Source organism: Scardinius erythrophthalmus, assembly GCF_964197995.2.
Source record: "Scardinius erythrophthalmus genome assembly, chromosome: 8".
Taxonomy (NCBI): domain Eukaryota; kingdom Metazoa; phylum Chordata; class Actinopteri; order Cypriniformes; family Leuciscidae; genus Scardinius; species Scardinius erythrophthalmus.
Window position 1 is genome coordinate 36,986,431 of NC_138228.1, and position 121,896 is coordinate 37,108,326.

General features: G+C 38.4%; 2 protein-coding genes across 3 annotated transcripts in view; both read right to left on the reverse strand.

Annotated features, from left to right (window-relative positions):
* LOC308695188 (UPF0606 protein KIAA1549L-like) overlaps window positions 1-14,014 on the reverse strand; it is a 17,894-nt gene extending 3,880 nt beyond the window's left edge. The window contains exons 1-7 of one of the 2 annotated variants that reach the window (XM_081373217.1): window positions 13,865-14,014; window positions 12,877-12,936; window positions 12,000-12,255; window positions 11,733-11,884; window positions 2,985-3,156; window positions 680-843; window positions 395-430 (exon numbers count right to left, since the gene is read on the reverse strand). In XM_081373217.1, coding sequence (XP_081229343.1) covers window positions 395-430; window positions 680-843; window positions 2,985-3,156; window positions 11,733-11,825 — 465 coding nt within the window. In that variant the 5' untranslated portion in view covers window positions 11,826-11,884; window positions 12,000-12,255; window positions 12,877-12,936; window positions 13,865-14,014. The remainder of the gene's footprint in view (window positions 1-394; window positions 431-679; window positions 844-2,984; window positions 3,157-11,732; window positions 11,885-11,999; window positions 12,256-12,876; window positions 12,937-13,864) is intronic. The other variant, XM_081373218.1, reaches the window with a different exon arrangement.
* Window positions 14,015-54,823: 40,809 nt separating this feature from the next.
* On the reverse strand, window positions 54,824-112,656 carry LOC308695187 (uncharacterized protein). The gene is made up of 4 exons (XM_081373216.1): window positions 112,186-112,656; window positions 64,907-65,248; window positions 55,208-55,696; window positions 54,824-55,035 (listed from the first exon to the last, which is right to left on the reverse strand). The coding sequence occupies exons 1-4, from the start codon at window positions 112,364-112,366 to the stop codon at window positions 54,956-54,958; spliced, it is 1,092 nt and encodes a 363-aa protein (XP_081229342.1). The 5' UTR covers window positions 112,367-112,656; the 3' UTR covers window positions 54,824-54,955.
* Between the last annotated feature and the right edge of the window lie 9,240 nt (window positions 112,657-121,896).

Below are 121,896 nucleotides of genomic sequence, written 5' to 3' on the forward strand. Positions count from 1 at the left end.
CAAGGCTGCCTTCATTCACATTCATTATATGGAAAAAGCAGCCCGGACACTTTGCCTAAAAAAAAATGTGTGTGATTCACAAAAGAAATGTAGTCTTACATGTTTGGAATAAAATAAAAGGGTGTGTGTGTGTGTGTGTGTGCGTGCGTGCGTGCGTGTGTGTGTGTGTGTGTGTGTGTGTGTGTGTGCACGCGTGTGTGTGTGTGTGTGTGTGTGTGTGTGTGTGTGTGTGTGTGTGTGTGTGTGAGTGTGCGTGTGTAAACTAAACCTTTAATTGTGCAAGATCATTAGTATTTGTCCCTGAGACCTGTCTACACTACACATCATCCTTAACACTGTGTGTACATCAGGATCCAGAGCAGCAGGTGAGATGATTGAAGAGCTGAATAACTACCTGAGGGTAATAACCCACGTCTCTCCAGTAAGCAGTCTAAATGAGAGAAAACAGCATGAAGAGTCATCAATCATTTCTAGCTCTCTCTCATACGCTCTCTTGGGATGTATTCCCAGAGGCAAGCAACCAAAGCATGTAAGCATTTGAGGAAAACTGTTGTTGAAGCCACTGTAAAATATGCTGAGTGTACAAAATACCATAATGAGTTATAATGAGAGTGTTAAGAGCAAAGCAGTGCCTTATGGGAAATGGTCAAGCAGGATATGTGTCTAGTCACTGCCATACCTTGACTCGAGGGTTGAAGTTGCTGATTGGATCGCTTTTGAAATCGCTCTTGTTTTTATGACACAGCACCGTGGTGATGATAATGATGATGAGGGTCACCACACCGATGGGTGCAAGCACCGCAGCAATGATCCAAAGGTTGTTGGGTGGATTCTTCACCACAGCTGCATGGTGGGAAAAATATTTAGTTTGCATAACAATAATTTTGTTATTGATTACATTAGCAGCATTTCAGTACTCATTCTTTTTCTTCTTTCAGTGGATTGTACAGTACTTAGTTAGCTTAAAGAATTGCAATGAAAGCAATATTTTGAGTTTTAGTCCATGTCTGTTAGCTTTGATGCCTCAATATGCTATTCCGTAAAGCTGATCAAAATAACCTTTAGCAAATATGTCTGCCTCCGAAATCACATAGTCTCGTGTAGGTACTTATTTTGAATAAGTAATTACTTTGCAACCACTAAAAAGGACTTTCTATATAGGATGAATGTGTGTAGGAATGTAGTCCGGATGTACTACATCTGCCATTTTGTCATCATCATGTGACCTTCACTGCCATTCACAATTCCTCTCTCGTGGCCTCATGCGATAGTAAAGTGTCCATCGTATGCACACTTCAGAATCTCACTGGAAGTAGTAGGTAGTAGTAATAAAAACAATATGTGATAAAGAACTATGTCCGAATTCACAGTACTCATATAAATATTTTTTTTCGCCAACTGTAATGTAGAAAAGTGTGCAATTTTGGATGCAGCCAACATATCTATTTCAGACATGAAACTTTAGATGGCACGGGCTGATAGTTCTTTTGTATGCAGTCTGCTAGGAATCACATAATTTACTGCATGGCACAAGCTGATATGCCCTTTGCTGATTCTGCAGCCAATGAGATTGCTTGCTCACCATTTAAATATACTGTTTAACAGTTTGTTATAAGCTGGTCCTGCAATCAGATTTCCTCCACCTGTCTAGATCTGCTACAAGATGCATGTATGCCTATTATATATAATAATCATAATTATATTTATATAATTTTATATTATGAAATAAAGGCAGTATATTTTAAATATTTGTTTAAAGGCATCTTTTTTCTAAGTACTATGAATGAAGGCCAGTACCCCCAAAACCAATACTGCTACTGATGTCTTTATTAAATGTATGTATATATATATATATATATATATATATATATACATATACATATATGTGTGTGTGTGTATATATATATATATATATATATATATATATATATATATATATATATGAAGAGTTCAGATGCAAAAGCCTCTAAGTGCCATCTGAAATTTTCTTCTAAAATAATAATTTTTATCAAGCTCATATATTTAAGTTCAGTGATTTCACTTAAATGACAATTAATAGGTAATTTTCATTGCCATTTAAGTGAAATTACTGATCTTAAATATATGAACTTGATAAAAATTATTATTTTAGAAGAAAATTTCAGATGGCACTTAGAGGCTTTTGCATCTGAACTCTTCATATATATATATGAGGCAAATCAAAGTGGCAAATCATGTTTTGGACTGTGATGTCATTGAAATGTTATTTTCAAGTAAAAAGAGGATGAGAACTTAAATATTCCACAACTTTCGGTTTCAATAGGAAATACCCCAGTGAAAAATAAATTTACTAAAATGTATTTGAAATACATTTATTTATGCTAAGTATACTACAAATAAATTTACATATTTATGTAATTAATATAAATACCCAGCAATTGTACTTTTAGTATACTAAATTGGTATACATAAAGTCTGCTAAATTGGAACAACTAAATTTGTACTTAATGCACTTTAATTATCCAAAAATGGTGCTGAGGCTGATATTATACACAGATCATACTATCCTTACTAATAGTGATATTAAAACACATTTTAGGGTTAATATTAAGAAATGTACATTGTGCAATAAAGAAGCACTCCAAATAAAGTTTAATTCTAATATTTATATCAGTAAGTCTCAAGCGATATGTCAGTAAATATGTTAAAGGATTTGTATTATACTTAGTAGAAATAAATGTATTTTAAATACATTTTGGTGCAGGCTTTTTTCACTAGAGTATGTCAACACAGGAAATTGTGTACAGTAAAACATTTCATTTGAAAGAAATGTCCTGGTTTTGATTCAAGTTAAGCGTTACCCAAAGCATATCTATCATAATGTTGAACCATGTCTCAGTTGGAAAAAAAGTATCCTTAGTTACATATTCAAATTTTGTAACTAATTTAACTATTTTTGCATATAGTAAAATTTCTATAATTAAAATAGAAAACGTAATATTGACCTTCAGCCTGCTGTTGGACAAAGTATCCCAGCGTGAGTGCCATGGTCTGCGAGTCCACTGTGTTCAGAAGCTTGGCTGCAGATGTGCCAAGCAGTGGGGTCTCGTTTTGCTGGGCATAGTAGGTCATCTCAGCTGGGTTTTTTGGCCCATGCACACGCCTGATACTAACCATCTGAATGCAATGAAACACAGCTTGATCACTTCCAGTAGACACAGTTTTATTTGGTAAACCTAAATGTTAAACCTTTTCCATCAAACAATTTACAGGGGGGGGGGGGGGGGGATTGGGACTTGGGGCTTTGTCACACTGTGGCTGCGTCCGAAATCGCATACTCTCTTAAGTATATACTTATTTTGAATAAGTAATTACTTCACGACTGCACTCTATATAGTATGAATGTAAGCTGGACAAACTACATTCGCCATGTTGTCATTATCGTGTGACCTACCAACGTTAGTTGCGTCGCTTCACTGCCATACACAATTCCTCTCCCGTGGCCTCATGGGATAGTGAAGTGTCCATTGTATGCACACTTCAGAATATCGCTGTAAGTAGTAGGTCATCTGGGTACTTTTTGCCTACTCTTTTATGAGTACTGTACACTTTTGTCACCAAAAAAAAAATTCTACTATATAGTAGGGAAGAATGCGATTTCAGATGCAGCCTGTAAGATTTATTAAAGGTCCCGTATTATGCCCCTTTTCACAAGATGTAAAATAAGTCTCTGATGTCCCCAGAGTGTGTATGTGAAGTTTCAGCTCAAAATACCCAACAGATCATTTTTTACAGCATGTTTAAATTGTCATTTTTTGGGGCTCAGAAAAACGCGCTGTTTTAGTGTGTGCCCTTTAAATGCAAATAAGCTTGCTGCTGGACGACATAGGGGGCGGAGCTTCAAGAGCTCACGCTCAGTCTCTCAGGACAATTTCATCTCAAGAAATGATGATAATAATATCAGAAACTCTCAGTAACGGTGTTCATTTCGAGTCAGACAATAATGCCTACAGAGTCAGAGTGCTGTATAGAGATGAAACAGGTATAGTTTAGTAGTTTAATTATGGTTATTATAACGTTTTTGTCATCTGCTTGTATGTATCCATTATTTATTAATAGCCTACAAGTCTGCTGTCTGAATGATGATCAAACATATACTGATGAGTTTAACCCCCTGGGGTCGGCTATCGCGCCGGCGCGATAGGCTCGTTTTTTTCCGTATGAGTGCAAATATATATATATATATATATATATATATATTAATTTTTATCTTATATGCTTGTGTTATACATCAATCGATCCTGTTTAGTGTGTATTTTTTTTGTGTATGCTCATAATAAAAACAAAGTGTTGTGCTTTTCGCTAAATAAAGAAAAATAAACATGATGCGAGTTCTGCCTACTCTCCGTCAGTGAAGTCAATTCTGAAACGCGTCCGAGAATGAACTGTAACTCAGCGAATACTCAGTCAAACAGGCATACAGACACACAGGCATGAAGCTTGAATTCTCTTTTTTTAAATGAAGTAATTTTTATAAAAAACAAATATTCACAGTTTATATAATATGTATGTAAAGAGAGAGATGTCAGTCGTTCTCATCTCAGCTAATTAAGTTTGAATGTGACTCCGCCTACGGAGACCGCGCTATTCAAACGCAAATGTGAGGCGATCCATACAAACCTGTGAAACGCCCACATCCGCTGGATAAAACACTGGATGCCTGGCGTAAGCGTCTCAGCTGCGTGGCGTGTCCGTTTTTATTTCGGCTCCCATGTTAACAGTTTAGAGTTTGCACACTGCCTGTGTGAGACGCGCGTCTCAGGCGCAGCACGAGCCGCGTGGAAAACGTGTGCATTCTAGAAATAGAACCGACGCCTATTTTTCACGCGACACGCAAGCGTCTTGGAAGCGTTTCCATGCAAAATTGAATAGGAAAATCTGTTTATTTGTCATTTTGACACGAATACATATTAATAAATGTCCTTTTGATGTTTAAAAGTGTCTAGGTTTTGACATAAATGCAAATATAAATGTAATTTTAAAAATATGATCGATTTTCAAATACTGCTGTATTGGATAAACAGCTTTTAGCAAACTCTATTGCTATACTGAGATGAGGAATATATACTGTATGTGTTTTGTCAAAAATAAAGTCATCAACTAACTAATGAATCCTTTACTTTGAAATACGTATGATAAAATGTATACTTTAGTTTTGAAAGATGTTGACTAGTTTTGAAAAGATTATAAAGTATGTATGTGCATGCATATGTATATGTGTGTGTGTATATATGAAGAGTTCAGATGCAAAAGCTTCTAAATGCCATCTGAAATTTTCTCCTAGAATGATCATTTTTATGAAGCTTGTATATTTAAGTTAGCTATAGGTGACAAACCTGAATGAATGGCTCATTAAGTATGCAGGGACGTAGTCTCATCAGGTGTGAACTACTAAATATGCATGATGCTGTTGGAGCGTTTACGCCCCATCCGCATATTGGCTTTCCAAACTAAAAGTGTTTCACAAAACTAAAATCAATGTATCGTTTTATGTGAATGATTAGGCAAGATGATTTTCATATCATTTTGAAGAAAAAACACTAGGCCATGACATCCATTAGTCAAAAGTCTTATTGCCACATATTTAGTATGTGTTTTGTGGCCTTATTTCAGAAACTTTAATTTTTTGTTTTTTTCGATAACCATGCATAAACATTATTCTCTCAAAAATGAAAACATGTACATACATGTGGCTCACATATTATGGAAGTCCTGTTTGTGCTATATAGAGTGAATTTACACCTTTGCCATTGATATGTTTATAAGCAACTGAAAAAAGCACAAATGTCAGGGCATGTCAGAACATCTCAAGGACCCCAAAAACACCTTAGACCCCAGAGGGTTAATAAAGTTTATTGTACATCACACAAAAGATGAAGCGTCAGTTTTACTTCAGAAAATCACCGTAAGAGCTGAGTAAACACAGTAAGTTATTAGAAGTGCGCAAGTACATAAACGAATTTCGGTAGAGTTGAGGGAGCATTCCTGTGGGCGGAGGTTAGTCAAAAAACGGTTTTAATGAAGTCATTAAAGAAGGAAGTAGAGGGATGTAGTCCAAACGGGCCGTTCGATGTAGTCAACTTATGTTAAATAAAATATCTCGCTTGGCATTGAACTTTGAGCTTTATAATTTTACAGATATTATTTATACTCTAACAACAACATTACACACTAACTAAAGTTTGAAACATGGGATCACGAAGAACGGGACCTTTAATTAGAAATGAGCAACAAGGATGAAATCAATATCATACATGAATTCCTCCTGATGTAACAGAAGATTTTGTGTAAAAACATATTCAGGATAAATTTTGCAGGATAAAAAAAAAAATATCAAGAAAATTAAAAAATAGGTAAGACAATTATATAATAATACCCCTTTTGGATTATAATTTGTGATCATGTTAATGTTAAATGTTAATGGTATAATGCTAAATGACAAAACTGGTCTAATCTGAATTAGCACATTTTTCTTGTTTAATGTGATCTATAACATTCAGCCACGCTTTTCATCTACATGTTACCAAAAGCAAATAAAATTCTATATTTCTTTTCCTCAATTTCTATATTTGTTTACATTTTTGTTTGCTGTTTTAAATTTGTACCATTTTGCATTTGAATGTATATAATTAATAGAGGTGGTGATGGGGAATGGCAAACTAAAAATTTTGAACAAGGAAATTTGATTACCACAATGAATTCATGCTAAAGATCTAAAATGTCCATGTTTTCTATTAGTGTTACATCCCACCCCACATACTGTTACAACTTACCCCAGTAATCGGGTAGGTTGTAACAACAGCACTCTTTGTAAGTGACAATAATTTACACAGTTTAAGCATACATTCTAGACAGGGTTTGAAATGAACTCACCAGCCAATTTGCCTACAAAATTTTTAAGTTACCAGCAATTCAGACTTCTGGCTTCTGCTAGCCAGAAACAAAAATATCAGAAATAAACCAGATTATCAAAGTCACAGGTTTAAATATATTTATTATTAAATCTGATTTTGAATCTTTGCATTGCTTTCAGCTTTACGGCAGTCAATCACTGTTTGCGGGTACCATTCAAATAAAATAAAATAGAAATAAAAACAAAATTCTCTGTGCCATCTCTTATAATTGCCATGAGTTTACTACCAGCACTGTCAAGGTCACCAGCCTAGTCACCACCTCCTTCACTACATTTCCCAGCATCCTCCTTGGCCCACACATCCACAATCACCTGCACCTGTCAGCAATCCCCTCATTAACTTCACCATAAAACCACTCACCTTGTGTTCCCTCATTGTCCAGTCTCGATTATCTCGAGTGTGTGGAACGTTTGGACCCATACCTCCTGTGTCTTTACCTGTGTGATCACCTGTGTCCTCTCCAGTGATTCTTCCTGTGTTCATCCCCAGTATTCCTCTCCAGCGTCTGTGTCCTGTGCTCTCCTCTACCTTGTGTTTGCCATTTACATGTTTGTCTGCCCACTGCTGTTATATAAACTCTTTCACCTGCTCTTCTGTCTCCAGGTCCCTGATACGTAACAGAAGACTGGACCAAGACAGATTGCAGCACGATGGGCATCCTCCTCAACACACAAGATCCTACCGACCTACTCCTCACCATCACCCAGGATCACCGCCCGATTGAGGACTATATCGAGGAGTTCCTCGACTTCGCGTCTCGGGTGCCATGGAACAATGGGACCCTTAACCCTCTGGGGTCTAAGGTGTTTTTGGGGTCCTTGAGATGTTCTGACATGCCCTGACATTTTTGCTTTTTTCAGTTGCTTATAAACATATTAATGGCAAAAAAAAATTACACACTATTTAGCACAAACAGGGCTACCATGAAATGTGAGCAACAAGAATGTACATGTCTGCATTTTTGAGAGAATAATGTTTATGCGTGGTTATTGAAAAAACTAAAAACTAAAGTTTCTGAAATAAGGCCATAAAACACATTCTAAATATGTGCCAATAAGACTTTTGTCTAAAAGATGTCATCGCCTAGTGTTTTTTCTTCAAAATGAAGTGAAAATCACCCTGCCTTATCATTCACATAACACAATACATTGATTTGAATTTTGCAAAGCACTTTCTGTTTGGAAAGGCCATATGCGGAGTGGGCGTCAACGGTCATGTATATGTAGTGGTTCACACCTGAGGAGACAATGGGGCCCGCATACTTAATTAGCCATTCATTCAGGTGAGTCACTGAGCCACAAGAATGCAAGAGCAACAGTTGGAAGCATCTCAATTCTTTTTTTATTTTTCCTCATATTGTGCTTGCAATTTGGCCTATAATATCCAAGGAAAACATGTCTAGTAATTGTGCAGTTAATTCTCATACTGTATTTTCAGTTTTGGAATATTTATGTGCTCCCCAAATTTGTCAATAATAAAACACAATAAAAGTTATTTAAAGAAAAGGCTTATATTTACCTTTTAATAGTTTGTTTACATCTACCTTGTAAATATATTTTTTATTAAAAAGGTTACAATTACAACAACAATTCAAGTGTAATCTTTCTTTGTAAAAACTAAAGTATACATTTTATCATACATATTTCAAAGTTAAGGATTTGATTGATTATTTGATAACTTTATTTTTGACAAAACATATTATATTTAACATAAGCAAATATTGGCAAACAAAAGCTTATTTGAGGTGGCAGATATTTTACATTAAAAATGTATAATCTATCCAAAACTAATCAACGAAATGTTGTCTTTCATATGTCTGTAACATAGGTCTTTCATTTTTATTATAAGTAATATAAATGTTAATTTGCAGTTTAAATCCAGGAAATTTGTTAATGAAAAAATTATTAAAAGTAAGATACAATTGATACAAAACGAAATTCGTTTTAAAGAAAGGATTTGTACTTTCTGTTTTGAGGTCTCTGTGAAAGTTTGAAAGTCTTTTAGTGATTTTTTTAGAGCGCTCGCGTCCATAATGGAGAACTGTCACGTAATATTGTTTTTTCCTCATAAATGCGAACACGAAAAATAAAAGACAAAAGACTTTTAAGTAAAACTTACTTCGCTCTTCAATATGCTGCCGTTCGTCGTCTGAGTTACAATCTTCCTCTGAGGAAAAGGTGCATTCTTCCTCGCCGTCCAGAATCATCTGAAGGGAGTCTTTATTACCGGAGAAGCGTGTCATACTCAAAACGCGATGAACTATCAGTAAGTCTGATGAAGAAACTTTTTATGGCATTGATCAGGGGGCGGGTGCGCTGCATACTAGATCATCTAACGATTTACATGTGAATCGCGCCGGGGGCGGGGCGGCCGCAGCTGATTATAGAGATAATGAGGCAGAAGGAAAAACGGTACCTCTCCTTGCTTTCAAACGGATTACATGAGTTGAAAACATTTGTTTTTTATATAAATTACTTCATTTAAAAGAGGAGATTTCAAGCTTCATAAAGACATATCTCACGTGCCTGTGTGAGAAGTATTCGCTGAGTTATGATTCATTTTCGGACGCGTTTCAGAATGGACGACACGGACAGAGAGAAGGCAGAACTCGCTTCGTGTTTATTTTTCTTTATTTGGCGAAAAGCACAACACTTTGTTTTTTATTGTGAGTGTACACAAAAACAATACACACTTAACAGGATAGATTGATGTATAACACAAGCATATAAGATAAAAATTAATATTTTTATTTTATTATTTTTTTGCACTCATACGGAAAAAAACGAGCCTATCGCGCCGGCGCGATAGCCGACCTCAGGGGGTTAAGACCATCTTTTGGAGCAGTTTGGACGATCCGCTCTTCCAGCAATTACCAGCTGCTGCCACCATGTGTTCCTTAAAAAGGTACATAGATTACATTCTGTGGTTGAGTGGATCCTCCTACACCATCGAGGAAGCAGTTCCAGATCTCTCTTCCATCCCTGTCTCCCCACTGTGTCCTGAGCCTGAGTCTGTTCCTGCGCATGAGCCCTCTTCTCTGACCAAGATGGCCGGCGCCACGCCAAAGCCCTCGTCTCCAGCCAAGAAGGCCGCTGCCACGCCTGAGAGTTTGTCTCCGGCTAAGATGGCCGCCGCCATGCCTGAGCACTCGTCTCTGGCCAAGATGGCCACCGCTACGCCTGAGAGTTCGCCTCCGGCCAAGAAGGCCGCCGTCACGCCTGAGAGTTTGTCTCCGGCCAAGATGGCCACCGCCACGCCTGAAAGTTTGTCTCTGACCAAGATGGCCACCGCCATGCCTGAGAGTTCATCTCCGGCCAAGATGGCCGCCTCCTCGCTGCCCGAGCCCTCAGCAAAGATGGCTGCCGCCTCGCCGACTGAGCCCTCAAACAGGATGGTCACGTCACGTCAGAGCCTGTGTCTGTTACCGAGCCTGTGTCTGTTCCTGAGCCACGCCCATAGCTCCACCCAAGAATTTTTTTTGGCGAGGCTATAGGTCCCCGGCCAGAGTGGCCAAACCTGGACCTCATGGAAAGGCCACGATGGTTGATCCGCCCTGGCCACCCGAACTGCAGGCTCCGCCCTGGCTGCCTGCACAGCCTGCTCCACCTGCTCCGCCCTGGCCGCCTGCTTCGCCTGCTCTGTCCTGGAATCTGCATACCCTGCTCACCCTCCGGATTTAGACTCCAGGATGCCTGCTCCATTCCTCTCCAGCGTCTGTGTCCTGTGCTCTCCTCTACTTTGTGTTTGCCATTTACCTGTTTCTCTGCCCACTGCTGTTAAATTAACTCTTTCACCTGCTCTTCCGTCCCTATTACGTAACAAGCATGTAGCAATAAAGACGGTAGGTATTTATGAGAACGGGTTGGTATTTAATGTTAACTGGTCGCACAGCGGCGTGGACATCTCACAGGTAGGCTTATCACACACTGGTCGCATCATTCTGTATTCGCATTCTCAAGTTCAAGGTGGCAGTCCAAAACAGTGAATCTAAATACGTAAATATATTCGCCCTAAATTGTTGTATTTTAATAGAAAACTGTGAGTGGCGGTGCTGTGGTGCGGCATGATTTGAACAGTTGGAGTCATAGTTGGGTGTGCGTATAGTCATAGAAAACAATGTGTTCGAATTTTAAAGGCATGGCCTCTTTACGCGTTGGTTTGCTATTGTTTGAGGCTCCTTTTGGGGGAAGGGCTCTGATAGCGATGCCATGCAAAGTGATAGATAGAATATGAATCATAACCCACCAAATTGGCTAGTGTGTTGATATGCATTACCTGACAGAGTGGATTGTCAACCGCATTTGGCGGGTTGGCGGTGTTAATTTCAAATCATGATTGTAGATCTCTAAACAAATTTAATTTGAAGGAAAAACATATGGAAGCATTATAGTTTTGCCAATTTCCAACTTAACTATGATATTTTCACATCTTCAGCTAAAACTAATTCAAGTAAGAAATTACTATACTGTTGGGCCAAACTATGGCCATTTCTTACATAGGGTTTGTGAATCTGACTTCCAGAATTAATATATATATATATATATATATATATATATGTATGTTTTTGATAATTATTTATTTATAGAATTAATATATATATATATATTATATATATATATATATATATATATATATATATATATATATATATATATATATATATATATATATATATATATATATATATATATATATGTATGTATGTTTTTGATAATTATTTATTTGTTCGCAATAAATTTGCTCAATACATTAGCACTTGGAAGTTCCATTAGGTCGTACCTGGACAGTGTAACTGCCCACCGTTGTTGCCCTTTTGAAGCGAACACCTTGCTGATGTGCCACCATGAAGAGCTCAGCCAACCGCTCCTCCATCAGACTGGCAAAGCTCTGGTACTGTCCTTCCAGAGAGGAGTTTTCCACATCCTGAATCACTGGAGAGATAAAGAGAGGGAGAGGGAGAGACATTAAATGAAAGAGTCTTGCTGTAGAGCAGAGTTTCTCAGTGCTGGCCCTCAAGTTCTGCAGCATTTAGGTTCTAAAACACACCTGAACAAGCTAATTGATGTCTTCTGGATTGCTAAAAAGTTATTGGCAGATGAGTTTGATCAGGGTTGGAGCTATACTCTTCAGGACGGAGGACCTCGAGGGCTAGAGTTGCTGCTGAACCACTGCTGTAGGGTCTTGCTCACAGTAGTTACTTCTCAATTATGTTGTACTTGGTCAACGATATGATGAAAATTATGACCAAAACAATGATGAAACAGATGACAAAAATGACTTTGTCGTTTTGTTTGTTTTTGCTCTGCCAATAAAAATAGTTTCAAACAAAGTCAAAGCAGGATCAATTAATACGTGTCCCGTACCATTTCATGAATATTAGCATTATTCATCACACTCAGATCTTGATTAACTGATCAATTACAGGGACAGTACAGGAGATGGATTGCTGTTTACACAGAATGGAAAGAAATTTAAAATGATCTAATCTTGCCATAGAATGGCAGCATGATATTATACGTATTATACAAACTCACTGGAGCAAATGGTTTAAGTATTTGTTATGTATGTTATGTGAAAATGCTTGTAATATAACACAAGAAAAACATTTCCCAGATGTTTCCCACATGTTCTAACAGTTTGTTTATGTGAGGTTTTAGGAGTATTCTAGCATAATAGAGGACCTTAAAGCAAACATATACAGAGTAAAAATCACAATTTGATTTTACACCACATCCCTCCATATAATGGGAATTGGAGTGAAAATCATCTATGGAAATCTCAGTTATCCAGAACAAAAGTTGTGGGCGGATGTCAACAGAGTAAAAGTCAACAGAGCAAGCAGAAAATAATCAAATTCTTCTTTCTAAATTAAGTTCTTTCATTTATATGGTTAGTAATGAACATTCATCAATAAGATGATTACCTGTGATTATCCAAAATGGCCTGGTTGCTACTGATGTGTTGAGGTTATGGTATTCCAGAGCTGCAGAGGAAAGATAGTGAGAGGGGAGAGAAAGAAAGCAAGAGGGGAGAGAAAGAAAGCAAAAGAAACTGTTGTAGAGAGGAAGGGTAGATAAGAAAGCTTGTATCCAAAGACATTGCTTTGATCCTGGGTCTAGAGGCTTAGCTGAGCACATCTACTCTCCAACAGACAGTACAGAGAGTCTAGCCGCATTCCCCAAATGAAACCTTTACTCGATTGCATACTGGCAGTGTGATTAAAGGCTCTGGCTGACATCCTGTCTTGAAGGCAGAATCACTAAGCAGCCTGCAAAATTCCAACAGCTGTTGAATTACTCCACTAAGGTCTTCTAGGGTCTAATCTGAGGAACAACAGCCTAAGTGTTTTGACCAGCGTTTAATTTACAAGCATATCATTTTTCATATAAAATGTATTTTTCAAAACCCATCCATCAATTCCTCAAACCGCTTTATCCTCTACAGGGTCACAGGTCCCATTTTTGTATTATAAATAGATAAATATGACGAAAGAAGAAAATGATGACTAAAACAATGATGAAACCAATTTTAAAAATGATCAAAGCAGGATCAATGCAGTGGGGTTGTTTTTGTCTTGATGGTTTGCAGTGGTGGTTTCAGTGTATTGTATGAATCAGTTTTAAACAAATAATTGGTTGGATGAATGACTCAATGACTCTAAATATGATGTCAATAATGTCTAAATATGACTACTTCACTACCTTATTCGGAAAGGCATGGATAAGGAATAACAAATTCTACCTTATAATAGGAAAAATATTGTTTGCTGGATAAAAGGTGCTCCAGGGGATATCACATCACCACAAAATAATGAGTGTGTGTAGTGAATGAGTGTAAACTTTATGAATGAAATTAGTATTATCAACCTTGACAAGAAGGGCATTGTAAGAGATGTAAATGTGAAAACATACCCTAGCTACCCAGTCTCAACTGTGAAGCCTGTCCAAAGAGATAAAAGTTAAGAACCTGTCAACTAAAATCCCTGCTACAATCCTTCATAGGGATGTCAGACGACTGATTGTTTTTCTTCCTGCAGAGCAGTGTTCTTCAACCCTGGTCCTGAAGGACCCCCAACACTGCACGTTTTCTTTGTCTCCCTAATCAAACACACCTGATTCAACTCATCAGCTCATTAACCCATGTGATAATGAGCTGAAGAATTGAATCAGGTGTGTTTGATTAGAGAGACAAAGAAAACGTGCAGTGTTGGGGGTCCTTCAGGAGCAGGGTTAAAGGGACAATATGTATCTTTTTAGGTATTTTATTATCTAAAATCAATATTTTTATTCATAAATATGTCCTCAATGGTGTCCAAATACCTCTGCCAATGATCTGACTTGTCCTCGTAAACGAAGAATTTGTTATCTTTATATACATAGGACGGGTAGGTCCACGGAGGCTTCCATGTAGTTCCGCCATCTTGAAAAACTATAATAGCAGAGAGGGACAAAAAGTACTAGGCCAACGCGTTTCCACAACGCGTTTTCGTTCAGAGCCAGCGTCACGTGACTGAAGTCAGCAGAAGCGGAGAAGCAGAGCAGAGAGAGGCGCTTGTCACTGCCGCGGCAAGTTTAAAAGGCTGCACTGCACGGTTAACGAGTCATCTTTGTCGAAAAAGTCCAAAATAAGACCGTAAAAGGAAACGTGAACGGAGATTACAAAAACAAGGGTTTATGTCGGGATAGCTAATGCAGGAGAAAGCTTTCAAAAGAGAAGCTGAAGTTGCCTGCTTTCTTCTCGACAGGTAAGTCAATGTTAAGGTCTTAATTACAGGCTTTTTATTTTTATTTTTTTATTAGCCTAGACCAGCGTTTTTTTTACCATCAATCTCGGATCGTCGGAGGTCTCTAATAACAACAAATAATGCGCACAAATTTATAATAAAAATGCACATCATATGTTTTCGGCGTTGAATTGCGGAGGTTGCGCTTGCGCATGATTTTATTCCTGTGCCTTATTCCCAGTGCGTCCACATAAAGCTGCCTATTTTTCATTGATGCGCTTACAGTCAAATACACACGAAAACATTGTCACAACGTCTGTCTTGCCACGTATTCACATAAACACATCGGTTATGTCCGTGCTGCTGTCAACGCAACGCGTGCGATAAATGTTTTTCAGTTTAACACGTTAAAAATATTTAAAGCAATTAAAGCAGCATTTTTTTTCTGTCATGCTTTGGCTAGCGTTACATTATATAATCACGTTCTTCTTCATGCAAATGCTTCTAACCATGTGAGAAAATACAAAAGAGAATGCGCTGTCTGTGATGCTGACACGACGCGCGCCAGACTCGACTTCTCTTTCGCGCTTTCGCTTTGAGTATCCTCATGAGAGCAGTCTTAAATTAGTTAAATAAAGTCTTAAATGAACGTTAAGAGTTGTGGGACGCGTGTGGGATCCACATGTGACAGTGCAGCAGTGACATCAGAATCAAATAACACTTCATTCATAAAAAGATGCCATTAAACAATTATTTGAAATATACTTTCTTTATGATGTTTCTACATTAATTTGGAGATTTACTGTGAAATTATTAGGCTACATAAAATATAGTAAAAACAAGCTATCTTGTGCAATTATAACAAAATTATATATTATATAAAATTAAAAATGTTTAATTCATTCATTCATTTGTAACATGCATGAACGAAGAAAAAAAAGTAACAGGAAGAAGAAAATCTTATGGTAGCCTACCTGTCATTTATTTGTGCACATCAAAAATAAAATAAAAAAAAACCCAGCACATTTCAAAGTATAGTATCAAAGTAGTATTGTGACAACACTAGTGTAGGGTGCCACACATTTTTTTTAAATTTCAAAGGGTGCCTTGACTGAAAAAAGGTTGGGAAACACTGATATAGACAGTAGAACATAGTTAAAAGTTAAACAGGCTCTTTGATGAATAGCAGCTATTGAGTAAAGTAGAGAAGGTCCTATAAACAAGGTTGTAAGTTTTGTTTGTTCAAAACTGTAACATTCGTTTGTTCGTTGTGTCAAGTTGTAGTTTGTTTGAAATAACAAACCAGTTCACCTGAAGGAAAACTCGACGAGGTGCTATTAGAAGACATCCTGTCAAAGCTTTTTGGTACATATCGCTTACCGTAGATGCAACGCGCATTTGAAAACGCGAGGCGCTGGAGAGCAAAATCAGTTTGATTGCAAAATACAAATTCACCACTAGATGGGAGTAATTCCTACTTACTGCCCCTTTAAAGAACACTGCTGTAGAGGAACAAAAGCAAGAACAAAAGTAAAAGTTATAACAAGGTTCGTGAACCAGGAGGTCAAGTTGGAGGTGTTTCGTCAAGAAAAAATTCCTCCATGTAAAGAAATTCCTGAAGAGGGCAGTGCAGTGTGGTGGCTGAGCTGGAACCTGAGAAGTTGTGTTTCCAGGGGGGAACAATATAGTGGTGCACCTCTGAGAGCACATGCAGGTGAAAAAGTTTGGAGAAGATCTCTTGATTGATTAACAAGGACTTTCACACATTCAGCTCAAATTCAAGTTTGAAGACGCAACTGGTATGAACATTAACTTAAATTATGTTGATGTAAAATATCAACTTTGAAGTTGTATAATGTCAGTATTGTGTTTAAGCTTATTTGATGGAATTTGCTACAGTACTGATTGATGCTAAGCTTTGTATGATTTGTGTTGACCAATTATTTGAGTTTAAAGGTATCTTTTAAGTTTGTTAACATTTATAATTAATTGTCAAGGCATTTGATTTAGTTGATTATACTGTAGTTAATATGGTGATGGTGAATGAGATGTTAAATGTTAGTTTAAATATCTTTATTTATATTAATGTATATTTGTTTTGTTTCAATTTATCTTTTAAAGATTATCAACCTACTGCAACTACTGCTTCTACTATTGCTTCTACCCATACCTCTGCAAACAGAAGTAAATAAAAAACAGGAAGTCCTGAAAGAGCTGAAAAATAATTCTGGAAAACTTGACAAACACTGTTCTGTAAATAAATCCATTTCAACTTAAGAACATTTAAATACAAACTTCATCAAAGCAAGGACAAAGCAGACAAGAGAATGGACTGTGAGGAGAAAGCAGGCAGCATGAGCAAAAGTGTGACAGCGAGGTGTGTGATATTCTCACCATCGCAATACAGTTGCTAGTGGAACCATGTTCTTTCCACACAGACACAAACACAAGTGTATCTGGGATTCCCAACAGTTAATTATTTTTCTGTGTAATTGGCTTTGATGTGCATGCTGTGCCCAGGCCCATGTATGCATGAACCTGTGAAGACTACAAACCAAACAGAAAAAGCTTTAACTCTCTGAAGAGAATGATCAATGTCATTATGCCTCTATCATGTTTAGATAATTAATGTCCCAAAAAAGCATTTTAACATTAATGCTGTTTATATGTTTGTTTGTTTGTTTTTTAATTAATGTGACAGTTCAGATTTATAAATATAAACCAAAAATGAAATGAATTGTCAGTTTTGCATACTATACTCATACTATACTATCTAAAAAGGAAATACAAATTGTAACAACTGAATTTGTTACATCTTAATTGTATAACTGAGGAACGCCAGAAAGGACTTACGCTCAGCAGTGATCAGTGGAGGGTAAAACAGGAAGTAGCCGACAAGCTCAGCGGTCAGGTGGCTGAGGAGGTTACTGGCTGTTGTGCCATTGAGAGAGACACTGCCATTATGTACCACATATATCAGAGATACAGCTGGAGTACCCAAAGACTGAGATGTGCTTAAGATCTGTGAGAAAAGAGAAGAGAGAAACTAAAAAAAATGTGACAGAAAATGAAATGCATTATAAACTTTTTTCCCCCAAAAAAATGTGAATGCGTTGAATCCAACAAACCTCATTTGACATGCAAAAGTTATAAATTTAGAGGTTAATAAAGTAGTTTAAAGTAGTTAAAGCCTTCCCACCTGTACAGTGAGGCCGCTATGAGAGTTCATCACTATGGCCTCGGCTTCAGAAAAAGCATTCTCCAGTCTCTGCTCCATCATCTGAGTAAATCTGCAGGACCTGAGGTCATATCCTGGCCCTACAAACCTCAGAACTACACACAAACAAAGACATGCACAGAGAAGACACCATATGAAAAGAAGTTGCTGAAACATGCAGAACATACTCTGTACCATCAGGATACCATTCTTAAAAGTATTATATTTTATATACCATGGCATTGCTAAATGCTTGATTAATTTCGGATTTATTAAAGATCTAATTAAGCAATATCACATGCAGTGTTTTGGGTAACGCATTACTTGTTACGTTAGTAATTAGATTACTTTTTTGAAGTAACTAGTAAAGTAATGCATTACTTTTAAATTTATAACAAACTATTTACTTTTTCAAATAACAGGGTGTCTACAGATATAAACAAGTTAAATTTAAGACTTTTTAAGACCTTTTTAATGCCACTTTAAATAAAATTTAAGACCAAACCTGTGATGGAAATACACAATATATTACATGCGTATATGTAATATTTAAGCTAAGTAATTGAAATAATTTAATAATCATTACTTGTTTATTGAACTAAAATCAATGTAACATTTGCAATCGTGAGAATATTCAGCAAAATAGCTCCTGTCATGTTATGTTACTCAGGGTTTTTCCTGGCTCAAAATGAGGCGTAGGTGGTAAAATCCTAATAATGTATTTTAATAATAAGATAATTAAATTTGTATTTTTTTGTAGATCATCATATGGCCTAATGTGTTTCCCACATTATTTTTGTGGGTGGTGCTTGGTACTTGTAGTACATGTATGCATGCCCCCCCGGAAGAAAATTTTGTACATTTTTAAAGATAAATTCATTAATCTGGTGCACTTTGAGTCATCCAAATCCACTAATAAAAATAGATAGTCCACCCGCAAACCACCCAAATTCTTTGATTTAGATATCTGCATCTGATCATCACATTACAATTATTTAAATGATCAGTGTTAAGCATGATAATATGGTAAAATATCACACTGAAGTAGCCTGATTTAAAAGGAACATTTATTTAAAATAAAAGTTCTTCTTTTGGCAAAATTACATTTACTTAATAGCCTAAACAGAGGCTTTACTCCCTTCAAACTTAAATTGTCAATATTTCATTACATCACTGTTTGAAAGCACTATTTTTTGTAACTTTTATAAAAAGGCATTTTTCCCCTAATTTTATTAAATGTATGCTTCATCTTTCATTTCAAATTCTTAAATTTGATCAATATATTCAATTAAAATAATAAGACACTAGGCTGTTAATCAAATTAAACAATTTACATTGAAAAATTATAACTGTATTAAATTGGATTATTTTAAATATTTTTGAATATACAAATAAGGAATGTTGAAAAGATGATACTTTATGAAACTAAACCGCCAGTAGGAGGCGGCAGGCGACCGTCTTAATGAGCGAGTCATTGAGTCATTCATTCAAACGATTCGTTCAAACGGCTGATTTATTCAGAATGAGGCAGTTTATGAATGGGTAATTGATTCTTTGACTCAACCGATTCGTTCAAAACGCTGAATCATTCAGTAATGCTGCTGCAACAAGTGTTGCTGTGAGATGCGCAATCTTTGTTTGTAACTATTTTCGCTGCTGAAACAGAACAAAAACAGTCATTGCGTCTAAAATGTAAGTGACTTAATTTTAACTATTTGTTTATTGAACTGTAATGAAATCAGTCTCGGTTTCAATCTTGATGGCATTCAGGAAAACAGCTCTCTGGTCGTGTGTAGCCTAGCTATTTATGGTTTCTTAACTATGTTATAAATAACTGCGCGAGCCTCAACAGCGCAACATTGTTACCGTATACATTAGGTAGGCCTATATTATTATCAACTATAGGCTATCAATCGCCACTTACATTAAATGAAATAAAACAGAACCATCCTCATTTTTACCTCAGTATGTTTCTTTGTTTGCCGTTATGCTCATTTGTTTTGATTTCTTCCTTTAAAATCTATGACAGACACAGAGACAAGCAGCGCGAGCCTCAACAGCGTTACCAGAAAAAGCCTACATTATCATTATCAATAGCTGTTTATGTAATAAAATCTGAATCATTCTGGCGATTCGATGCTTCACTGCTTATTTGACGGACATTAGGTCCGTCAGACTGGAGACATTTTTGCGGTAACGTTACCAGAAATATTTAAGACCTATCGAATCTGAATTTAAGACATTTTAATACTTTTTAAGGCCTTTTATTAGGAAAACTTTATTTAAGACATTTTAAGACTTTTTAAGGACCCGCGGCCACCCTGAAATAAGTAATGCAAGTTACTTTGTTTTCCCATTTATTTACTGACACCTCTTTTCTTAAAAGAAATACAAAGTCTGTGGTACCACCATAAAAGGGGTCCATGCCAGTATGCCATATTCCAAGCCATATGATAGCTTTGAAGAACAGACCAAAAGTTATTCACTAAAAAATCTTCACCGCTTCCGCAGCTCTCAAATTAAAATATGCCAGCATGACATGACATTTCGCTTACAAGGCACTTGAGAACCAATTTGTCATATTCTAATTCTGTTTGAGACTCTTATAGTGAGGTTCTTTTCTTCCCTTTGTTTCTGTGTTCATAGTTCAGGGGTGCTTATCATTTCTTATTTGTGCATACTCGTTTCCTTTCCTCGCTTCCTTTCCTTGTGTCTCAGCTCATCCCCTTGTAGGATACAAGGAAAGAAAAGGAGGACAGAGGAATCGAATGAAAGCTTTTTTTATACATTGGAATACTTGATCACTCGAGCGTCACTTCACCGCATCATCAGCAGCGCTCAAAGGATCTGCCCTTATGTTGTTAAATTTTGTTTATTTAAGAAATTCATAATAAATATTAATAAAGCAAGATACCCTGTTGAAATATGTGAGATGTGTGGTTTATATTAACTGCAAAGGTAAAGTATAAATTAAAATGATTGTGACCGATGTGAAGGGGGAGGTGAATTTATACGTGCGTCACGTTTAGTCGATAAAACACTTCCGCATAGGATACACCTGTGTATCCTCACTCATAACTCCTCGGGAAGCCTCCTCACTCCTCGATCCTCGACTCCTCACGGTGCAATTAGAGAATTGAGATGTCCTTCAAGATGGCTGAGCTCGACCGGTTTCCGGGTCATAGGATGGAGGACGGAGGAGAGAGGAGACGAGGAGGGATATTGAGAGGTACACCATATGTTTAGTTCCCGTTTCCTTAGTTGCCTAGGTCCCTGTTTGTTTCTATGGTTACTGATTATGTTGTTCACCTGTATTGGTTACTGATTATGTTGTTCACCTGTATGTTGTTTTGTTCCTTGTTATCCTGTGTATTTATTTACCCTTGGTTTGCTCAGTTCTCGGTCTGGTTCTTGTTTAACTGCAAGCTGTTATGCTGCCTTTTGTTTCTACTGTGCCTTTTTTTTCTCGTCATATTTGATTGAACTGCCATCTTCATTTCTGCTGCATCATGATTCAATTAATCTTAATTTAAATTACATCCAACATGAGTTGGACAAATAGTATTAGGTCTCACAATGACAATGGCTGTATTAATAAATTGATGTGGAAAAAAATATGTATGGCAGCGTTGACACATTAGTGTGGTGACAGAGATTGAGCTGTGAGACTGACCTGTCTTCAGCATCAATGAGATGGCAGGGCTGGGTCTCCAGGGTACTGCTGGGATGGGAATCGCCTGCACCAGCGGCACAAACTGCCGAATGTCTGCCATCAATCTCTCAATACCATAGATGCTAAGAGCCTCCACCACCACTGAGGCAGTGTACACCATCTCTCCATGGGTCACATAGTAACCGACCGTCACGTTAGGCACACTGGAGATGCTCTCAATCTGGGGAAGGTGGAGAAATTTACAAGAAACACTGATATTAAAGGTGCATTCAGTAGTTTGGTGATAATTTTAAAAGTTGTATACATTGAGATAAATACGTTCACACGGGAATGAATAATTTACTGAAAATTGAATGTGAGTTCAATTTTCTCTGCATCAGTGCTATTTGGGACTGACTGCTTGGATGTACAACATAAAGTACAACTGCAGAGAAATCAAGATCGAACCAATAAAGTCAGATGAAGATGCCGATGTCATGCTTGATGACAATCTCATAAAGGTGATCCGCAGGAGACTCTGTTGTAGCGGTGCTTGCATTTATGTAAGGAAGAGGACCATTTACATCCCAATGTTATTTAATTTACACAGAACAAAACTTAAACAAAGATTGTAGAATATAAACAGCTTAATATGCCATTTTCAGGATGTTTTGCTAAATATGAAGTGTTTGTGTGCCTGTTGTGTGTTTAACTTTAATCATGCCCAACATACACTCACCTAAAGGATTATTAGGAACACCATACTAATACTGTGTTTGACCCCCTTTCGCCTTCAGAACTGCCTTAATTCTACATGGCATTTATTCAACAAGGTGCTGAAAGCATTCTTTAGAAATGTTGGCCCATATTGATAGGATAGCATCTTGCAGTTGATGGAGATTTGTGGGATGCACATCCAGGGCACGAAGCTCCCGTTCCACCACATCCCAAAGATACTCTATTGGGTTGAGATCTGGTGACTGTGGGGGCCATTTTAGTACAGTGAACTCATTGTCATGTTCAAGAAACCAATTTGAAATGATTCGAGCTTTGTGACATGGTGCATTATCCTGTTGGAAGTAGCCATCAGAGGATGGGTACATGGTGGTCATAAATGGATGGACATGGTCAGAAACAATGCTCAGGTAGGCCGTGGCATTTAAACGATGCCCAATTGGCACTAAGGGGCCTAAAGTGTGCCAAGAAAACATCCCCCACACCATTACACCACCACCACCAGCCTGCACAGTGGTAACAAGGCATGATGGATCCATGTTCTCATTCTGTTTATGCCAAATTCTGACTCTACCATCTGAATGTCTCAACAGAAATTGAGACTCATCAGACCAGGCAACATTTTTCCAGTCTTCAACTGTCCAATTTTGGTGAGCTTGTGCAAATTGTAGCCTCTTTTTCCTATTTGTAGTGGAGATGAGTGGTACCCAGTGGGGTCTTCTGCTGTTGTAGCCCATCCGCCTCAAGGTTGTGCGTGTTGTGGCTTCACAAATGCTTTGCTGCATACTTCGGTTGTAACGAGTGGTTATTTCAGTCAAAGTTGCTCTTCTATCAGCTTGAATCAGTCGGCCCATTCTCCTCTGACCTCTAGCATCAACAAGGCATTTTCGCCCACAGGACTGCCGCATACTGGATGTTTTTCCCTTTTCACACCATTCTTTGTAAACCCTAGAAATGGTTGTGCGTGAAAATCCCAGTAACTGAGCAGATTGTGAAATACTCAGACCGGACCGTCTGGCACCAACAACCATGCCACGCTCAAAATTGCTTAAATCACCTTTCTTTCCTATTCTGACATTCAGTTTGGAGTTCAGGAGATTGTCTTGACCACACCCCTAAATGCATTGAAGCAACTGCCATGTGATTGGTTGATTAGATAATTGCATTAATGAGAAATTGAACAGGTGTTCCTAATAATCCTTTAGGTGAGTGTATATCTGTTTCCCCTTGTGAAAAATAAGTTTATTCAAGTGTGCTGTAAGTATACTTCTTTTAAACTAAAAATAATTATACTTTCAGTCTACTTACTTAATGTACTTCTCAAGTATACCTAAAATTGCACTTAAGTATACTTGACATATACTGACATACAAGTCTAAGTATATTTGGCCTATACTTGTACTTAATCTTTTGATCGAGATATACTTAAAAGTATAGTTAGGTATTCTAAGTATACTCGGCTTGTAGTTGGTTTTACATTTGATTGAGTAGCCTCTTAAATACTTTTTTCACATAGTTTTACATAATGTCTTATAAACTTTGTTTGAAAATATTGATTTATAAAGACAACAGATATGTTCCTAATTCTGAGTATCTGAATTTTTGTGTAGGCTAGTCCACTGAGTGTACATAGGAATTGACTGAATTGTCCAGCTATCCATATTTTCACTGTTATATGGTGAGTGAAAGAGTACAGAATCTCCAGATCAAAACACAAGTGAAAAAGAAACAGAAACAAGTGATAGAAGATTGCTTATGCCAATGTAAAATAGTCTGATCATCAAACATTAAACAGCATATGTAACCAGCTGGAGTGCCCTTGAGATCCACCAGAGGGCACTCCACATCAGACTATTGTCATTCCCTCACAAACTACATTTCCCATAACTCACTGTCCGGACTCTTCATCCATTATCACATTCAACGGTGTCTCATTATCTTGTTTAGCTCACCCCATATAAGCCTGGTTTTCTCATTCATTATCTGCAAAGTCTTGTTTAGTGTTACATTGCAATTCTGAGCATTTTTTTCCCTTATTGCCCATGTTCCCTGCCTTGTTGTGTTTGTTTGTATGGACTGCCTGCCAGTGTTTGACCTTGCCTGTACTTTGGATTACCCTGTTCAATAAATACTGCATTTGTTTAAAAGGAAAACGTTAAAGTACAGTTAAAGGTATATTTCAAGTATAAAAAATGAATACCTTAACAGGAAAATAGTAGTATACTTAAAGTGCAAAAATAACATAGAAATAGTAAACTATAAGTATAGTGTTATGTTCACTTAAAGAAAACTTAAAGAAAAGTATACTCGCAGTATAAAATGACTAAACCAGTAGTTCCCTAGTGGAAAAAAAGTGTACTTTATTGTATTTGAAATATATTCCTTTTCAATAGTACATTGCAAATATACTAACAAAAATGGTACTATCTTTAAATATATTTAGTATATTAGCATCATGCTTTTAGCTATTCTCACAATACAACTTTTAACACACTTTAGAATAATTGTACTTTAATATATTTTCTAAAAAAATATATTTTATATCTAGTGAAAATTCAGTTTATTTTTTAAAAATGTATTTATTTGCACTTTATTAAAAATATATTTTAGGTATATTTTAACTGTGTGCTGGAAATGATCATTGTAACAATGCATTGAAAGTATACTTTATACATTACATTATAGTATACAATACTATTTTGTACAAAGTATAGCTAAGTACTATGTGTCTATTAATGTGCATTTGTTATTGAAGACGTGAGAATATTGAAGAAGTGTGCATTATGTAGTATACACTTGTGGTCGTGCGAGGTGGGAGAGAGAGGTGGGAGAGAGAGAGAGAGAGAGAGAGAGAGGGGGGATGGGATCGGGAAAGGTTCACGAGCCGGGACTCCAATTTAGGTCTCCTGAAGCACAACGACACTACATATCAGCACACTTGCCCACAAGGCTATCGGCACCGACCAAAAGTGTATACTACATAATGCACACTTCTTCAATATTCTCACGTCTTCAATAACAAATGCACATTAATAGTAAATAAAGCACTTGAATTCGACACTGAAGTAATAACATCGCTGCGAGATCTATTGAGAAATATTCACATTTCCCTGCAAACATGCCCCTGCGGGGCCCATGCTGGCTTTTTGCGGGCACAGTGGGCTAGGGCCAGCCCACACCAAACCTAAACAGGCCCAGTGTGGGCTTGCCCAGGCGAGGCCCACAGCTTTGGGCTCACCGCGGGCTAACTGTGAGCAGCCCACACTAGCGGGCTGCCCACATTAAGCCCATGGTGGCCCATTGTGGGCCAGCCCGTTCGGGCCCAGAGCAGCTTTTGTACCTTTGGGCCCATGCAGGTTTTGTTTAGGTAGCCCACTTTCATTACGTTTTGGCTGCTTTTTAAAATTGAATGTGAAATTCAATAAGACCTTCCATTTATAACTCTGCTCAGCAGGAAGAAAAAGAAAAAATCCATTATTTGCATTGGATTGTGTCTACAAGACAACACATGATCCCTTAAAAACTCTAAGAACAAATCTTACTTTAAAAAGCCTATTACTTTTACTGGATATATATATTACTTTTACTGGAGATATTTTTCATGTAATTTATAGGCTATCTTTTGTTATTAACTTATAAGAATTATTTGTAGCATTCAATGCATATATATATATATATATATATATATATATATATATATATATATATATATATATATATAGCATTGAATATATACATTTATGTTTACATTAACTAAAAAAAAATGGTTTTAAGTCGGTTATTTCTTTTCCAAACATTCTTTTTGCCATTAATTGTAATAATCCAGTGAGATTTGTGTATGCACAACGAATCTGACAACATGAAGAAACTGAAAAAAAACTGTGAACAAGATGCTTGAAGAAACCTTCCTGCATTTAATAATTAATAATAATTCATATAATTTATCTAATAAAATATCTATTTAAGTATCTATTTTTCTATCCTTAACTCGGCATTACACTTTAAATTACATTAAATAAAAGATTAATACATGCGTGTTAAAAGTATCCAATTCCGCGCATGCGTCGAACATCAACTTTTTGATTAATCAACGTCATCGCGCTACAGGCAGGCTGCAGTCGTCACTTTCCGCCTTCCTAACGGTTGTTTCTGCCTTCACAGTGGAAAGCTCCTGACTCTGAGGTGAGTTTTAATTGTAAATTGAGTATTATCTTTAACAGTAAATATTTGCCATAGTCAGTGTGTGTGTTCTGCTATTATTGTATTTTCAGTAACGTTACCTATTGTTTTTTTTTGTTAACGTTAATCCAGACCATAAGTTATGTTTTTGTCGAACGACAACGAGGTAACGTTAGGTTGTCAATAAACTAACGTTAGTTAGCTTATATAGGCTAAATATTGTCCTTTTCACCCCGTTTACAATATTCTGTATGTTACCACGTCAGATTGTCACAGTAAACTGCTAAAGTCTAAGGAAAAAAAGTTCGTTAGTTATAACTACGTTCGTCTAACGGCTGCTCTGAGCACACGAATTTTGAACGTGGACGATTAAATGGCTCCACGATCTGCTTTTGAAGATGGTAGTATCGTGCTACAGTGCATTCAGTTGGTTATGGGTTATGTATAGTGAAAGTAAACATTTGAGAGAAAACTACTGGGTTACTATCGTAACCTCAGTTCCCCATACACAGTGGGGAAACTCCTTTTCCACAGACACAGCCATGTTTAGCGGGATCCGTGAGCTAGTGTCCGAGTGCGAGTAGTGTTGACGTTTCAAACGCGTCGAAAGCAGCGAAGAGTTGTAGTCCACAAAGTGCTCTCACACAAAGTCTAACCGTATCAAACTTCTACCCGCTAAATTGTAGCATTCTTCACACGAAAGATTATATAAAAAAATTCACAGACAACATATGTTCACATTCATGGCACAATTCAAACGGGACCAGAAAATAATTATTTTCTCCCATTCACTTGCATTGACGATTTTTCAACCTAGAGGTCCAGCGGGGTTAGCGGAGGGGGCGGGACTTACCAGCTCTATTAGTCCCCGAAAAACGCCATTTTAGCAGAAAACATTTGAGAGAAAACTGGATGCAGCATACAGAGCAGCATACAGGTCTTAAAATGACAGCATCCTAATATTAAACATGCTGCCGCTTGTCCTTAAAGGGATAGTTCACCCACAAATGTCATTATTTACTCACTGTAATGTTGTTTTAAACCTGTATTAATTTCTTTATTGTGCAGAACACAAAATAAGATATTTTGAAGAATGTTGGTAACCAAACAGTTGCTGGTCCCCATTGACTTCCAATGTAGAAAAAACATATAGTCACTGCGGACGAGCAACTGTCTGATTACCCACATTCTTCAAAATATCTTTTTTCAACAGAAGAAAATCATTAGGGTTTAAAACAATTTGAGAGAGTAAATGATAACAGATTTTTTGGGGTAACAGTTAACTATCCCTAAAATAACTTTAACACAGTAGCTTTATTAAGAATCTATGTATAATTTATAAAGTGAAGTCTAGTGTTTTATTGTTATATTTCTTCATTTAATTTTGTACTTGAATGCTACTGTTAAATACACCTAAGGTAGCTGAAAAAAAATAAAGCACTGTTGATTTAATTTGATTTCACCCACCTCCAGCGAGCCACCCTCCACCAGCGAGCCACCCTCCACCAGCGAGCCACCCCTCCACCAGCGAGCCACCCCTCCACCAGCGAGCCACCCTCCACCAGCGAGCCACCCTCCACCAGCGAGCCACCCCTCCACCAGCGAGCCACCCCTCCACCAGCGAGCAACCCCTCCACCAGCGAGCCACCCTCCACCAGCGAGCCACCCCTCCATCAGCGAGCCACCCCTCCACCAGCGAGCCACCCCTCCATCAGCGAGCCACCCCTCCACCAGCGAGCCACCCCTCCACCAGCGAGCCACCCTCCACCAGTGAGCCATCCCTCCACCAGCGAGCCACCCCTCCACCAGCGAGCCACCCCTCCACCAGCGAGCCATCCCTCCACCAGCGAGCCACCCCTCCACCAGCGAGCCACCCCTCCACCAGCGAGCCATCCCTCCACCAGCGAGCCACCCCTCCACCAGCGAGCCACCCCTCCACCAGCGAGCCACCCTCCACCAGCGAGCCACCCCTCCACCAGCGAGCCACCCCTCCACCAGCGAGCCACCCCTCCACCAGCGAGCCACCCCTCCACCAGCGAGCCACCCCTCCACCAGCGAGCCATCCCTCCACCAGCGAGCCATCCCTCCACCAGCGAGCCACACTCCTCCAGTGAGCCACCCTCCTCCAGCGAGCCACCTTTTTTTGTATGTTTTGCTCACATCAGGTGCACAGTGGTTAAAGACTCCATGTGTGTCAGAGAATATACTGCAGTGCACACTACACTACACACTACAGAAGACAGCTGTCTATACCCTCACCAGTCAGCACTTACACTGCAGTACACACTACAGTGTTCAACACCTGTTATTAGGGATGTCAATTTTCACAAATTCCCATGATCGATCGTCATTTAAATTAACGATCAATTAATCGATTAATAGTTAGCCGTAATACTGCGATATGCGTCTACTGCAGTGACTATGGCCAACAGCATGCCTGTCTGCAAATGTTGCTCAAAACGCTATGTTCCTCACCAAATCAATGAGAATGGTTTTAAATATAAATAAAGGGCTAGTAGGATTGTAAAATGTTTCGATGTGATTGATAATTAAATTAATTATTTAATAATCAAATATAATTAACTACTAATACAACGTGTCACCAACGCCGCCTCGTATGCACTTATAATGTGTGACTGTTGTGGACGCGCTCTTCCTGGAACAACTGCACGCGCTGAATGAATCTGCTACCGTTAAACTGGAGCACTTTGCTAGCACATTATTTATCTAAAAGAAACGCATCCTATATGAGATTAATCAGATATATTCAAAATAAACATAATATTACAAATTATATCTGCACAAAATGACGCAAATTCATGCACAAACTGTGAACTTGAACTAAGTTAACGTTACGTGCCATTCATTCAGAACTAGCCGTTACTCATGTTGTGGACGCGCTCTTCCTGGAGCAACGCGACACGGCAACTAAACCCAAATAATTCACGTTTTATTACAGTATTGTTCTCTTTATAATGTTATGTAATATTACAGTCCCAATAGTCATTATTAGTCGTGCACTGCCGTTTGAGCTGCGCGCGCTGAAGCTGACGCTTTACTACAGAGTTAATTCTTAACCAAACGCATCCAATGTGAGATAAATCAGATATAGATAGGCATACACAAAATAAACAGTATTACAACTTACATTTGCACAAAACAAAAGGCTGCGAATACACACGCAAACTTATAGTCATGATGAAGGTGTAAAATGGTCCCAAACACTCCGGCGCGCTCGCTTTACATGTTTCGCGGTTGAGCAGCGCGCACGCGCATGAAGACCTGCTTAATCGATGATCGATAAGTTGTATCGATTAAATGTATTGTCGACAATTAATCGATCGTCGATTAATCGTTGACATCCCTACCTGTTATAGATGATGTGTAAACGCATAAATAAATAATTTACAACACTCTCTGCATCCCCTAATCTAAAGTGTACACTATTCATCACTTGGAAAATGTGTTACACATCATTCGTAGATAAGATTTGTTGATCTTATGCCTTATTGAGTCTTGAAGTGGTAATCTATGAATGATGTGTAACACATTTACAAGTGATGAATAGTGTACACTTAAGATTAGGGGATGCAGAAAGTGTTGTAAATGATTTATTCATGCATTTACACATTGTGTTGAACACTTACTTACCTGTTACAAATGATCTGTACGTGTATACAAGGCATTTACAACACTTTCTGCACCCTCTAATTGCTACATACAAAAAAAACATAATTTATTAAACATTTATGAAACGCATAGTCATGTTTTGTAAATGATTAGTTAATCATTAACTAATCAAATGTAAATGACTTATAACTTAATCTACAAAACATACATACAATAATTAACATATCACTTTTTAATCATTTATGAACGCATATTCATGTTTTGTAAATAATTAGTTAATCATTTACTAATCACTTGTAAATGACTTGTAATGGAATTTACAAAACATACATAAAATGTTAGTATATCACTTGCTAATCATTTATGAATGTTTTGTAAATGATTAGTTCATCATTAACTAACCACTTATACACGACTTACAACTGAACGTTATTATAAAGTGTTACCAGTATTTTTTATGTTTATTTGAATTATTTTATATTTGTATAGAGATTTTTTAGTCCCTTTCAGAGTGTTAAATTAGCTTTATTAACCTGTATTAACCTGAATTGAATGTTTTATATTTTGTAATTAATAAATACATTGATTTGAAATCCCTTTGACTACTGTACATTTTTTGACAATACAGACATTAGTTATGTGGTGACTGCATCCATTTCAGATGTATAAAATAAGTTATAGTAGCTGAAAAGTATTTATAGTGAAACGGATTTATTGTTGTAAATTAATAGTGCGGGCCCTGTGTGGGCTTAGTGAGGGCTTTCTGGGGGCTAAGTGAGGGCTGCCCGTGCGGGGCCAGCGCTAAGGGGCCAACGTTTTGCCAATGAGCAAATTCTCATGGGCCCTGCGCTGGCAGCCCGCTGGGGGCCCTTAGGCTAGCCCTAAGTGGGCCCGTAAAGGGCCAGTGCTGGCTTGTTTGCAGGGTTCTGTGAATATTTCTCAATAGATCTCGCAGCGATGTTATTACTTCAGTGTCGAATTCAAATGCTTTATTTGCTGGATCTCGCAGTTACAGTGTTGCTTGATCAGGCTCGCGCTGCACTGGTCCAACTGATAAATGGTCCACCACACAAACACAATAACGAGTAGCTCAGTTTCGTTCCGCTTACATTGCGTTTGCCAGTTGATGTTGTGCTCGCGCCTACATCCGGCGGGAGAACCCGAAGATGCGTGCAGTGAAGGAACCGCACCAGCTCTGAGTCTCACCCAGTTCTTACTTCGGTATCCCATGTTGAACTCCATCATATCGCCGGGACGATAATCCTCCGATCTGAAGTGAACGCTACACACGACCGCGTTTTCCGAAGCCGACGCGGAAGAGAAATCCCGTCTCTTCACCTGCACAAACCGCACCCAGGCACGAAAGATAGCACCGTCCTTTTTCTTGTTAGGAAACCGGTGGACTCGATGTCCTGACAGGCTGGAGTTTTTGCAAGCTCCACAAACACAAAAATTTACCATGACGATGATAAATTGAAATACAAAAACTACTGAAAACACACTGACTCACGACCGCTCTCACTGAATACAAACCTACTCTGCACTGAGCTGCGGCAGAGCACAGCACACATCTCCCTCGTGTGACGTAAAATGACGCGATGTGGAAAAAAAACAGTTTGTACGAGCAGTCAAAGAAACGCTCACTTTATCTACTAAATTGGTGTCCTTATGTCGTTTTAAAACATTTTAAATCCTGCATTATCTTTTCATATGGTATTTTCATACACGGTTATATATTCATTTAGATTTTTTTTTTTTACCTGCAAGATGCTCTTTAAGCTGAGACGACAGATTAATAAAGTTAATGATTCTGTATCACGCAGAACAGGGGCGTGTCTAGAGGGGGGGCACGGGGTGGCACCGGCCCCCCCTGGAATATGATTGGCCCCCCCTGGTGCCCCCCCAACATCATTGGGCTAGATTTACTGTCAACATGACAATGCCCAACGCCATTGGATCAGAGCGCTGTCAATCACTGCTTGATTTGCGATTCGCAAAGCAGGATCTGGTCCGCGTTTTTCAAACAGGAGTCAGGAGAGAGACACCTCGACATGTCACTGTTTATGGTATGCACACTCAATTACAGTATATTATATTGTTAATTTCGTTGACGAAAAATGTTCGCCATTATTTTCGTCAATGACATTTTTTCACAGACAAACACGAGACGATAACTATATCAAAAACAGTTTTAAATGACGACAACTATGACGAAAATGTATTGACATTTTCGTCAACGAATAAAAAATAGACGAAAATGTTAGGGAGGGACGATTGGGGAATAGATCCAGTCAGAACTGATTTGCGTTTGTGGTAGATGCGCACATTTGAATTGTAACGTGCTGACCTACCCAGCGGCACACGAATTGGAATGCGCTTGATGCATGTCTCACAAATCGTTCAAAAATGTAAACGTCTGGGAGAAAGAGAAGGGCAGACATATGAACAGATCTGAATAAGAGTGACGACGCGAAAGAGAGCTTTATTCGGTATGTTTTTCTGAGCGAACACATACACACACACACGCGACCCGAAGACTGCAGCCCTGCAGCTAAGCACGCTGCGCGCTAAGGACTAAATTGAGCTCTATTTCGCGTCTGAATGGACAAATACACACAACATGTCCGTTTTTGAGAGTATTCACGTAAACACAGTCGGTTATGTCTTTACAGAACGTACAGTTGTGAGAGTATCGGATGTGCATTAGCAGTGCAATTGGATCTGCACACTCGGTCTTAAAGTGACAGTGCGTAATAAACCTAATGCCTTCTGTTCAAACAACAAAATAAAAAGAGAAAAGCATTCACTGCTCTTTAATAATAGCTTTAATAAAGATTAATTATATTTAATTCATACAAATAAATATATCTGCTTGAAAGAATAAACAATGATGTATGTAAGTAAAGACTGCATAATCATTAATTGAAAAAAAAAAAAGACTTCTACTTTAGGAGAAGTTTTTCCAGTTGAATTTTCTGATTTCCCATGGGCCCCCCCTCACTGGTTCTTGGTCCCCCCTGTGCCCCCCCATTTATAAAATCCTGGAATCGCCCCTGACGCAGAACCATGAAATATGTGAATATCTGTGAAAACAGAGGAAAGAGTCGTTTCTGTTACTGATAAGCGAATTGAACAATGTGAGTCGAGTCACTCAAAACAAAACAATTGAGTAATATGACTCACTGCTCTTACAGACCATAGATATCATATAAAGGCTAGATGTCTTAAGGCGGAGTCACTTCCGGCATCACCAGCGGCCATCTTACTACAGGGCTCTGTGAATTAAAGGAGACATATCATGCTTTTAAATTGTTCCTTTTTACATATAAATCATACATTTGTGGTCTATATAAAGCGGAACTGCAATGCTTGGGTCTGAATTCCTCATTATTATAGCTCCACGGGCCCCTTTTTTACCCCTTTTCTGAGGTGCTTCTGAGATCAACTCGTTTTGGTGCGGTCTCTTTAAATACAATTGAGACACTTCATACCCCGCCCCCTCTCCAGGTTGCAGAGGTTCAACTCCACCCCGTTCGGCCATTTTTGTAGTCTGATAGCAGAGATAGGATTATCTAGCGGCACAGAAACTTTTTATTCACACGTTATTAACAAAATGTCAACAACGGAAGACTTGTCCAGCCAGCCTTAGATGTTCGAGCCAGAGTTGGAGCCGAAGCGAAATGAAAATGAAGACGACGAACCTGCAGAACAACATCTTCATATGGATGTATCGCAATGGTGTGTTACTGTATTTATACATGAAACTTTGGTCTTCCGACCTTTTACCACCGTGTCGATTTATTTTGATTAATATGTGCGAGGGAGAGAGAGCAAGACAGCGTCTAGTTTGGAGACGGTGATGTCTTGTTTACACTTTCGCCTGGCTCCGAGAGAGAGTGCGAGCGCGCGCGAGACCGGGTCTCTCTCTCTGCTCGTTCTTTCAGTTAAACATGCGCCACAAGAGCGGCAGTTCATCTACATTAGACGGTGTAATGAAGCGTGTGGGTTACTACATCCAACAACCGATCATTTTAACTTACCCTCTCGTAACTTCTGCATCCTTTAGCTTGGACTACAAAATTGCAGCGAGAAATAATAATGGCGGATCGCTCGAAGTGTTGGGCCGGAAGTCAATGTCCTTATTTGGCAGTTCCGCTGCAAATACTGTGACGTGATAGTTCACAAAACGTCATAGATAACAGAAAAATCGGAACAGGTTGAAAAATATGACCAAAACAGAATATAAAGATATCAACGAAGCACCTGAAGAGAATAATTTCATCTTTTCTGTTCTTCTAAACACTCCAAATATACAACAAAATGCATTTAAGGGCTAAAAAAGTGCATTTAGCATGATATGTCCCCTTTAAGGTGAGTGATCAGCATGCACACAAATCCTCTTATCTCGGTGAAATCTTGACGGATTTACAAACGGTTTGGTTTCTTACAAACGTCATTACCGTGGCTATAATTCTTTCATATGGAAGTCCATTTGTATAATTTTTCATATGTATGCAGTTTCATAGCTACATCTCTGACGTTTATAACAAACCAAACCGTTTGAAAATCGGTAGAAAATTGAGCAAGTTATGGTTATTTAAAAGTACATGCACCATGTTACGAGTGAGCGAGCACCCTGTCGTAAGATGGCCGCCGTGTGCGGACGTCGACCTCCATTGGCCAACAGCGCGTACGAGGTATCTAGTGTTTATATATATATCTATGTTACAGACATCCCAAGTCTCCCGGAAGTTCCGGGAGTCTCCCGCATATTGATAGCGGCTCCCTGATGCCCGCAAATCTCCTGGAATCTAGAGCGAGCGAGCGAGAAAGAGTGTGCATGCGAGTTCCAAACCATGTAGCGCGCGCACGGCAGAGAGGGAGCGAGAGCGAGAGACCTTGCGCGTGTGTGTCCATGAAGCGCATGTAAGCTAGAGAGCATCCTGATTGGCCTGTTTGGGTAAATCAACCAATCAATTGACACTGTGGGCGGGCTTTTATCTCTTCTCCCGAACCGAATTAATCAATTCAGTCACAGTGAGTCTAGGAGCGCCATGGCAGAGGAAGAGTGCCACAAAAACGAAAGTATAAGATACATTTTATGCCAGACTTACGCGAAAGTGTAGCCTACCCCTGTCTTATAAGAGTAAAACATAATGACAGTCTTGCACGCTGTCAGTTTGTAACAGTGACTTCAGCATTGCCCATGGTGGGTTAAATGATTGTAAAAGACATGTTGAGGTGAGTTCAACAAGTTTCATTTCATGTGCATATTATTCAGGCCGGCTAGTTGCCAAGGCTATATGAAAACAACAAACTCCTGTTTAAAGTTCCAATGGAATATAAATAAAACCTCCCTGAAATGACTTTTTGCAGGTTGGGATGTCTGCTCTTATGTAAAACGCCTGCAATTGTCCATACCGACATGTAAAAGGCATAAAAAGTAGCCTACGTAAAATGTCGTCGGACCGCAAGTCTAAAAGAAAAGATTATCATCCGGTTCTAATAAACCAGTTCACCAATTTTGAAACAAAATGATTCCCGGAAATTAATCGACTTGTCAGCACCGCGAAAACTTTCAAAGTGCATGCGTGCATCAGTGCCGTGGATTGGTGATTTGATGCATGTGTGGTACAAAAAGTATTTTTTACATGCATAAATTTGTTTTTGGTAACTTAGGTGATGTAATTTAAAATTTATTTTTTCCTGGCTAGAAAACCATATGGATACATTTGGGGAAAAAACTCTTTGAGTGGCAGTTGCAGTCTTATCGACAGGTTTAACGGTAAGTTCATGTTTATTATACACTTTTGCTGCTTTTACATAATGTAATAGACTGCCTGTGATAATCAACTCAACCTTGCGTAACTTAAAGGGCACCTATTATGCCCCTTTTTACAAGATGTAATATTGGTCTTGGGTGTCCCCAGAATGTATTTGTGAAGTTTCAGCACAAAATACCCCAAAGTTCATTTATTATAACCATTTGAAAATGTCATTTTTGGGGCCTGTTTTAAAAAGAGCTGTTTTGGTGTGTACCACCTTAAATGTAAATGAGCTGCATATCCCCGCCCTGCTGGACCCAGATGATGAAGAGACTCCGGCACAGAATAAACACGAATTGAGAAAGGACCAGGGCATCTCTCGGATTGTTTTTTTTTTTATACATTTATGTACTTATAGAGTTTTAATCGCGTCCCCTTTGCAATTATGGATGTGCAACACACACACACACACACACACAAACAAATTGTGATAACTTTCGCGCAATTTTTTTAAACTACACACACACGCTTATGTGGCAAATGTGAGAAGATGGCTAACGTTACAGAACCAGAAAACAAATGCTGCAGGGAGATAGACGTTTATATACTGTCTATGGAGATAGAGGTATTCATTTATTTAACGTTACATTTGTAATTGCTGCAAAAAAAAAAATTTACGTGACATAAAACTTTCTGAAGTTGTTTGTTGAGACATCCTATGACGACGACAATAAATAGCTTTAGACGCATTTGTTGTTACTGCTGACATCGATTGAAATGACTATTTGCTCATAAATCATAAAATACACTTACTTCTTCTGGAGGTGACGTTGGATCGCGAACAGTAGGCAACGATCCACACTTGATGATTAACTTTGACCCTCGTTCACTAAACAGTCAGTCAGAAAATGATTCTTGTATTTAGGAAGTTTAAGTGGTGCCTTTTCTTCATAAATAAAATCCATCCGCTGCGTTTTCAGTGGCTCTGATGTCAGTGAAGACTACTATGTCCATTCTTACATCCCACAACAGAACACCTACACTTCTTAGGAGACATTACCGGCTGTCGTTGAAACAATGAAATTTTAAGGATTGCAATTAATGAAGAAAAGTTTAATCCTTCTTTGGAAAACATTCCACAAGGTGATGTTTGTTGTTTAAATCTTCAATACAACATAAAAGGTGATTTAGTATCATTGCATATTTCTTTTTTATGTCTTTAGTTATTGCACAAACTTTAGTATGTTGTAGCTGGTCTTGTTTCTGAGATGTTATGTCTCTTTTCTGCAGAGAATAGAGCTGATGTTTCTCTTTTGGTCCTTCCCCTTCTTCTTGCTGCCACGGTGTACATATTGGTCAGAAGGTATTTCGTTCATCTATTGACGAAGCTAGAAAGCCTTTCATTGATCTTCAACTAGTAAGTATAAAACCGCATAACTGCTATTTAAATTGCATTGTAACCTGTCTGGAACTGCCTGTGCGTTAAGCAAGGGATATTGTACATCCAGCCAGTTGATATTGCAGAATAAACTTCAACAGGGTAATCGACACAAAGTGGAGGGATCTCATATCACCCTGAAAGAGTTTATTTTGTGATGAAAACTGACTTGATGTACATTTTCTGACTTAACTTTATTACCTCAACACAATTCCTGTTAAGCAACTTTGATCCTAGACAAAAAAAAACAAGATCAAACAAGACATAATGTAAAGCTTACCACTTATTATACGGCTTTTCGCCAAATAAAAATATTGATAGTTGAAATCATGATGAACTCCATTTCGTGAAAAACTTTACACAGTTATTGAACTGAATCGAATCAACACTGAACTGACTTCAACTGAATAATTAAACCATTGCCACTGAAACAATCTGTATTGTATTTATTTTCTTTTATAGGTCGGAACGAACATGGTGGAGTTTCTAAACCGGGCAGAGTCTACAAAACCTGCGTCTAAGAGTCGTCGTCTTCAGAGTCTAAAAAATGTAAATTTCACTGTGTACATACTGTAAAATACAATTTTGCACATCTGTAAATTTCACTTTAATTTCCTAAGAATTAAATGGTATAAATTACATTGTTCAGAACTAATTTTATTTCTTTCTTAACTGTATTTGACTTTATTTAACTATACTTATGTAAATTTTTGCATATTTGAACAATGATTTTGCATTCGCTGACTTTAAAATGAATTGTCTGTCGGTTTCACTGCGTATTTAAACCGTTAAACATGTAATAGTTAAATGTATAAATGTCATTGGTCAGAACTAATCTTCTTTCTTTCTTTAATTGTATTTGACTAATTTACATTATGTATTTTTAAATGATTTTGCATTCACTGAATTTAAAATATAATTGTCAGTGTCACTGTATTTAAACCGTTAAACATGTAACAGTTTTAGAACTAATCTTCTTTATTTATTAAAACTGACAATATTTAACTACTTTGATGTCAGCACTAAATGATTTTTGCATTTAAATTTAATATGCAGTTTGTTGTCATTGCCAATTTTAACACATTTGTGAATGTCAGTTGAGAAGCATTAAAAATTATTTTAACTGTCTAAACATGTTCTTCATTATTTCTTAATAGTTTTACAGTAAATCACATGTGAAATTATAAGAATAACCCAGCAAAAATAACCCATAATAGCAAATCCATTAATGGTAAAAAATGACTACATCTTGGGTTTCTCAACAACCCAGCCTGCTGGGTTAAAATGTTGCTGGGTTAATTTAACCCAGCATATGTTCTGTCCAATATTTCCCCAACGCTGGGTTGCCAATTGGGTTGTTTTTAACCCAGCCATTTTTAAAGTGTAGTATTACAATTTAAAACAGCTGTTTTCTATTTCTGTTAATATATAGTAAAGTGTAATTTATTCCTGTGATCAAAGCTGAATTTTCAGCATCATTACTCCAGTCTTCAGTGTCACATGATCCTTCAGAAATAATTCTAATATGATGATTTGATGCTCAAGAAACATTTATGATTATTATCAATGTTGAAAACAGTTATTTACATTTTTAGTTCATGATGCTATGATGAATAGAAAGTTCAAAAGAACAGCATTTATCTGAAATGGAAAGCTTTTGTAACATTAAACACTGCCCTTCAAAAGTTTGGGGTCAGTAAGAATTTTAATTTTATTTTTGGGGGAAAGAAATAAAATAAATCAATACTTTTATTCATCAAGGATGAGTTAAACTGATCAAAAGTTACAGTAAAGACATTTATAATGTTAGAAAATATTCTGTTATAAATAAATGCTGTTCTTTTGAACTTTCTATTCATCAAAGAATTTTGAAAAAAAAAATTGTACACAACTGTTTTCAACATTGAAAATAATAATTAATGTTTTTTGAGCATAAAATCATAATATTTCACAATATTACTGTTTTTTTAAATAGTTTTTTAGCAAATAAATGCAGCCTTGGTGAGCAGAAGAGACTTATTTTAAAAACATAAAAAAATCCTACCGATCTAAAACTTTTGATCAGTAGTGTATATATATATGTATATATATATATATATATATATATGTATATATATATATATATATAAACATATGTAACAACAAAGATCTAAGACTTTTTCTATGTACAAAAAAGGCCTATTTCTCTCAAATATTGTTCACAAATCTGTCTAAATCTGTGTTAGTGAGCACTTCTCCTTTGCCGAGATAATCCATCCACCTCACAGGTGTGGCATATCAAGATGCTGATTAGACAGCATGATTATTGCACAGGTGTGCCTTAGGCTGGCCACAATAAAAGGCCACTCTAAAATGTGCAGTTTTATCACACAGCACAATGCCACAGATGTCGTAAGTTTTGAGGGAGCGTGTATTTGGCATGCTGACTGCAGGGATGTCCACCAGAGCTGTTGCCAGTGAACTGAATGTTCATTTCTCTACCATAAGCAGTCTCCAAAGTGTTTCAGAGAATTTGGCAGTACATCCAACCGGCCTCACAACTGCAGACCACGTGTAACCACACCAGCCCAGGACCTCCACATCCAGCATCTTCACCTCCAAGATCGTCAGAGACCAGCCACCAGGACAGCTGCTGCAACAATCGGTTTGCATAACCAAAGAATTTCTGCACAAACTGTCAGAAACCGTCTCAGGGAAGCTCATCTGCATGCTCGTCATCCTCAGCGGGGTCTCGACCTGACTGCAGTTCGTCGTCGTAACTGACTTGAGTGGGCAAATGCTCACAATCGATGGCGTCTGGCACTTTGGAGAGGTGTTCTCTTCACGGGTGAATACCGGTTTTCACTGTACAGGGCAGATGGCAGACAGCGTGTATGGCGTCTTGTGGGTGAGCGGTTTGCTGATGTCAACGTTGTGGATCAAGTGGCCCATGGTGGCGGTGGGGTTATGGTATGGGCAGGCATATGTTATTGACAACGAACAAAGGTGCATTTTATTGATGGCATTTTGAATGCACAGAGATACAATGACGAGATCCTGAGGTCCATTGTTGTGCCATTCATCCACAACCATCACCTCCTGTTGCAGCATGATAATGCACAGCCCCATGTTGCAAGGATCTGAACACAATTCCTGGAAGCTGAAAACATCCCAGTTCTTGCATGGCCAGCATACTCACCGGACATGTCACCCACTGAGTGTGTTTGAGATGATCGGTGTATACGACAGCGTGTTCCAGGTCCTGCCAATATCCAGTAACTTTGCACATCCATTGAAGAGGAGTGGACCAACATTCCACAGGCCACAATCAACAACCTGATCAATTCGAAGGAGACGTGTTGCACTGCGTGAGTCAAATGGTGGTCACACCAGACTGACTGGTTTTCCGACCCCCCCCCCAATACTACTGCACATTAAAACTGCACATTTTAGAGTAAAACTGCACATTTTAGAGTGGCCTTTTATTGTGGCCAGCCTAAGGCACACCTGTGAAATATCCATGCTGTCTAATCAGCATCTTGGTATGCTACACCTGTGAGGTGGATGGATTATCTTGGCAAAGGAGAAGTGCTCATTAACACAGATTTAGACAGATTTGTGAACAATATTTGAGAGAAATAGGCCTTTTGTGTACATAGAAAAAGTCTTAGATCTTTGAGTTCAGCTCATGAAAAATGGGGGCAAAAACAAAAGTGTTGCGTTTATAATTTTGTTCAATGTATATTGCTTGTATGTTTCGAAGACACTCGTAATGAATTTGTAATGTACTTGTAAAATATCATTAATCAAGCATATAATTAGTCCCTACACAGGCGTATACTTTAAGTATACTAAGTGTACTTGAAATTGTTCCAATTTAGTACACAAAAGTACACTAAATACACTTAAAGTTATGCTTTACCACAATTTAAGTACAACTAAAATATACTTATTACACAATTAGTTGTTTCAAAATAGCACACTTCAAATTAATACTAGAACTACCGGAATTCCATAACTACTAGAACGACCATAGCGGTCATTCTGACCGTTCATACTCTGAAGTTCATATGGCCGTACTGAACATAATTTTCGTCATGTCATATCTCCATTTGAACCTTCTCTTTAAGTTTTCCAATGAAGCTTATGACGTCATCGCCCTTAAAACGAGCACAAAAGAAATATTGCCCCGACAGGTGCTGCATCTCTATGTGAGGAAAGTTTTGCGTCAAAAATATTTTCTTTCACCGCACTCACTACGTGAATAGACATGCAAAAAAGTTAGGAAACGTCAAAGCTTCATACTGTTTAGTGCAGCCCTGTTTGTAAATAAGTTCAATAATCAATACAAAATCTACAAATAAATGGATCTACAATGTTACGCTAGGTTATAATAAAGATCAGGACACTAAATTTAAATTCAAATGAATGTGAAAATGTATTTTCCAGCCTAATTGATAAATATTTTCTTATTTTCTTTGTACAATAAAAACAAATCTTATGATACAATAACTTATAGCATATATACAATAACAAAAACACTACATATATACATTTGAATACATTGTAAAAACTTTCATGGACATGTATGCAGCACAATACAGTACACACAAAAACAGGTTAAGAAAAAACATGAACATTAGCTAAACAAGAAAACGAACTGCTTTAGAACGATTTGTTTCAGTGAACAAAAAATATTAACGAACAAAATCAGGTTAACACGTTTTCCTCCAAGTGGGCTCATTTGAACGGCGCAAACACCCCGCATCATTCACTGACGCTTACGCACAGTCCACACAGGTAAACACCGCCTTTCGTGTGTAGCTCCCACAGACTACTTTGTGGCATTTGGCACGTCTCCTTGGTTTTATTTTTTTTGCAGTTCCTCCTTACTTGGCACTGCCTTCTTCTCTCCATCTGCTGCTGCTCCTGCTCTCAATTTTCGGGTAATGTAGCGGACTTATGATATCTATAATGCGTGCGGTCAAAATGACCGCAATGGCCATTCTAGGTAGAAATAGTCAGAACTGTTTAGTGTTTTGTGATTTTAATAAAATAACAGTGTCAGAATAAAATATACACATATTTAGGAAAAGTCAGAGTCCTACAGCCACAAGTTATTACACTGTAAATTTTAAAAACGGTCAAAATGACTGCCTTCATAGTTCTAGTGTTAACACACTTGAAGTATACAATTTTTTTTCACCAGGGTTTACTGAATGTACTTCAAAGCGTACTTTCATAAACTACAAAAAAAGGGCTACAAGTATTTGACTAGTAAGTTTACTTGTAGTATAGTTGCAGTACACACAAAAAACTTAGATGTAAACTAGTTTACTACTGTTACACAAATATACTTTTATACACTAAAAAGTGGGCCAATTTAGTCCCAAAGTTGTCATGGTGTGGTGCAGAAGAAGACGAGGAAGAATCAAAAGTTCTAATGCAAACTTTTGCTAACAATATAATCCAAACAGGTACAGACAGGCAGAAGGTACACACACTTAATACAACGGAGATCGGACAAGGACAGACTGAACAGAACGGAACTAAATTCAAACACTGATTAACAGAACACAGGTGAGACAAATGACAATGACTAAACAGGTGATACAACTGAACTGATAACGAGAGTAACCATAGATACAAATGAGTGGCGGGAAAACAGAACAAAGGAAGACATGTGACTAAAGAAAACAAGACTCAGACAGAACACAACTGTGACACAAGTAGTATTGAACTTTAAGTATGCTTATTTTTTTTTTCTAAGGGTAAAAGCAGTGGGTGAGCAATTCACTCTTTGATTTGCTTAAAGGGGTGGTTGAGTATGATTTAACTTTTCTAACTTTAGTTAGTGTGTAATGTTGCTTTTTGAGCATAAACAACATCTGCAAAGTTACAACGCCCAAAGTTCAAAGCAAAGGGAGATATTTGCTTTTAAAGAAATAGTTTTTTAAGGACTACAACAAATGGCTGGTAGGGACTACACAACATTCCTCCAGGGTTAGTGACATCACCAACCCTAAAATTTACATAAACCCCACCCCCGGGAACACGTAGTCCATGTTGAGAAGAGGAAGGCCCTGTCCCAAATGGCACACTCCGGACTTGTGGACTTCCTCAGAGTCCACACTTTGGTGACGTCATGTAGTGCAGACCTATAGGGCCCTTGGTGCGAGTCCATGAGGGCGCATTGAGAGGTATTTTTGGGACAGACTCGATCGTCACGCCAGAAATAACGGTCTGGTTGTTGTTGGACAGGAGAAATCACATTTTTGCGCTCCGACGTCTTATCTTCATGTCAACTACACAGCCTAATTTTACAGTTCTATATTTTGATATTATGCATGCCACCTGGGCATTAGACAATAGATACATCATGCTTATTTAAATGATGTATACAGTTGTACATAATAATACAGGGATTCCCAAAGTGTGGTACGCGCACCCCCAGGGGTACGCGAGCTACCACCAGGGGGTGCGCGAGAGGAAAAATGTAATGGCGGTCTGTTTTTTTAAGTGGTATTTTTCCATACAATAAAAAACATGAACAGTAAACATTTCCTTTTCCTTTTATTTTAAATTAAAAAAAACTATAATTTATTAGTTTTTGATAAAACAAATGCATACACAACGACACACAGAAGTCGCTCACGCACATAGGCTACAAGCAAACTCTAAACACACGAGACGCGCGCGCGCGCACACAAACTCTCCGCGCACATACTCATTTGAGACGCGAGCACACACACACACACACACACACACACACACACACACACACAATACCATAAAGATGTGGAAAAGTCGATCAGAAGTATGGCTACATTTCTCCAGGATCGATGCCAACAGCGCGCAGTATTTGCGGTAAAATAATTGCTGCAAAGACCGGTAGCCTAAGCCTACCATGACAAAATATGATGAAGCCCTTGACAGTGCACGGAGTAAACATAAGAGCAGAAAGTTGCTCCGTCTTCGACTGGTAAATGAAGATATACCTTGTTGATCACTCTGATAGTGTTTATATGACCTACTGAATGTACACTGCCGTTCAAAAATTTGTTGGTTAGTCAGAATTTTTTTTTCAGTAAGGATGCATTAAAGTGATCAAAAGTGACCTTAAAACATGTCACATGTGTAATGTTACAAGATATTTCGTTTTTAAATAAATGCTGTTCTTTTGAAAATTTTATACATCAAATAATCATGAAAAAATATATAGTTTCCAAAATATTAAGCAGCAAACTGTTTTCATATTTCTGAAGGGTCATGTGACACTGAAGTAATGATGAGTATTGTTGTTTATTTTATGTTTGAGCCTTTGCTCTTTGTTACTTATGTTGTGGATCGTGTGTAGGCTAATTTTATTGTTGCACTTGAAAAGTATCAGATTGATCCTCGTTTTTATTTATTTTTTATCTATTTCGGAGCCTATTCTCTTTAATGTTGTGGATCGTTTGTAACTTCATTGCAATTTAATTAAATGTACTGTCGTTCTAATTTCCATAACCGTTGTGTTATGATGATGATGCTAGCTCCACGGTCATTTACGGTCATTTAATATTGCTGCAATGTTTCTTTTACGCGGCTGAAAATAACCCTGCTTTCTGTTACTGAGCCTGTGTCTGTCACTCGTCCTCTTAAAAGTGGAAGCTTGTGCGTAGCTTTGTTGCGTTATATTGGAACTTTGTCGATGTTGTCATGCGTGCTCTGGTTATTTGCGCATGATTAAACATGAGTCTTTATATGGCGATAAAACAAAGCTTTGTTGAGTTATTTTTTTTTAAGTGGAGATTGGGGGTGCGCCAACCCGGTTGGGACATAGAAGGGGGTGCGCAGGAAAAAAAGTTTGGGAACCGCTGTAATAATACATAATGTTCCATTTGAACTAAGATTACAATTTTAACACATAATGAATCATTTAACACAATATTCATACTATGTTTAGATATGACTCAGTAAAGCCCTGACATTCGGTTCTATTTATGAATCATAATGCGATCCGCGCTATTATTATGTTTGAGACATCAACCACTGCTCGATGACCATAATGTTTGTATAAATTGTCGGTAACAAATCTCCTCCCATCCGTTGTCTGATTGGCCTTTCGCAAGGATTCCTGGGTAGTTAAAGTGTGTGGAGCCTGCATCTATGCGGGCTTCACGGAAGACCGCTTCAAGGGTACAAAGGGTGCGCTGCTGAGCACACTTCAGAGCGTTAAAATGTTGAATGGGATGGCCTACAGACTCGTAGACTCATCGAACACGCGCAATTTAAGTCCACGAGACCGAAAGTCCTCATTAAGTGCGCCATTTGGGACAGGGCCGAAGAGTTGTTGTAGTCGAGCACATTTGTGAGTCAGGAAGGGGGTTTTCAAGATGGCGGAGTGAGTGGTAGCACTTTTGCAGGCTCAGGTAAAAAGTTTATTTTTAGTCCTTGTAATGTGATAAACTAGTGTAACATCCCCTCTGTGAAATAGATATTTAACGTAGTGTCAACATTTTCTTCGTTTTTTGGAGTCATGTCCGACCACAAGTATGATTTGGCTGCTCTCCACGAGGCATGCGATGATTTTGACATTGAGGGAGAAATGGAAGCAGAGCAACATTCATCCAAAGAAGACAAAATTAACAAAGAACATACGCCGATTAAACAGCCAAATCCAAAGAAACAGAGACACCAAAGTGAAATTGAGGACGTGAATACTGGCGCTGCAATTCTTCATGCAGTACAAGCTCTGACCAGAAAAATGGACGAGCAGACGGAACTTTTGAAAAGTTTCGACAGACGTATCGAAGCTAACACAACCGCAACTAAAGAAAACAGAGAAGAAATCTGCGCGCTTCAAAAAAAAATAGGAGGCCTTCAGAGAGAAAACAGCTTGTTAAAAGAAGCATGTGCAGAGCAAACCCGATATAAAAGAAGGTGGAATCTGAGAATGATTGGTCTCCCTGAAAAGGACGGAGAGGACACGAGAGAAGTTGTCATAGGGATACTGACAAGAGTTGTTCCAATGTCTGTGGATCGGCTGCGAGACACCGTAGACACCGTTCACCGGCTGGGAAGGAAAGGCGACGCCGCTACCTCGAATAACACACCGAGAGTGATCATCATTCAGTTCGGGATGAGAACGGTGCGGGATGATGTTTGGAAAAAGTCGAAGGATGCGAGAGTGTGTAGAGACATGCACATACGTTTCAAAGAAGACTTCTCGAAAGAAGACCGGGAGGTGCGTGCAAAGCTGTGGCCATTGGTCCAAGAAGCCAGAAAGACGGGTAAGAGGGCATTCTTAAAGGAAGGATACGCGCTGATCGATAACCGGAGAGTGGACCCCAACTGATCACTTGTTTTTTTGCTATCATTTGAATGGCTGGTAGAAATTCAGCCTGCACTCACGTTTGACTGAGAAATTTATTTTTTTATTGTTGATTGACATAAACGTTATGATATGTAAGTATCAACACTACCCGCACTTTGTTTGTTAATGCATCACTGAACATTCGGGGTTAAATAAGCCGATGTTATGATCGGAGCATGGTCAATACGTTGAGGACTACAAACTCTTTTTTTTGCACGCCAGCATATGGCAGATACTGATTGTTTACTTCGGTTACCTGTTACATGTTTTTTTTTTTTTTGATTAAAAATGGTCATAATTTGTTTGTTTTTTTGTTGCTATGGTAGTCTGCTAACAATAGCTTTATGGCTGTCAATATTAAGAAAAACACAAAGTAGACGAAGTTGATTCCATATTTAAATAGACCATTATTAAAATAGCTGTTCGGTTTGTAGTTTTCCTTTTCTCCCTCTATAGTGTATAGGAGGATCTTTGTTGACATCTTTATACGCATGCGCGAGTGGTTGTGTGGCAACAAATCAAACAGTATTGCGGGCTGTAAAGACGCGACGAGCACTTTCAAGAGAGTTAGCGGGCAAAATCCACAATATATAAGCACTTTAACATCTGAAGACCGGAGGAGGTTTGGAGAGAAGCTCAAAATTTGTATTGGTGACAAAATCGAAGTTATTCAAAGCCCATATGAGATCTCCGCTGACTGTGCGTGCAGCTCCCCAAACAGACGAGGCATTTATACTTGACGCAACTGTTTTGTTTTAGACTTAACACCAGACCATACAACTGATTTAGACGCGCAAACTGGGTGATGATGAGATGTACTAATATCCGTCTGCTCGGGCAGATTCGGCTAAAAGTCGTGCATCTGCGGATGCGCGCGCGCTGTTAAGCCGAATCTGCCCGAGCAGACGGATATTAGTTTTTTTTATTACCTTCGCGCTCATGCGGACGCGTCGAGTATAAACAAGGTTTTAAAGCTCAGCCACTTGTTTTTTTCATATTTTTTTGCAAGTGGAAGATCTTGGTTTACATTTGGACTTGGATGTGATCTTATAACGTTAGGCTTGAAAAGGTTGGTGACCACTGCATAACGCAAACCCAGTCAAACGTTTGACTGCAGTATCTTCTATTCTATGCGCCTTATAATCCGGTGCGCCCTATATATGAAAACAGTTATAAAAAAAGCCATTTATTGAAGGTGCGCCTCTGCTTATAGTGCGGAAAATACGGTAACGTTAGTCTGGGTGCTGTGGATCGCGGTTTGGGACACCTGAATCAGAACGCGAAAACATATGACTCGGTGGATTTGACTCAGTTTTATTATTTTTTATTTTATTCAATCTTCTATAAATACATAGTCACTAAGACTTAGGCCTACCATGAACAAAATGAGCCTCACAAACTCGATCAGGAACGTTAGGAATCCAGGCTTCGGAGCGTCCAGGTTCAATCGCCTAATTGCACGCAACCATTTCTTTCGTTTTTCGCGATCCTTTTCGGAGGGAATTCGAAAAAAACTTTTTATCAGGCACCCAACGAGCCGTACAATCGACCACACAGCAAGAGTGAACCATCCTCTTCTCTAAATCCTCCTCCAAACGTGCAAAACAGTCAAATTACAGGTATCTAGCGGTGTTTCCTGCCACACGATTCCCGTGATGCAACGCGGCAAACATAAACAATGACGTCACAAAAGATCCGCCTATAGAGGATTAGTTACACTAAACATGTAGATTTAGGACTAATGACTCATTCCTGCGCATCGTTAACACTCTTTTGTGCACTGTTTATAGGTTATCTACTTGTCACCTAAATGTTTTCCTTTATTTCTTTAAATACTAGGGGGTTGAGAGATAATGTAAAACGTAAGGCTATTTTTCTTTTCTGTAAGGAGCAAAGGGCTAATTGTGTTTTTTTGCAAGAAACCCACTCAGTTGAGGCTGACACAAAATTTTGGAAATCGCAATGGGGAGACTCTATCTTTTTCAGTCATGGAACGTCACGCTCGGCAGGAGTTATGATTTTGCTAAATAGATTTCCGGGGAAAATTATTGACCATAAAAGTGACCCTACCGGCTATTGGATAATGGTCGCAACTGAAATTAATGATATAAACTACATTTTATTATGTATGTATGGTTATAACAAAAGAGCACAGAACAAAACTCTCTTCTCATCCTTAATTAAGTACTTAGAAGAATGGAAATTGCTTTTTTTAACGGATAGAGTAATAATTGGGGGTGATTTTAACCTGGCCCCTGATCTTTGGTTAGACCGCCTACCATCAAAAAGACACTGCCACTCATTTGATGAAACAATAGTTGAATTAATCACAAAGGCCAATCTAATAGATTATTGGAGAATGAAAAACCCAACCAGAAAACAATTTACCTGGTTTAACTCATCTAATAATGGCCAATGCTCAAGATTGGATTATTGGTTAATCTCAGACAATCTAATTAACGAGGTAAATAGATGTGAAATTTCAGCATCACCCCTAACTGATCATTGTGTAATATTTTTGACACTTTCTCCGGGTGGAGGAGAGAATAACATAAACCCCATATGGAAATTTAATAATACCCTCTTGGAAGATACTGAGTTTTGTAATGCAGTTAAACAACTGGTTAAAGAAGTAGGTGAATTGGAAATGTATTTTCTGAGTGAATGGGAATGGTTCAAATTCAAAGTTAAACAGATAGCTATTAAGAAAAGTAAGCAATTATCAACACGTAAAAAGATAAGACAAAGGGACATCATTAGTCGCATTAATACGTTGTGCTGTAAAGATGATTTGACACTGGAAGAGCAGACTGAATTAAACAATTTACAGTCCCATCTTGATAATATATATTTGGAAAAGGCCAAGGGAGCATTTATTCGTTCAAGGGCTCATTGGATCGAAGAGGGGGAAAAAAACTCTTCCTATTTTTTTAGTCTGGAAAAACAAAGACAGACGAAGAAAAAAATTCGGAAGTTAAATATTAATGAGGTTATTATTGAAAGTCAAGAACAAGTAAACGAAAAAATCAAAGATTTTATAGTAATTTGTATAAATCCTTTTTTTCTAAAGAAGATTGTTGTTTTTTCCTAAATAGGATTCAGGGGTTTAAAAAGACAATTGATGATAACTTTAAACAATCTATGGAAGATGAGCTAAAAATTGAGGAGCTAGACTTGGCAGTTCGACAGATGTCTAAGGGGAAATCACCTGGAATAGATGGGATAACCGTGGAGTTTTTCCTTTTCTTTTGGAGTGATATCAGAGAAATGCTATATAATGCCTATTTAGATTGTATCTCAAAAGGTAATCTTTCTCCCACTATGAAACATGGTCTCATCACTCTAATTCCCAAACCTAAGAAAGATAATCTGTTATTGGATAATTGGAGACCAATTACCTTGTTGTGTAATGATTATAAATTATTGGCACTTGTCTATGCTAATCGTCTAAATGAGGGATTATCACATATTATCGATGAGTGTCAATCAGCTTTCATGAGGGGTAGAAATATACATAATCATACCAGATTGCTTCTAGACGTGCTTGATTATCGAGATCTCATTGATACTGATGCCTTTATTTTATTTCTCGATTTTTACAAGGCATTTGACACTGTTGAACATGCCTTTTTATTTGAAGTCCTAGATTTTTTAGGTTTTGGGAACAATTTTTGTAAAATAATTAAGATGTTTTATACTGACATATATAGTTCTGTGTCCCTGAATCCTGGTATGACTCCTAGGTTTGAGGTGCTCTGCGGTATTAGACAAGGGTGCCCGATTTCTCCCAAACTGTTTATTCTAGCCACCCAATCACTTATCATGCTCATTAATCACAACCCCGATTTGCATGGGATCTCGATATTTGACAAGGAATTTAAAATTAGTCAATTTGCAGATGACACAGTAATCCTTTTAAGGAATAAATTCATGGTTGATGTTGCCCTTGATTCAGTCTCGATGTTCTCTAAAGCGTCAGGATTAACCCTCAATGTTAAAAAATGTGAGCTACTTCCCATTCACTCGTCAACGGATTCCACCATCTCTTCAATCGAGGTTAAATCCGAAGTAAAATATTTAGGAATAGTCTTATCTAAAAATGCTATCAGAAGGGAAGATGTTAATTTTTCTAACCGATTAATAGATATGAAGAAATCTTTGAGTCGATGGCTTACCAGAGACCTCACTATCTTTGGTAGAGTTACTCTATCTAAAGCAGAAGGTATTTCCAAAGTAATTTATCCCTGTCACTCCCTGTATGTTTCTTCCAGTAATATTAAGAAAGTCAACTCAATTATTTTCCAATTCCTGTGGAAAAATAAAACCCATTATATAAGGAAATCTCAGCTTGTTAAAGAGTATGATATGGGTGGTATCAAAGCCTTGGACTTTGAATCAATGTTTGGGACCTTTAAGATTAAGTGGTTGAAAACATATCTATCACAACCTGATTCTATGTGGTTTCACATTCCTAGACATTTATTTAAAAAAGTAGGAGGGCTTGATTTTCTTCTGCAATGTGATTTTGAGGTGACCAAAATTCCAGTTAAATTATCAAACTTCCACAAACAAATTCTCCAATATTGGAAAATGATATTCACCCATAACTTTTCTCCACATGGATCCACCTTATGGAACAATAGGGTCATTCTAATCAATAGGAAATCATTGTTCAGGTATGACTGGTATGAAAATGGCGTTGTGTTTGTGAATGATATTATAGATGATAATGGTAACTTCTTTGAATATAAAGCTTTCTTAGACAAATATAATTTAAGCTGTACGAATAGAGAATACAGTAAGATCTGTAAAGCAATACCTGTGCCATTATTACAGTTAATACAAAACACATTGTTATATTCAATAGTAAGACCCCTACCAACTTTACCAAATTTAGTCATTAATGATTGTAGTTTAGTGGACTTTAAATGTAATAATAAATATATTAATGATGTTTTGAAATCTAAATTGTTTTTGGATTATAACAGAGGACTGTGTGTACAGGTTCCGAATATGGTTGCATTGTTCATAGAAAAAACACATTTTAAATTCATCTAATGGCCCATTTCCCCAAAAGTCAAAGAGACTCACTTTAAAATAATTTATAAGATATATCCGGTTGCTGATTTTCTTAGAAAAAGATTCAAATTTGATGTAGACCCTGTGTATTTTGTGAGATGGCTGATGAGACTCTGGAACACATGTTCTTCTTTTGCCCCGTGGTCAATAGTTTTTGGACCGAGTTACATAATTGGCTGTCACTTAAGATGGATAATATCCCTAATCTCACCTTGCCACACATCCTCTTTTATATGGATAATGTAGATTCATCAGTATCAGATTTAGTCAATATGATTATTCTTATGGGTAAATATCACATTCATTGCAGTAAGTGGAGATGCTCTAAGCCTTCCTTTGTTTGGTTTATAAATGATTTTAAATTGTTTTTTACCTCACTGAAAAAGGTCAAATCTACTAAAATCGCAAGGAAAATGTGTAATGATATATCTAGGAAACTACTGTTGTGATTAATCTCCCCTTGTGTGTGTGTGTGTGTGTGTGTGTGTGTGTGTGTGTGTGTGTGTGTGTACAGCTCCAAATGGAAATTTTTGCCAGTGACTTATGTATTTCAAAGTAGCTCCCCCTTGTTGTTTTTTTTTTGTTTTTTTTTGTTTTCTGCTTGGTTAGTAACTTTTGTATATTGACAACATTTGTATATATACATGTGTATTCTTTTCCCCTACGAGAGTTTTGTATGTTGTTGTTTTTTGTTAATAAAAAAAAAAAAAAAAACATTTGTGAGTCAGCTCAAATTGTAGCATTCATCTTTTCACGTGCAATCGAAAGTCACTCTGCGTGCATCTCACAACAGTTCCTATACGACCGATTTATAGATTATCATGACAGAATATGCTAATTGAAGATATTTAACTCTACATCAGCAACATAATAACCATTCAGAGACGTCCTCTTGCATTCTACGTGTTGTCACTTCTTCTTGAGTCCTTCCATCTTTGTCTGACTCCGTTTAAACATAAAAGACAGAACAGTTTCTGTCATTGTAGTGTGTGTCTGCGTGAGGTAATCGGAGCTGCTAACACACCAGCTCTTGAAACCCACCCTCCGTGTCGGGAGCAGCAGCATATTTGCATTTAAAGGGCCAGACAAAAACGGTGCATTTTTGCTCACCCTCAAAAAGTGACAACTTTAAAATGCTATATAAAAATATCTGTGGGGTATTTTGAGCTAAAACTTCACACACACACTCTCAGGGATATCAGAGATTTATTTGACATTTTGTGAAAAGGGCATTATACCACCCCTTTAATAATTTTCTGCTACATCCTCCACACCCTATAGTCAGAACCAGCCTGATCGGGAGTTACGGAGTGCAAATGAAAGTTTAGCACAGATTCTGTGGTCAAATTTGGTTTGTTACCTGAATTGCATAATTCCTTTAGCAAATCATGTTCCTATTTTATTCACTTATGTGTTTTATATTTCACTTCTTTGTTATATATTTCAAGGAGAGCAGGTTTTCAAAAACCTTTTTATTTTTTGTCTGGTTCAATTAAAAGAAGGTCAGTCATGTTTGGCCAGTTAGCATGCCATAAATACACCATTATTTAGACATAGCCATGTATTGTATCATGTGCCAGCAACTGTTAATGAGAATGGAAAATTTAATGCACAGTTCTAATGCACAATCTAAGGAGGTTTATTAGATCTCCTTGATTAAAATAAAAGATGCAGACATGGGCAACAAAAACATACAAAGACAAAATAATGGAGAATATGCTGAGCTTTGGGTGCATGGTTTCCCAAAGAAAGGACAGCTTTGCTAGAAAAATCTTGATTTGAACAGTCCAACCAATGGTAAACAAGCATAAATCAGCCTGATCTAGCATGGTTGGAGTACTGGCAGCAAATGCCAATATCAGTCTGTATTGAGATGAAACTGTGTTTCATTTAGCTTCTGAGTGAAAGCAGAATCTAAAATACACAGGATTTCTCTATTCTTACATAGACACACACACACACACACACACACACACACACACACACACACACACACACACACACACACACACACACATATATATATATATATATATATATATGTATTGTTTAAGTCCAAACCCATGTAGTTTGTACCCATGTAGTCCAACAACACTTTGATGGGCCACTTACATTTGAGTTTTCCCTGGATTGCTTTCAACATGAGTATTGCATTGACATCACAGCCTTAATCTTTAACAAGTTAACAGGCAGAAAAGGTTTAGAAAGGTTTAGGTTTCCACCCAATTTATCATGTGTCTTCCCCCATCAGCCAATCAGAGTCACAACATAATTTTCCTACAGTTCCATAGTGATCTCTTGCATGGCATTTACAGCTTAAGGTGAATGGATCAAAAATGTTCTCTTCAAGTATACTAAAACTCCTTTAGTCTAGGTTTGCTTACAGAGAGGGAGATTTCAAAGAGAGGGAAGTGTGATTGAAGTAATTTGGGGAGTGGTTCAATTCAGTAGCTAGGTCTGGTGGAAGTTATAGCAAGACAGCAAACATTCCTTAAAGCAGAATGTCATTTGTGTTGGTGCATATTGGATTCTGAACAAACTGTAAATGATGATTTTGTTAAAAATTCTTGAATTGCAAACCTTAGCTTGAACAGTGCTGTCATTCAAGGCCTTCTTCAGAGCTTGAGTAAACCCTCGAGGGAGATTCTGCTTCAAAATACTGTCTAGACGACGACTCCGTAACTGTACGGACAACACTGTCATAGACAGAAAAATGTAGAGTTATAGTATTTTCTTTGAAGAATATAAGTTGATTTTATGTTTCTTATCTAATCAACAGAAACCATTTAATCAGGAAGGAACTTTGTAAAAAAATTACCATGGTAGCCTATAGTTTTCGCCAAAAATAAACTATTGTTACTCTTCATAAATTAATATCAGTAAGATATATACTGTATATATTGTATTTATCAACTAAGGCAATTGAACAGAGGGAAATGGATGAGACTAGCAAATGTTCCCGAATCCATAATAAGACCAAGACCATGGAAATATGCTCTACAAGTTGATTATCGAGTAACTACGACATTGTAATTCAGAATCTCCTACATTAACTGTTATGATAACAAATAGTATTCATTATTCATTATTATTCAATAACTGAGGGTAGGACTTTACATGTACAGAAGATTTATTCAAGGTATGTTAAGCATGAATGATGGCAGCAGTAGCAAATTACACTAAATGTTGTGGTACTGGACCAGATTAAATCTCAAATCCAAGACAATATTTTCATCACTTGGTCTTGTCATGGACTTGGGAGTATGTGGACTAGGATTTGACTTCTGGTCTCGGTCTTGACCCAAAGGAGCTGGTCTCGACTATACACTGAAAAAAAAAAGATTTATATAAAATCAAAATTTAGGTTTCAAACCATCTAACCTTAAATCAAAATGAACCATAAATTTAAAATCAAACCATAAATATAATTTGAGAAAAGTATTGAGTATTATTATTAGTATTATTATCAAGTTTTTAAGTGACTTCTGAGCAACCACACCTGTTTTTATCCACATCTTGTCCGTGATGTTACATCTCAGCAGTGTGCCCTCAGTAGCAGCAGCTCTTGGAGGACCTAAAGTGCTTTTTGAAGGGTCCAATTTAGCACTCTTTGAGGTGGAAGAAGATGGGATTCTAGGTGTTGTCTTTGGAGATTCTGGGAGAATAGTTATAGTTCTAATAGTGGTCCTAGGTGTTTTAGGGTGTCGTTTAGCAGCCGATGACTTGGTAGTGCTAATCTGATTTGTGGTTGTCGTAAAAGGGATGCTGGTTGTGGTAGCAGTATTGCTGGTAAATGTAGTAGGTTGAGATATGATAGTAGTTGTAATGTATGGCTGTTCTTGTTGTGTGTCCACAGCTGTAGCTGAAGGTCTACTGGGTGGAGCTGTGCTTTCCTGCTCAGATGGGTATCTGCTAGAATCACTGGCTTTATGGTGAGGGTCTGCAACTATGGATGTGGCCACAGGTTCCACCAGCTCAGATATCCACACTGAAACAACAAAATATTTGAGGTGAGGGAGGCGAGAAGGTGATTGTAGAGGGCAATGAAGATGGTGAATGTGAAGTAATGATTATGTTGATGGTGACAATGATTAAGATGATGATGGTGAGGATGATGGTAACAATGATGGTTACGAAGTGTATAAAATCTAATAAGGACATTAATTTAATAAGCATTAGTGATCATATATTTTATGTGAAATCCTGATTTTTTTCATGTTTTTGAAAGCAATATCTTATGTTCACAATGCTGAGCATCAAATCAGCATTTTAGAATGATGATACAAGACCATGTGACACTGAAGACTGGAGTAATGGCTGCTGAAAATTCAACTTTGCCATCATAGGCCATTACATTTCAAAATATATTAAAACAGAAAACAGTTATTTTAAATTGTAATAATATTTCACAAAATGGCTGTTTATACTGTATTTTCAATCAAATACTGTAAATGCAGCATTGATAAATTTAAGAGACTTTATTTCAATTATTAAAAATTATTACAAATGTTTGACAAGTCCTATACATTTTCATACGTTAACATCAACACTGAAATGTATCTAATGTATTGACAGTAAACAAAAGAATTATATGTATTAACAAATTACAAATGCTTTTGAATCATTTTAGGTACATAGAATATTAATTTCATGTGACTAATATGGTTGAAACATATCACTTAAATTGTAAAATAAAGCAATAAGCCCCAAGAACTTGTGGTTTACAGTGATTTTATGAGGAGTTGTTAGGCACGACACAGAGCAGAGCACCTAAAACCCTCTTAGCTGTTATAAAATTACTGTAAACTATGGCTTCAGAGGACTTTTTTTCAAAGTGTTCAGTGTCACTTCAGAATACCTAATGCTGCATTTACAGTAACAACATCAGTCAAAGACATCATCTTAGAATAAACAAGCAAACATGTTAATTGTTTAGCAAATTAGCTCTATGAAATATTAATAATCAATAATAACTTGTTATAATTGATTATGAATATTTGGATCAGTTAATAGAATTAACTTAATGTTGTAAATTAATATCACAATCCATTGACATGTTTGTCCCATGAACACTCAGTGTTAATTGTTTATTAATTCTAAGAAATGTAAATTTCCAGGGCATGGGAAATGTATTTCTCACTTTACAGTACTACTAAGAGCAAGTAGTCAAAATCTATGATTAGAGACTCCGGTATGAGCTTGAGACACGGACAACTTTACGTGTGACATAAACAAGACTTTATTAACTAGACTAAACACTTAAACTACTCTAACATACACATACACAGGGCCGAGTGCACTTCTGCCGCTCTAGGCGAAAAACAATTGTGCCGCCCCTAGGACTGGTCCGAATACCATTTTTTTTTTAACTTCGAAGCTTGGACATCGATGTCCATATTCGATGTCCAGTAATGGACATCGAATATTCGAAGCTTCAGAGAGAGGGAGCTGAACATATTCTTCTCTCTAATAAAGGCAGGAATCTCTATAGAGTATATGTCTGTCTCGACTGTCTGTTCGTTTGCATTTTGATTATTTTGAGAACCGTTCATCCAATCGACTTCACAAGGGAGTGCAGTGTCGCATTTGGTGCAATATAGATAGACACACAAGACGCGACACATTCAGAATTAATGAACTTTTAGTAAACTACAGAACAGCGCGAGCGGGAAGCGGCGCACCTCACGCGGGCATGGCTTATGCTCCGAGAACGGACTGCATTAGTGATATAAAACCACACACACAGGTCTGTTAACTTAAGCAATACTTTTAAGGTAGTCTAATATTTTTCTGACTAACAAATTACACAGTAAAGGGTAGATTTAAATAAAGAAAAACTAAATTTAATTAAAGAAAAACTAAATTTAAATAAAGAAAAAACGAAATTTAAATAAAGAAAAACGAAATTTAAATAAAGAAAAAACGAAATTTAAAAAAAAAAAACGAAATTTAAATAAAGAAAAACGAAATTTAAATAAAGAAAAACGAGATTAATTTAGATTGATAATAAAGGGTAAAAAGGCTAATACATTTTGTTTCTATTATTCTATTTTCCACAATGTCAAAGCAACGCAGCTTAACCCAAAACACAAGCTCAGGCATGCACTTCGGTCCAACTCCGCTGTTCTGCGCTCTAGCCAGAGAATACTCCCGTTGCAGGAACACTTTAGTAGGCCAAGAAGAAGCAAAATTAGGTTGGGTTCCTTCAACTGTCCATCCTATTAAAATGGCTATAGGCTATATAAGATAGGCTAATTGTAAAAAAAAAAAAAAGAGTATTGTATTTCACCAGATCTTATAGTGTTGAACATATTCAAGCGCAAATGAGAACCGTTTCGAGGGGGATGCCAGGTGTGCAAAAAAAAAAATTAATAGAAATTCCGTTAGCTGGGCTAGCGGTCTCTTGGTTCTGTGGTGGACTTGAAGGCATGTCATCCTTGCAAATACTCCCTGCTGGATCAATATATTTTAACAACTCTGTGTTGGTGTGCTTTCAGCTCAGCAAATCATATAGCCTATTTTGTGAATTGTTCATTCCCGGTCGGCACCATAGACTGTAAAAAAAGGGTCGACACACATTTTGCCGCCCTTACAAAAGTGCCGCTCTAGGCAATTGCCTAGTTCGCCTATATGGACGCGCCGGCCCTGCACATACATACATGCATACGGTTTACCAAGAGAAAGAGAGCTGAAGCAGAATACAGGAAAGCAAGTAGTTATTCCCTTTGGAGGGAGATTTTTAAGACCCTTTGTGTTCTAGCAGAGCATTTGAATATGTAATTTCATAAGGTGTCTTATAATACTAATGCGTTACAAAGCTAGCAAAATGTAATGTAAATTAACAAATGGGGAATGAAGATTGGAGTTTATAGAGACTAAACATGCCACACATATGATTTTGGTTAACCATAGTATGCAACAAAGTCTGAAACATTAATCTAAAAGAGTTTAGAAGAGAAAATGAAGACATAGACCAAACCACATAAAAGGAAAATCATGAGATGGGAAAATTAGATATATGTTAATACATTTCTCACGTGGATATATAGAATATATAGGATTAAAAGGGTTTATTTCTCCTTCTCAGCAAGAATTAAGTGAGAGTCACAATTCCCTGCAAATTCCTTTTGGGGGTCGTAAAATTCTTATCAGTCTCAATGACACCGGGTTCTGCCAGTGTGTTAGCTTCATGTGGGATGTTAGTTTTGGGGGGAAGTTTCATAGACCTTTGTTGAGTGAGTGAGTTTGCTGGATTATTCATTAAATATAATGAATAATTTGTGTGTGTCTGATTGGTCCAGGTGTTACAATTGCTAAAAACTAAATTTAACAATTTACATATGTATAGTCTACATCAATGCTGTCATGGAATCCTATAGCTCTGTCTACCTCTCTGTCATCTACTAAATGAGAGGCATAACGTAACTCTTCTGAAAGGTATTTTGAAGAGAGTTACGCAGTCTGATCAAAGTGCCTAGTCATTAGCATAAAGTGAGCTGTCTCTGATCTGGTATTTGATATAAAAAGCAGTATAAATGTCCAGAGTGTTCAATGACCCCTCTTTCTCTCGGTGGTCCTGGCAGCCTGTCCCTTTTGTACATTTGAGCCAGCAGTTGTCTCTATTCTCTAAGTGCATTTCCAGGTAGCTTTGTTTTGGTCACTAAATAAATCATTTACAGCAAATGCATCAATAATGTGCTTCAGGCTGAGAATGCATGCTTCAGGTCGAATACCTGCAGAAAACCTGCAACTGCTTCAGAACACTGAAGTAAACGGCTGGAAGACAGATATGTCATACTGTAGTTTGACCAGATGTATGAGACATTAAATGCTGTGTTCCAGAAAAAAATCAGAAAAATGTCACTTTCTCGAGCAGAGTGTTGTAAAAGGGGGGTATGGGAGACCCTAGTTCCCTATTTGTCACTCACTTCGACAAGTGTCGATGTAGTGACACTAGGGGTCGCAATAGGGAGCCCCAGACACCTCTGATACTTTGAGAAAAGTGTTTTTTCTCAAAAAAAAAAAACAATTTGCATGCGCTGCCACTCCTTCAGACATACGAGTATAAAAGGAGCTGGTGTGCATCCACTCATTCAGATTTGTTCTTTGGAGCTGAGTGCATGTGTTTACAACCATCGCTCATTCCATTCACCTCTACACTAGGAAATCTTATGCCGAAACTGGTGTACAAAGCACATTTCAGCGGTCTCTCTCCCCTCTCTAAGGCACAGTTAAGTGCAGAGAGCTCCCCTGGGCACTTCAGCAATAAAAGAGCAGATTTCCCAAAAAGAGCAGATTTGTTCAAGAATGGTTTAGTGTTCTCACTGCGAGAACATGATCATGGCAACGTTGTGGACGTGACCTTTTCTGGCTAGTGAGAGATTCACCTCAACTTGCTCTCTGTCTCTGTCCTTCTTCTATGCACAAGGGCGCAGCAACAATCACTGAGGGCAATATAAGGGCAACAATTGGAGCCAGTGTGCCGTGGCAATCCTCACGGACCTCCTATTCCTCGCATTTTCCACCCAGTCGAGTTCTTGGATGGGTTGGCGGTTCATCTCAGGGCGAACAAAATTTCTTTGGGCTCGAGAAGAGGATGAACTGTCAATTGCAGTATTAACAGGGCAGGTTTATGCCTTCCGACGCTGAAGACTCCACTGAAGAATCCGCTGGACTTCCACTGTCAAATGTGGTAGCTCAGTTTGAAGCAGAGTTGGCAACCATGCTTGCCCCGGCCCCCTAGAGCATTGGCCTGCAGTGTAATCCTCCGGCCCGGTCCCGAGCGTTATCAGCTGGATTATTGGTATCTGGGTTCGGGGCAGAAGAGCATGAAGAGCTTGCGAAGTCATGGAAGGCACCTTTTACTGTCAGGGCCCTCTTCATGAGCTCTTCCACCCTCACTACCCTTGACGGTGGGGCAGCCAGGGGGTATACAGAGGTTACACAGATGGAGCATGCAATTGTGGTACATTTACGCCCGCAAAACCGCAGAATCATCCCAGACTCCCTTCCAGGGCCTGTATGTTAACTTTGTCTCTAACGGGGAAAGGCTTACAGTGCTGCTGGACAGGCCACCTTCCCCCTGCATGCTCACCTCCGGACTGCTGTGGTCACGTTTTTGCGGCGTCTGTCTGTGACTGTTTCCTTTTCTTTTTGTTTGACCCACATTTTCAAAGAAAGAGTAGCTTCCTCAATCCCTGGGTTGCACAGTCTGTAGCCCGAACATGTTGGATGCGAGATTGTCGCCTCCCCATGTCCGGCCGTAACACACACAAAGTCCTGCACAGGTGAGTGTGGCGCATTCCGAGGACACGCAGCTTTTTCACCCCTCACCAGCCGGTTCCGGTTGGGGTTTACAAAGCATGGTAGGTGTTCCTGTACAACCACAGCCACAGGATCACGATGCACAGCCGACATGGCGGTCAATGCTCCGCTTCCCTAAAGCAGGTATGTCAAAAATTTACAGTTTGGAGGTCTGGCTAGCGCTTCCTGATCCGTCGCGCTGGCTCATCAGGACAGTAAGACCAGGTGCCCGTCCAGGTTCAATGGCATCTTCTTTACCTCGGTGACAGATGCAAGGACCACCCGTTGGCCCAACGACAAAATCAAACAGTATGAGCGAAGATATAATGCGTGTTTGATCTTTTAAGCACTCCTGAAATTCACTTATTTTATTAGAATTTAGTTTAAATTTTACTTTAGCTCTGTGCTTAATTGATCTCAATTTAGACTGTGTTTTTAATTAGAAAGGAACCATTAATATTGGTTAAGTGTTAATTTAGATATTTGATTATTCAGGGTATTTAACTTTGCTGTGTCCAGTACGCGCCCTGCGTGTTTACTTGGACCGCATGAAGAGTTTTAGAAGCTCTGAGCAGCTCTTTGTCTGTTTTGGGGGACAGCAGAAAAAGAAAGCTGTTTCCAAACAGAGTTTGGTCCGCTGGTTTGTGGATTCCATTGCCTTGGCATAATAGGCACAGGTGTGCAGTACCCTTTTGGAGTACAAGCAAACTCTATGAGGAGTGTTGCACCCTCCTGGGCTTTAGCAGACATCTGCAAAAGACATCTCCAAAGTGGCAGGCTGGGTGACACCTAATACCTTTGCGAGATTTTACAATCTCCGGGTTGAGCCAGTTTTGTCAGGTACAAGCAGGTAAGCTGGGGTGGGGGGGAGGGGAGGGGGTATGGGTCCAAAGACTGGCTGAAACTACCTACTCAAAGTACTGTTCTTTCTGCCCCCGCGTGGTATGAAGGACTACATGGCTTACGTGGGGCGTTGGGAAGGTTACAATGTTGCGAGTGCACTTGTTACCTAGCCAATATTGCCAACATCTGCACTGCTAAAACCTTGTAGCACGGTTCAGCTTGTTGTGATGTTTTTCATCGAGACCACAAAATGTCACTACATTTACACTACATTTAAGTGAGTGACAGATAGGGACCGTTTCAGTTACTACTGTAACCTCCATTACCTGATAGAGAGAATGACACTTAGTGTCCCTCCTGCCGGTGAACGTGATTTCACCAAGTACCACATGTTCCTGGATCAACATCTTTGTTGATCCTGGAGCAACTTTCCAATCAACCAATCAGATTTGAGGAACAAGTTTACAGTTTATGTCAAGTTTAGGCTTAAAACCAGGGTGAGGTGCTTCAACATCAGTGTTATTCACCTATCATTTCCCTCTGATTTTAGGGAAAAGTTTGGGTAGGGTTAGGTTTAGGGGTAGGGGTAGGGTTAGGACTAAATTTTGGGGCAGGAATGTTATTCCAGGATCAACAAAATATGTTGTTCCAGGAACATGTCTTACTTGGAAAAATCACGGTGACCCCCTCCTGCCACAACTGCAAACCACCCGCTGAAATGGCTGGTACACATTCTCAGCTCCTCAGCACAAACCTGAATGAATGGATGCATGCCTGTTCCTTTTATACCTGTATGTCCGGAGGGTTGGCGCATGTAAATTCCAATTGCCAATTTTCATTGGCCTTTTCTCAAAGTATCAGAGGTGTTTGGGGCTCCCAAGTATGACCCCTTGTCACTACATAGACACTATGTCATGTTCCCTTTATCAGGGAACGGAGGTGACAATAGTAGTCAAGACATTCTGAAATATTGTTCAACATTTACATATCCTGTGTTGATGATAGACATGAGAACCAATGAGGTTTGTGTGCAGTTTCTTCTTCCTTATATGGTGCTCACTGCACTGTGCACTGTGCTTCTCAATGAAAAAATGATTGTTGCTAACTTAAAAAAGTAAGTAACCTGTCTGCTAACCAGTAAAATATCTGGAAAGACATGATGGTAAGTAAATTACAGAATTAATGATATATATACACACACACACACACACACACACACACACACACACATATATATATATATATATATATATATATATATATATATATATATTATTTTTTATTTTATTTTTTCAAGGAATGAAAGATGTAGAATGTACTGCATGTTAGCTTGCTTATTGTACTCAAGAGCCACATGTCATAAAAACAAGAATATGGAAGTAATGACAAATGTTTTTGAAACAAAAAAGCTTGTATAATTGCAAAATAGTGAAAATATTTTTTCACTACTTGAAAAAATATGCATTGCATTAACCCTGCTTGAATTGTAATGCATTGTATTTTTATGGGCTGAAATTCAACATGGTTGTATATTTAAGCTGTGAATATTTCAATTCAAAACATTTCACACACGTTTTTATTATTAAAACATTTAATAATCCATATTCACCTTTCAGATTTCACTTCCAAAATATTCATTCTGTTTAAAAATACAACCTATAATATTTGCAATTTTCAGTCCATTTTATTTCGCTTTACAAATTCACTTCGACAAATTCAGTGGTTCAAATTTGACAGAAAATTTTACATTTGACATCTGGGAACGGCAGGAATATCAGTAGATTACCTATTAATATTCTCCATAGCTGTTAGTCGACCTCACCAGCAGGTGGTGCAAGTGTGCCTGACGTGTTCATCATGCCTGACACCTACATGAACAATTTATAGTTGGTTTTTATGATTGCAAGTCATTCTCTTCTTATGTTATTGAAGTTAGAAACGTGTACCAATGTCATATGTGTGAATATCGAAAATCCAGTGTCAAGCCATCTTTATTCCAGTATTTCACTGGGAATCGCTTAGTGTGAAACTTTGCGCGTTATGTTCATATTCTGGGTCCGCTTTCCTGTTCCTATATCTAATATAGCCTACATCCCCAATAAGGTGCGAGTTTGGACTTTTATATAACTGTATTAGTCTATTAATCGTTGAGTGTCCTGGCCGCAGGGGGATCCTGGAGAATGACCTTTTGATGGAATCCCCAGTTCTGCAGCACAGTGCCGCGATATAAAGTAAAGAAAACTAAACAACTGAGAGAAATATATGTCTACTACCTCAGATTTAACTTTTTATCTGTACATCAGCATCAGGGAAAAACATTATAATCTTGTTCACGGTAGAGCTGCTTACATGTGCAAAACTAACTGTGAAGACTTCAATGTTTCACAGCTTTTGTGTCTTTATCAGCTTTTCCAAATATATACTGGCCCTGATAATCATCACAAATACTTACTGCTTGCTTCGTTTCTGTAAATCTAATTTTATGAATGAATGACTCTCTCACCCGTTGCTCTATAGTTTTCTTCGTCAACAGCCGCTTGCACCACCTGCTGGTGAGGTTGACTAACAGCTATGGAGATTATCAATCTGCAATCTTCTGATATTCCTGCCGTTCCCAGATGTCAAATGTTGAATTTTCTGTCGAAATTTGTATTTGTATTTTTAACCAGAATGATTTTTTTGGAAGTGAAATCTGAACGGTGAACGGTAGTCCAATTCAACAAGCTTTTTTGTTTCAAAAACATTTGTCATTATTTTACTACCATACAAGAAACTATGCTTCTAACCACATGTTGAGAGCTGAAGTTCCAGCCACATGAGTTTTCAATGCTGTTTGCGAATGTTAGTTGGGATTATGGTTTTGGGAAACACTGAATCGTTGAACTATGTTGGTAACAACAGAACTTGCAACCATAAGTGTCTACCAATGCTTTTGGGAAACATATCCCTGATTGACTAGTCCGTGTAACCTCAGTGACAGCTGCATTAAGTGTAAGATATAGTAATGGCAGGTTGAGAGAATTAGTCTCAAGCAGCATGCAGAGAAACAAACCTGAGCTGGAGGATTGATTGCTGACCAGCACAGAAAATGGAGGAGTGAATGAAGACTCCACTCTCTCCAAAGACCCGTTTGAAAGCCATTGGTGTGTTTTGTTGTCACGCACAACAATTTTCAATGGGTATTCGGGAGGCTTTTGGGCTGTGCTGGCAAGTAATGCAAGTATGGAGGAAAATGCTGGTTGTTCTCTGGTTCCCTTTGACAAGCCTGTTGAATCTGATTGGATTATGGAGGCAGGATTCCTGTCTGTCATAAGGAAGCCACTCAACAAATGGGTTGAGGAGGGTGAAGTGGCCACATCCAGAAATGATCCAGAGGCTTCACGACTCAAGTCATCTGAAAAGAGAAAAAGATAATTATATAAATGTATCCCAAGGCAGTTCAATCCTCCTATTTACACATATCACATTTTGTTCATTTTGAGGAAAACTTTTCCATGCTGTAATTTTCATTTTCTCTCTACAGAAAGCGTTTGCTTGGTGAGATTAAGGCATTCGAAATTACAGCTCTCAACAAACTTTTTACAATACAAAAGACTTTTCAATACACCAATAAATATGCTGATCCTCAAAGCTTTACAGTCTCATATAAAATATCTAAGTGGTGTAACATGAGGCTAGAAATTGTACATTGCCCAAAATTCCATCATAAAAAATAAAAAAAAATAAAAAAATGTTAATCAGTCATAATTTATACAGAACTTTCTCAGCTACCATTAGTTCGGAATCACTGTTTCAAAAATGTTATGATAGTCAATATATTTGTGATTTTACATATCAAGAGTTATATTAGCAGTTATATTACATACCAGCATGTTGAATTTAACCAAAACAATAAAAATGTATGCATGCAAAATTCATTAATTTAATTAATTAATTAAAGAGAATTAATGGATCACTAATCACAAAATTTCAAAAATAATCACATTTTTCAAAAACATGTTTCTCTAACACTCTTCCTGTCTTCAAACGGATAGGCACGGCCAAAACTTGCGTCCAAACGTATCTGTCTATGTACCGCAAGACTACAGACTACAGCCAATTTCATTGCAGAGAATGCTAATACAAAGTATTTATAGCATTTACACAAGCACACTTAAAATGTAATAAACCTACAAATGTCTAACTTACTAGTTGACATATAGCTAACATATGTAGCTAGTTGGTATAGTTATTAGCAATATTTTGAGTCAATATTTTAACACCTATACATTAGCTTTAGATAAATAATAATGAAACCTATTTTTTTTTTCAGAATATGAAACATTGGGTTGAGTATATGTGTCACCATAGAGTAGATGCTACAAGATGTAAAGCTGATATAAAATTCTAATTTATATGGTGACTGAACAGAGACTCTTCAAAGGATTTTTGCTGGCACTGATCCACAATTACTTTACCAGTTCCACCCGTCGCTCTGATATGCTCAATATCTTGAGGCCAGTATAATTCATTCACAGGAAAATTCAAGCCCTACATATTCTTCAGACTGTGTAAAGTAGTTCTGTATGAATACGTGACTCTAGCAAAATTAACTGCTTCATACTCCATGCTGAATTGACATGTTCCTCTGTAGCCTGCAATAATGGCAGAAATTACTGACAGAAATTCTGTAAAATTGCAGCATTGATTAGGGAAGGCAAGGCAAGGCAAGTTTATTTATATAGCACATTTCATACACAATGGCAATTCAAAGTGCTTTACATAGAATAAATTAAAATAATAAAAAGAAATAAGAATAATTAAAACAGTTTAGAAAAATTAAATAAAATATAGTACAGTACAAACAGTCGGACGAACAGCGGCACAGTGCTCATTCAGTAAATGCATAGCTAAACAGAAGTGTTTTGAGTCTGGATTTGAATGTGACTACTTTAGGAGCACATCTGATCTCTTCTGAAAGCTGGTTCCAGCTGCGGCTGGCATAATAGTTAAAAGCGGACTCGCCATGAGTGAACCCTTGGTATTTCTAGCTGATATGATCCTAATGATCTGAGTGATCTGTTGGGTTTATATTCAGTGAGCATATCTGCAATGTATTGAGGTCCTAGGCCATTGAATGATTTAAATACCAGTAATAATACTTTAAAATCAATCCTAAATCTTACTGGGAGCCAGTGTAAAGACTTGAGGACTGGTGTGATATGTTCATATTTTCTGGTTCTGCTCAGAATCCTGGCGGCAGCGTTCTGTATGAGCTGCAACTGTCTTATGGTCTTTTTGGGAAGGCCAGTGAGGAGTCCATTACAATAATCCACCCTGCTGGTGATGAAAGCATGAACAAGTTTCTCTAAGTCTTGTCTGGAAACAAAGCATCTAATTCTTGCAATATTTTTCAGATGATAGTCTGCTGATTTAGTTATTGCTTTGACATGACTACTGTTATATATTCATGAGGCAAAACAACGAAATGCTATCAACATGCTTTTACTGGTGTTCAGGTCACACGCAGATTACATCACATCAACACACGTGCAAATCACATCACGTGACTTAAATACCCTCTCCCAAGCATAGGAACCAATGAATGCACATCATGCAATACACATTATCCCGATACACCACATTACCTCCCCCATTAAAACCAATACACCACATTTTATCAGTTCAAAAACACCACATTAGTTCAAATTCTCAATTTCTAAAACGCTGTGGTAATTTAATAGTCCGTTTAGAGCGACGCATACCCACTGGACTTGGAACCAGAGGTTCCGTTGGTTCGAAAGGTACCTCAGAGTCAAATGTACCTACTGACGTTCCAGCAAATCCAGAATCTTGATCATTGAGTTCAGCATACTGAGCTTGATCATTGGGGTCAACATATTGAGCAGTCTCCTTCTCATTCTGTGGCATTGTAATCTCTGAGGACGAAGTGTGTGGTCTCAGTTGGTCACCATGCCGTCTATACACAGTATCCGATATCGGATCACGTACCTTGTACGAAACAGGTCCTGTCTGTTGTGTAATCACTCCAGATAGCCACTTCGGATCTCCTCCCACTGTACTTCGCAGGAAAACAGAATCATCCACAGCAAAGGATCTCTCTCTTGCCCGATAATCATGTTGATTTTTCTGCAAATACTGTTTTCTGCGAACAGTTTCATGAATGTTTGGTTTCAGGAAGTCCAACCTGGTACGAATGTGTCTCTTTAAAAATAAATCAGAAGGTGACTGACCTGTGGTACAATTAGGCGTTGTGCGATATCGCAATAAAAATAAAGATAGTCTATCATCAATGCACATTTGTTCATTAGACAATTTCTTCATACCCATCTTAAACGTCTGGACATATCTTTCTGACAATCCATTGGTTGCTGGGTGTTTTGGTGCACTCCTGGTATGCATAATACCATTCTGCTTCACAAATCTTTGGAATTCATCAGAAGTAAAAGTAGTTGCATTGTCAGTCACTATTTGTTCAGGTAATCCATATGCAGAAAACAATCTCTTCAATCTGGTAATTGTAGCTTGAGAAGTAATCTGTGGCATACGAAAAACTTCTAACCACTTAGAATGAGCATCAACAACGATCTAAACATGTTGTTCAGGAAAGGACCAGCAAAATCAACATGCAACCTTTTCCAACACTCACCCGGGAATTCCCATGGATGAAGAGGGACGTGACTTGGCATTCTTTGTTCTTGTTGACAGATTTGACACTCTTTGCAAACTCCTTCTATATCCGTATCAATTTTTGGCCACCACACATATTTACGAGTCAGAGCTTTCATTTTAACAATGCCAGGGTGTCCTGAGTGAATTTCATGTAACACTGGTTTTCGAAATTTGAATGGTACAATCACTCGTGTGCCCCATAACAGACATCCCTGTTCCACTGATAGTTCATCTCTTTTTGCATAGAATGCTTTCAAATCGTCTCCCCAGTTACCTTATGCACGTTTGCCGCTGAATCATCGGTTCTCCTCAGTTGTTGCGTATCTCGAGCTGCGGTTTCCATGCTGAGAGCAATTTCAGATACCCGTGCAATCGTGGGTGTGTCTTCCGAAAGCAATCTTCGTTGACATGCTTCACTTTGGATTCCGCTAACAAAACGATCACGTAGAAACTCATCCAAACTTGCACCAAAGTCACACTTAGATGCACATTGTTTCAGTTCAGCAACATACTGGGACACCGTTTCATGGGACTTTTGAACACAGCGCTGAAATCGGAAGCATTCAGCTATTATTAACGGCTTTGGTTCAAAATGGGCCTTAAGAATATCCACAATTTCTTCAAACGTTTTATCCTTTGGCTTTGCAGGCTGAACCAGATTCCGTAGTAATCCATATGTGGACGCTCCCACAGCACTAAGCAAAGTCGCTACTTGCTTTGTATCATCCACGTCATTTGCAATCATGAACAATTCCGCTCGTTCAATATACGCAGACCAGGACTCATTTTCTAGTTTATACTCATCTAATCTTCCGATTTGCGCCATGTCCTCTCACATTCTTTATCCTCGTCGCCAATTTATGTTATATATTCACGAGGCAAAACAACCAAATGCTATCAACATGCTTTTACTGGTGTTCAGGTCACACGCAGATTACATCACATCAACACACGTGCAAATCACATCACGTGACTTAAATACCCTCTCCCAAGCATAGGAACCAATGAATGCACATCATGCAATACACATTATCCCGATACACCACAACTACTGAAACTAAGGTCTGACTCTAGTGTCACACCAAGATTCCTGACTTGATTTTTAGTTGTTTGACCCCTAGAGTCAAGGTATGCGTTCACCTTGAGAACTTCATCTTTGTTTCCAAACGCAATGACTTCGGTTTTGTCTTTGTTTAACTAAAGAAAGTTTTGGCACATCCAACTGTTGACTTCATCAGTGCATTGGCACAGGGAGTCAATGGGGCTGTAATCGTTAGGCGATAGGGCTAAGTAGATCTGTGTGTCGTCTGCATAGCTGTGGTAAGCAATTTGGTTCTTTCTCATTATTTGGCTCATTGGGAGCATATACAGGTTGAACAGGAGTGGCGCAAGAATTGAGCCTTGAGGGACTCCGCATGCCATGGATGTCCACTCAGACTTATGGTCTCCTATACTCACATAATAACATCTCCCATCTAAGTATGACCTGAACCATTTTAGGACTATCCCAGAAAGCCCCACCCAGTTTTCCAGCCTGTCAAGAAGTATGTTATGACCGACAGTGTCAAATGCAGCACTGAGGTCGAGTAGTACCAGCACTGATAATTTGCCTGAATCAGTATTTAAGCAAATATCGTTTATTATCTTTATGAGCGCCATCTCTGTGCTGTGGTGCGGTCGGAAACCAGATTAAAAATTGTCAAAGTATCCATTCGAGCTTAAGAATTTGTTCAGCTGACTGAAGACAACTTTTTCAATGATCTTGCCTATGAAAGGAAGATTTGAGATCCGTCTATAGTTGCTTACAGTATTTCACAATTGCTAAAACACTAAACCCCATTCTCTGAACCCAATGGTCAGTGTCCTAAACCCATTTGTCGAATCAGTCACTCTGTAGGCAAAACTTTAAACAAGTTCAGGTAGTTAAGACACTGTTTGCAAATCTCATCCACTCTTTTTGCAAAACTCTAAACACATTCTCACTCACTAAAACACATGTTGCACTGTGTTGCAAAATGGTAAATACATGTGGCAAAAGTTAAACACAACTACAACACCGCTGTCATCGTTTACACACAACAACTCAAAATTGTTCACACTTGTTTCTAATGATGTGATCAAATCAGTTATCTAGAATATAAGTCAGTTCAGAGTACACAGGGGGCCCAGGTTCGTTGAATGTTGATTCCAACAATGGATGGAAACAATGTGAGAGGCAGAGGAGGAAGATTTGTGTAAGAGGTGGTGGAATAGGAGGAAGAGTACAAGGACAACGAAGAGCAAGACCAAGTATAGTAATTTCAGATCAAATTCGGGCAATGGTGATAGACCATGTTCTTGTTCATGGAATGACAATGAGGGAAGCATGACAAATAGTTCAACCCAATTTGAGCAGATTCTCTGTCGCCACCATAATCAGGACATTCAGAGAAGAGAAAAGGGTAAATGTATTGTTTTTCTAATTTGTGCGACTGAAAGTTTACTGTATACATTTGATACAGTACATCAGTTTGTCAGGGGACTGGGGAAAAAAGAAAAAAAGATTTACAATACATTTTACATGTGATGTCCATTACTATTGTTACTGTATGTATACATTTGTAAGAGCATTTTCCCTTTTGTAGAATTGCAAATGAGGGTGGACGGACTCCTTTGTTCACCCAACAGCATGAGTCTCTCATTGACTCATTGATTTTGCAATTGCACAATATTTTGTGTAATACGCTTTACATTTAGAGTTGTCTTTGTTCATTGGGCTTACTTTATTTTTATACTGCAAATACAGACATTCAATACTGTATTACTTGCAGTACTTACAGTATGCAATATATTTGCTGTACTGAGTTGTGAATTATTTACTTTTATTTATGGCAAAATTATTTTCTATATGCAATAAACATTTTTTTTCTCTGTAACTACATGCCCTGGATGCTGTGTTCTCAATTTTTTGATGTAGTGTCTAATGAATGCTGATGAGTGTTTATATATTAACTGGTTGTGCTTATGTTTTGAAAGCATTGTTTGATTTTGAGAACAGATCAAATGGTTTTGAGGCACGTGTTTGATTTTGCCAGAAGAGTCAGGGGTTTTGTGAATGTAGTTTAAAGACTGGGTTTTGTGTTTAAAGTTTTGAGAACATGGGTGAAGGTTTCAAGAAATGTGTCTTAGCAATTGTGAAATACTGTAATATGGTCTTATACAGATTGCTCTTTTTCAGGAGGGGCTTGACAACTGCAGTTTTCAGGGAGTTTGGAAAACTCCCAGAGAGAAGTGAGGCATTTACCACTTCTAGAAGATCTGATTCTAAACTGTTTAACACACTTTTGAAAAAATGTGGGAAGTGTGTCAAGAGCGCAGGATGATGTTGTTTAAATTGCTGTTTATAATATTTGAGAAAAAAGTCTGTCTAGCTTTGCCTAGTTCCATATTGAAAGCATGAAGCCTGTCTTTGTAGATGTTATAATGGACTACAAGTTTTGTCTTCCGCCACATGCGATCTGCTTTTCTGCATTGTCTTTTCATGTTTTGCACAGCTGTTGAGTTTATCCAAGGTGCTTTCAGCAGATAGCTTGGTGTTAAAGGTCCCGTATTATGCCCCTTTTCACAAGATGTAAAATAAGTCTATGATGTCCCCAGAGAGTGTATGTGAAGTTTCAGCTCAAAATACCCAACAGATCATTTTTTACAGCATGTTTAAATTGTCATTTTTTGGGGCTCAGAAAAACGCGCTGTTTTAGTGCGTGCCCTTTAAATGCAAATAAGCTTGCTGCTGGATGACCCAGGGGGCGGAGCTTCATGAGCTCTCAGGACAATTTCATCTCACGGAATGATGATAATATCAGAAACTCTCAGTAACGGTGTTCAGTTCGAGTCGGACAATAATGCCTACAGAGTCAGAGTGCTGTATAGAGATGAAACAGGTATAGTTTAGTAGTTTAATTACGGTTATTATAATGTATTTGTCATCTGCTTGTATGTATCCATTATTTATTAATAGCCTACAAGTCTGCTGTCTGAATGATGATCAAACATATACTGATGAGTTTAATAAAGTTTATTGTACATCACACAAAAGATGAAGCGTCAGTTTTACTTCAGAAAATCACCGTAAGAGCTGAGTAAACACAGTTATTAGAAGTGCGCAAGTACATAAACGAATTTCGGTAGAGTTGAGGGAGCATTCCTGTGGGCGGAGGTTAGTCAAAAACCGGTTTTAATGACGTCATTAAAGAAGGAAGTAGAGGGATGTAGTCCAAACGGGCCATTCGATGTAGTCAACTTCTGTTAAATAAAATATATCGTTTGGCATTGAACTTTGAGCTTTATAATTTTACAGATATTATTTATACTCTAACAACAACATTACACACTAACTAAAGTTTGAAACATGGGATCACGAAGAACGGGACCTTTAAGGATATAGCCTTCATAAATAGTACAATAGTGTTCTCATTTAAGCATCTCTTCTTGACAGACACAGATCTAGCTTCAATGGCAGGAGAGATCAATATATCAAAGAAAATACAGAAATTATCAGACAGTGCTACATCCTTAATAACAATAGATGAAATGTTTAGACCCTTACTGATAAGTAAATCTAGAGTGTGTCCACGATTGTGTGTGGGTCCATGTACATGCTGAGTCAGATAAAAAGTTTTTAAAACAGTTTTGATTTCTTTTGCCATATTGATTTCTGCATTATCTATGTGAATGTTAAAATCTCCAGCAATGGCAAAACAGTCAAACTCTGAGGTAATTGTTGATAACAGTTATATTAAGTCCTCATCAAAGGCTGGAGAGTATTTTGGAGGCCTGTAAATAATGTTAAGTAGAATGCGTGGAGCACCTTTTAACACAATACCCAGATATTCGAAAGAGGGGTAATTCCCAAATGATATTTGCTTACATTGATAGACATCTTTAAAAAGATCAGCTACACCCCCACCTCTCCTAACAGCTCTGCAGACACTCATAAAAGTAAAGTTAGGAGGGGATGTTTCATTGAGGATTGTTGCACTGCAGCTGTCTTCTAGCCAGGTTTCATTTAGAAGCATAAAATTCAGGTTGTTTGTGGTTGTCAATATTAAGTCGTTGATTAGAAGTGATTTATTTTTAAGTGAGCGGATGTTTAAAAGTGCTAACTTAACAGTCTTACTTTTTGTCCCCACAGCAATCTTAACTTGACGTGTAATAGGCACCAGATTAGTTGGGTTTGCTGTATGGCTATTGAAGGCCTTAGACTTTCTATCTTGTAATAGAACAGCAATAGAGAAAGATACAGGCACACTGGGTTCCCACTTGTTCTGTAAACATTTGAGAAAGTTACTGTTATCTAGGCGGGGACCCAACACATATAACTGAGAGCTGGTATCAGTTGTTTTTGGTTCACCTCGAGCAGATGGAGGAGGGTGTGGGCCCTGGCATTGTGGCAGAGGCCGAAGAGCTCTCACAGGAGGAGGGGGAGGGCAAGCTGGGCCCGCAGGCTTTGGTGGTTGCGGTGCCTGCCGTTTTTTGGTTTATATCTGGGGGCTTGCAGCAAAAGAGTGGGATAGTTTGGTTCCAGCATACACCAGTTCTTCCATTTTCTGTGAGAAGCACAGAAGTGAAGATGCTGGAGAGAGGGATAAAGTGTCTGGTAAGAGGGGCTGTTGCTCTGGTGTTATCGGAGGCTGTAATATGCTGTCCTGGCTTCCCTGGCTGTTTTCCAGGAAGTCGTCCTTAGGTGTTAAATCTTGGAGCAGTTCTAATATGTCTGTCTGTGGTGAGCTCTGTGGGCAGGGCTCAGCTGAGATTGTTGGTTAACGGCTGGTTAAGTTGTCATCTTCAGCGGGGCCGACGGTGAGTGCTGAATTGCTGTTCACCAACACTGAATCCACAAAAGCAACGAAATCCGCCTTTGGACTGTCCGCTGGAAGGCATGTTTTAGACTGTTTCTTTTACCACACCAGCCTGAGCAAGCGGTCTAAGGCATGCCTTCCAGCGGACCAGGTAGTGCATTTGGCATGTTAGATGGATGAAGTCCCAGGTGTGGTCTTCCCTGCTCCAGACACAGAAGACGTATAGCAGGCAAGTCCATGGAGAAAAAAAAAAAAGAAAAGAAAAAAAAAAAAAGAAAGGGGGAAGAAAATGCTGCAAAATTGAACTGTTTAGGTCTGTTCTTCAGTTACTGGTTGATTGTGTATAGAAGGTGAATCAAATAAACAGTCTTTATTGACAAAAGCTCAGGAGAAAATAGAGAGATACAACCAAATTATCACAAACAAGAACAGACAAAGAACTAAGGAGAATTCAGGGTTTAAATACATGGAACAAACAGAAGGAACTAAATAGGAAACAGCTGAACAGAATGACTAATCAAGGAGATTAATGAGAATTCAGGCAGGCAGGCAGGTAACAGAAACAAAGCACGACTCAAACTGAACATAACAGAAGATACACATTACAGAAGCATTGAAACTTGAACTGTTTTCTCCTCCAGTTAAACCTGTTCTGTCTGCCCACTAAGGCCTTGTCCACACTAATATGTTATAGTTTGAAAATGCATCTTTTTCTCTCCGTTTTGGCCTTCTGTCCACACTGAGGACTCCGTTTTTATTAATGAAAACAAAGCTTTTTGAAAATGCTCTACAAAGTGGATAAATTTGAAAATGCCGTTTTCGCATTGCAGTGTGGACTATCAAAACAGAGGTATTTAAAAACTATGACGCAAGTTTAGCAATGTGACGCATATTTTACCAGTAGATATTCATGTTTATACCGGTATTGTGCCCGTTATGTGCCAGGGTTTTTCCTGCATAGAGAATTACGAGGCGGCCGCCTCCGTCAAATTTCGTGTCGCCTCCGGCTCTCAACAAAACTCGGACAGACAGTCACATGGTCATACACTTTTTCCACCGTGACGGTTCTGTTGCGGTTACCGCTTGTGTCCATTCTCAAACCGTATAGTGCTGTGCAGATCGTGGATAATCCACGGGTCAGGCGGGCCAAGTAATAAAAACATTCCATTTCAATTAATCGAGGGTCGATGACATCATTGTAATGTGATAATGCGTTGAGTTTTAAAAAAACAGAACTCTCATCACAGTAAAACGCAATGAACGTGCGTCACTCTTTTACTTTCGTTTTCAACAATGTAATTCTCTTCAGGGGAAACCAATCAAGGAAAACATATTAGGGCTCGACAATAACGCTTGTCCGGGAACATAGACTGTGTCCGGGACACGTATGTTTTTATCTTCTTTTGAAAGAAAAATGAGAGAGAATTGTACTACTTGCCCAACCGGACAAATGCCCTGATTAAAAAAAAACAATTAATATAAAAATAAAAAATAACTAGGGAATCACCGAAAACGTGAGGATGATTCTGTTTTATTTCCTTTAATGTAAGTGGCGATCGATAGCCTATAGTTGATAATAATATAGACCTACCTAATGTACTGACGGTAACAAAGTTGCGCTGTTGAGGCTCGCGCAGTTATTTAGGCCTATTATAGTTAAGAAACAATATATAGCCTAGGCTACACACGACCAGAGTGCTGTTTTCCTGAATGCCATCAAGATTGAAACCGAGACTGATTTCATAACAGTTCAATAAACAAACAGTTAAAATTAAGTCACTTACATTTTAGACGCAATGACTGTTTTTGTTCTGATTCAGCAGCAAAAATAGTTCCAAACAAAGATCACAGCAGAACCATACGCATCTCACAGCAACACTCAGCCATGTTTCATTACTGAATGATTCAGCATTTTGAACGAATTGGTTGATTCAATTACCCATTCATAAACTGCCTCATTCTAAATAAATCAGCCGTTTGAATGAATCGTTTGAATGAATGACTCAATGACTCGCTCATTAAGATGGTCGCCTGCTGCCTCCTACTGGCGGTTTAGTTTTAAAGTATCATTCTTTTCAACATTCCTTATTTGTATATTCAAAATTATTTAAAATAATCTCATTTAATACAGTTATAATTTGTCAATGTAAATTATTTAATTTGATTTGTAACAGCCTAGTGTCTTATTATTTTGAATAATAAATTTACTAATTGAATATATTGATCAAATTTAAGAATTTGAAATGAAAGATGGAGCATACATTTAATACAATTAGGGGGAAAATGCCCTTTATACGCTGATTTCACGCAGCCGTTATTTTGAAATCGAAAGCGAGGCTCCGGTGGGAAGAAAACCGGAAGTGTCGCCTTTAATCATAGGAGAGTCGTGAATGCGATGGCGTATTGTCGTGTTTAATGATGTTTTGTCAATTCTAAAACTGTACATACATTTCTTTCATACTTTAGACTATATACAGTGAAATTCATTTATAAATAAAATATTTTTTTTATATTATTCAGAAAGTAAAAAAAGAAGCAGGAATGAACTATATAAATATCCTATATTGGATATTAACATCCAAAAGTGTAAATCGCGGCAGCAGCTTTAGGTTGGTAGTCCAAAGCCATTGTTGTTTATCTTTACTTCCGGGGTTTTTCCCACCGGAGCCTCACTTTCGATTTCAAAATGGCGGCTGTGTGAAATCAGCGTATAAAGGTACAAAAAATTATTCTGAGTGTTTTCAAACAGTGATGTAATGAAACATTGACAATTTAATTTTGTTGGGAGTAAAGCCTCTGTTTAGGCTAAGTGTCACCGTCCCACAGGTGGGATGGTTGCCCATATATATTTAGAACAATAATATCTTAGTAAAAACCTAAAGTAATATTGACAAACTATATATAATTTGAAAGCTTACAATCTCTAGTTTTCATATTTGGTGGCTGTTTTTTAAAATAAATTACAGAGGAGCAGTAATTTATCAATTTGCAATAAGAATATTTCATATTCATTAGGCGTGTTTAGGCCTTTGTTTTGAAATAGAAATAAACATGAAAAATCATGAGAGATTGGTAGAAACCTCAGTTTGTTTTCATGCCAAGAGTTCAAAAGATAACACCAATTAAATTTTATGAGAAAAAAAAGTCTGAAAATGTTTTGAATATAAAGAAAAATATCCTGGATTCTCGATTTGTGATGCGGCAGCGAGCTATAACGCACATATGTGCTCTTTTTATGTTTATTAGAGATTGAAATCAAATCAAATACTGCCAAAACACCCATACTATTTCTGAATAGGATGTATACTTCATAAATTGTATGAAATTATGGAAATACATGGTTCAGATCACTCAAAACATATGTGAAAATGGAGGCGCCCTTATATGGTCAGTAAGGAAGCTGGCTGTCCATCTAGTGAAAAAATTTGGTACTGCGCCCAAATAAAATCTTACTGAGAGCTCATTTTTTGAGATATCAAACTAAAATTTGGTACTGCGCCCAAATAAAATCTTACTGAGAGCTCATTTTTTGAGATATCAAACTAAAATTTGGTACTGCGCCCAAATAAAATCTTACTGAGAGCTCATTTTTTGAAATAACCTAAAATTTGGAAAACAACTTGTTTAGATTTGTGGCTTTAATTTTCTAGCAGTTTTAAAGTAAAATATATTTTGTAATATATATATTTTATATAAAATATAAATAATTATTTTTTACATTGTACATTTTCATAAACTCAAACTTATATAACTTTTTTCCGTTTCACTGTCATAATTTATTTTACTTCTACAATCAATTCTACAAAAACTCCTAGAGGTACCGAGCTACACCCACAAAAATAATGTGGGAAACACATTAGGCTATATGATGATCTACGAAAAATACAAATTTAATTACCTTATTATTAAAATACATTATTAGGATTTTACCACCTCCGCCTCATTTTGAGCCAGGAAAAACCCCGTGTGCTATTCACTTTCACACTGTTGCTAAAATATGTTACTTTGCACACTCTTCACATCACAGTCCTGCAAAGATTACAGAAAATGTACTCACATTTGCTGTCCTGCGGTAATACATGAGACCAGTTGCGTTTTAGACCAAACATATGGTGACTGAGTGCGACCTGGACGCATCAGTGAATGGTGAGATATTTTGCTAAATAAAATTATCCCATCAGAAGAATTGTGCGATAACTTTTGTTATTTATTTTTCCGTCTGTATCATCTTAGTGAGCTTTTGTTTTAGAAGGTTTTACGCATGCACAGTAAGGTGAATTTAGCGTTTTCAGGCATTTTCCAAAAGTTTCTCATCCACATTGAAACATTGGAAAACGCCTGAAAACACTAGTGTGGATGGAGAGCATTTTAAAACAAAAACACCATTTTCAAATGTATCTGGATTAATTTAGACGTAGCCAAAGAAAGACTTAGTATACTGAAAATACTGTTTTATGTCTCTCTCTCAACACACACACACACACACACACACACACACACACACACACACACACACACACACACACACACACACACACACACACACACACACACACACACACACACACACACACGAGAAATACAACACAAGCAAGATAATAAAATATATTTATTAGATATCTACAGATATTTAGGACAATATTAAAATGTATTTACCTGACAAATATGTATGTTCAATATATGAAATATTTGTAAACACACTTATGTATTTATGTTTTGAGTTCCTTCATTTAGACCTATTAATTAATTAAGAGACCATTTTGACTCTATACAAATGGCATAAAATTGTCCAGCTGCTTACTCCTGCTTGAACCACCAGGCCACCACTGAACCTTAAACTGAATCGCTCTTATTAAACATTGTCCTCTTATTACCCAAAAATGTATTCCATTTAATTTTCAGAATTAATGCTGAACAATAACTTCAACTGAGTCAACAATGCCATTAAACACCCATTAATATCATCATCACGGAGGAGAAAACATTTATTTTTTTCCTTTTTCCAAAATCACATATTTATGTGTAACAACTATATCAGAAAATATATAATTATGTAATAATTATGTTCTGGCTTAACATTTAAAAACATATATATATTGCAATAAAAGATAAATGAAGATAGGAAGAATTTGGTGAATGTCATAAATTAAAAACAATGTCATATAAAAAAAGGACAGTAATACAGATTTATGAGTAAAGGCCAAAGTTGGACAACACACTCTAACTGTATGTTTTTCAAAGACCTCCAACTAGTGGACACCAAGCATCAGAGGGTTAAAGAACTGTCACCATAATAAAACTGAAGCAGCCAAGTGTGACTTAAAGGGAAGAGAGTGTGAGACTAAAGACAGCATGACTACTGGGATAAACGCATCTGACAACATGATTGATACTTCTGTGCTTAAATTTCCATTTAGCAGAAAGAAACTTCTATAAGCCAACCACAGTATGTATGTATGTATGTATTTATTTATCTATTTATTTGGCCTGTAGTTTTTAATATTCATACACGTCTAAATAACATACTGGCACATTTGCAACTTTTCATAATTTTATTACAAAGTTATTGGTTATTATATTACAGTTATTGGCTGAACAAAATGTAAATGAAAATGAACAACTAAAATGTAAAAATGTAATAAGTAAGGGATAATGTAGAGCGAGGCGGTTGTTATAGCGAATACAACCCCGACAGGCTGGGAGGGATCTTGAATCAGCCTGAAGGGGTTGTATTCGCTAAAACAACCGTCTCGCTCTACATTATCCCGATTATTACATGGCTACCTACCAAATAAATCAGTAATTTGACACAAAATATTGATTTAAAAAGGAGTTTATTGATTTAAAAACGATTGTATTGCTTCTGCTAAAGGATAGTCTATTCCGTCTCTACAGTTAGAATCCTGCGTCCATAGCAACGCTCTGTTTTTCATGGCAACGGTGTGTTATACTTCGCAGCGGTCTGTTATCAAGAAATAACAGACCGCATTCTACATTGGAATTCAACCAAGCCATGTAATACAGTAACAATAACTAACGTAAGCGCTGGGGATGAGAAAGGCTTATATTTATTTTTCAACATGGATTTCCAAAAAATACATGTCAATAATTCTCATTAGAATACTGTTATATTTAGAGACTATTATAGGTTCGTAGGATAAGTTGACTCGCAAAGTTACTTATAATCAGTAGAATGTATTTTAGAGGACCATCAAAATAAATTGTTTATTTAACTGTTTGTTATTATAATTATTATTATCAAACTTGACAAATTAAAAGGGATTTCAATGAGTAAAGAAAAAATAAATTAGAAATTCTAGGTCTAGATGTGAATTAATCAATTTGAAAATAATATTTTATTTTAAAATATGCAAACCTTCACTGGGTAACACTTTATAATGATGTTCAGTTAGAAGTCATTTAAAAATTATTACATAATCAATTACAAAACATGACTTTACACATTCATAAATTATTATAATAATAATAATAATAATTGATATGTTAACCCTCTATGGGACCTCGTCATTTATAAATGACAACACAATTCTTCTTTGGAACAATATAAGGGTGGTTAAATACTGACAGAATTTTAATTTTCAGGTGAATTACTCCTCTCCAGATCTTCATCTGCATCCCACTCTCTGTTTGCCTCTAGAGGACACTTGTAGGTGCTAATAGAACGGTATTGAGGACTGGAGGGCTTGGGTTGGCGATTATGCAATCAGCCTAGAAGGTTCCATTGTTCAGAGTTTTGTTTCATACGCTGAGGAACAGTGAAGGTCATGGTGTCACTCTGTCCCATACTTCACACCATCTGACACACTTCTCTCTTTCCCTATGGAGTGTGTGCTTTTTCTCTGCAGTTTATAACACACTGCACTCTCTAACGAAAAATACATTCTAACAGACAATTTCTGCAAAGGACAAAACCCACAGGAGAGAAAAATGGCAAATGAAATCTTTTTAATAGCTCAGTTGTTTCTCGACATCCATTGTATTCTATATTAATGTAGCAAATGACTACTTTGCTCAGCAAGCATAAATGACTGAACTCATGACTGTGCTCAAAAGATGGCTGTTGACATAGTGTTCTCACTTAAAAACAGAGTAGAGGCTTGTGAATTTGACCAAGCCGATTTCATCTGTTTTCCAGATGCAAAGAGTGAGTCTCCAGTTAACAATTCACAATTTTGACTCTAAATAAGCAAAGAACAGGAGATCCTTGAAGCAAGAGTGTGCACGATACTGATGGCACAAAACATAAGGTAATAACAGCCAATACTGTGTCCCATGGAGGCGTTGCAGGAGGGAGGAGCCAAAATGGGCCATGTTGGCCAATCAGAAGCCTGGAAAAAAAGGTTATTACCGGTTCCAGTTCTGACGTTACAAGCTAAAATTTACATGACAACACTGCAACCGGAGCTTCTAAAAATCGAAAAGAGTTTTCAAAAAAGTGCGGTTTAAGTGACCGGATTCTAGTGATGTTACATTTGACACTGAAGCTTCAAAGCGCGTATTGAGTACGCAGCGCAATTTGGCACGAAGCTCCGTGCCGGAGCGCGTATTGTTTTCAGAGAAACATGTGATCAACGAAAAACAAAGCCTCAATTTTTTCCAGTCACGTGAATGCTTCACTTTGCGTGTCATTAATCTGCATTAATCTGCGTGTCACACTACTCTACAGGTTTTTGGAAGTTTAATTCAATTTACTAACATTTTTTTTTTATACAAATAAGCCTATAGCCTATGTTACATAATCATATATTCTGACACATAAACAGCATAGAAACCATAAAATAATTTGACCAACATTTACTTGCATCAAGCAACTCTGTTGGAATTTTTATAATTAGTATTAATATAATTGTTATATTTATTTTATTGCCACACTTTCATATGTTAATTATATTATCAGAAAACTGAACATTTAGCGTTGTCTGGCTTTTATTTGTGCTTAATGGATAAAACAATGGCGCTGCGCACTCAGTTGCTCATAAACATGGCTGCTATAATTTTGACCTGCCACAAGATGGCGCTGTTTTCGACACTCTTGATGCTTCGAATCTTTTCCCGAAACATTCAGGGAAAGCCTCAGTGCTTCATGAGGCTTCATTTGCACATCCCTACCGGATACTGCGTTTGCATGTAGACAAACGACCAAACATAGAAAAAGCTGCGGTTTTGCAAATACCCGTATTTGTGTGGACAGGGTCTCGGTCTGGCCTTCTGTCACAACTTGTAGGACATACAAACTCAAACTGAAACAAGGAGAACTAAATACAAGAGATAACGAGTTGCACAGCTGAATGGAATGATTAACTTAACTAGGTCACTATGGTAACAAACTCAGGCAGGGAAAAAGTGCAAACAGACAACCTAATCCAACTGAACATTAAATCACATAAAATGATGGGCAACCAAACAGTTGATGAGCCCCATTGATTTCCATAATAGGGAAAAAAATATATATACAATGGAAGTCAGTGGGGTAATGGAAAGTCCCCCAACATTCTTCAAAATATCTTATTTTGTGTTCAACAGAAGAAAGAAATTTATACAGGTTTGGAACAACTTGGGAGTAAGTAAGTGATGGCAGAATTTAAATTTTGGTTGTAACTATCCCATTAAGCCCTGTGTGTACTTTTACTCAAGTACTTGGTTTGTGTACTTCATCCACCACTGAGTACATGTTGTTAATTAATATTACTTATTTGTATAATTACACAGTAAAATGTGAAAAATGTGTCAGTGGCAACATTTCTGCAAAATGATATCACGTTGATTCTTGCACGTTTCACAACACTTTAAAAGTGAAATGTCCGGTGAGTGGCTAAAACTTAACCAATATTGGAATTTTTTATTCTAATAAATTTTATTTAGCAGACTATTCAGTTCATCAGTATGTTATATAAATTAGGCAGTATTTTTTGTTAGTTATATTTGGATAATTTGATATTTATAGTGTAGCTAACTACTTTTTTTCTTTTTCTTTTTAAAGGAGAACTCCGGTCAATTTTAACATTGAGCTCATTTTTTTTGTACATTTGGAGTGCTGTCAATACAGAGAACAACGACAAAAATCGGTGTTGCCTACACCGAGTTATTCTATTTTTAAAATTTGCACCCTGTTGACTTCAATGGGGCAAGTACTAAACCTGCTTTTAGTCTCTTAACATCCTTGATGTGTCATTACAAGTGCACAGAAAATGTGAGTGATTCCTTCCGAGTGAACACATGACACATCAAGGATGTTAAGAGGCTAAAAAGCAGGCTTACTACTTGCCCCATTGAAGTCAATAGGGTGCAAATTTTAAAAATAGAATAACTCGGTGTAGGCAACACCGATTTTTGTCGTTGTTCTCTGTATTGACAGCACTCCAAATGTACAAAAAAATTAGCTCAATGTTAAAATTGACCGGAGTTCTCCTTTAAGTACTTTTAAATCAAAATAGTAGCTTGACTGTAGTTTAACTACTTTTAAATTATGAGTACTCTAGCTTGAAGCTTGACAAGTTACAGTTTAAAAGTAGTTTTGAAAAAAGACAAAGAATAGAGTTCCACCTTAGTTCACCAAGGTCCAACTACTTGGAGATTTCAGGCCTTATCACTGACTGGAAAATATCGGAAAACTGTATTAAGTAATGAAACAGCAACCTTTGAGCAATACAATTTTCTTTCAGTAAGTCTTTTTTCCCATCTCCAAGCATTTCTCTTTCACACATAATCCCTTTCTTATTACTTCAGGGAGGACAAGCTTGCTGGCTTGAAAATGAACTAATGAACGAAAAGTATTTCTCCCACATATCATCATCTTCATTCAGCAAGAAAACGCTCAAGCATTGAGACCCTGGAGTTCAGTCTCTCCATAACAGATTACACACACTTATAAACTTTACAAACACATATCTATGACAAGAAAACAGCAGGCAGTAGATTGATAGCTAGCTCAACCAGCTCAGACGTTAGAGCTATGCTCAGCTGTTTATTAAAAATGAAGCTGTAAGAAACTAAACTGTGTGAGGGTCCTTTATCCACAGGTTTCTTTAAATCACACTTTCACAAGTCAAATCTCTTGGGACAGGACAGAAGATCTGGGGCCTGTTTCAGAAAGGAGGTTCAACCAACTCTGAGTTAAAACTTGAACTCTGAGTTGACTTACCCTGAGATGGGAAACTGAGTTTTCGGTTACAGAACAGCTGAAATGAGTTAGTTCAATCAACTCTGAGTTGACTGACTCTGAGTTAAGCGCGTGCACCACAACTATAAAAAGCCATTATCAATGGAGCGCAGATATTATGAGTCACCATGGCAACAGCGCCAGACAAAAAGAGGTCTTCATATTTCTCACCAGTACGAACATTATTACTGTAATTTTACAGTATTAGAACATTAACACTGTAATTTAATTAAAGGGATTACTCTTAATTCTTCTGTAATTTAAAGTAAAACCTGATGTAATTGCATTAGACTATAGAACAATTCTGTATATTTAACATACATTTTTAAAAGGTATATTTTTAATGTAACCTTCTCCCTCTACACACTTTGGTCAATTCAAGAATAATTCATGCAATTGTATATTGTTTATTTGAAAGCATTAAAAGTGCAGTTCTTGTCTCTCCTTGTATTGTTCAAATGGTTGAGGTTGATATGGGATTTAGTAATAAGTAGACCAATGCTTTCTAAAGATAGTCATTATTACATTAATCTAATTACACTGTTGAAGATGTCATTTGTAGTTAGTAATACAAGTAACTTACCCAACTGTTATAATACCAGAGGTGAAACTGGAAGAACAGTATGTTATTCAACCTAATTTTAATTTTCATGTAGTTGCAATCCTGCAGGTTTTAAAAGAACATGGCAGCAGCTGAAAATTAAATATAAAAACATAATTCAATCAAGTAAGGCTTGAGCATATCATGAGTGTAGGCTACCTGACTTTACAAACATCTGACATATTAAATAACTAAAGCATACAGTGTCTAGCAGTGCAGCAGCATTTTTGGCTGAGGGAATTCCTGGAGGGACTTCAGATCCGGTCATTCCCGAAGATCCAAGGGCCTTCATAAAATGTAAGAGGTTTACATATGTGTTATTTTTTATATAGGCTATTTTAGAGGCCTACAGAGGTAATGTTAATATTATGTGTCTACACATCAAACAATCTACACATTCTGATTATTTCACATTTTTATGTGGAGTAGCCGATAGAATCAAAGTTTAAATCTAAGTATAAACAGGTATTCTTATCTCTCCCCCCACCCCCTGAGTGGAAGAACAGCAGGAGGACGGTCCATCAACTTCTGTTGCACAGATGAACACAGTTCAGTGATTTCCAGTAATGCCACAGTTTAATTCTGTAGAATTTGTTTAGAACTACATTATGTAACTCTAATCTACTACTGTATTTTCAGTTGCCAGTTAAGGGGTTATATAGACTTCATCTTATTAAAAAAATAGAAAAAAACTGCATTAAAAATAGCAATATTTTATTTATTAATAAAAGATTAATTTTATTAATTAAAAATGTACTGAAAGAATGAATGAGGTGTTTAAACACCACTTCCTCTTTAAAAAAGGGGAGGAGACCGAATGAAACTCTGGGTCTACCGAAGAAAACCTGCTCCCGACCAGGTTAGGTTCACAGAGTAAGTTACTATGGTAACTGACTCTGAGTATAAGTTACCTCTCTTTCAGAAACGGGCTTGACTTACTCTGCTTTCTCAGGTTTAACATACCTCCCATTCTGAAACAGAAAACCCAGAGTTTCCCTCATTTCAGGGTTAACATACTTTTCACTTAACCTCCTTTCTGAAACAGGCCCCTGGGCTAGTACATGTTCAAACCCTGCACCGGTTGATCAATGAACTATCACCATTGATGTAAGCTTTGAATAAAAGTGTCAGATAAATATTAAATTAATAATAGTAATTAGCACTGTGGTGATGAATACACAGACCAGAGTGCTGAACAAAAAGCCTATCTAAAGATTCTCCTCATTTGGGAGATGTGTGGGGTATGTTGAAGCTATTGTTTGGTACTATATATCAAAGTAAAGAAATTCAGTTTACCAAGATGAATATTTGTTGCTTTATTACAATTTTAAACAGAAACTACAAAGAATATATTGAGAGATGCTTGCTCAAAGTTAAATAATTAGGGTTAGGGGATATTAATAATTACACTGAGGGGGATGGGCAGCTGGATCAGAAAGCAAAGGACAGATTTTCGATGGAAACTAGCTCAACCTTGAATCCAGCGGAGAGACTCTCCTATGAATGTACTGCACATCAACACAGTGGAATCTGTGCCACAGTACACTGACCCAAATAATATAAAATAAATCTATCAGAACTTTAGCCTACTTTGGTACCATGCTGAGTTTAAATGAAAGAACAGGCCTGAAGCAGACAGATATCCGGTGATAGACATATGTGTTGGATAGGCCTATATCCATGACATTATATCCCACTATATCAGCTTAACAACTGCGCTGAATCTGAGGGAGACTTCATGGATGGTGGGCTACTTTTCCCACTTGTCTTGAAATAGATTTTTTTTCTTGTACATTGTTTCATTAGGTTTCAAATTTAATCTGAATTATGTAACTGTTATGGATAATGCAGACACAGGAGAGGAAGATGAATGGTGAATAGTGATTTCGCCGTCAATCCCTCTGCAATATGCAATCCCTCGTTAGTCGACTATGATGTCTGCTTGCATTAGTTGTGTATTCTCCAGTTTTCACCTCAAAATTCTTGGTGTATTCTCCATCAACTAGTACAGATGCTTTCATCCCATCATGTAGTGTACAATGTTGATTAGCTTTTCAGGACAACCTATCTTGTTCAAAACCTTCCAAAATGTTGGACGGTAAATGGTGTCAAATGCCTTGGTAAGGTCAATAAACGCCATATAGAGGTCTCTATGTTGTTCTCTGCATTTCTCTTGGATCTGTCTTGCAGCAAAGATCGTGTCTACCGTCCCGCGATTAGGCCTGAATCCACATTGACTTTCAGGTAGACATTTCTCTGTCAGTTCTCCCAGTCGGTAGCTTACTATTCTGGCCAGTATTTTTCCAGCGATTGAAAGTAGAGAAATACCCCGATAGTTTCCGCATTCTGCCTTGTTTCCCTTCTTGAAAATAGTTACAATGTTGGCGTCTCTGAGATCAGTAGGAAGTGTTTCGCTCTCTCCCATATCTTATGGAAAAGATCCAGAAGTTTTTGGGTGAGTTCAGGTCCTCCATTCTTAAAGATCTCGGCAGGGATTCCATCAGGCCCTGCAGCCTTCCCTTGCTTCGTCTTTTTGATTGCTTTCTGCAATTCTCCCATAGTTGGTGGGTCTGCTAGACTAATCTTAGTCTTGAGTTGTGGTAATCCATCCAGAACATTGTCATCCACTTGAGCTTCTTGGTTGAGTAGCTCGGAGAAGTGCTCACCCCACCTTTCTCTGATCTGTTCCTTCTCCTTGTAGATAGTTCCATCTTTCGCAGCTATTGGTCGGGCTCCGCTAGAGGATGGTCCATACAGTTTGAGTAGCAGCAAAGAATTCCCTGCTGCTATGCATGTCAACTAGTCTCTGCAACTCCTCCTAGTTTCTTACCCACCAGTCATTCTTCAGTTTTCTGACTCTGTTCTGAATGTTAGATCTTACGCTGAGGTAATGTTTCCGTTTCTGTCTATTTCTGATGCGCTCTGCCAAACTCTAAAGGCTGTGCGTTTTTCGTCCATCATGGACTTTATCTCTTCATCGTTGTTGTCGAACCAGTCTTCGTTGTGCCTTTTCTGCTTTCCAAGTTCTGTGTGGCAAGTCTGTATGATTGCCTCTTTCAGACCATTCCAGGTGTTATCAACAATGTCAGTTTCAATGTCTTTTATACTCCCTGCAATCTTCTTCTAAAACTTCTCCTTGAACTCAGGTTGGTTTAGAAGACAGGTGTTGAATTTAGTTAACTTCCTTTTCTGTGTTTTGTGCTGCTTCGTTTGTATCTGGATGTTCATTAGAGACAATATCAACCGGTTATCTGTCCAGCATGCATCTGAAGATTCCATTGCATGTGTGAGGTGAACATCATGAGCATCAGCTTGCCTCACAATAATAAAATCTATAAGGTGCCAGTGGCCAGACCTTGGATGTCTCCATTATGTCTTCAGTCGATCTTTCTGTCTAAATAGGGTGTTTGTTATGGTCAGTTTGTACTCTGAACATTTTGTCAGTAGCATCTCCTCATTACTGTTAGTCTTTCCCACTCCATCCTTGCTGATAACTTTGCGTTAAAATCTCCCAGGAGCACGATTTTGTTTCTCCGAGGGCATCTAGGTTCGAGTAGAATACTTCTTTGTCAAGTTGATCAGCGAGGAGGGTAGGAGCATAAGCAGAAATGATGGTTGATTTCTGTTGTTATGCAGGTTCAGTTGTAGAATCATTGCTCATTAACACCAACTGGAAGTTTATCGAGTTTCCTCACTATTTCAGTCTTGATGGCAAAACCAACACCATAGATCCTCTTCTCTGCAGTAGGTTTCCCCATCCAGAAAAAGGTATAGCCTCCGCCATCCTCTGTGAGTTGACCTTCCTCTGGTAGATGTGTTTCTTCGGAGTTCACGAGCTACGAAAGCTGTGCGTCTCTCTGGTCTCTCTGACCTTTCATTGTCCATCATCGTCCTCACATTCCAGGTTGCAAATTTCATTGTAATTTTCTGACCGCTGAGTAGGTGAACCCGCTGGATGCGGTCTTCCAGCCAGTTTAAGAGGAGACAGACTATGTTTAGGGCACCTTTTCTAGCCCTTTCCTCGAGTTGAGGTGAGCAGAGTGGCTCCTGAAAAGGCCTGCTCAGACATGGAGGTGATTACCGAACCACTTTACTGTCTCCAATCCTAAGTTGAGTGACCGATAAGCCTCCATTGCCTACGTGCTGGTTTGTGACTAGGAACCTCCAGGCTTCACTTCCCTGTTCCCGTCACCACTCCCCAGTCGTCGCAGGACTTTTCTTGGGTGCAAGCAGAAGCTGTGCGTGGTTAAGAGCAGTGTCACACAACAGAGCTCTGTAGTCTTGGCCAAGCATTTCTGAGCCCAATGGCAAGAGAACCTCGACGACCGGAGAAACACCTAGCTGCAGTGAACAGCCGTTGATCCATTCGGATTCATCCACCCTTACAGTTATCTGAAGAGTGTTCACAGACCCCCTGCGTTTAGATCAGGACCTCCTCCTTTAGCCTTTGTGCCTAACAAGGCACTGTCCACAAGGCAACAGATTGCTCACCCAGCAACTCTATAGGCCGTGGTGAATCGTTTTGGTAGATGGACACAAGACCCTAGGAGCATGTGCCCTTAAAGACAGGTATTGTGCTTATCCTGCCAGGGTGTCTACCCACCCTCCCACTCCCCAAAGGGCCAGTGGGTTTACCAGTTTAGTTGCCGGTGGCTCGACCATGAAACAGGTGGTACTGGATTACATGTTACCAGTAGCAGGCTTTGGAACAATCTTTCAGCTTTCCGAACAAGCCTGACCTGACCTAATAATAGTGATTTATTGATAATATAAAGGTGCAGTGATGAGGTAAGCTGGGTAGTGAAGTCCAAAAGATGATCTTAATAGAGACACAGAGGAAAGGAAGACGCTGGAGACAGGGAGATTGCTGGAGACAGGGGAATAGTCCACATGGCATGAACGAGGTCAGACAATGAACTGTGGTGAGGAGTGTGCATTTGTAGGGACAGTGATGAGGGTGATGATGATGTGCAGGTGTGTGTGATTGGAGATGACGTGCAGGTGGGGACCAGGGATGCTGGGAAATGAAGTGGTGAATAGGTAGATCTGTGGCAGAAGCCCCGGGAGACCAGGGCGATCCAGGCGCAGCGGCCATCTCAGCTGAGGGCTCAGGCGCGGCGGCGGCCATCTTGGCAGAGGACTCTGGCACGGCGGCGGCCATCTTGGCAGAGGACTTTGGAACGGCGGCGGCCATCCTGGGACGGGACAAGGCCCAGAAAGGGCAGCAGCCACGATGGGACAAGGCCCTGGAAGGGCAGCGGCCACGACAGGACAAGGCTCTGGAAGGGCGGCGGACACAACGGGACAGGATTTAGGAATGACGGGCATCCTGGGCCAAAAAATCAGGAGTGGCCGCCATCTTGGCTGGAGACTCTGACATGGGGATTATAGTCCACATGGCATAAACGAGGTCAGACAATGAACTGTGGTGAGGAGTGTGCATTTGAAGTGGCAGTGATGAGGGTGATGATGACGTGCACGTGTGTTTGATTGGAGATGACATGCAGGTGGGGACCAGGAGGGATGCTGGGAAATGAAGTGCAGAGGATGGTGACTAAGTAGATATGTGACAGTAATCAGTTACTCATTATTTGACAACATTTTATCAATGAAATATAACAAGAATATAGTTGTTAGATTACATGATTACATACTGATTATCTATTACTATTGCAAATTAATTTACTGATTTTATTACTTTAAAAGAACGGTCTGGTAGAAATATTGGCACAGAACTAGAGTGTGTATACTTTTTCTTTTCTTTTTTTTACTAACACAGTATTAATGTGGCTAGTAATGAGGCATTGTCAGCATGCTCTGTTTTCAGAGTGTTATGAAATATAAGCTATAATCTATTAATATCAGAGACTCTTTGCTAGTACATGCAGCTCTGAGAGTATTTAGAGTGCAATGTGTGGGTGGAGAAGAGGGAAGAATGTCAGATTTTTCTAAAAGAAAAGTATTAGAGAATAAGTATTTTCATATTGAATGCAGGTGCCTCTTATGTAATACATGAACATTTTCTGACCCCATATATTTTAATGCACTACGCATACACAGTGGTACAATAAATATGATAATAACATACAATGGCAATAATATATTCACAAATGAGATACACTGAAAGAAATTAAAGTACTTTTTTATTTTTTATTTTATTGCTAGGTCAATTTCTCAAAACTAAGGTCACTTTTTAAAAATTCTTCACACAGTGAGCACAACAACAGTCTATGGGCCAGATTTACTAAACAGGGCAAATTAGTGTGAGAGTGCAATTCCATAAAAGTGCCAATGGGAGTGGAAAGTTCTGCGTGTGATCTATGCAAATTAAAGAACACAGAAGCAGTCAGATCATTTCCATAATGCCCAGTGCAATCTACCAAGAGCAGCGGAAATAAGCGTCCGGTTTAAAAAAAAAACAAAAAAAACAATTGGGAGGTAAATAATGCCGCAAATATATATGAAGGTAAAATTCTGCCATAAAGAATTGCATGTGCAGGGTAAGATTTGTGAAAGTGTGCACAAGATTGCAAGTGTGAATTTATTTATTTATTTATTATTTATTTAACACGTATATGTGCATTAAAAGTACCATTTCGGCAACGAGAACGATGCTGAGCCAAGTTAAGATAAAGATGTGTTCTGGCATCTGCAGTGTTTATTGAATCAGTCAGATAAGAGTAAATCGAGAGTCAGCGAGGAGCTAATTGACCGTTCGCAAAAGCCACGCCCCCTAGTTATTGTTACTACGCCCGTCAAACAATTGAGAAACAGACACATGGCTGGGTTGAGCTCCATACCGGTATAAGTGATTGGTTTTGGAGTATTGCAGCAGACATATCCTCCAGGGCACGACAGAAAGGGCTGCAACATGCAGTGGAGGGATATGTTCAAAATGTTAAAATAAGCAAAGACGGGAATATTACAACAATCGAGGCCAGTGCTTGAAGTGGGGGAAAAAAGGTGCCAGTAGGTTAACTGTTACTCTTGCATTGGCAAATCATGACATTTGAGATTAATACAGTGAAAAACAAAACTTGAAGATATTGCTGGTACAACAACAATTTATTGTTATTTATTAACAGTATAAATGTATTTAAACAAGTCGTCTGTGTGTGCTTGTGTGCAAACGGAACTCCTCCAAGTCTGCAAGTCCAAAAATACATTTAGGCTATGGTGAGTTTACTACATTTTATTTTATTAAATGCATTTATGGTGAGATTATTATATTTTCATGTCAATCTGTGTTCGTTTTGACCAAGAACCATGCGCTGTCACTTTAATTCAGCGCGTGCAGCACAGCAAAAATAGACTCGGTGCGGAAACGATTGCAGCATCCGCAAGCAGTGTGAAAGCTTTACCTGTTAACATGGGTGCGAAAAAAGAAAAACGCACTGTAAACGGACTACGGAGTATATGTGAAACGGGCGTGACTGACGTTTATATATTATATACGCCGAAATGTTAACGTTATGCTTATTAATCTTCGAAGCATTTAGCTGTGAGTGAGGTCTCCCACACTGCTTAATCCATTGTCGGCATCTTTCCGCTTGGGTCTTGGGTTTTGGAAAGGCGAAAAAACGACCCCTCCCTCTAAACTTTTGGGGTACCTAGTGTCAGACTTGCAGGTGCCATAGGTGCATCGTTTCACCATGTGCTGAAATCGCAATGTTTGACGGAGGTCCTTCTCCTTAGTTACAGTTGCTAAGCTAGGATTGGACGAAGAGCGTTCGAGGGCGGGGTTTTGCGAACGGTCAATTTGATTGGCTACATGAAGAATGTGGACCCGGCCTCTTCCTCACACTTGCAAAGCTCACTGAGTAAGAGAATCGTGCCAAAACTGTTAGCGCAGAAAAGAGAAAGACGGAACTGTACAAATCTGGTTATTTCTGGAACTTTTTTGCCCCATGTACACTAGAAGTCATTTAGACATTTGTGCCAAAAGTGTAAGCGTGGAAAAATGGAAGTCAGAAGAATACAGATCATATTTATTTTGCGTTAGCATGAAGCTGCAGTTTCACAATACATGAATTACACTTACGAATAATAGTAAAATGCTGCAAATATTTCTTTATGGCATCATTTTACCTTCATACAAATACCAATAAATTGACTAGCGCAAACCTCAGTAAATCACCTGGCAAGATATGTCATTAAAAATGCTAATATATTTGTAGTATACTTCAAATGTAGTTTTTTTTCGCTAGGGTGAAAACCTACACAAGTGTTTGTTTTTCAATTTAATTAATTCCACAACCTGTCATAACAGAGACTGAGGCTCTACTGGCCAATCCTATTTAATACAATAATAAGCAGTGGCAAAGCATGACATGCACAGAGAAAGAAAGTTGAGATGAGCGACCATCTGCATCTCTCACACCCAAACACTAACTGTATACCAGCACATCCAGCTTGCTCCTCCTTTTATGGATAAGAATTCCAACAAGACAGATAGATGGGCTAAATTTCATCTAATCCCATGAAGCTTTTTTGCCTGCCCATGAAAAGCAATTAAACTTCCTCTTCCTGTAAGGACTTCACAAAGGACCAAAGGAAATTGTCTTCATAGAGTCGAGAAAAAAAAAAGTAGACATGCAGAAATATATATCCGGCACTCTTCCCTGAGAATAAAAATGAGCGTACTAAACACTCTGTAATCACTTTAAATTGTCATAGATAATCCCATTTCAAAGCAACATTCTCCACATGAACGTGTTGAGCAGAAGCTGTTAGTAATCCAATGAGAATCTGCCTTCAATCTGTAAATCCTAAAAAATTGGTGCTTTCATACAACCTGAGAGTTTTCATTGCTCTCTCTCTATCATCTATCTAACTATGAGGAAAATATCTAAACATTCTTGAGAAGCAAAACTGTCTGAAAATATGTATGTATAATATCTGAAAAGCAGACATGGTTATCATCTAGCAGTTTGACTGAAATATCAGTCTATCACTAAATGTCATTTTCTTGCCTTTTAATAATAGTATTTTAGATCTCTGTCCTATTCAGCCACAACTTATTGCACCAGTCCTCCACAATAATATAGATGTATCACTATCATTGCTTTTCTGTCAGCAACAGTATCAACAATCTGTCAGTTTATCTCCATTACGTGAAAGGACAAAGTTAGAATTTTAAGAGAGGCATTGTACATCAGCACATTGGGGTTACATAAATACAGTATATTGGGAAAGATAAGCATTCCTGAGCCACGGGGACTAGTAGCGTAGCCTGATTTACCCCTGCGATGACCAGGGGGACAATGTGCTGTTTCTAAAAGTCTGTGGAGAGGTTTGACAGTTCAAAAGGAGAGACAGACTTAAGGGATGAACATCAATATAGAAATGCATGTGTTGCTTTGATAGGAATTAATCTAGCCAGTACTCTCTCTGAGCTCAAGGTCAGTCTAACTGGTTTCATCAAACCCCATTGGTGCTTGTGTACTATAAAGTTTAAAGTTCATAAAAACTTATATTGTATAACTTGTATATACAGTAGTATATAACTTTGTGTAGTATATAAGCATTGTTTTAATTTCAAATAAGTGTATTAGTTATACACTGTAAAAACTAAAAGAGCCTCGAATATCCTGTCGGATACTCAAGGGACTTCAAAATGTAATTTAGGTGCCTCAACGCTCTTTCTCCTATAGTAGGGTTACTGGAGGAGCATCGACAAACTTTGAGGTTCTTGCTGGAACTTATGGGATCCTTTAAGCACTTTGTATTTAGTTCAGAGGTTCTGGAGTCACCTTTTCATTACCATTAGACCTCGAAGTGTTTTGGGGGAAAATAGGGGAACTTGAATGCGATAAAAGGGTTATTGGAAGATCTTTTAACATTTAAGTGGTTCCTGGAAGATCTCTTATGTTAAAGCCAGCATCTGGAGGAACCCAATGATTCAGTGAGGCCAGAATAAGATTATTATTATCCTATTATTATTATTATTATAGGCTACTTAAGTTTGATTCAGTAGGCCTATAGATACCCAGGTGAAAAAGACGTACTATTAAATGTATTAAAAATGTACTTTAGTGTGTTTTTAGTAGACCTACAATACAAATATACTTTAATGCATTTTTAATAAATTTAACAGTAGCCTACATCTTTTTCACTTGGGTAGCTTACATTTATTTAGTATGAGCCTATTTTATTAAGTAATTTAAACCTTTAACAACACTAAATAATAATAATATTAATAATATGAAGAAGAAGAACCAGGAGGAGAACAGTTTTATTCTGTCACGGAACTCAACTGCTGCTATTCCTCTGCTGTCGTCGCTTCAGTGATGCTCGCGCTGCTCGCGCGCAACAAAGCTCAGCTGATCGACGTCATCAGGTTTGAAAGTACCAGTCCTCTCATCAAAGCTTCCGCCATTTGTTCGGCTCTCTGTTACAAGGTTTGTAAACTCGCCAAATAAATATAAATACCGAGTCTACTCACTATATATTCAAACACACATATATATATAAACTAAATTTATTATATATTACTACGTTTTTACAGTGTTTACCACTCGTTTATTGCACAGTATCTGGTATGAAGGTTTTAGCCGCGATGCTAACTAATGTTACGTTGATCTAACGTTAATGAACAAATGGAAATTATTGACTTATTGTCTTAGATTGATTTAGTCATTCAATTCAACATATTCTGTACAACAATTTCTTCAAATTGCTGATAGCCTAACTAATTTAGCTGATTCCTGCTGTCGTCATTGGCGTTTGTTATGAATAACAAAAGCAGGTTAATATAGTTTGGTCTGTTTTTGTTTAGCCTAACTTTACTTACTACAGGTGCCCTCATTCTCTCAAATACCATTTTAAAGCCATTTACTGGTCAATAAATATTATGTTGTGAATAATCAGCTTTTTTCTTTTGTTTCCCCAGAACAACCAGTACATTTCTAAACTAATCTGAACATTTCAGTGGCAACATTGAATTACAGTAAGTTACCTGCACCACACGCAAGTACTTTATTACTATGAACTTTCTCTGTGTGAAATTGTATTGTTTGACTGTGTACTTGTGTTTTTTAATCAGTTATTCTCTGAAAATCTTCCCTCATGCTCTCAAATCTCATTCATGTTACTCAGAAAAATAATATCACAGGTTTGGCGCCAGTAATGCTATGCATTTTTTTTCTTATATCTTTATCATTTGCATTTGAATATAAGACATTTTAACTCTGAATTATAACTTCAAGTTTAGTCTTTTTCAACAAAAAAAAAAAAAAAAAAAAAAAAAAAAAAAGGGAAAAGGCTATTAGGCTTCAGAAGACTTACAACACAACCCATAACACATGAGTTGTGAAATCATTGATTATTTTTAGGATCTTTTCTGGGACATTTTTGGAGCTTAACCAATTTTACATAAATTGTTGCATTGAATTGAACTAGACAAGTGTACATATGAATGGTTTAATGAATGATTTACACAATTTTTTTCTGCTTGTGTTTCATGCAATGAAATTGAATGGTTGCATTATGCCTGAGATCTGCTTTTGGGTTCCACAGACAGAAAGTCAAACAGGTTTGGAACGTCACAAGGCTGAGGAAATTATTTAAATTTCACAACTATCACTTTAATAACCTTACTAACAGTCATTTTTGTACTTCGCAGGGATCTCGGTAAGCTGAAAAACAAGTTTGAACAAGAATAAAAATCCTCCTGTAGACCTGAAAATCATTGAAGTGCCTGGACCATCCACCAGAAAAGAGGAAAAACAATCTGCTGTACCTTTTCAATTTTCTAACTCGTTAAGTACCTCACATGTCCCTTGTGAAGATTTTAGTATTGATTGCATTTTATGTTGTAGCGAGTAAAGGTGTGGTCACATTTTTGAATTTCATGAAATTACACAGGCAAAAAAGTCCATTGACCATTGTCAGCAGTATAGCGGCGTAATGTATGAAGCACAGCTCAGACAGGAGTCACTTTCAAGCAGCTTTCTGTTGGTCAAATCTAGCGAATTCTAGTGACCAACTTGGTCCCATTGTGAAATTTTTGACCACAAACGAAATTGCTGATCGTGTGGATTCTTATTGAAATGATTGGAATTCACCAGTGAACATTCACAGAACAACAGATAATTTTACTGCACCTTAATACTGTTTCCGGGTCGAAGCCTCTACTTCCTCTATCTTGTTTCTTGAGAATACTCAACAACCATTTATGAACACTGTTGATTCAAGTCACACATTTAAGCTTTTCAAAAGCCATAGTGTACATCAGTGATTCTCAACTGGTGGGTCGCGACCCAAAAGTGGGTCGCAGACCTGTTTTGGGTGGGTCTCGGTAAGCTGGTCAAAAAAAAATAAAAAAATTTAATGTGCGTCTCATGTTTGATTGGTCTTTTATTTTGAAAAAAGGTTTATTTTGACAGGCATTCGTCAGAGACGTGCGGTAGTTTACTATGGTAGCCATGGTAACCATCCTGTGATTTACGTTGTTTTGACATTCAGATTCGAGATGGCGAAGCGCAAATATGACCCAGACTATTTAAAAAATGGATTTTCGTACATTGAGGATAAAAAGGGACAGAAACCCCAGTGTGTGCTTTGTAGTGAAGTGCTTGCCAATGAGAGCATGAAACCGTCCAAACTGAAGCGCCATTTAGAAACCAAACATCCCGCATCGAAAGACAAGCTGGTGGAGTTTTTTCAAAGACGTCTCCAGGAGCTGAGGGCATCACAAAAGTGTCTGACAGCGTCTTGCTCCAAACAAGAACAAGCTCTTCGGGCATCTTACCTAGTAGCTCACCGCATTGCAAAGGCCAAGAAACCCCACACAGTAGCCAAAGAGCTCATTTTACCTGCTACAATGGATATGGTAAGAGAGGTGCTGGATCAGTCAGCGGCGGATAAACTGAAAACCATACCACTTTCCAATGATAACTTAGCTCGGCGGATTGAAGACATGTCTGGTAACATAAAACAACAGACCACAGCCCGCATCCAGGCAAGCCCTTACTACGCCTTACAGATGGACGAATCGACAGATATCGCTAACCATGCCATTTTATTGGTTTATGTGAGGCATGTGTGGGACGGTGATTTGCAAGAACAATTTCTCTGCAGCAGAGACCTCCCTACCACTACAAAAGCAGAGGACATTTTTAACACCCTGGACTTGTATTTGAGCTCACTGGGCCTCAGTTGGGAATATTGTGTGGGAATCACCACTGATGGAGCTGCCTCTATGACCGGGAAACATTCCGGTGTGGTGAAGCCAATTCTGGAGAGGGCACCTAATGCGACGTGGAACCACTGCTTTTTGCACCGAGAAGCGCTGGCGGCTAAGAATATGGTACCTTTACTTGATGAAGCTTTAACAAATGTCATCAAAGTGGTGAACCACATAAAACGGAGTGCAAAAAGTAGCTGTTGCTTTTCACATCTGTGTAAAGACCTGGGCTCTGAGCACATGCAGGTGCTGTATCACTCAGAAGTCCGCTGGCTGTCGAGGGGCAAGGTGTTGTCACGCTTTTACGAACTTAAAACAGAAATCGCCACATTCCTCTCAGAGACTAACTCCCCGTATGCAGAACTGTTTGACAACGAAATGTGGCTCGCATGAGTTGCATATCTTGCTGATATTTTTGAGCACCTCAACACATTAAATGTATCGATGCAAGGGAGAGGACACAATATATTTGAACAGTCAGACAAAATTGCTGCGTTCAAGAAAAAGATCTCACTGTGGCTAAATCGTTTATCCAAAGACAGACTGGACATGTTTCCCAACTCTTGCCATGAAGCACAGCAGCTGGACAGTGCGGCCAAAAATAACTTGAAACAAACTTTAAGGGCTCATCTCGCTAAACTTTAAGTTCGGTTTGACGACTACTTCCCAGAGAAACAAACAACCATGGACTGGATACGCGACCCCTTCGGTATCAATGTGGAAAACATCACGTTGCCAAGCAACGAAGAGCATCAGCTGGTGGACCTGTCATGTGACCTGACGCTGAAAAAGAGATTTGGTGAGGTAAGCCTTTCCCACTTCTGGTGCAGCGATGTGATGACTGAGTATCCATCCCTCGCCACTTTAGCAGTCAAAACGATCTTACCATTCAGCACAACCTATTTGTGTGAAAGTGGCTTCTCTACCTTGGTCCAGCTCAAGTCAAAGCAGAGAAACAGGTTGGACACTGAGCATGATCTGAGAGTAGCTCTGTATACTGTCACCCTAGACTTTGAAACTCTTATCAAGAGCAAAGCACATCCCCAATTGTCTCATTAACTTCCACAAATGACCTGGTTAGGTGAAAACTTTATTTTGAGTGATTTTGACATTGATTTTATTCACTTTTGTACATGCAGTTGTCATGGTCCTCCTTAGTTTCTTATTAATTTGCTCATAATGCAGTGAAAATATCTTGTTTTGTGGCCTTATTTATTTTTAGTGATTTTGACATTGATTTTATTCACTTTTGTACATGCAGTTGTCATGGTCCTTCTTAGTTTCTTATTAATTTGCTCTGAATAGAGTAAAAATATCTTGTTATGTGGCCTTATTTATTTAATTAACTTTTGTACATGCGGTTGTCAGGGTCCAGTTACTTATTAATATGCTCTGAAATGCACGTTGCACGGGATAAAATATGCATGTATGTAGGGTTATGTTTTTAAAAAGATGATATATGAGTGTTTTCAACAGTTATTTTTGAAAAATAAATTTTGTTGGTTGAATTCTAAAAAAGTGGGTCGCGACTTAATGACCATGGGAAAATGTGGGTCCCAGGCTGGAACCAGTTGAGAACCCCTGGTGTACATTACAGTCTCCAGTCTAACGGCATCCCAGACTTCAACATTTTATGATTCAAAATAGCTGAATAACTAACCATCAGAGATTTCGGTATAGAGATAAAGGTTAGAATCATCATTTTCAGGAATATTACAGCACAATGAGTGCATATTAGCACTGTTTGTTTGTTTTTGGCATCTGATAGAGCTTTTGGACTTGGAAACAGTGATGTCAGACTCACCATCGGACTGAAACACAAATGTTTTAAAGTTAAGTGAAGATGGACATTTTTAATTAGTCAATTTAATTTTTTTACATTGATTTATTTCGTGGAACATATGTGTTTCCATGCATTTTGTTGAGATGTCTTTTCTTGTATAGCCTATTGTATATACATGGTTGATTATTCATGTTGCTTATGTATATACTATTTTTTTGTGTATTCATTGATATTAATCTATAGTTAGCTTTTTCCCCATGTGCATGGAAGTGTATGTATAAAAATGAATATAAAATATGTAATAAACAATTCTTATTTTGTATTTGGTTCAATTTGTTTATTATAATAGAAGTCAAAGGTAACCATAGTAACAACATGAAATTAAATATTTAAAAAAATTAAATTTGGTTCCTGGAGGCACCCAAAGTGGTTCCACACAGTGCCTAATATAAGAGTTCCTCAGGAAACTTGTGTGGTTCCTCAGAGAACCACCCCTTTTTAAAGGGTGCCTAGAGGATCTACAGATGGTTCTGCCGGTGTGGCAAAGTAAAGAACCCCAAAAGGTTCCTCCAGGCACCTTTTATTTTTACAGTGTACTGTAACAGTGAAAGTGTTCAGCAGCGGGAAAGGAATACCTCTGACCACACTGTTTGCATATATGTTTCTGATTCACTAAAATAATCAATTCACAAAAGTCATTGCTTTGGGACTGGAACACACTGGTTGGACTAATTATGATTTTCATGCTAGGATCAGCTAAAAGCTGTTAACCCACTAAATCTTTTTTTAAATGAAACAAGAGAAAACATTTATCTTTTGATTTTCATTTAAGTTTTTGATTTTCTTTAAGTTGTCTTGGGGGTAAAATATGACTGGTACATATTCTTGACAGATTTTGTTAGAATCAATCTTTGAGTTCATTCATTATCAGCATTTATTATTTGATAATCTAATATCATACAAAGTTTTTTTGTTTGCTTGTTTTGTTTTGTTTTTTTACTAAGCAAACTTTTGGAGTGTACTGCTCGGGAAAAATGATAACGTTTAGTTATGGTTGTAACCTTGGTTCTCTGAAGGGAGATAAGTGAAACATCTCACTGTGGGAAAGGCCTCTTGCATGCCCAAAATAGGCCCAAGATAGCCCAAAATAGCATATTTTACAGTCCTTTCAAGCAGAATAATGGGCCTTCTGATGACATATCTCACTCATCTCCCTCAGGGAACCGAAGTTAAAACCATAACCAAACGTTCTCTTTCGGTTGCCTTATTTGACATCTCACTATGGGATATAGAAACACCCAATATTCAGGCATCCCATAATCTATACTCAGGGCACCTAGACTTTGCAGGGTCAAAGCAGGCCCCTCTTTCTTCTTATTATATATATATATATATATATATATATATATATATATATATATATATATATATAATAATTGTCATGAAAGTGAAATTACTGAACCTAAATATACAAGCTTGATAAAAATGCTCATTTTAGAAGAAAATTTCAGATGGCACTTAGAGGCTTTTGCATCTGAAGTCTTCATATTAGGGATGTCAACGATTAATCGACGATCGATTAATTGTCGATAATACATTTAATCGATAGAACTTATCGATCATCGATTAATCAGGTCTTCGTGCGCGGCGCGCTGCTCAACCGCGAAACATGTAAAGCGAGCGCGCCAGAGTTATGTTTGGGACCATTTTACACCTTCATCATCATGTAAGTTTGCGTGTGCATTCGCAGCCTTTTGTTTTGTTCAAATGTAAGTTGTAATACTGTTTATTTTGTGTATGCCTATCTATATCTGATTTATCTCATATTGGATGCATTTGGTTAAGAACACTGTAGTAAAGCGTCAGCTTCAGCGCGCGCAGCTCAAACGGCAGTGCACGACTAATAATGACTATTGGGACTGTAATATTACATAACATTATAAAGAGAACAATACTGTAATAAAACATTGTGAATTATTTGGGTTTAGTTGCCGTGTCGCGTTGCTTCAGGAAGAGCGCGTCCACAACATGAGTAGTTCTGAATGAATGGCACGTAACTTAGTTCAAGTTCACTTGTGCATGAATTTGCGTCATTTTGTGCAGATATAATTTGTAATATTATGTTTATTTTAAATATATCTGATTAATCTCATATAGGATGCGTTTCTTTTAGATAAATAACGTGCTAGCAAAGTGCTCCAGTTTAACGGTTGCAGATTCATTCAGCGCGTGCAGTTGTTCCAGGAAGAGCGCGTCCACAACAGTCACACATTCTAGCGCATATGAGGCGGCGTTGGTGACGCGTTGTATTAGTAGTTATATTTGATTATTAAATAATTAATTTAATTATCAATCACATCGAAACATTTTACAATCCTACTAGCCCTTTATTTATATTTAAAGCCATTCTAATTGATTTGGTGAGGAACATTAGCATTTGCAGACCCTGTCATGCTGTTGGCCACATGCCACTGCAGTTGATGCATATCGCAGTATTAAGGCTAACGATTAATCGATTAATTGATCGTTAATTTAAACGACGATCGATCATGGGAATTTGTGAAAATTGACATCCCTACTTCATATATATATATATATATATATATATATATATATATATATATATATATATATATATATATATATATATATATATGTGTGAAGACTTCAGATGCAAAAGCCTCTAAGTATAAGTGCAATTTTCCTCCCCTGGATATTTTGACAGAGGAGGGTAAAGGGCTTGAACCTCAACTTCCATACATGACAAGCCAGGCTTGATTATCTTGGGCCTAAATGCTGGATTTAGGCACAAGATGACCCTGTAAAAAAAAATGGCATGAACCTAACGTGGAAGTTAACGTGATTCACGTGATCATGGCTGCAGGCAGGTGCGGCAGGTGCGGCGTGCTGGTAGCTGTTTTGTTTTATAATTTTATATTGACCTTAGTTGGGTCGTGTTCAAGTGACAGTGTGGGATTTTATTGTCGGGAGAAAAGAACGACACGCTCTAATGAATTCGCGGAGTGGAGCAAGTACGGGCCTATTCTTCTTAACAACAAAACTGTAGGAAAACATTTCGGATATGGGAAGAACATTGTAGCTGCTACGTTTGTGTTCCCAAGCCTGCTCAGCTCCAGGAAGAAAGGTCAAATTAAGAGACGAGGACAAGCAAACAGAGAAGATTTAATAGTTATATTGTGCCTGCTGTTATCTGGTGATGTTCATCCGTGTCCTGGACCAACCCGTAACAACAATGAGGAGGACAGGAGCGAATTGTGTATTCAGCGTGAAATGCACATGGATACAGCGGCGGCGTGCACTTGTGGATTTTATTTTGACCAGGCAACTCTTGATCTTTTAATGGAATCGAACTTGGCATGTACCGGTGAAGATGGCACAATGGATGGCATGTGGAACGGGGAAACTCCGTCGGTTAGTGGATTTGATGGGACTGAGCAAGGAACCAGACCTGGAGGTAATGAGGCGATTGGTGAAATGTTTGTGCAACATGATCTTGGATCTTTGCGGAAGAACGCGTGCGGGACAAACTTACAAATAGACATCGACGGAGGTATGACACTTCATTTTTCCAAACACTTAATCATGCTAAAGTCATATGGGATATTCGATCAAAACCTAGAGGCTTATTAGGGGGACATCTAAATATAAGAAGTATTGCCTCAAAGACTGATGAGGTGGAGAAACTCCTCACGGACTCAAACTTGGACTTTCTTTGCCTTTCTGAAACCTGGTTAAAGCAAACATCCTCACATGCGGCTTTTGTTTTTCCAGGGTACAATATATTTAGGAAAGACAGAAAGAAAGAAGGTGGAGGGTTACTTGTTTATGTAAAAGATCATATAAAGTGTAAACAAATAGAGATAAGTGAAAAGTTGCAGACAGAAATAGAATGTTTGGCAATCACCATAACCTTATCACCACAAATGTCATTTATATTGGTTGGTATTTATCGACCACCCGCTTCAGATGTTACTTTTTATAACTCATTTAAGGATATTTTAAAGGAAATGCAAAGCCATGGAAAGGAGGTGATTGTTTTAGGAGATTTTAATGTAAACTGGACTGATAAGAAAAGTAGAAAAAAATTGAAAGAAATTACTGGTCAGTATGGTTTTAGTTAGGGATGTCCCGATCCGATCACGTGATCGGAAATCGGGCCCGATCACGTGGTTTCAGACTCGATCGGAATCGGACATTACCTCCCGATTAGGACTCGGATATATATGTATATATATTCTCATAATTTTTTAACACATCTATAGTTATGCGGTGGCACAGAGTTACGCCGGTTTCACACTGCACGCGTTAGCAGAGCGTAAGCAGCGCAGGAGCAGTGTGTATGGTGAGCAGGAGCAGGACACGCGCGTTTTGCTTTCACACTGGCAGCGTTTATCACGCGCGGCTGAACCGCGGGTTGTGTACAGACAGAGTACTCTATAATGGATAAGTTGGCATTGCTTTATTTCGTTTTCAAATACATTAAAGAGAAAAGACTTGTCAAGAAGCTTATTTTATTAATAATTTCATTTATGTAACTTTTGGTTCATCTTTGTTTTTATTGTTCTGGCAACAAGTTTGTTTTTGAACATTTGTTTTCTTTTTAAATTGCTGGTGGTCATTTGATCGACTGTTTAAAACACTATAGATATCATCAGTGCACTTTTTGGATAAAACTGCGGTGTATTTTGGCCATGATCAATGCATTGTCACTTTAATTCAGCGTAAGCGGCGCAGCAAAAATAGACTCGGCGCCGAAACGATCGCGGCACTGCTGCTTCTGCTCTGCTCCTGCTACGCGCTGCCGCGCCGCCTCTGCGTGCGGTGTGAATGCTCTAATCTGTTAACATGGGCGCCGAAAAAAATATGCGCTGCACGCTCTGCTAACGCGTGCAGTGTGAAACCGGCGAGTGCAGTTCCTAAAAGCACATTACTGGCTTTGCAAACACTGTGGCACTTTTATTTTTTTATTTGTTTACATGCCTGCTGGGTATTTTAAGTTGAGGTGCTATTTGTTTATATATTAGACTTTTTATATTTACTGTTGCACTAAGTCCAAAAGTGAAGAATTTATGTTATTCATTACTTGATTGTTCAAGCTACCTCACAGAAGTACTCTGTTTGTTAACAGAGTTGTTGAATGTTAAAATAAGGTGAATTAAATAAAAAATAAGGAACATCCTGGATCTGTTTTCGCTCTTCTTTATTCTTTTTTTTATGTATTATAGAAGTATCGGATCGGGACTCGGTATCGGTAGATACTCAAAATCAAATGACTCGGACTCGGACTCGAGGGCAAAAAAACCTGATCGGGACATCCCTAGTTTTAGTCAGATGATAAATGGACCTACGAGAATAACTCAAACAAGTAAAACCCAAATTGATCTAGTATTTTCTGATAAACCAGAGAGAATTATTGAATCTTTTAACTTTGTTACAGGAATTTCTGATCACAATTTAGTACTCGTTGCCAGAAAGTTAAGTAAGAAAAGGTTTATTTTTAGACAACACAAGAATGATTCTTCCTTTAGGATACCAAAGGAAGACTTGCCCAAATTTGATACAGAATTGAAAAATTCAGACTGGGGTAGGTTAACTAGTATTGAAGAAACTAATTTACCTTGTAAGGCTTTTATAGATACTGTCAACAGTGTTAAGGCTAAATTTATTAAGAAAATAGCTAACAGACATACAAATATAAACCTACCTTGGTTGACAGAACATATTTGGAATCTGATGAAGAAAAGAGACCATCTACTCAAAAAGGCATTAAAATCTGGCATTGATACTGATATGCGTCTCTTTAAAGACTGCCGTAACAAAGTAGTGAATGAACTTAGGAAGGCGAAAGCAGATTTTTTTATTGACCTAATCAAACAGGCTAAAGGAAATAGTCACTTACTCTGGAAACACATTAATAAACCCTCTCGAAAGGAAAATAAAAGTATTAAGTCTTATGAGATGAAGATCAACAATATACTAACACAGGATGTGAATGAAATTGCAATGTCTTTTAATATGTTTTTCAAAGACTCTGTTTATGCGTTGGTTAATCAATTTGGGAGCAGGAAAATTAGTATCATATCTCCAGATGTTACTTATCCTGTTTTTTCTTTAAAAGAGGTCTGTGAACAAGAGGTTATGGATATTTTAAAAGGTTTAAAGTAAGAGCTCAGGATATTTATGGGATGGATTCCTGCTTGATAAAAAGGAATGCTGTAACTTTGTGTTCCTCAGTTACACAGCTGATAAATAAGTCTTTCGGACAAGCTGTGTTCCCAGAGAGTTTAAAAGCTGCAGTTATTACTCCAATATTCAAGGGGGGAGACCATTCTGAATGTAATATCTACAGACCAGTTAGTATCCTTCCAATAATATCTAAGGTAATTGAAAAATTTGTGACTAACCAGTTAATTAACCATTTGAATTTGAGTCACCATTCCTTGAACGAAATGCAGTTTGGGTTTAGACCGAAACATTCAACAGAGACATCTCTCTGCTACTTTGTGGAACAGTTAAAAGGCATGTTAGATAAAGGAGGGGTGGTAGGAGCCATCTTTATAGATTTAAAAAAGGCATTTGACACAGTCAATCATAATGTGCTGTTATCTAAATTATCAACTCATAATGTTTCAGCAAATGCTATTGAATGGATGGCTTCATATTTGGGTAATAGACAACATTGTACAAGAATTAAAGGGACATCCTCCTCATCCTTAGATTGTCCTACTGGTGTTCCACAAGGCTCAGTTTAAGGCCCTCTTTTATTCAGTATTTATATAAATGATCTACCATCTATTTGTCCAGAAGTTAAAATTCAAATGTATGCAGACGACACGGTTATTTATGTTCATGCTAAATCTAAACAGCATGCTGCATCTCTGCTCTCAGGAGCTATGGAGAAAATCGCAGATTGGATGACATATTCCTGTTTGATATTAAATTATTCCAAGACGGTTAGTATGTATTTCTCCATTAGAAGAAGTAGTTGCACTCCTCCTGTGATTAGTATTAAAGGACAAAAGGTACAGGATGTTCAGCAAGTTAAATATTTGGGTGTGTTTATTGATAGTGGTCTAACCTTCAAGAAACATATTACAAAAATTTCTAAAACAGTAAAGTTTAATCTGGCTCATTTCAGATTTATAAGAAATCAAATGAGTACAGATGCAGCAAAACTGTTCATGCATGCCATGATATTGTCATATTTTTCATATTGTAGCACAACCTGGTCTCAAACAAGTCTTACATTAATGCAACCACTTCAGAGTCTGTACAAACAAGCATTGAAAGTCATGGATAAAAAAACTAATTATCATCATTATTGTAATATAGCTAAAAAGCATAAACTGTTGACTTTTGAAAACTTTCTGTTTATGTCAAATGTTGGTTTAGTATATAAGATCATTCATGACTTAGCACCACAATCTCTTAAACAGTTTGTAACAATAAACAGACAGGCTCAAGGTTAACAAGAGCTTCCTCTAGAGGGGACTGCTGTGTTAAGTTTCGGTCCACGACATTTGGACAAAACTGCTTTTCAGTGAAGGCAGCTGGGATGTGGAATTCCCTACCACTGAGTGTCAGAGAATGTAGTACATTCATAAATTTTAAAGGTGGTGTAAAAATATGTTTGAAGGATAATCAGGATTGTAGTCATTGAGACACCGAATGTGGTCAGTATGTTTTTTATTGTGTATGGTAAAATTTTTGTAATGACAATTGTTTGTCTTTGGATTTGGATTATTGATGTTGTTTAATATGGCTTTGGGAGGTTTTGTATATTTTGTAATATTTTGCATGCTATTGGCACCTGCCCAGGGACTGCAGATGTGAATTAGCTTTTAGCTAAATCTGGTACAGTATATATATTGTGCATTGTCCCTGTTAAATAAATAAATAAATAAATAAATAAATAAATAAATAAATAAATAAATAAATAAATAAATAAATAATACATGCAGGGTTAACTGAAAATGTAATTCTCCCACCTGCTTCATTGAGGTCAGAGCAAGCAGTAAAGCTGTCTTGTATGAAACAATCTTCATATCTGCTTCCTCAAAGGTTCAAACGGGGCTTCCTTGAGTGCTTTCAGTACCAAGCACAGATCCCATGCTGGTAAAATAGGTCTGGGAACTGGTCTCAGATGGCGCACACCCTTCAAGAATGTACTTACGATAGAATGCTTACCAACCATTTCACCATTAAATCCCATGTGACATGATGAAATGGCCGCCAGATACACTTTGATCGTAGAGAAGGTCTACCCTTCATCTTGTATCTCCTGAAGGAAGGTAAGAATATCTGGTACTGAGGAAAGGACGGTATCTTTTGCCTTTCCTTTTGCCCCAATGGTATTGCCACTTCCACACATTTTGTGAAAATGTGGGGTGCTAGAGAAAGGCCAAATGGGTGAACCCTAAACTCATGCATCTTACCTTTGATGCCTCAGAAAACCTCAGATATTGTCTGTGCTGGGGATTGATCTGGATGTGAAAATATGCATCATTTAGATCAATTGAGGTGAACCAATCTCAACTCTGTACAGAATGAAGCAGGGATTTGAGTGTCAGCATTCTGAACTTATTTCCTCAGATATCTGTTTAAAACTATGAGGTCCAGAATAAGGCGTATGTCTACTGCTTTCTTTTGAATGAAAAAATACTGTCTGAAGAAAACCTTCTTTGATCCCTCTTCTGGTACCACCTGCTTCTTTGAGAAGGAGAAAATCCTCTCCCAAACTTTTGCATTATCTCTTTGATATCAGCTGTTTCTTTCTGTCCCTCGCAATAAAGGGGGGAAGAGGAAGGGGACGGGGCCGCTGCCGCTTGAGCGCAGGACTTTCAATGCCAGGAGGGAGGTAGTTTTTCCTGGTCATATGGAACTCCCCCTGCAAGGATCTATTTCCCCTCCTCGGGCCCTGCCAAATTGATTGTCCTCCTCCCGCTCCCGCTTCTGTAAAAGCAGGACAACGTGTTGCCTGTGACGTGTTGCCTGTCGTTGCATTGGTTTGAGGGCTCTGCAAGGCATGAACGACCTGAAGGCTTCCCTCTTCTTTGCCTCGAACCGCTGAGCCTTATCCTTTACTGCCATTGTGGACAAATTCAGCCAAAGCACTCTCTGACCAACCAGCAACAGTCCCAGAGTCCCCCCTGTGGACTGTGCCAGGCAGCATGGATAGGCAAAATTAGGTCTGTCAAGGTGCAGATTTCCATCTACAGCTTAGTGACAAGGCCCCTAACATCTCTTCCTCTAACTCAGCGATGTAAACCAAAAGAAGAGTGATCGCGTAGCATGCCCCGTCTGAGCTGTAGATTAATTATCACAGATAATCCAAACGAGGATTTAGATGGCCTGCCAACGAGGCCTCCATTGGCAGCATGTGAGACCAGCCATCTCCTGCATACCCGCCATGTCTAGCGAGGAAAAGCCATACACCGGGACTCTGGATGACAGTGGTCTTTCCCAGTATTTAATCAGATCATCCATGCAACAGCTGAAGGCCAGTCAATGACCAACCGGTTCGCTGCTTGAAGGGCAAGCCTCATGCAGAGTTTTACACCCTGCTGCCATCTGCCATTCGTCTATCCCTGTTGGGTAACCAGGGGATAGACTCCATTTGGGGAACAAACGGATCTTCCTCGTCCTCCTTGCCCTTGTCTGGCAAGTGTCTGTAATATCTGTTTTGGCATGCTCTGGGCCCAGAAATGCCAGGCATACCACATACAGATCCCTAGCTGCAATAGAGAATCCACATCCCTCTGGACAAGTGCAAGAAGGTGCTCTGGACTTAATAGATTTCATAGAAGAAGCCATGTTAAACTGGTAAGTTAACCGTTTATTTATTTTATTTGCTTGGAAAAGCATTTTAGTACATTTCTTGCTTTATTCAGCCTGAAACCCTACGAAAAGTGGTTGCTTGTCTTTTTTGGACAGTTTAGTCTTGCCAAACTAACAAATGTACTGAAAAAGAGCTTGTAGCTTGGATGCTGCAAGTGAAGAGATGTACTGTAGGATGCCATTTTGGGACAGTGCTGCTGGCCTGATAGGCATGATTGCATAGGGCTTCACGGATGGCCAAGTAAGAGGCGTTTCCCATAGTGAGATGTTGACAGAAAGAGTACCACTGATTCCTAATTAACAGTTTTTAGAAGGCCAAACAAAGGGATTGTGCTTTCGCATCGAAACACTGTCTAGGCAACATTACAATTAACTGAAGCTTTGTTATTTATTTTTGCTTATGCCTTTTATTCATCGACTTTTATTCTGCTGTGCGGAACCAAGGAAGAATTGATGATGGAACTGTTTGATCTTCGGCTGACAAATCAGAGGAAAGGGGCGTTTCATTCCCACCCACATGTAGACATCGAATATTCAAGCTGTTTTATACCCGAGAATGAAAAAGGATAAATCAAGCTGAATACTTTTCGTTTTTTTGAAAAAATTAAAAAACGAAAAAGGAACTGTTTTCTCGTTTTTCTACTTTCAATATTAAATAAAAAAACGAATGAGCGCAACCTACATAGACCATAAATAAATAAATGTTTAAAAATCCCTACACGGACCATAAATGAATAAATGTTTAAAAATCAATGTTTAGATCCACAACAAATTATGAATTATTCTTATGTTATACTCCACATGCCAATTAACCAACCCCAAATCAAGTATACCATCGATCCACACTCTGATGATATCCAGATATCATAATTTATCACAGGTTTCAAAATCTTATAAAAACATATGGCTTGTGTTTTGTTTTGTTTTTTGACTGATCAAATAAGCATTTGTCTTTAGCTTGACATGTTTGACTTTTTAATGCCTTGATTAAATCATTGTTGGTCAAGACAGAGGGCATAATTTGTGTGATAACATCAAATTATGACCCAAAAACAACCCTGTTTGGAACCCTGTACCAACCAACCCCGGACTCTCCTATATAAATGTTTGGACGAATATTCAGACAGGTCAAACACTGATCTATCTCACTCAAAGTGACCCAGTTAAAGCAGATCCCCACTTAACTGGACTTTTTTATGAGCTAAACGCATGTTAAAACTTTCTGCATTTTTATTTAGACATTTTTAATATCAAGCCATTACTAAACTGTTAGCTGCTCTCCACAATGTAGGTGATTATTTTTGGTCACATTCATTCACAATGTAGAACAACAGGATATTTGCAGAAGCTCTTCCTGTATTTTCAGGACCAGCAAACCTCAGCATCTAAAATCAGCCCATGCTGCTGTGGACAGTTTTAATGCTCCTTTGCAATGGTTGATTTATGACGCTACTGTGCTCTTTTTCTCAAAACATGAATAGTCCCAAGATTAGACGCTTGTATGTTTCATATATTTCATGCAATTAAATGATGCATGTAATGATATGCCGTTATGTCAGGAAACAGATCTGGTTTAAGCATGTTAGGTGTGTTTTAAAGACAATAGAGTGCTGCAATCTCGTGTAGAGCTGCAGTATCCATCAGCGCGCGCCTACACACTTCACTGCGTTACTGCTGGACACTCACGTGCGGTTGATCACATTACATCACACATACAGTTCACAAAAGTCAAGCCAAAGTAGTGTATTGTCATTTTTTGCCTATTAGACACATGCAATGAGTAAGCGCATACAAAAAAAAGTATAAAATTATAAACACTAAAAATATAAATAAGCATATGGGTTATTTGAAAACACTGAGGTAGATAGTGTAACGCAACGGCTTAAAAAATGGGTAGAATAAAAAGGAAGATCTAAACCAGCTAAAAGTGAGATATGCCTACATTTAAACACATTTTAAAAAGATGTTCTAATGCTCTAATGGTGTAAAAGTTCCATACGATGTGTTTTGATGTAAATAAATCATATTCAGACTTTCAATGCATGTGCCATCAGTCGATTTATGTGCAAGCTTGAGGCTATTTTTTTTTTTTTTTTTTTTTTTTTTTTACAAAATCATTGTTCACATCATTGCCTTGAGCTGAATCTCAAAGACTCGCGTGAGAAATACAGTATTTTAAGACGCTAGTGCAGGCTAGATGAGATGTCTCCTTACCGTCAGAAGCCTGTGCGCTGTGTAATAAAAGTAGAAATATTGCTAAAGATGAGAGTTTAGTGCCCCGCATTCCTCCAGACGTGTGTGTGAAAAAGCACTCTCTTCTCCTCTCTCCAGAGCGCAAAATTCTGCAGCTCAATCTGTGCAAATCTCTCCAGATTCCCGCGACACGACCAGCCATTTGTGTTTGCAGAGGAGATGGCTCGATATAGGTTCTGGACCAGACATCTGCTCAGACCCGTGAGTCAGTGGGACGTGCGGTGGTCACGCCGCTCCAAGTGCCAGAGCAGAGCCGCATTCGTGGAAATGCCCATATAGTCCACCATCACTGCGACACTGGGGAAGCGAGAGAGGTCTGCATTTTGTTATGGCTCACACTCCTCCTTAACGCCCAAAATGTGATCGGATGTCGGAAGGGATGCATGTAATTCTGTCTGTTGTTCAGTGAAGCTGTCTAATGAAAAAGAGCTCGCATGCAGGGAGGCGAAGCTGTAGTTTTGTGCCATGTGCATGCTCTAGTGGTCAATGGAGTATATTACCATTAGATTGGTTTATAATACAACAGTTTCCAATAAAAACGAACAAAACAGAAACATACTTTGAAAACACTTGTGTCTGGTTGACTGCTCTTCTGGTCTATCCTCCTACGAAAAAGGTGTGTTTTCAAGTGTGCTAGTATAGCCAACTATACTTTTTTTTAAACTAAAATTAAGAAAGTATACTTTCAGTCTACGTTTTATGCACTTCTCAGAAATATATGTACTTCTCAGAAATATAATTAAAATTACACTGTATACTTGACTTATACTGACAGAAACGTTTCAGTATATTTGGTCTACTTGTACTAAAAAATTTTATCGATATGTATACATGTTTTTTCCTTTACTTGCGGTCTTTGCACCACTTGTCTACTTAGATCACGTATTTCCTGTATTTGGCCCAAGTGTTCAAGTAGGCGCGAAGACTGCAAGTGTGTGTTGAACGTTTGATTATCCTAAGCAAAAATGCAAGTGTTTACGGAGCTTTATTTTGATTTTCAATACTTTGCATTTTAAAATAAACTTTTAACTGTCAGGCAGTAGTCCCATGTAAAATTGTGGTGCTTCTAATTAGGTTATAAAAAGCAGTTGCAAATGTTGTACAAAATACACATAGCCTACTCATCTTTGCACCAATAAAATGACACTTTAACTATTTGTTTTACTACCAAATTACATGTAATATCTAATTAATTTAACTTACAGTGGAATGTTTTCCTCACTCTCTCACGATTTCGGCGCACACGATTTCCCGAAACTAATGCATGATGGGATATGCTTAGCCTCGAATAAGCATGCGGTAGGCCTACCTCGCTCCGATGGGGTATTTAAGATTTAGTGTGCATTCAGGGCACTGCGCTTTGCCTTTTTCTTGGACACGGGACAGTCTTGCGCAATTACTTCCTGTCGCGTGCACTCGCTCTCAAGTGGCCAAGAACGCAAGTGAGGAGATTGAATGGCCACAAAACATTTTTTGTCACATACAGCAAACATCTCCTCATATCCGCTATAGCTGCCTGTCCCCTGAACACACTGTAAAAAAACACGGTCTCTGCAGACACTACAGGCTTCACAAACGGCAACAAAAACAAACTGGGCTCACCCGCAAAACGAAACACAACAAACAGTGTTCCAGCCAATCACTGGCAAGAAGTATTTGAGGGTGGGGTATGGGGGGTTAGTGCGCATACACATGAAGGGGGTGTGGAGGAGAGAGAAGCATGAAGAGGGAAGTTTGAATTATGGCCGACACACGACCAAAGAGATGACGTTCCGATGAACAAATTGCAAAGAATAGGGACAAGGATAAGGAACGCGCAAAGTACCGAATTTACATCGGAAAAACCTTCGAAAGGTGGCGAGAACTCCGCCGGCAGAAGGGATTCCAATCAGACATTCAGGTTGCTCTGTTTTTGCTGAACAGGTGGGAAAATCCATTTTTCTTTCTAAATTGACGTTCATGTTCGCCAAACCAACACAAGGATGTAATTAGCTAGAACTATGCAGTCATCGTTAACTTTGGTGAATACAACATATATGTTTCTAGCAGCTAGCGATCAATCTCTATTGTAAATGATCAAGCAAATTCACAGTAGGGCGACAATTTGTGTGAATGATTGTTTTCACCCACTATTTGTAATGAATTTGAATGTTCATTTATAGGCTATTGACAACTTTGACTAAATTTGTTTACGATGCCGCCGTTGTTTATGCTCACTGCGAAATGCGAAGCTAACGTTATCTTGCTATTATTGCGTCCTTGTATGGGAGCTATAGTTATAACCTCAGGTGGCGAAACGATTTTTAAGATAATGTTTCTCTTTTTCTGCATTCTGTTCTGCAATATATAAAAGCATTTATCTAACTTGGCGATTGAATGAAGTATCAGTAAAACTCAACTTTGTTTGTAGTGACTACTTTGACTTTCCTTTATGCCGGAAGGGAAGGGAGGAGGAAGGAAACGGGATGAGGAGGAGGGAGGGTCTAGCTAGCCTCCGTTTTGTTTGACAACAATTCGAACGTCAACAAGAAGTTACGCCCCCCGACATTGCTTAGAGCACCTTTAAAAATAGAATTAAGTAGTTAAAGTAGTAGAGTTAACGATTGTGAAGCTTTGATGTGTTGATGGACTCAATCTACTCCATCTATGTTTTGATCATCATAGTATTTGACAAAAATGCTAATTTCTCAACTTTTTGTTTAAAATGTTGCTTTTTTTTATTAAAATTATCCACATTCAAGTGTTGATAAAAAAGGATGCATGAAGCTAGAATAAAATATATATTTTTAAAGTACGGTTAAAGGTATATTTTCAAGTATAAAAAAATAATACTTATTAAATAGGAATATACCCTAGTGAAAAAAATAGTATACTTAAGCACAATTTATTTGTATATACTTTAGTATAACTAAATGTATTTGTTGCCCACTAGAAATTGGAATACTTAAAGTCTGTTAAATTGGAAAAAAAAAACTAATTTTGTACTAAATGTATTTTAGTTGTCCAAAAGCAGTGCTAAGTCCAACTAAAGATGTATTTAATATACTTGTTTGTGCTAAAGTGGAACTATTTTAAATATACTTTAGTACAATTTAAATATACTCTTGTATTTAAGTTTTGAAATGTAGAATTCACTCAGCATAAACTTCAAATGTATTTTGGTGATTTTACAATTGCAATTCAGTTACACTGTGTGTTGAACATTTATTATCAGTATACTGATAACAAACTTTCAGTGCTTTTAAAACACATTACAATGGCATTTCCAAGTGTGCTAATGGCATCATTATAGTGTGCTTCAAATACAATAAAGTAATCTTTATAAATAATGACACAGCTTAAACAATTTGCCTTTTACTGACACACCCAGTATACCAGTAACTCGCATATTCAGAGAACATCAGTGAGACAATGGGAACATATATGTACATTGAACATAGGAACCACTACGGACTGGATTTGAACTCGGATCGCTGTCACACAAGAGCACTTGCTTTACCAGTTGCGCCACCATGTAGATAAACATCATGCAAAACTGGGGTTACCTTGTGTTCTTTCTATACTGTTACAAGTACTACTATAAGCAAACATATTTTTAACCACTACAGGTAAGCAAACTACTATAAGCAAACAGGACAAATTATATGGATTTAATAGTCTAGATGGAAATAGGGGTCCACGCGCACCCCCCGGCTTTTTTTATGCCACCTGATTTTTTTAAATCTTTAAAGTGTCTATTTTCAGAATCTGCCAGGTACCAAGCTGAAATAATGTCCCAAAGGCTTCATTTTTAACCCTTTGCTGCACCCGACCGGAACCCGAAAAAAAAAAAAAAAATATATAGAAAGTGGCATAACATTTGAAGTAAACAACATACAGAGACAAATTAACACATTTTCCCATACAATTCTGACCCCAGGAATTTAATGGAATGGTTATTTTTGACATTTGACAACATATTGACCCTATTTCTGGTCAAAAATAGCAAAAAATGGCCAAAGATGTGTAGAGGATCAACTATATTTTCGTTTTCTCAAGCGCATAGGGTGATTTTTTTTTCACAACCTGTTATTTCGTTATCATTCAAGTGTCTATTTTAAGATTAAATTGGGTACCAAGCTGAAATAATGTCCAAAATGCTTTATTTTTAACCCTTTGCACCAAACCCGAAAAATCTAATGTGATATAAAGTGCCATAACTTCTGATGTAAACAACTCACAGAGACAAATGGACACATTTTTCCATACAATTCTGACCCAGGGAAATTGTTATTTGTTATATTTTACAACATCTTGACCATCTATGGTCAAAAAAAAAAAAAAAAATTGACAACGTTTTTATTATACTAATAGCAGCCTGAAATGGGGTTTATTTTAACCTTTTACTGCACCTATCCCGAACCTGAAGAAATTGACAATACCTTTACTTTTGAAGTAAACAAAACAAAGCAAATTAACTTAAAAAAAAAAAAAAAAAACTACAGAAATAATTCCAAAAAGGTCCAAAAAGTTGACTAACTGCCACTTTGGGAATGTTGGGGCTTTGCAGTTGGCAGTTGGTGGCCGTTGGTTGGTAGCTGCAGATCACCATCTCCCACTGCTCTCTCTTTTGGAACAATTTCAGTAAGTATTTGAAACTATAATTAAGATATACCTTTGTAGTCATAACTAAGTCATAAATAATTTTTCAACAGTTGATACTATAATCACAGGCTTTCGGAAAGCGAGAAGCTATCATATCTGCACAGTATCCGAGATATGAGACTCTGTGAAGCAGCCAGTTCACCATGCCGCATGATGGATATTTGTGAACAGATTCCATTAACATTAGAGGACTTGCCTTTGGATACAATTGGCTATCACCAATACTGCTATAAAAGCTTTACAGGGAAAATAGATTGTTTACAAGTGTCAAAGGCTTCTACATCTGGTGAATCATCATCATTGAAAAAGGACTCTCTGCGCCATGTCAAATCTCTGTCAATTCAATCTGAAGGAGCTCCAAGAAGGTGTTCCTTCTTGTTTCCCAATCAGTGCATTTTCTGTGACAAAGCAAAATCCAAGTTCAAGGGCAAGACTGAAGAGCTTACAACGTTTCAGAGCTGGTAACACAAGGAACCAGCCTGGAAAGTTATTGATCCTAGGGCACAGGAATTAAAGGAAGAGGTTCTTTATCGCAAGGTGCAGGACAAGGACCTTTTTGCAATGGAGGCTTAGTATCATCTATCATACAGAAACAACTTCAACACAGAGTACCAAATCCATGAATGTGGAAGGGAGAGAGCAGAAAAGGCAGCAGACAACATTGACAGCCTGCAGGCCCAGAGGATAGCAGCACATAACAAGTCATATTGTGTGGTAAAGGATTACATTCTTAGGAATGTGATTGAATGCAAAGAGGTTGTCCAGCTAAGACCCATGTGCAACTTGTACATGAAGACATTGGAAAATTAAGGAACGGTTCTCTTTCGAGAACGGTCACTTCGTATTGCATAGCTAATACGCAGTGGGAAACTCCTTTCCTCGAGAATATTCAAGTTAATAATTTAAAACGCAGTGCAGCTGCACAGCGAACACAGCAGAGCGTCTAGCTCGCCCATTGGCTGTGCTGCAGCAACTGCACAACCTATGGCCATGCGCCTCTGACGTGTGACCCAATCCGATGACTTGGCGGCCAACATGTCAGAGCGCGCCTAAATGGGCGTGGCCTATCTATAAAGTCTATAAAGGATGCCCATTCTGGCCAAATAGCAGATTTTCTCTCCTTCAGCGACTCTTCACGTCTCTGACCCCCTCTGAAGCTTTTGCCGTCGAAACAAGCCAGAACAGCTAGAGCAAGCCTTGCATACAGCAGACAGCGCCTTCAATTCACCTCGAAGCCGCTTCTCTTCTGTCGCTGCTCTCCTGAGGCCATCCGGCGAGAAAAACGCTATATCCTTTTACTGCTACTGTTGTGTTCGCCGCTGCGACACTCAGTTCTAAAAGAGTCAAATTTAGTGAAAGTTGTTTCAAATGTCTCGCCCCTCGTGCGGAGCACGCATACACGAGGAAGTTGGGCACTCGGAGTGCGCCACGTGCCTGGGACCCACCCACACTGAAGCTGCACTCTCTGCCGTGGGCTGCTCTCACTGCGAGAGCCTGCCCATCTCAACGCTGCAGATGCAGCTAGCTCTCTTTTGAGACGCCGACACCGCCGCTTTCTCACTCACTTTCTCCATCTCGGTCTACTTTGCCGGTCCTGTTCACTCAAGCAGACCAACGCCCCTCTCCCTTCAACCGGCAGGTACTCATGTATATCAGTTGCCGCCCATCTATGCCCGCCCACTGCTGTTGGCTGGAGATCCAGAGCGGTTCACCCTTCTAAGCCCTGCCGAAACACTTCAGCCCTCGCTGGACGCGCCTTTTCTGCTTCCGGTCAGGCTACATCGGCTCTACATACCATGGCAGTGTTACAGGTATTTCAGGCCAAGCTTCTCCAGGCAATGGATGAGTCTGGCCCGAACCCTGAGGCGTTCCGTGACCTGCGCAGCGCCACAGACCTAGCACTGCGCGCTACAAAGGCTACCGCCCAAGCGATGAACCTCACGGACATCAAGGAGGCGGATAAAACGGCTTTCCTCGATTCACCTATCTCCAGCACCGGTCTCTTTGGCCCGGCTGTGAAAGGGTTTTCTGAGAGATTCACCTAGGCACAGAAATGTTCACAAGCTATGAAGCACTTCCTGCCTAAGCGCTCCAGCTCTGCCTCAAGCCGCCACAAGAGCACGCCGCCTCCTCAGCCAGCGAAACCAGCGCCTCGGGTTTCTCAGCCCTGCCCTGTGGCTGATACCCATCATCGCTCAAGACCAGATAAGCGCTACCCACTGCCCCGGCGCCAAGGCCCGCGACCTTGTGTTGTGTTGAACCCCGAGCCGCCGAAGCCCTCCTAGCCACAGGAGGGAAGAGAGAGGGTCTGAGTCTCGCTCTAGCCGGACCGCCCTCGAAAAGAGCTCATTTAAATCTCGCAGCTCCCTGTTCAGTTCAGGCGGCTGGAGATTTTTATATTGTAGTCAATGGACCCGTTGCACGGCACGCGCCTATACAAACAAACACTGTTTTCACAGCGACCCAAATAAAGCACAAAATGAGTATGTTTCACAGGTAATTGGTCCCCCTTCACTAGGCGGCCACACCTGTTGTCACTCTATCTCTGTGTCAGGCCTGTCACAGCCCAGAAGAGAAAATGTGCACAAATCACAACACAAGGGTATTAGGTCCCCCTATGCTAGGCGGCCCAGCCCCAATGTATATTCAAACCCTAGCAACACGGATTCCCAATAGTGTGCACTAGCATGCTTGAAACATAGATCAAGTATAGCAGTTTGACGTGTCAACTTCTGGTTCGACCAATGGCAGGATGTTGGGGCAGGCCAATGGGGGTCAAGGTTTAGCTTCGGCAGTTACAGTGTTTTCAAGTCATGTCAGAAAGAATGTATTTATGAGATAAAATGCACATGAACATCAGCACAACTTGTAATTATGAGTTTTGGAAACTTTGGATTTTCTTAAGAGTTTCCGATTTAGGTGCGTGGCGGTGAGAAAACATGTCAGAGGCAATGGATGCAGAGTCTGCCCTATAGGCTGCCACAATAGAGACCCTGGTAAGGCCTCAGCCAGTGGGACATCATCTGAGATGAGTGCATATTTCCACTGTCCACTGCGTTGACAGTCTACCAACAGGCTTGCAGGGCTGACTCAGTTAATGGCTGCCATGTCGCTAAGATGTTTTTAGAAAGAGGGAAGAATAAATGAAATTAACTCACATCCTCAAAAATAAAAAAAATATTTTTTGATATAGGCTATGATTATATCATAAAATATTTTAACATGCAAAACCGTTATTTGAATGCAATTAAAAATTAAAATAGGAGAAACTAACTAACACCATAGCTACATGCAACTCTGTGTAATTTAGATTCTTAATGGGTTTTTTAATGGGTTTATTTTTAGGCAGAATTTAGTGGGGGCAAAAAGTTGAGAATGAAAAGAGGACAGAGTCAGAAACAGCAACAGGACATCCAAGGTTTATTCAAGAAGAAACCATGTCAGAGACAGATTTCATGCAGAAAATGTTCGCCGACACACACACACACACACACATTCAATGTTTGTGTTGAGAATGCAGCATGTTAACTGACTAATTAATGCCTATGTGATGTTCTTTATTTATTAGAACAAAACTGTGTGGTCCAATCCATGCAAAATACAAAATGATTTTCAGGCTCTTGTGCAGTGCCACATTTAATACCATCTATATTAGGGCACTGGGCATTGCAAAGATTTTTGAAATTGTGCTTAATTTTCTAAACAAGTATTAGAAAATACTAATACTAATTATTATTGTAAATACTTACTATTATTTACATTGGTCGCTGAAACCAAGGATTGCATTGCATCTACGTCCTGCTGTCTACGTCTAATTTAGCATTTTCTAAATTCTTGGATTCATATCCAGACAAAGATGGGCGGTTGGTTACCGTTTAGTTGTTATATCTTAGTGTGTTTGTTTTGTTAATTCTAGATCTATAGATGCCGTTTGTTTGGCATAATGGAGGCGTCCTGTGACTAGTTTTGTATGTGGCGCTCACAGTATGTGCCATCGCATGAGATGTACATTGCATATGAGTATGCGTGTATTTTTTCTGTGTGTGTCTGTGTTTGAAGGTGCGTATTTTTTTCTTCATTCTAACTTTTTTCAAGGAGGAGCTGGAAGAAACAGGCAGAGACTCCACGGAGGAGCAGATGGATGGAGCATCCGCAATGAAGGGAGGAGTAGCCAGATGGTAACGACCCAGAGCACGGTGATGACGACAGCCAAGGAGTGGGCGTGGTCGACGACTTCAGCGGGACGACAGATGGAGCATAACTCAGGGGATCCCACTGCGATGAAGGAGAGCTGATGTGATCAAGTGACGCCACTGGCACTGGAGACCTGGTCGTAGGCCACGGTGACAAACGTTCAAGGTGACATAAGAGCTACCGAGGCTTGAAACAGAGCCGGTGCGACCAAGGACAAAGGCGAGGTCGGGGGGGAAGGAGGATCCCACTGCAGCCCTAGGGGTGGAGAGCTGGTGGAGCCCAGGGTGGGAGGAGCCACAGTGGAGCTGACAGGTCGACGGGTTGAGGTGGAATGAGAGGATCAGAGGCTGAGCCAAAGGATCCACTTGATCTGACGAGGCTGGTGCAGGCTCTGAGGCTTCACTGTACTGCAGGGCAACTCAGAGGAAGATGAGGGCTGCAGGAGGACAGCTGAGGCAGGGCTGGAGGACTGGCAGTGCTACATAGTGGAGGTGGGAGAGGGAGGTTGGGCGGAATCACAGATAAAAGTTTCCAGTTTATGTAGGACGAAGATTCAGTCTCTGTGTTGGCTGAAACCAGCGATGATGCAGAATGTGAACTTAGATCAGGGTGGGAAGTCGATAAACCAGTCCTCACCAGTGTCAAACTCCACCAAAATTCCCATCGGGACGACTGTTGCTGGCTCACACCCCTGGTCAGACTCACATGGGAACTTTTGTCTGTTGTCACAGGCTCTGTGCTAGCAGCGGGCGGAAGCTCTCCATCTGCGGGGGGCTCAGGCGTTGTCGTCTCCGTGGTGTTGGTGGCCTGTGCTCTGGGTCTGGCTGTTGGACG

Bases quoted from the DNA above. Each gene is read 5' to 3' on its own strand.
- LOC308695187 (XM_081373216.1), bottom strand. From the start codon at position 112,366: ATGGCTGGTCGTGTCGCGGGAATCTGGAGAGATTTGCACAGATTGAGC. The intron at 55,697-64,906 runs GTTTGTTTCTCT...TTGTTGTTTCAG, and splicing joins CAATCAATCCTCCAGCTCAG to TGTGGATATCTGAGCTGGTG. The intron at 55,036-55,207 runs GTGTGGTTGCTC...TTTTTTTTTCAG, and splicing joins CAAGATGTGGATAAAAACAG to TGTATAGTCGAGACCAGCTC.